This window comes from Ostrea edulis, chromosome 10 (genome assembly GCF_947568905.1).
Source record: "Ostrea edulis chromosome 10, xbOstEdul1.1, whole genome shotgun sequence".
NCBI classification, from domain to species: domain Eukaryota; kingdom Metazoa; phylum Mollusca; class Bivalvia; order Ostreida; family Ostreidae; genus Ostrea; species Ostrea edulis.
Window position 1 is genome coordinate 32011514 of NC_079173.1, and position 144179 is coordinate 32155692.

At 36.3% G+C, this 144179-nt stretch overlaps 5 protein-coding genes and 2 long non-coding RNA genes across 8 annotated transcripts in view; 4 read left to right on the forward strand and 3 right to left on the reverse strand.

Moving 5' to 3' along the window:
- Window positions 1-8023: 8023 nt before the first annotated feature.
- On the reverse strand, window positions 8024-15601 carry LOC125656723 (neuropilin and tolloid-like protein 1). Its single transcript, XM_056150978.1, has 5 exons — window positions 15334-15601; window positions 14496-14615; window positions 10411-10573; window positions 8693-8768; window positions 8024-8296 (listed from the first exon to the last, which is right to left on the reverse strand). Exons 1-5 carry the CDS (start codon window positions 15566-15568, stop codon window positions 8138-8140), a joined length of 753 nt encoding a protein of 250 aa, XP_056006953.1. The 5' UTR covers window positions 15569-15601; the 3' UTR covers window positions 8024-8137.
- Window positions 15602-20581: 4980 nt separating this feature from the next.
- Window positions 20582-28064, forward strand: LOC125665795 (uncharacterized). 2 transcript variants are annotated; one of them, XR_007366360.2, is made up of 4 exons: window positions 20582-21209; window positions 26426-26595; window positions 26887-27067; window positions 27363-28064. It is a non-coding gene; the product is annotated as an uncharacterized LOC125665795 (long non-coding RNA). The 2 variants fall into 2 exon arrangements; XR_007366359.2 differs by having other exon boundaries at window positions 20584-21209; window positions 26426-26584.
- On the forward strand, window positions 22251-24186 carry LOC125665794 (uncharacterized). Its single transcript, XR_007366358.2, has 2 exons — window positions 22251-23551; window positions 23648-24186. It is a non-coding gene; the product is annotated as an uncharacterized LOC125665794 (long non-coding RNA).
- A 2388-nt stretch (window positions 28065-30452) lies between the features above and the next one.
- On the reverse strand, window positions 30453-52490 carry LOC125665796 (uncharacterized). The gene is made up of 5 exons (XM_048898676.2): window positions 52244-52490; window positions 46434-46568; window positions 38871-39030; window positions 35845-35953; window positions 30453-31196 (listed from the first exon to the last, which is right to left on the reverse strand). Exons 1-5 carry the CDS (start codon window positions 52485-52487, stop codon window positions 30963-30965), a joined length of 882 nt encoding a protein of 293 aa, XP_048754633.2. The 5' UTR covers window positions 52488-52490; the 3' UTR covers window positions 30453-30962.
- Window positions 52491-53526: 1036 nt separating this feature from the next.
- Window positions 53527-88167, forward strand: LOC125665360 (WD repeat-containing protein 75-like). Its single transcript, XM_056150979.1, has 19 exons — window positions 53527-53664; window positions 58028-58157; window positions 58681-58746; window positions 58828-58951; window positions 59830-59924; window positions 62013-62083; window positions 63695-63799; window positions 66413-66501; window positions 68032-68187; window positions 70890-71086; window positions 72721-72908; window positions 74696-74859; window positions 75240-75429; window positions 76509-76600; window positions 77814-77900; window positions 78651-78874; window positions 84859-84981; window positions 87691-87782; window positions 87929-88167. Exons 1-19 carry the CDS (start codon window positions 53582-53584, stop codon window positions 88155-88157), a joined length of 2505 nt encoding a protein of 834 aa, XP_056006954.1. The 5' UTR covers window positions 53527-53581; the 3' UTR covers window positions 88158-88167.
- A 7947-nt stretch (window positions 88168-96114) lies between these two features.
- LOC125665799 (serine protease inhibitor dipetalogastin-like) lies at window positions 96115-114569 on the forward strand. Its single transcript, XM_048898682.2, has 8 exons — window positions 96115-96254; window positions 101615-101696; window positions 105349-105395; window positions 108203-108287; window positions 112606-112652; window positions 112989-113073; window positions 114159-114205; window positions 114457-114569. The coding sequence occupies exons 1-8, from the start codon at window positions 96197-96199 to the stop codon at window positions 114471-114473; spliced, it is 468 nt and encodes a 155-aa protein (XP_048754639.2). The 5' UTR covers window positions 96115-96196; the 3' UTR covers window positions 114474-114569.
- A 6937-nt stretch (window positions 114570-121506) lies between these two features.
- Window positions 121507-144179, reverse strand: part of LOC125665797 (integrin alpha-2-like) — a 54459-nt gene continuing 31786 nt past the window's right edge. Inside the window, exons 7-20 of the mRNA XM_056150924.1 lie at window positions 143161-143252; window positions 142971-143033; window positions 141053-141214; window positions 138891-138996; window positions 136886-137080; window positions 135792-135998; window positions 132150-132292; window positions 131694-131831; window positions 126706-127169; window positions 124562-124718; window positions 124269-124367; window positions 124045-124170; window positions 121744-121836; window positions 121507-121644 (exon numbers count right to left, since the gene is read on the reverse strand). Of these exons, the coding sequence (XP_056006899.1) occupies window positions 121507-121644; window positions 121744-121836; window positions 124045-124170; window positions 124269-124367; window positions 124562-124718; window positions 126706-127169; window positions 131694-131831; window positions 132150-132292; window positions 135792-135998; window positions 136886-137080; window positions 138891-138996; window positions 141053-141214; window positions 142971-143033; window positions 143161-143252 (2183 nt within the window). The remainder of the gene's footprint in view (window positions 121645-121743; window positions 121837-124044; window positions 124171-124268; window positions 124368-124561; window positions 124719-126705; window positions 127170-131693; window positions 131832-132149; window positions 132293-135791; window positions 135999-136885; window positions 137081-138890; window positions 138997-141052; window positions 141215-142970; window positions 143034-143160; window positions 143253-144179) is intronic.

Below are 144179 nucleotides of genomic sequence, written 5' to 3' on the forward strand. Positions count from 1 at the left end.
AAACAAAACTTTAAATTAAAGTTGAGGGGTTTTCTGGGAAACTAATTAGATTCTATGTACATAATTAGATTTATGTACATGACGTACACCTCAATGCTTTCACATATTTATGCAGTTATCTTTTTACTAATGGTTTTGTCGATATAACTTTTTTGTCGTTAATTACTTTGGTGTGGTCCCCCCCCCCCCCCCCCCCAAGTGAAATTGCTTCCTACGGGCCTGTCTCTTGTTTACAATATCTTGATAACCCTTCTTCTATATAACAAAACGTGTAATATGTTAAAAGATGCAGGGTTAGGATAGATTGATTGTATATTGTTTAACGTCCCTTTCGAGAATTTTTAACTGCCATTATTGAAAACAATTCAGACGATTTGATGAAAGCAACAATTTGTCGCAAAACCTGCAAATTTTCATTTTGTATATCTGGAGCAACATACTTACTTGTCTTACGTTGTAGACATTCCTGAAGCTGGGGATCGCGTTTAGCCTCTGGCACGAGAAGTTGATTAAAGTTCGAGTTTTTCTCGTCTTTGTCACCCCGAAGATCAATTCCTTGTCGAGCAAGAAATTTCAAAATGTTTGTGATTTTAAGCAAATTCTCTCTTTTAGACTTCTTTTCGACTTCGTGTGTCTTTGAAGGACATTCTCCAACATCTTTAACCTCCTCCTTTATCGTAAACTCCCTTTCCATTGCCTCTTTAAGGCAATCACTTTTCTCGTGTGCGGCGAATTTTGTGGTTCCTTTTTTCTTGTTTTTAAAACCACTTGATATGAAAGCTTTTTCTTTCTTGTGATAACTGAGAGTCTTCTTCTGAAATGATTTTATGCAAGGAAAACAGAATACATCTTTGATTTCTACATTATGTAACCAAGACCACCGATCAAACCAGGAGGCATTGAAAGATCTCATCTTTCTACCAAACTTTTTTGCTGGAAAGAAAATATTCCGTGGCTGATTTGGAGTACTACCGATCTCTGGTGTATGCCATTTTCCATGTACAACCTGGGCCTTTTGAACTGGTATTTCTGAGATATCATCTTCTGAAGAAGAAGAATCAATAAAGGAAACAAACTTAACATGTTTGTCTGTTTCTTTGTTTGCAGTTTCCCCCAATTTACCTGTTTCAATAGACTCCTCATTTGTGTTAGACTCCAAGAGTGGGGAAGGACTATCTTGTGACTGTTTTGGTTCAATTGAGCGATGAGGTTCAGAATCCTCAAAGGATAACCTCGAACGCTTTGAAAGAGGTTCCTCATGCTTGTGAATACAGGCAACAAAATAATTAGGTGTCCAACCATCTATTTTTGTAGCAATTGTTTGAGTCCACATGATGTAGATAGCATCCTGATATTCTTTAGCATCAGCACGGTCAAGAGGAACAATAATCTGATTATGATCTTGTCTGTTTACACCAGCGTTTTGCACCTCGGGGAAAATCGACATGATTGGTTTCTGCAAAACGTTAGAAGCTACGAACATATGTAAAAGGCTTGAATAGTAACCGTTCTTTGTTGTTTTTATTGTTTTCTTTTGTAACGAAGCAATCAAATCACCAGTAATTAAACACTCTTCTGACAGGGAACTTTCAAACTTTTGTTTGTGGACATGGTCACAAAGGTGTTTTCATTCGTGTAGCGCTTCAGGTTTGAAACAAGTTCAAACACAATTCGTACCCTCATTTCCTTAAAATTGTCCTCACATCTAAACATAAAAAAGAGAGAATTCCCATCACCATATATCTGAATCGGGATAAGCTCAGAAGGAGCATCATTTGGATAAAGCTCTGAGGAAACAGCATCTTTTCGAATATTCGAAGTTGGGATATTAGGTATGCTTGTTGGAAGAGGATATTTCTTAAAAAGTTGCCCTTTGAGTCTAACAAGAAAACTTAGAGCTCCCCATCCCTTGTTTCCTGCATTCCTTGCTTCTTCGTGCACTTTTTCGAAAAATGCCTTTCTTTCGTCCGTCTGGGCATACACTGAAATATAATCAAAGTTAAAACTGTGCGGAAGGTTGATCTTACACTGATACGATAGTGTCTACTCTTGAACCAAGAATTAAACAGGTCTTGACAGCCTGAGACTTTACTAGCTTTGAATAAGTTGTTACACGTCATGACCTACGTCACATTGGGGGTGTTACGTCACTGATAAATAGTACTTCACACATTGTCGGGTTTACCTTTACCATAAAAACTGTGATGATAATAAAGTCAACAATTCATCATATTAGCTTTAAGAAAAGATTTTAAATATATACAAACGTTGAACTCGTATTAGGGCAGTTGGGCATAGACATTTTTGTATCAAGACGAAGTTTCTATGAACAAGCTATCTAATGAATTATTAGACCTTGAAAGTTAGTCAAGGTCACACACATTAGATACCTTTTGATCAGTCGTCCCTTGCGAGATTTTTTCACTGGTATGAGTCGTCAACAAATACCGGTAAAGGACTTTAAACGACACTAGTGCCAGGCACTTGGCAAAGGAACAGTCACTACATATCATAGGTTTGACGCCAGATGCGGAGCTGGGAACGAGAACCGAACCATTACCTCATTATTACGACCTTTTGGATGATGCCCTAAGAAATGTTAAGGCATTAAGTGCATTTCATAATATTTTTTTTATTTAAGCTAAAGGACAGTCACACTGACTGACTCTGAGTCTCATTGAATTAAATGAACTTTCTGCTTAAAAATAATTATACATTACACAATATGTGAATTTTACTATGATTTTTTTGGTGGGAAAAATATTGGGGGGGGGACCCCCCCCCCCCCCGGTTCCTACGGCCATGTCAGAGATGTTTGTAAAACAATTATATGCCCCCATGGTGCAAAATTGAAAAGGGTTATACACATGCATCATTTAATTGATAGTAGCATCACCAATTCAAAATATTGAACAGACTATAAGACTCTCTTATGAGTAGCCATGAAATATAAGGTGATTCCACCCGAGGGTTGCAAAAAAAGCTGTGAAACCCGAGGCTTTGCCGAGGGTTTTACCGCTTTTTTGCAACCCCGAGGGTGGAATCACCTTAATATTTCATGGCAACTCATAAGAGAGTATTTTTCTCTCATATTTCTAGAGTTTTCCGTTTTTCTTGTGCCAAGCGACGCCATTTTGAGAATTTTCCAATTAATTAATTTTTCGCTGTACATCAAAAATAACACCAGAATTGAATTCTACGACCTTAATTTTGGCAACTACGTTGCCGACAAAAACTCGGCGACGAGTGTATAAGTGAATGATATTAGAGTTATTCCTCTTTGAATAAATCAATAATCAGGGTGATGCGTGACGTAACTCGACAGTCCATCAGCGCGAAACATTTTGACAGACCTAATCAGAATATGAATCCACAACTGCACATTTTTTTTCTTAGAGGAGCATTAATATTGATATTAATTGAGCAGTTATTTAATGACGAGTGTGTGAAGAGAAATTCCAAGTGGTTTTTGTTGGTGAATATGGGCATGGCTAGACTTTCGTTTTCCACGCGTGCAAGGACTCGAGTCTCATAGACATTGGAGGCACTTATTTCACCTGAGACACATATAGGGACAGTAGACGTTGACAGAGTGAATGTGGAGGTAGGCCTAGTACTAATAGACCGTGTGGGCTGGGTTTCTGTGAACTGGCATAATGCACCGAATGACATAGGTGTATGAGGAATTTGTGACTGTTGTTGAGTGTGCGGTAGTTGTTCAAGGAATGTGTAATTTTGTGTCCGGTCACATACACCTGGAGATTATCAGGGACATTACAATCTGTCATTTTTTGTACAAGAGCTTTGCAGACGCTAGTGTTCGTCAATCGAGGCGAGGCAAGTTACAAGCTAGTTGTGTATTGATTATGACGTAACGGGATATGTAAGATAAACGTCACGTGATATGAAAGATAGAAATATCTTACATACCTTTCTTTCATAGAATATCTGTATCTTACATACGTAGATATGAGAGAATATAAGACTCTCTTATGAGTATCCATGAAATATAAGGTGATTCCACCCGAGGGTTGCAAAAAAGCTGTGAAACCCGAGGCTTTGCCGAGGGTTTTACCGCTTTTTTGCAACCCCGAGGGTGGAATCACCTTAATATTTCATGGCAACTCATAAGAGAGTATTTTTCTCTCATATTTCTAGAGTTTTCCGTTTTCCTTGTGCCTAGAGACGCCATTTTGAGAATTTTCCAATTAATTAATATTTCGCTGTACATTAAAAATAACACCAGAATCGAATTCTACGACCTTCATTTTGGCAACTACGTTGCCGACAAAAAAATCGGTCGACGAGTGTATAAGTGAATTGTATTAGAGTTATTCCTCTTTGAATAAATCAATAATCAAGGTGATGCGTGACGTAACTCGACAGTCCATCAGCGCGAAACATTTTGACAGACCTAATCAGAATATGAATCCACAACTGCATGTTTTTTTCTTAGAGGAGCATTGATATTGATATTAATTGAGCAGTTATTTAATGACGAGTGTGTGAAGAGAGATTCCAAGTGGTTTTTGTTGGTGAATATGGGCATGGCTAGACTTTCGTTTTCCACGCGTGCAAGGACTCGAGTCTCATGGATATTGAAGGCACTTATTTCACCTGAAACACGGACAGTAGACGTTGACAGAGTGAATTTGGAGGTAGGCTTAGAACTAATAGACCGTGTGGGTTGGGTTTCTGTGAACTGGCATAATGCACCGGATGACATCTAGGTGTATGAGGAATTTGTGACTGTTGTTGAGTGTGCAGTAATTGTTCAAGGAATGTGTATTTTTGTGTCCGGTCACATACACCTCGATATTATCAGGGACATTACAATCTGTCATTTTTTGTACAAGAGCTTTGCAGACGCTAGTGTTCGTCAATCGAGGGGTATTCCCAATCGAGGCGAGGTAAGTTGCAAGCTAGTTGTGTATTGATTATGACGTCACGGGATATGTAAGATAAACGTCACGTGATATGAAAGATAGAAATATCTTGCATACCTTTCTTTCATAGAATATCTGCAAACTTCCACCAGAGTTCGTTTGCTCACAAACCAAACTCTTCCACTTAGGCATTATGGGATAGCGATTTCTTAGGCCGGGTATACTGTGACGTCACTGTAGAATGACGAAAAAACATAACGTCAAACGTAAACAACGTTCAAAACAAGAACGTAAACATCAAGTTCATTACTTTACACAATAATTTGAACAGAGTCTCCCTACTTTTTAATGATCTTTTGATCATTTTATGTTTAAAATAAAATCCATACTTTTATATTAATGCTCTTAATATCAATATCTTCAAACTTTTAACTGCGAACTACTTCTTTAGTGTAATTTGTCTACGTGATAATCGCGGACTCACAATATACAAATCTGTATATTGTGGTGCGTCACATAGGAGAGGTCTATTCGTAGGCACTGTGACGTAATGAGGCCTCGACGGGGAGTTTGAGAATATCTGTATCTTACATACGTAGATATGAGAGAAAGAAATATATTACATACCTTTCTTTCATAGAATATCTGTATCTTACATACGTAGATATGAGAGAAAATATCTTCTTATGTCAGGAGTGGATTGCCCATGAGACCTAAAGATCAATAGGGGTCATCTACTTCTTATTTAATATTATTATGTCCAGTTTAACCCTTGACCATATGACCTCAAAATCAATAGTGGTCATCTTCTCCTGCAGATGTACCAGTGTACCAAGTTTGATGTCTGTCAAGCAAAGGGTTCTCTAGACATTGAGCGGTCAGTATATTCCTATGTCCAGTTTGACCCTTGACCATGTGACCTAAAAATCAATAGGGGTCATCTACTCCTTGGGATGTACCGGTGTACCAAGTTTGATGTCTGTCAAGCAAAGGGTTCTCAAGATATTGAGCGGACAATGTCTTCCTATATCCAGTTTGATCCTTGACCATGTGACCTCAAAATCAAGAGGGGTTATCTTCTCCTAAAGATGTACCAGTGTACCAAGTTTGATGTCTGTTCTCAAGATATTGAGCGGACAGTGCCTTCCTATGTCCAAAGTAGATTGACCCTTGACCTGAAAAACAATAGGTGTCCTCTTCTACTCGTAACCAACCCACATATGAAATATCATTACGATCAAGTGAATGGTTCTCAAGATATTGAGCGGACAACAAGTGGTGCAAAGCAATACACGCCCCTCTTCTTTGAAGTGGAGGGGGAGAGGGCATAAAAATCCATGAATACCATTTTGGCATTATATAAATCAGTAAATATTATATAAACTAGAAATTAACACTGGCATGCATAAGAGGATATAGAATATAGGTCAAAATCAGACATAGGAGTTTTGAAGCTTAGATGAATAAAAATAGAAAGTAAATGGAATATTGTAAATTACACGGGGATTTGTTGTGATTGACTTGTGTTTGAAAGTGGAAGTTGTATACTGAATAATGCAAAAATGCGATGTCTACATCTAAGTGAAAAAGTTAAGAAATTCTTTGATATTCAATAGTGAACTGCATTCTCCAAATTGTAGAGATCTGCCTCTTCAAGTTTTCTTCATAATACACTTAATGAATGAATATCAGATTCGGAAACATCGAAGATCCTTACCCCGGGGCCTGAAATTTTGACGACGGGATTATAATTGTCAGCTACCACCACTATAAAAAATGGTAATGATACTCTTTCTGATTATGGAGACCTGCTCCTCCAATTACATGTATTATTAATAATACATTACACTTGGTGAATACACATCGGGTTCGGAAACATCAAAGAATCCTACCCCGCGGCCTGATATTTTTAGGGTAAATTGTCAACTCCCACAAATGTGACAAAATGGTGATGGTATTCTATCTCTCTCTCTCTCCCTGGTTATGGAGATCCATCCCTCTAATTTTTACTCATAATGCATTATCATTTAACTGAATATACATCGGGTTTGGAAACATCGAAGACCCCTACCCCGGGGCCTGAAAGTTATAAAGTAGGGTCGTAGGGTTATAGTGATCATCTACCACCACTGTGAGAAAATGGAGATTGTGCTGTCTCTGGTTGTGGAGATCCATCCCTCCAAAATTTAAGAATAATACATTTTATTATATAGCTAATAAATAGTCTATTATAAAATCTGCGTAAAATCTAGAGAATGTTAGCGTTCAATATCCTGAGAATTTATTGAACGCTAACTTTGTATTGCGTAAATTGTATGCGCCCGAAACATTCCGAGTACAAGAGCGTTCAATATTGACTTTTAAAAGCAATATGTTTTACTGTACATAAATTATGATGTCCCAATTTACAAAATCCGTTTGCTTCATGTATTAATGACGGGTTAAATATTGAACAGTTAAGAAATGCATGCTGACGATGCTGTTATTGCACATCTTCACCTAAGATGCCAATATTGATGAATCCTCATCTATTTTGGAGTAGTTTGAGTGAAAAGGGATATAATTTAACAACTAAATACTTTAGCTATATAAAAAAAATGGGTTATTGAACTTATATTGGTGAATATTGACACTTGTTGGCTGTCAAAATGCACTCGCAAGCTCGTGCATTTTGGCAGCCAACTCGTGCCAATATTCACCAATATAAGTTCAATAACCCTATAGTATGTATACTTATTAAATATGAGAGCACTCTTAAAAGCAGGTTAACCTCCAAAATCAAGAGATTACAACCTATGAAATTTCTCGCCATAAGAAATCGAAGAAATACAAAATATGAAAGCCCTACCTTAAATACGTGTGGGTTTTTTTTTTTTTTTTTATTATTTGATGATCACGGTATCAAGTCTGGGTGTCAAACTTTATTGTACAAACTTTATGATCATTGGCTATCATGATTACTAGCATGAACTGGAGTTTCATTTTGTACATTGCTGATTGTGGTTTCCGACTTGTTCTGATTTTTTTGTTGTTTTTTGAGTAGTTAATCATGGTTTCTAACACAGATGAAAAAAATGGAAACGGACCGGATCGATTGTACCCATTCTTCAAATTAAGTAAACAAGAAAACAAATCTATAAAATCCTACCTTTTGTTTAATTTGACCACGATTTCCATCATTTATTGTTAATTACTGATGTACATAATTTTGTTGGTATATTGTAAACACAATAATCTAATATCAACATGTGTTACACATCTTCCTCGGACGTTTCGTAGTGGGTAGATCTTGGTCTCTTGCGCTTCAGTTTGAAGACGACAGCAGTGATGACGGCCGTTGCCACGGATACTATCGTCATAATGATAACCATCAGTACAGCAGTATTTTCGGTGACATCGCTACCAGATGACTGAAATACACAAATAACCACTGGATAAAACAAAGTACAGAAAGTACTGATAGAATTTGACATGTTTCCCCATTTTTATCTGAAATGCTGCTACAAGATGACTTTGGTACTTGATTATCATATTCTTTAAAAAAAATCGTGTTATTCGTAAGATATATAACCCCACAGGTTAAAGTTTTACAATCGGATCTCCTGCCGAAAATTCACATAACAGAACTATTATAAATATCATTTCTTTATGGATTTAGAAGGGGGGAAAAAAACTTTACTGTACAGCAAACCTCTACAAGAACAAGCTCCCACAGAGTTGTGAAAACTGGTATCTTCATTCATTATGAGTTATCTGTGGGTTTAAAATCAATCTACCTTTACTTTGAAATTTTGATTTGTACTGACGCATGTTGCATTGTTTTCGTCCGTTCTGTCTATACAGTTGCGGTCTCCATTACACACTAGGGAGCTGGCTATACATCTGGGAAGATAAAACAATTAAATACAAGTCACAGTATGTAAACCTTTTCCAACTTCCAGCTTAGAAGGGCTTAAATAAGAAAGATCATTGACCAATAAATAATGACCCCTTGTGCGGATGATGTTGAGGTCAGTATGAATAGTTTCTACTGGTTCCTACGAGTAAGTGCTTGAGGATAGCATTGAGGCGGACGACCATATTAGTATTTCATCAATTCCCAAGTATTATACAGAAGTCCGTGTTAATGTTATTATGCATTTAAAGGGGAAGGCAACCCAAAAAATTTTTTACGTGATAAATGATAGGATTTAACTTGATTTTGTCATACTATTCTGTTGATATACGGCCTAGATAAGCGTCAGTACTAATTTGAAAACGTTAAAAATCGAAATTCCCGTCATCTATAGAGGCTGCCATGGTGTAGAACTCTTTTAAGGAACATAAGAACTCTTTTGTATTCAAGATAAAAAAAATCAATACTTTTGACGTCACACCGTCTGTTCCGGTTTTGAGATTCTAAAATCATGTGTCAGATTTTACGAATAAATAGGTTGATGCCTTTCTGTTTTTGTTTCCCCCCCCCCCCAAAAAAAAATTCCTGACCCTACCAAGTCATTTGAAAAGAAAAGACTATGTAATTGAAAAATAAAGACAATGTGGATCCCTCATTTGCGTAATTCGAGACATTTGCTAAGCTGCAATTTGCTTGATCTGCGACTCGACTGAACTTAATTTCTTCTTGCAAAAGAACGGGCTCAAATCTATACGGCTCCAAACTTAACTGTACGCGATTTGTCATGTTTAGAGTGCTACTAATGAAATAATCCGGAACCGACGGTGTGACGTCAAAGGCCGCTCTCTTAGCGGCGGGTAATTTAAGATACATGATAGATTAATAGTGGTTTAATCGTTAAGCAAGGGTTTTTTGTTGTTAAAGACTGTCATTTACGATATCAGTAAGCAATACTTTATTCATAAAAGCATCAATGTGGTTAGGGTTGCCTTTCCCTTTAATGATAAAACATCAAATGGAATTCAGCCTCGTTCAGACAGTGTATCATTGAAAAAACACACACGCACGCACAGACACACGCATGCGCGTGTGTGTGACTGTGTATGTGTGATCCAATTATTCCCACCATGTGAAGGTTTTTGAATTGATGAATTAAATTTAATTATTTTCAATGAAAATTGTTCCTCATTATTAAATCCCGTGGGAATCCGGGTTAGAAAGGTCCTCAGTACCCCTTGCTTGTCGTAAGAAGCGACCAAATGGGGCGGTCCTTCGGGTGAGACCGCAAAGACCGAAATCCCGCCTCGCAGCAGGTGTGGCACGATGAAGACTCCTTCGTGTTCAAAAGCCATAAGCGCCGAGCACAGGCCTAAATTTTGCAGTCCTTTACCGGCAGTGGTGATGTCTCCATATGAGTGAAATATTCTCGAGCGGGACTTTTAACAACATATAATCAATCAATCCTCAATCTTTAGCTTACTAAAATATGCTTCCAATGAAAACAATTAAACTTTGTTCTTTAAACAACCCACGGGAAACCTCTGTTAGCCCGTTAAAGCAAAAACAGTGGCCATCCCAAATATGAACCTGACAAATAACTCGCTACTGCTTCAGCATATAGTTATGTACCTGTTGTCGTCACAAAGGAATTCCGATTCCGAACACTTTCCGCCGGACGATTCCGTGAATGGCGTCAAAATTGCAGTGAATTCCCAGCCGCCGTATGGACGACCAATTTTTGTTGTGTATAACATGGTGAGATCGCCCTGAAAATCCACCACATAATCCGTCCCTAAAGGCAATACAGATCGAAATGAAGTCAGCATTTTTTTTTAGTGACTAATAAGTCTTTAATGATATGGGTTCTAGAAATGTATTCCAAACATCTGCGCATGCTGTGGGTGCGTGCAGGCGAAGCTTGCGATTTAAACTTTTAATTATCTTGGGTGAAATTCAGATCATAGATTTATTACAATGAATGGAAATTTGATTTAAACAAAACATCATGGACCATGTAAATAAAAGAGAGTAAAAAATAAAATGTACTGGAAATAAGGTGAAACAAAATCCCAAGAGTCCCAATGGGCCACAGGGCTCACCTGACTTACCTTGGCACAGTTGTCCTTCACCTAAAGATTTTTACCCCCTTTAATCCTATGACAAATTTTGACCCCGTATTATGACCTCAACCTATCCCCATGGTGACCATCTTATGATTTTACGTAATGTACTAAACTTGAATCCACACAGCATGGGGATGTTTCATATCAATGTGGCCCTGCTACTCTTGAAAAGTTTTTTTCTCTTCAAAACATGCATGTATTTTCATGTAAATTCTGAACTCCAGTTGAAGTCTAATCCTACTTAAATATGAATCGGCACTACATTGGAATGCTTACATATCAATAACTAATTATAGCAGGCTGTTTGGCAAAGAGTATACATGTTGTACATATAATATTCCAATGTCATTCCGGTATTTTTTGTTTTACCACCCTCTTCCGCCATGATTTAAAAACTTTAATCTGCATTACCTGAGGGCGCTTACATATAATCATTAATCATTGATTTGACTAATCAGGGTCCTGCTGCTCATGAGAAGATTTTTAAAAAATAATTTCCTCATATATTACGAGTATGTATACATGTATTACCCTGTAAAAATTCGATCCTTCCCGGACTTTGATTTGAATGAATTGAAATCTGCACTATCGGATGTTGTTGCACACTTGTTATTCTTTACAAGATTTTCCACATATATTACCAATGAAAATTACCATACCCCATTGAGACCCCGACACTTCAGGGCCCTGATTTGAATAAACAGGAATCTGCACTACCTAGGGAGGTTTGCGTGTTAATATGAATAATCATGACACTGTTGCTCTAGAGATATATTAGATTTTTAAAGATTGGGGGGGGGGGGGGGGGGGGCTGATTTGAATAAAGGTAAATCTACACTACCTGAGGATCCTTGCATATTTTAATGGTCCTACAGGTTGTTCTTGAAAAGAAGAATCTAGATCAAATTTTCTATATATCCCTATGTAAAACTTTGTAGGGACTACACTAGAATATCAAAGTTGCAATATGTGAGGGTTAATGTAAGAGTATCGCTCCATTCCTTAAAAGTAATGGACCGAGGTCCATTGCTTTTAAGGAATGGAGTGATACGAGTGCATTGACCCACTTAAAATCCACCTTTGCTGGGCCCCTTGCTACTAAACTTTGTGCATTTTAATCATGTCTTACGTTTTTCATTCTTTTGTTGCATGCATTTATATCTACTTGTATAAAGGTTGACCTACTTTCCGAACACTCCATTCCTGAAAAATAATGGAGTGTTCGAACAAAAGAATGACGTCATAGGTGGATTTTAAAGGAGGGGGAGGGGTGATTGATTGTTTTTATAAAAAAATTTACGTCCCCGAACTCCAGAATTTTTCACTCATTGAGAAAACAGGCAATTATATCGCCCGGGTTGAAATTTACTGTTAAACAGTACTCTTTAATAGTAAATTTCAACCCGAGCGACATAATTGCCTGTGAATGAGACGGCACCAGCTGTAGGTGAAGTATCGCAAACTTAGACCTATGCTTTGCGCTCAGGGCCGTAGCAGTGGTGGTTCTTTATCGTGCCAACGCCTGTCGCGACATGGGATCTCCGTTTTAAGCTCATTTACGTGATTCTCACTTCTAAATGCCGAGCGTTTGGAAAAGGGGCAATCACAATCTATGTTTAATGTTAACATCTTAGGTTTGACGCGGCCATGGCACGAGCGGTGTTCGAACTCACGACCTCCCGGTTACGAAGCTAATGCTCTACCACTGAGCTACCGCGACCGGTTTGGGGGGGGGGGGGGTGATTTGAACAACTGATATACAATGTACGTGTCAGATATAAAGTATGGGGCATGGTTTGAACAACTGTGAACCTCCACTCCTTAGGCAAGCTTTTACATATCAAGTTTTGCCTGTTCTGGTGGTTCTTAAGGAAATTTAAATCTTAAAACATGTCACCTATATTTTCACTATTCAAAAAAAAAAAAAAAAAAAAAAAAAAAAAAAATATTTTCCCTTTGAAAAGGGGAACAACTCTTCATTTCAACAATATCCAAGGATGCTTTATAAATCATGGCAATTTTGGTTAAAATGGCCTTGTGGTTTTGGAGAAAAAAATAAAAAGTGTTAATATTTACGGACGGAGTCAGTCGGACGACAGACAAAATGATCAGGAAAGCTACAAACTAGTCATAATACTATACTATCTAAGAGATGTTCTGAGTGAAAAGGAAAATATTTTGAGTAGTTTTGTGTTAAAGTGTTTTCTAGTCGGAGTAAGTGGTGTGTGATAAATTACAAAATTCTGAAAAATTAATAAAGATACAATTGTGTATTTCAGATTACATCATTTCTGCATTGAAATTTTATGACTGCATCATGTTCAGGACTATCACTTTCTACCAAGATATTTCTTTATATTTACATTTTACATTGACAACACTGCAAAATTCATGGATCATACACGTTTATTAACCTGTGGGGAAATGGGCGAGATAAAAAAAATGTTAATGCACGTTATGAAAGGGTTTGTCCAGAATTGATTTTGTTCGTTACATAAACATTATAATTTAGTATTATCATATATATATATATATATATATATATATATATATATATATATATATATAAGCGGTCTTGTATCTTCTCAGATCCGAGACTTTAAGAAAGTAGGGTCTATCAACGAACTCTTAAATGAACATAACTGCCCTAAGTGAAGAAAATTTCACTTTATTTGGATACCCTGCGGTGGAATTCTCGCCACGCCGTCACACGCTCACGAGTTCATTGCTATTTATTAGAACTGATACGATTCACCGAAATATCGATACTGTTCAATATAAACGCTCTATTCAATGTTCGATTCATTGCCACGATTTTCGGTTAGATACCTTTATTACACATGGGTGCAATAAAATATATCATGCTCAGCCTGTACTCATCATTCCTACCTGCATGAGGGACAAAATAGCGTCGAATAACGTTCAGACTGTTTGACTTGAGGCTCACGAAAATAATAATGAACTTTATCGGTTTAAACAGAGCCAACAGACATCTTACCGTCTGGCAACATTTTCTTTTTTAAATTATGATTCATTGGTTTCTTCTGTAAAGTGTGTCGTATTGAAAATATTGATTCGTGGTATAAGTATTGCAATACGTATTGTATCGTGAAGGGGGCATATATCGTTTCAGCCCTACTATTTATGTGTTGTATGTATAAATATTTCGAATGCAATGTGTATCATGTATGATCCTCTTAAATGTGCGTTAAATAACTGTATCCCATTTTCATTTTCAATGACCGTGTAGCGTGTGACAGTGTGGCGAGAATTCCATCGTCATCGAAAGCAAGTTTTTCACTTGCCTAGATGGTCGAGCGGTCTAGCGCGATGGTTACATGCTGCTAGGAGATTTGGTTCCCGCAGGTCGTGAGTTCAACCCCGAGTAGGGGCGGAAGTAGGTATCCAAATAAAGTGAAATGTTCTGTGCTTTATATATATATATATATATATATAATTTAAAGAAAAAAGAAAATAAACAATAAAAAAAATTGATATGGTGTACTGAACATACACAGCCACACATACATTTGTATATACATGTACCTACCACACACGCACATGGTCCCTATATGTTCCTTAAAACCTTACCATTTGTAGAATTGGCCCCGCAAAACGTATTTGCTTCGGAAGAAAGACTGGGTGAGACATCCAACTGGTCAGCACACGAACCATTCTGAGCAAAGGACACAATTAAAAGCGTGCGGGTACCTGGGAAAATATTTCATACGTCATAGTAATGTACTAATATATACCGTACTCATAGGATCCAAGACACACGGAAGTACGGGGAGGGGGGGGGGGGGGGTACTCCTGGATACTTCTATAGAAAATGAATTCAAGTTTTGATATGTAATTAAAATGTTTATATCTATTCAATCCTTATAAGAAAAAGAAAAAAAAAAAAAAAAAAAAAGAATAAGATGAAAATAATTGTAACTTCACAAGACAAATTACCGAACAAATATGACAAACTGAAAGTGATCAAAAGTTTCTCAGGAACTTCAATCCCTCGGCTGATATAACATTTCAAGTGATAATATTATGAAGAACTCCAGAGATTTTTAAAATGAAGTAGATCTAAATATGTTGTTTAATCATACATTTATATTTATTTATTAAATAGGACACACACTTTTTTATTACATATCTGATATAGGACAACAACTTTTTTTAATTCTAGAAGATAGAAAATAGTTTTTAAAAAAAAGGGAAATATGGAATGCAACGGTCCCAACTCCCCGATAAATATTGACCGGTCCCTTAGTGATCAATACATTTCTGTTTTAATGTTTATTTATATCACGTTTTCATTTGACGCCATATTGTTTCTCATGACCTGTACATAGATTTGGTAATGTGTTTATTGTCTTGTAGACCTTCCGTTAGAGCAAGTTTTATTTTTAGATCAATGATAAAATACACGTACCTGGCTTTGAATTCCATTTCATTTCACAATTCGATCCGTTCATGTAAAGGGAACTTTTCTGTGATACGACCTTCGCACTTGAAATCCCAGTTCCAAACACACGTACAGGAGAATTCTTACAAACTCCCAAGCTGTCAATCGTTATAAATGTCTCCCCGGCACGGGATACGCATATGAATGATTCCAGGGCATTAAATAACACTGGAACCAATATCCTTATTTGATAACCTTCCATGTCTACGTAGAACCATATCACGTCACCGCGGTTTTGCATAGGATGACGTAACTACAGGCGAAGGAAGCAGAAATGTGAGATACCAAAGGCAAGGCGGATCTAGAATTTTTATCAGGAAGTGTAATAATGCAAGAATGGGTGGGTGCATAGGAGGAGAGGGGGGGGGGTGCATACTGTTTAACGTCCCACTTGAGAATATTTTAATTCAACTCATATGGAGACGTCACCATTGCCGGTGATCAGGCCGCATGCTATGCACTGCGCTCGGCGCTTTCATGGCCTTTGAAAGAGCAGGGAGGGATCTTTATCGTGCCACAGGTCTGCTGTGACACGGGCCACGGTTTTTGTGGCCCCATCCGAAGGACCGCCCCATTTAATCGCCTCTTACGACAAGCAAGAGGTAATGAGGACCTATTCTAACCTGGACCTCCAGGGGCGAGTGGGTTGAATGATGCATGCATGGGTAAACGGGGGCGGATCTAGGAATTGGGTTAGGGGGCGCAACTTAATGAGGCAGGGGTCTGAGGGCCACCTTGCGACCCCCTGTGGGTCCAGGGCAAAGCTCCGGTGGGGGGGGGGGACGAAGCCCTCGGAAGTTCCTGTGTTTTACAGATTTTATAGGGCTTGAGATATGTCTCAGGGCTATGTAGTAATTTTTACTATTTTCTGTCATTTATAATTATGTGAAATTCATAAAATGACGCAAATTTTAAGGGTTTTGGGAAAAAACGTAAGTTCTCCCAATAAAATTAATTCAATAAATCTAAAGATTTTATCATCTATTTCTCCGAGAGTGGAAGAAATTATTGCTTCTTTTATAGTTTACATTATTCCACACAAGAGACCACGATTTACCTTAAATTTGAAAATTTTAGGGAGGGGTTAAATCCTCCACTGGATAAGGTCTAAATCGTAATATAAGATAATTATCCCAAGAATGCAAGAAGCCTGGGCGACTTTTCTCTTTACCCCCCCCCCCCCCCCTCCCTCCCAAAGTTGATGTTTAAGATTATATATTTAGTCGTCAGATACTCTACCTTGTCATATCTTGTCATACAAAAATGGTGATGTTTGCTCGTTTTATATTCATCAAATACTTGGAAAGTTTTGTTTTGTGCACGCCTCGGGTACACCATTTGTTAACTAAATTGATGAATGTGCTGACGTCATAATATTTCACAGTATTTAGAGTAAGAATGAGGACAATCAAGAGGTATAACAGTTTAAAAATAAATTTAATCCATTTAAGAACACCATGAACATACATAATACGTTTGCAAAATGCCAACAAACAAAAAACAAAAACAACAAAAAAAAAAAATCCTTTAAAATCACGTTTCTATCTTCATAATTTTCAGAATGTTTATTTTTTGAATCCAAGAAACCTGAGAATGCGATCCCTCCATGGTCTCACCACACGGGGTTCTTCCGCAGGAGAAAGTCCCGTGGTGCAGAGGAAACTATACTGTAAAGACCTGGGTTTCATGAGCTTGGTCTTCGCTTCTTTGTTCTTGGTAGAATCCTGGGTATCTGGTGCAAGTTTAAAGGTTTCTATACTCGATAGAAACAGCTTTCGGGGAATAAACTTTGGTATTTTCCCTGTTTCTAATGCAGTAAGCTCCCCAGGTTTGTCCAGTCCACTTTTGACTAGCTTGGTTTTCTGTTTTAACTCTTGTAATTTAAAATATTTCTGTAGACACTCATTTTCCATTTCCTGGCTCGCATCTGAAGTGTTCACATGCATTGTTTCTACCATAATACTGCCGGCATCCTGATCTAGTTTCTGGGCTGCTATATCATGGAAAACTATTGCACATGCCTTTTCGACAATGCTCCGGATATAATATGCTGCAACATCCTCTGTTTTTATATCAAGTTCTTCACCACTGATCTCAGGAACAGAATGTGTGATTTGTCCGTTCTCTGCATTCGGTATTGCCTGTCCGCTCTCAATGGTTGCCTTGTCTTTTGACTCTTTCTCCAGCACTGCCTCTCCAGTTTCTATGCTTGTCTCAAACACATTTTTCTTCTTTATTTTCTTCGGTTTGTGTAACTGCATGAGATATTCATCATCAGCCCATGACGGCAGGAATGAAGAAACATTTGCATTTGCAGCTTTTAAAACTTCAATTTTCGAGATGGTGTCCTTAACCTGTTCATAAGGTACAAAGTCATTTTTCAAATCCTTGTCGTCTGCCATAGAACGGAAAACGTTTCCAGAAATCATCTTTTGATTTTTTTTTTATTTGCATTAACGTAAGCGCAGTTTATGTTTAGTCACAAGGGTGAATGTGTTACGTCGTACACATTATGACGTGCTGTACATTATGACGTTATAATTCGGTGACGTTTAAGAAATAAGATATTCTCTGAAAGATTGATTGATTGATTGAATATTGTTTTACGTCCCTCTCGAAAATATTTCACTCATATGGAGACGTCACCACTACCGGTGAAGGGCTGCAAAACTTAGGCCCATGCTCGGCGCCTGTGGCCATTGAGCAGGGAGGGGTCTTTATCGTGTCACACCTGCTGTGACACAATACCTCGGTTTTTGCGGTCTCATCCGAAGGACCGCCCCATTTAGCCGCCTCTTACGAGAATCAAGGGGGTACTGAGGACCTATTCTAACCTGGATCCCCACCAAAGAGTGTTTTTATCAGAAAGAAGAGCATATATACGTTCACCCCTTCTTAAATCAAATTAATGACCATTGGGATAAAAAAAAAATCCACTAAATACTGAAGCAGCACCCATATCACATGAGCTTTCACCTCAGGTAAGCTTAAAAAAAAAAAAAAAAAAAAAAAAAAAAAAAAAAAAACGAGGGTGAAGGGTTTGTTTACAAACGCCCTGGATAGTTATTAATAATTTTTCTTAAGATATAAATATGAATATTCAATTTTTAATAGGGCTTGAAAGTTTGTTGTGAAGGGGGAAATTGGGCATATGGTGTAGGGTTCTATCCAATACCGCATGTGATTTACTGTCGGTTGTAAATAACCAAAACAAATGTTCAATAGAATTATTATTTTTTCTTTGTATGAGAATACGAAAACCATTACAAAGTCTGCAAATGATCTATTTTGTTTGTTATCTGTGTTTGTATCTATGAAAACGCGAAAGGATCTCTTTATTTTACGATGACTATTTAAGACTGTTAGTTGTCGTATAGAAGACGAGAAAATGTTCATTTCATGCGTCAAACAAATGAATAAGTAATGATATCTTTTCTTGAATTCAACAACAAAATAAATAAATAAATAAATAAAAATTTAATAATATTAATAATAAAAAAGAACTGAATTTCCGTTCTCAAAAACTAAAGTGATTTTTATTTATCGTTTCAAAATTTTATAGCTAAATCGGTATAAAAATTGAGCGAAAAGCCCGGTCAGGCTAGGTACAAATTCCATCGAAAATAAAGATACAGTGTTCAAGGGGCGGGTTCAGGAATTGAAATTAGGGGGCGCCATTTCATCAGACAGGGGGTCTTGGGCAGCCTTAATTAAGCCCCCCCCCCCCCCCCCGAGGATCCACCTCTGGAAAAGTCCCCCAAAAGCTCAGGCTGGACTGGATTTTATAAGGCTTGAAATGCTTGTCCGATCAGTCGATATGCTTCGCCTCGACTATGTATAATTTCTGACCTCTATAAGGGATATATTTTAACAAGAGACATTGATGCAAGCACCACATTTATGGGCTGGAAAAACTTTGGGAAATGTAAGAACTAAATAATTTTAGAAAAGGTGTTTAAAACCTCGAGTTATTTCCCCCTGAATACATGTTGCTGTCCACAATACATAGCGTCAATATAAGGAATTTTATTATCTTAATATATCTGATTGTGATTTAGCGCCAGTTAAGGGTTTTTCTGTAATTGGTGAAAAATAATGTAACTGTAAAATAATTTTAGTCACTGATTTCACTGTTGGGTCAGGTGTAATGTTCAAAATCTGTAAAAATTAGTCCCCTACTTATTCAGATCAGGATAAAGATATCTTTAGCATATCATCAATTAATTATTAATTTTAATCAATATTTTGGACGACCAAAACGCAATTAGATATGCATAAATTACATGTGCAACCAACGCACATTACATTGGCGGATCTAGAGGGGTTCGGAGGTTGCCTTACATATGTCCCTTTGATTTTGGTTTTAAAAAGAGAGTGCGAGAGAAAGAGAGAGAGAGAGAGGTATCAGAGTATTTATATATTTCCGGGAACATCATTTCAAAACTCCTGTCAGTTTACTAGTATGTTATCCGACATCGATTTTAACACACTGATTATTTTCAACATTCATCAAATTTAGTTCGAAGGAGGGGGTGAGGTGGGTGAACTTTTAATTAACCTCTTAGCTAAATAAGTTGTAAGTTCGTTTGGCATTTAAAATTCTTTTGAAAGATTGATTGAATATTGTTTACCCCTTCTCTACCGTACCGGTCAATTTGACCGGTGGCGCGTAAAAACGGGACAGCGCAAAAGGAGTGCCTCTAAATCTTTCAAACTACGGTCATAAGATATATGACCTATATATCATATTTTTGGAAATTTTCTCTATTTTTTAACTATGTAAAAATCAGTTAAGTAAATAAAGCTATTAAATTAATAAAAGCATTTAAAGCGAAAGATGGCTTCGTCTGAATATGACGCAACGCTTTGTCGCAAGGCCATATTCTCCCTCGGTACGATTTTTTTAATCTCCCGTATGAATGCACTATTTTTTTTTTATATTTTTGAAAAGCATATACTCCCTGCTTTCAGAACATATAAAAATTATTTCTAATACCTGGCAAAGTTATAAGAAAATAGCTATTTTTTGCACATGTACGCTTTCTTACAATTTTATTTCTCAATGTTTAAACAGATCGGCGTTTTACCAATATTCATATATCGAAATAGGGAAAAGTAAATACAGCCTGTAAAAGTACAGGAAATGTTCTTTTTGATGGGCCCTTATTCGTGTTGTAATTCTTGTTAGTGTTTATATTACGACAAAATGAAATTGGGACATGCTGCGCGGTTTTCTTTAAAATTAGCGATAAAACGTCGGTGCTGAAAGCGGTCGACGCGCATCGCGCAATAAAGTAGTGAAAACTATTTGTATTGTCCTCTGTTGGTAATATGAATACTTTTTGATACACTAAAACATATATGTATGAAATAATCAGCCAGGTATTATCTGCTTTTAAAAAAAAAAAGAAGTATAAAAACCATTATTGGTAAATATCAGTTACACCACCTACTTGTATTGTAACTTCATAAAACACCTAATGAGAATGTTACATCGGTAGAGTGAATAAAAAAAATACTTCAAATTCAGACATAAACGTTATGTAATATTTATTCGGTATAGACATAATTTTTTCTGCCAAACAAAGAAAACAAAAAGATCAGTCTGCATATTGTATATATAATACTTTTTCCCCCGTGATCCGGATCGCGGCCGCGGGGTTTTCTGAAAGTGTCCACGGGCAACACACGTGTTTCCGTTTCAACGAAAACAACAACACAACAAACGCTTGTATTGTATTTTACATCTTGAAAACGACCTGATGTCAGATGAAAAAGTCTGAAGATACCTTGGATATCCTGTTGCAGGATGACCCAAACGATCATGCATTCAGTATAAACATGTAAGTTGATGTAGCCACATAGGCCGACTAGAAGAAAAAAACGTTCGCAGTTATGTCATGTTATGAAAAATGCACGATTAATATATTAACCGCGATTTGATTCCATAATTTGTCGTTTCATGAAAGAAAATATTTATATTTTATGATATCTAAACCAAGTGTATAACACCCAATTGTTTATTAAGAGCTGAACATATCTGACATCAATTAATCTGTCCTGGCCACAGGTGCTTGTGGACAGGACTTCCGGTACCCCGCTTCTTTTATTTTTAAATGTTCAATTCCTTGGGTATTTCGGACGTATTTTTAATAAAATATGTAACTTCAGAGTTTATATATTTCAATGGAATTCACAAATCTCGCATAGAAACCGTTTTTAAAAATGTCATATCACCGATCATAATATATGAACAAGGTGTGCAACTCAGCCAGCGACATGTTGAAAAAATCTACACCTCGCTGAGAAATCCTATCGAAAAAACACCAATACTGCATATACCAACTAAAAAGAACGGTCATTCTAAATCTACTGATGATTCGTGGATGAAATGCATCGCTATTTGGTGCGCAATAACTACTTCACACCGCTCAATTTCATCGTTTTAACCTCGCCACTTCTCATTTCTGACTATAACGAACGGAAGTTGTAATGCTGGAATATTTCTGTCGCAGCCAACTATTTTTAGAACTAGAAAACCCGGGACGAGGTCTTCCGAATACCATTAGCTACACGAAAAGGAAAGAGAATACCGATCAAAATTGTGGAAAGACTTTAAAGACATGCACACTTACACATTATTGGAACCATACCACTTTTGATATATCCAATATACTATCATTGTAAACTCTTAACCCTATACGATATGATTTGGATCATAATGGTGTTGACACAATGCCCCCCCCCCCCCCCCCCCCCCGAATAACCTACATGAGTTGACTTTATTGCGTTTGCAAGACATTGCTGATAAGCAGTAGAGAGTTTCAACCAAAAAGTCGAATCATGTATGTTCTTCGGAGAATGGTGGAGGCCTGAACCCCTGTCATTAGGTCATACTGAACAGATCGATGTTTGATTATAATTATCTAAAATGATATTGGGAGTGGGGTAGGGGTAGAAGCGGTTAGTTTTTTTTATCATGATGTGAACTATACACAAAATATGTGTGCGATGCATGCACAAGTGCTGGTTGTTGATATTTGTTTAATCTTATATTTAAGTTATAACATAAAGTTTTGACATTCCTTTATCAATTAATTTGTTACCCCCCCCCCCCTACTTTTTATATTTTTAATCGAATTTGGATCTGATCATATGTAAGGGGCTTGATAAACTATTTTGTTTCTTTTTAAAAAACGAATGTTAGCCAATGCTATATAGTTGGCCTTATAACTGAAATGTGGAACATTGTCCCCAGATAGCATGACTACGTTGGCCCAACGTTGGCTAATGGTTGGACCGTTGGCCGATGGTTGGCGTTGGCTAAACAACGTTGGCCCAACATCGGACCAATGTCAACATATCACGTTCATACTCTGATGCCGGGGTTAGTCGGGAATACAACATTGGCCCAACGTTGTAATATTGTGACTAATTAATTGCCGGAGTATGTTGTCAACACAATGCTGGCCCAACATTGGGCCGATGTCAACTTATCACTTTCATACTGGTACCGAGGTTAGTTGGGAATACAACATTGGCCCAACATTGTAAGATTGTGATGAAATTCGACTAAAAAATAGATTTTGATATCTATATTTATGACACACGCACACACAAATGCGCATGACTCGCATGTTTTGAAGAAGAGGATGATGAGTTAATTAAAATAAGCTACGTATATATAGAATGTATAATTGATTTGAAATATTTATAATTTTTGTAAAATATATGCATACATAATTGATTTCTTTTTTAGAAAACATATTAAAAAATTAACATACATTCAATTATCATTTGTGCAGGGATGAAAATTAACCTTGCATATCAAAAGAATGAACTCAAAAGAGAAAGGTTTAACACATGCAAAGATTACATAAATGCTCTAAAGTGTTGGATTTAGGAAGCAGATTCTAAGATAAGAGCACATTTACTGACCAAGCAATTAGGACAGAGTTTTTCACAGCTTGAGACTGGCCAGTTTCCATGGTAATCTTGATATCTGATATGTTGGGATGGTCAATCCTGTATCTATTTTACGCGTCCAGCATTCTAGCTAATCTCGGAGTTTTACTGAGGAATAACGTGAAACAAGGCAACTGAAAAAGGAAAACTTATTCCGGGGAATCGTTTTTATTGTGAATTCAGATTAAAGTAATACGTCCTGGCATACGTATACGGAAATGTAAGTACATTATATATGTATATCTATCTCAAATCAGTTAAATATTTCAGATTTCAAAGCAGAGCCACAGGTTAATACTTTGACTTTTATTGAAAGGAGCTGCTCGAGCAAACCGATTATGTGCAGACGCAACACACAATGAGATAAACAATGTTATCAAAGAGTGGTTCCGGTACGCATGTGACCGTGAAGGAGGTCGAAAAGAAAGAGAGGAAAGAAAAAAAGAAAAAGAGAGAAACCAAAGCTCCCAGAATGCAACAGAGGACAGTGATTCATAATTGTGGAAGAATTAAAGTGTATGCACATGTATCAGACAAAGAGACAAAGTTAACTTGTTTACACTGGAATGCATTTATTGTTTTAATCATATTTTCATTTGACCAGTTGTTAACACAAATTAAATTCATTAGATGTCTTTTATTTTGTTTTGATAATGTGTAGAAGTTGAATAATCCTTATGTCTCTGGTGGAGATTTTAAAAAAAATGGATAGATTTTCTACTGAGCTCTAACAGTGGTCAACCTTATATTGTAATTGAAGGAGGATTATGAGATTAGTTAATTCATCTGCAAATTGGAATCATTTCTAAAATTTGAATACAATATTTTATTGCTTAAATGAAAAAACAAAACAAATAACCAAATGTGTATATGATGTTCGGCAAACATTGGGCCAATTTTATTTCAGTGATTGGTCAATATCATTAGAAAATGCACACAACATTAAGCCAACCTGTGTATGATGTTGGGCCAATGATGGCCCAATATCACACACACTGGGTCAATGTTGATTCAATGTTGGGCTAATATACGAAAAAGGAACACAACACAGGGCTACTTATGACGTTGGGCCAACGTTGGGCCAACGATGGCCCAATGTCACACACATTGGGCCAACGTTGATTCAATGTTGGGCCAATGTCATGAGAAAACTTGCATTACATTGGGCCAACGTTGGCCCAACTCGTTGGGCCAACATTGGGCCGATGAGCAAAATTACATTGGGCCAACGTCATTTGCCAACATTGGCCCAATGTAACTGATTACGTTGGCCCAACGTTGGGCCAATGTTAGCTTGCTATCTGGGGTCAATATATTGTGCTTTCATGGTTCTTTCTGATTTCCATGATAAATTACCTACCCAACACTATGAGGTTTTTAATTATATTTGTGGATGTGCTAGTCTTTCCACAACCGACTTGACCAGTTAAATGAAATTACATGTATGACCCTCTTTGGCTAGACTTGATTACTATGATCGGTATTCTCTTCCCTTTTCGTGTAGCTAATGGTATTCGGAAGACCTCGTCTCGGGTTTTCTCGTTCTAAAAATAGTTGGCTGCGACAGAAATATTCCAACATCACAACTTCCGTTCGTTATAGTCAGAAATGAGAAGTAGCGAGGTTAAAACGATGAAATTGAGCGATGTGAAGTAATTATTGCGCACCAAATAGCGATGCATTTAATCCACGAATCATCAGTAGATTTAGAATGTCCGTTCTTTTCAGTTGGTATATGCATTATTGGTGTTTTTTCAATAGGATTTCTCAGCGAGGTGTAGATTTTTTCAACATGTCGTTGGCTGAGTTGCACACCTTGTTCATATATTATGATCGGTGATATGACATTTTTAAAAACGGTTTCTATGCGAGATTTGTGTATTCCATTGAAATAGATAACCTCTGAAGTTACATATTTTATAAAAAATACGTCCGAAATACCCAAGGAATTGAACATTTAAAAATAAAAGAAGGGGGGTACCGGAAGTCCTGTCCACAAGCACCTGTGGTCCTGGCCCGGCATTAATCAGTCTGACCCCCCCCCCCCCACCCCTTTTGGTATCTCCTCACCTGACGCACGAATGTAAGAAGAGGGTGGATTTAGTGTACGATGAGAAAAGGGTGGGATGGTTTTAATCAGACTGGGCATTCATGACCATTGGTGCGGAGGCTAGTCTATTTTCCAAGATTTTCTACGTTTATAAAAAAATTTATCTTTCTATGAAAAGAAAACACAATCTGTTAGGAAAGCATATATTGCATTATTGTCTTATCGTAATAATATAATTTATTACCGTAATTTGAGGTTTTTCTTCATATTGTAACAGAAATAAAAACAAAATGTGTGTTTGGGACAAAAGGTATGTGCGTCTGTGTGTGTGTGTGTGTGGGGGGGGGGGGGGTAACATCAATCAAAATCTGGTTATGACAGGCTATTGAAAAAGCATTTAATTATATGATCCATACATGCTGGTGTGCTATGAGCTGATGGGCATGTGCCCACTTGCTTAGATTTTCTCTAATTTCGACTAAATCCACACCCCATCAGAGTACCATGCCAGGGGATTTAGACACTGTGTACAATGAAGAACCAATTCAATTCTACTTTAAATCTGGGGCCATTCAATTTCCCTCAGAGGCACAATATTTTCGCTGGACACTGTATATTTTAACCTGAATTTCTTCAGTATTTGCTCCCATGTATATGTTGGGCATAATGCTAACACCTCCATGATGTATAGTGGGTTTTTTTTCAATACGCACTCTGCTACACTCGCAAAGTATAATGAAATATTCCATTCATTTGATTTCTAACATATGTATGTAAAACTTATACGGTACCAATTTTGATGCACCAGATGCGCATTTCGACAAATAATGTCTCTTCAGTGATGCTCAACCGAAATCTTTGAAATCCGCAATAACTACGTATGTAATCCCTTACCAAATAGCACTTCAAATATAGGACATCTCTATCTTGAAATAAATATGATCAGTACTTTCGTGCGAAACTGTCCCTTACTATCATGAAGCTTATATTCTGCTTTAAAACACAAACCAATAATTGTTAATTGTATTTTTTCATCTTTAAAAGGGTTATTGACATCCCAATATTTAGTGGGAAGCTTCCAGGTATCTTCCACTAGTGACAGTCTACTGGCAAATCCAGACATGCATTGGAAGTATGTTGATGTGGAGGACACAGGGACACCTGATCCAAAAACTGTGGCATTTCATTCGGAGTGACAACCTGGTATGCAGTTGGTATGACTCTTTGAGGTTGAATATAGGGTTAAATCCGTATACATTTAGTTAACATTCAAATTAATCCAGATAATACATTCACAAATGGAATCATGGCATTATGGTACACTGATATGCGTGTACAATTTTACTGTTTATCGTTGCATTACTAGATATAACATGCATACAAAAAGAGACAAAACACGGAAAATCATTATTCTGTTTCTAATTATAAGGTATGCTAAGTGTTTTAAATGCTGACAAATAAGGTATGATGGCCAATACTGATTTTATTTGCATTTTTATTTTCAGATATGGGACCTGATTATTCAGAGAATTGCAGATTTTATGAAGCTGTTTTTGACAGAAGATTTGGTTTTCTCCATCTTTGTTGCCACCAACCATTATGCTGTGATGGTCATATCTAGGGGGAAGGATTGTCATATGCTTCCCAAGGAAGTTCGAAGTCTCTCACTGAAGAGGAACTGTACAGGTATTACTAGTTTTAAAGTACCGATATTGTGACAGTGATTTCCAGTTTAAAACGAATAATAAAATGCATTTTATAAGATTACCTTTACCAAAATTAATCTGGCTGTGCATCTAACACATTTATTAAATGTGTATTACAATTACCCCAGATAAAATTTTACAAGTAATTAAACGCATAATTTTCAGAGGGCCTTGATTATAGAAAACATTTACAGAGCCAATTGAGTATTCAAAAGCTCTGAGAATACATCAGTATATTGGGGCTAAGTATAAACAATCTTTCTTTTTTTCTTCAGATTTTTGGGCATTATCTTATACATGTCTGCTGAGAAGTTCCAGTCGATAGACATATATTGGACAACGCATGCCCCTATCGGAACAACCTAGTATCAAGAATTATGTCTAGAAATATGTTTTAAGAGGTTGAATATAAGAAGAACAATTTTTATTAAATATAATGCAAGTACATTTAAATTTAGTGATTGAAAGTAAGTACTTGAACATTCGTATACATAAACAATGAACTTGGGGAGGAAAAACGGGCATTATTTTCGCATAGCATTTGATATCATAATGGTGTTGTTGCTTAACAACCAAATATATTTGAATATAAAAAGAATGATTTTTTAAGATTTTAACAGGAAAGATCTTTGTTTTAATGTTGCAATATTTATACTATTTAGTGGGATACAATGGCAAAACGTCATATTATTAGAAAATGATGAATATGTATATGAAGTACGAAATTTTCATTTTATGACCTTTGACCTTAATTCTCTTCATTATATTTTTTGTTAAAAACCTTGTAAAATGATTAAAATCTAGTCAAAGATTATATTTTTAAAATAATGTGACATTTACTAATCATCATGCAATGTAATTATGCTTGAATTGTGTCGAATGGATGTAGAAAGGCAAATTATGGTCAAAATTACACCATGAGTGTTGTTACTTAGCAACCAAAAATATATGTTTGTCAATAAAATTGATTAATTTGATTGTGATGTTTTTGTAGTATTTTAAAAGACAGATCAGCTCATACATTTAGAATTTCCTATTTTTGACTCGAATCCAGTGAGAGGGGTCGTAATATATATATTCCAGAGAAAAAAGATTGCAAAAATGTGCACTTAAATGACCTTTGACCCCGTAGAACTCTTTGGGGTCATGGGATAACATGACAAACTTTATGAAAAAAATGTTCCCTGTCCAATTCGTAACAAAATTATATATCACATGCCTACCTAAAATCGTGATACATGCAGATGTAACTCGATTTAAAAATATTGTCATTTAGTCTTTAAAAACTTCTAAAATGTGCCGGTAAAGAAAGGGTTAACGTCCCACAGAAGAATATTTCACTCATATGGAGACGTCACCACTGCCGGTGAAGAGCTGCAAAATTTCGGCCTATGCTCGGCGCTTATGGCCTTTGAACAGGGAGGGATCTTTATCGTGCCACACCTGCTGTGACACGGGACCTCGGTTTTTCCGGTCTCATCCGAAGGACCGCCCCATTTAGTCGCCTCTTACGACAAGTAAGGGGGTACTGAGGATCTATTCTAACCCGGATCCTCACCAAAGAGTGTTTTTATTTGGTAGTTAGCCTATAAAACTCAATGCAGACGATAGAAAATGCAAAAAACATATCACGATTTCAACAATTTAATCCTCTTTTTCACCCCCAACATTTTCTAGATCCGCGCCTGGGCAATGTTAATTACGTGTACATGTATATTGAATCCGTATCTTATGTAATCTTCTGTTGATATCTGGGTTGGGTTTTGTTTTTTCCCGTGCGATTCAATATTTTGATTCCCCCCCCCCCCAATTATTATTATTGAAATCACTTTTGATGTAATAAACAGCTCGACTTGCATTGAGTTTGGTAGCATTAGGGGTTGGAGGTGGGGACTAACCCCACACTTTTTTTCGACATCGTTCTTTTTCCACTATTATTACTGGGAAAGTTGGCCATTTTTAATGTTGGATTTATAGGCTGTCTCCTTACCCCTTTCCCAAACGTCGCACGGATAAAAATAATTGTACATAACGCCGTCCGTTGATACAGTATTTGTTGATGTAAGTCGTTCCCGCCGTTGCTCGGGACTCCTGTGATCGGGGTATGAAGCGTATGTAACACATAACCGTAAACTCGAGATAAAAAACACTACAAAGTCCTCCATATCTGTTTCGTACTTAGATATCTTATGGAAAATTGATGGTAAACTAACAACTCAACTTTATGACACACTCAGTTAACTTCCCATATCTATGTAGCAATACATGTATTCCATTATCACCTACATAATGTGTTCGTATCTCTTAACTGATTCGATACGCAAGAGCTTGTTCTGCATATGATCAGTTTTTAAATCGAGGAAGGCTATTGACAAAAAAGTTGATGTTATAGGGGTTTCAAGTCTAATTTAAAGTCAGCATTTCGCTAATTCGATGGTCATTAAATGGCTGAAATATTGCCAAAACGGCGTAAAACTTCAATCAATCAACCAATATAACCTACCATTTGGACTAATGCTGTCTGACGTGTTTCATACCGATTGTTAGGCCGTTCTTGGCACACCGATTTTGACTACGGATTGCTTCGTTTATCTGATCAAGAGATTGAGCTCACGGCGGGTATGACCGGTCGACATGTGATGATTACTCCTCCTAGGCACCTGATCCCACCTCAGGTATGTTCAGGGGTCCGTGTTTACCCAACTATCTATTTTGTATTCCTTATGGGAGTTGTGAGCTTTATCACTGTTCGTTATCTTCATCTTTCAGGAGAAAACCGAAAACGGCTTTCTGAGCACATTTTTTCTCTCTAGTCGCCGGCCTATGTGACTGCATACACCTTACTGTTACTTACATGTTCATTTGTACCGAATGCAGGATCATTTGGGTCATCGTCAAATTATCCTACAATAGGAGATCCAGGGCATCCTCTTAATCTGGCAATTTTTTTTCATTTAAAATGTAGTCGACCGATGTACATATGCAGCATTCCCAATATGTATTTTATGAATTTACACGTAGGTCAAGTTATACGATATGTCATCTTCACAAGTCAAGGGTGATTCGTTACCTGGCATTGAAAATAAAATCTATGTATCTCGAAAGCAGGAGATATATATGCTTTTGAAATATCAAAAGAATTCTGCATTCACAGTGGAAATTAATCTATCTATCTATATATATTATATATATATATATATATATATATTGCGTCATATCTTTCACTTCAAATGCTTTCTTTTCTAATGCATCTATTTACTTAATTGAGTTTTGCCTAGTTACAACGTTACATGTACGTTGTCGTCTTAATATTGGTGAGTAACATTTCCTAAAACGATCTTTAAAGATGAAATAAAACCAAATACTAAGATATTAAAAACATTTATTATACTAAAAAAATTTCATTTCTTAAGATTTGATATATTCAATTTAGTTGTAACGTGCAATATTCGATCCACAGAGCCGTACAGTCCCAGCATGAGGAATCTGACCACGAATGGTTTCCATATCCTAATAAATTTATTTTCATGAAAAGCTGCTATAAATTATAAGAGTTGCTATCTTTCAAAAAACAAATGATGTAGAATTGTTTGTTTACATACTTATATAATCATAGAATTTGTTACATAGTAAATGATTTTCTTTTCGTTTCTACTAAACTTTGAACTAGTCTTAGTTCCCATGTGATCCATCCTACCGATCACATGATACTATATTCCCAGATTATTGGTAAACAATTATGTAAACAATCCACGCTATCTTCACATCTCAATATAGAAATACAAAATTGGTAGTAAAGATAGTACAGAAAAGTAAGACATCAATAAGTTCCAGCTTCCGCCCTTTCTATAGTGTTGGGGCTGTTTCCGCCCTTGCTATTGTGTTGGGACTGGTTTGGCCCTTCCTGTAGTGTTGGGGTCGATTTCTTCTAGTTCCCCGGCCGTGTTTGAACCTTCTTCATTGTTTTCCACGTATAGGCGCTCCAGTCTGTTCCTGCGATACACCATGCAGGCGATGCCAATGATCATGGCAATAACCATAAAGCCTATCAATGGAGCGATGATGACGAGCATCATTAATGCCAGGCTATCAAATATAGGGGAAACCGACTGAAATACAAAGGTAGTCCTGTTAATTAGGGAGACATGCTATAAACATAGAATACGTGATACTACATAGTGTACATGTACCATTTAGCTAGCCGAAGGTTCCCAATGTTTTTCACACCAATTTTAAGAGCTACCTTATGCCCTATTGGTTTGGGGAGGGGAAGGTGGGAATCATCGATAAACAAATCCACGCTATCTTCACATCTCAATATAGAAATATAAAATTTTTGGGATATTGGAAATTTTTCAACGTTTAAAAATTCTATAATAAATTATTATTGATATTTGTAACTATAGCTTAGTTTTGCAACCATTATATATATTTAATGCTTCGAATTTATCATGCATCATAAACTTAAATGACTAAAACATTATTTTCCAATATTATCCTTCTAAAGATGCAATTTTCATAAAGTTGAAATAAAGCTTTCATCATTTAATCTCTTTGGAAAATTTTGACACTACTTTGGAATTTTTTGACAATTTTTGTTGGGGACACTGTCTGAATATGCTAGTGATTCTTATGCTTGAAAAACACTATTTGAAGTCAAAATTTCAAATCAATTTTGAAATAATTTTCTTAAGCAAATTAACTTTTCAGCGTATGTTTACAGTTTACATTCAATTTTTCTTATACCTTGTAAACCAGCAGTGTTTTTAACATCTGTGTTAGATAAAGCTTCCAAGTATTCAATGACTTAAGTCTATTCTCAGTTTATGGTCATGAGGATGGAGGTTATAAAACTTTTTTGAGCACGTTTTCAAACTCAAACTGTGGGGTATTCTAAACGAATTTTGAGTTCATCATGAAGATCACATGTCGCGGTATACGAAGCTTATCAATGATGTCCACATCCTCCATATAGTCTAATAAATTGTTTTTGCACCTGAAACCACGTTCCCCCCGGATAAGCTACCTATTTCCAAGCAAAACATAGACCACCACCATGTTCAGTATAGACTTAAGACAAGTATCTGGATGTCTTATATAATAAGATTTATAACAAGATCATCTAAGATATGACAGTTTTTTTGAAACAGCTATGATGGATCTTATGACAAATTTTGGTCTTAGACAGATCCTAGTTGCAAGATTGTTTAGTAAAACTTAGCTGCAATAATGTAGCCCTCTCTGATTTTTTTTTTCCGGGAGAGGGCTACAACTCCTTAGGATCTCCGTAATGGTGCAAATGCGGGAGTGATTCACTCCCGCAACATTTGCGCTCATTCTGACTTTCTTTACATAAATAAAATGATATTCTATGTTTCTTAGTCAATATATAAATTTACAACCTGCAACTTAAAATTTGTGAGGCTCTATTCTACCGTTTTCAACAATTTCGATAAATTCCAATTTCTCGATTCATATTTGTGCGCCATGTTTGATATACTGAAGTTTCAACTTCCGGTTGTCAAGTCATTTGCATATGCCATATAAGGTAGTATTTACATCAATGGACAAGTATGGAGGCGAAACCTATTTCGTCGGTATTGAAAAGGTTTGAATTTAATATCAAATTAAAACCCGAACAGCAGAGTGTAAATTCTTTCTGCAACAATATAATGATTTTCCTTTCTTTGTCGAAGTGGCTCGAGTAACTACATTTTCGCGCTGATTGTCAATGTTTAGGTTTATCATTAGATCCACCTACGAGATCTCCCGATTACAAGCATGGCGGAGCAGACGAAGAATTTTGCATGTTGTACTTTATATTTAATGAAAAACACCTTTATTATACATGCCCGAGCACAAAGTTGGTACTCCTTTTGGTGTAAACAACATTTGGGACTAATACACAGAGTTTATTATCGGTTATTCATAAAATTATTTTGCACCATTATGGAGATCCTATGGAATAGTAGCCCTATCCCGAAAACGTCAGAATAAAAAAAAAATTGGATAGGGCTACATTATTGCAGCTAAGTAAAACTGGCCCCAGGTTTACGAAAGTATGCTAAGAATGATCCTAAGATATGTCTTAGGACAAATAGGACAGTCGTAGGACGATCTTATGACAATCGTAAATTGTAAATTAAACATGTCTTAGGATTGTAGAAACAAAGAATATCACAATTTATTTATTATTACTATTTTTTTTAACATAATTTTACAGATGAAAAAGTATCATAGCATTAATTTTCAAACAAAAAAGTGAAAATTCGTTTGAAATCACCTTTACCTTAATACATACTATAGAAATGGGGGGAAATTGATTTAATTTAATTCTGGATAACAACGAACATTAACATAAATTATTTTAAAAGATGAAATACATTTACAAAATAAATAAATTAAAATGAATTCCGGTATACCATTATTGTTCATAATAATTACACTGTACTTAGCTTTTTTTAACGTATGCACATTTATCCCTTTCTATCATTTGCTTGTTAAAATTTGAATAAAGACGCACATGATTGGAATACATGTACTCCAATCATGTGCGTCTTTATTCAATTTTTTTTATGTACATGTATATTGTTATATGAAGGAAAAGCTGAGTCATTTAAATTACATGTACATTGTTATTATAAGAATGTCAACTTATGATATGTCTTCAAAACTTAATGAAGCTGTTCAAAAAAGCAAATGGAAATTTTGAAGATCTTTATGTGCGGGATTTATTTGCAGTCGGTGTAAGAGTAAACAGAAAGTTTGTGAGCCGCTGAAAGACGCAGCTGACTGCAAGGAGCATCTCGCTTCGCGAGCCGACTAAAAAATCATCTTCTCAAGAACCACTGGGCCAGGAAAGAAGAAATTTACATGAAAGCTTCCTGACATTGTTCAAATTAAAGTTTGTTATAATCATGGCCCCCGGGGGTAGAATGGGGCCACAATAGGGGTTCAAAGTTTTACATACAAATAAATATTAGGGAAAATCTTTAAAAATCTTCTCCTCAAGAACCACTAGGCTAAAAAATTACAAATTGACATGAAAGCCTCCCAGCATAATGCAGATTCAAGTTATGGCCTCAGGGGTAGGATTGGGCCACAATAGGGGATCAAAGTTTTACATACTAATATATAGAAAAAAAATATTTAAAAATCTTATCTAGAACCATTGGTCCAAAGAAGTTTACATTTGCATGAAAGCTTCCTGACATAGTGCAGATTCATGTTTGTAACAAGATGTGTTTGTGAAACACAAATGCCCCGATAATGGCCAATTCCAAAGATGGTCAATGTCACAAGGACAGATATCTTGGTACCAGCAGAAAGATCTTGACACAAGAAAAGCTCATGTGCAACATGAAAGCTCTAATATTTACCATTAAGAAGTTATGACCAATGTCAAATTTTTTTAAATTAGGTCAAACTACAAAGTAAGGTAAAAAAAAAAAAAGTCTTGTCACAAGGAATACTCGTGTGAAATATCAAAGCAATAGCACTTAATGTTTAAAAGTTATTAGCCATGTTAAAGTTTTCAAAAAATAGGTCAAACCCCAAGGTCAAGGTCACAGGGTAAAAAATGTTGGTACCCATGGAAAGGTCTTGTCACAAGGAATACTCATGTGAAATACCAAAGCTCTAGCACTTACTGTTCAAAAGTTATTAGCAAGGTTAAAGTTTCAGACAGAATTACAGAATGACAGACAGGACAAAAACAATACGCTCCCTTTGGGGCATAAAATATAATCCCTGGCGGGTAGGATGGGGCCACAATAGGGAATCAAAGTGTTAAAAGCAATTATATAGGAAAAATCTCTAAAACTCTTTTTTTTCAAGAACCACTGGGCCAGGAAAGTAGAAAATTACATTAAGGTCCCTGACATAGTGCAGATTCAAGTTTGTTAAACTCATAACCCCGGGGATAGGATGGGGCCACAATAGGGGATCAAAGTTTTACATACAAATATATAGGGAGAACCTTTAAAAATCTTTTTCTCAAAAACCACTGGGCTAGGAAAGTAGAATTTTACATGAAAGCCTCCAACATAGTGTTGATTCAAGTTTGTAAAAATCATAGCCCCCGGGGGTAGGATGGGTCGACAATAGGGGATCAAAGTTTTACATACATATATGTGGGGGAAAATCATTAAAAATCTTCTTCTGAAGAATCACTGGGCCAAAGAAGTTTACATTTACATGAAATCTTCCTGACATAGTGCAGATTCAAGTTTGTAAAATTCATGGCCTCCGGGGTTAGGTTGGTGCCACAATAGGGATCAACGTTTTACATGCAAATATATAGAGAAAATCTTTAAATATGGGCCAAAGTGACTCAGGTAAGCAATGTGGCCCATGTGGCTCTTCTTTTAAAATATCTTCATAAAACATTTAGTGATGGATTACCTGCTATCATTTTCTGATTTGTCCAAAATATCGTATCGTATATTGAGAATAATTTTATGGACAATAATTTGCAGAACAATTCAATATTCCTATGTTTCAACAGTCTCGTTTAAAGTTAGCATTTCACAAATCTATGGTCATTATAATGATCTAGATTGCCAATACAACCTATCATTGGGTCAAAAGCTGTCTGACATTTTTCATAGCTCGATTGTTAGACCGTTCTTGGGACACTGATTTGACTACGGATTGCTCCGTTTACCGGCTCTCGTCGTTTCTTCGTGATTCTGACAAGTTATTGTAGTCGTGACTCTGGTTTGTTTGTAGTTGATATGAAGTAGTTGTGTAGCTTACCGTTTCTTTATTCTGATGGGTTATAGAAGATTGGCAGCGTACATCGCTTTCATCTGAATTGTCTGCGCAGTTTACGTCTCCATCACACACCAGAGCTTTATCTACGCATCTGAAAAGATGGGGAAGTTAGTGTCACTTTATCTTATCTATTGCCATGTTGATTGTTCTAATTTTTGTATCAATTACTTCTACAAAAATAATATGATAAACAAGAAATGGTTTAGAACCCCCCCCCCCCCCCCCCCCCCCCCCCCATCATGTGGCAATATCTCTAGCGATAGTAATAAATAAAATGGGTTATCTACTACATGTAGTCAAGGGAAACCATAAAAATAAGTTCAATCTGTCAAGTTACTATGCAGCAGACATTTCCAAATAATCATTCATTCGGGCCATGACCTTTGACCTTTATGGGACACCAGTGTACTAATCCCGTGGGGGTCCGGGTTAGAATAGGTCCTCAGTACTCCTTAAGAGGCGACTAAATGGGACGGCCCTTCGGATGAGACCGCATAAATCTAGGCCCCGTGTCACAGCAAGTTTATCACGATAAAGATCCCTCCCTGTTCAAAGGTCATAAGCGCCGATCATAAGTCTAAATTTTGCAGTCCTTCACCGGCAATGCCAATGCAATGGTGGGGTCTCCATATGAGTGATACATTCTTGAGCGGGACGTCAAACAACATACAACCAACCAGTCATCGTCACAAGCCACGACTATTGTCTGCGTTTACACTAACGTCAAACGTATGATTTAAAAAAATCCTCGACTTCATGAATATTTATTTTCTAACCAATCGGTGAGCTTCAATGATTTTTTTTTGGATGGAAAGAAAATCATTCGGAGGTCAATGCGTGCTCGTAGCGGAATAATCCGAGGATTGCCGATTGAGAACAAACGGGACACTTTTTAGCCGTTGTAACGAATGGCGGCTTCTTTGATGACTTCACCGGTGTAATAAATTTATCATATAATATGCGTAATCACGCCGCTTTTTAATTTTTTTTTAAATTTAGATAATTGTCCGATCAACTTTAGTCTTTCAGATTTCAACACATCCATTTTACTCCGAATATCCTCATCAAGTTTGAGAATACGATTAAGTCTATTAATTAACACAGAATTTACAAGTGTAACCACGGCTGTTATTGCGAATTTCATTTAATATACACTTATAAAATTATATTATAAACTTTACTTTCTTCTGTAAGCATATTCATGAAAATCGAGGGTTTCGCTGATCATGCTGGTTTGAGGTAGGGTAGGTACTACCGGACTCAGTAACCGTAGTTAGCGACGATGACAACCAGTGTACTACGTTTGATGTACATGTGAAGAAAATGGTTTTCAGATATTGAGTGGACAATATCTTGTTATGTCCAGTTTGACCCTTGACCTTGTGATCTAAAATCTAAAAAATAATTACGGGTCATTTAATTCGAGTTGTATAGCCAGTGTTACTGTGTACCAAGTTTGACATCTGTCAAACAAAGCATTCTCAAAATATTGAGCAGAAAATGTACTATCCGATGTTCAGTTTGAACAATAGGGGTCATCTACTCTTTAGGGGCAGCCACTGTACAAAGTTTGGTAACTGTCATGCCATTGAAGTGTTCTGTAGATTAAGATATGCATTACATACAGAGAAGTTTGACCATTGACTTTGTGACTTGATAATCAATAGGAGTTATTTACCAAATTACCAGTGAACCAAGTTTTATGTCTGTAAAGCAAAGAGTTCTCAAGATTGATTCATTTTATATTGTTTAACGTCCTTCTCGAGAATATTTCACTCATATGGAGACGTTGCCGATGAAGGGTTGAAAAATGTAGGCCTATGCTCGGTGCTTACGACCTTTGAGCAGGATTGAGGGATCTTTATCTTGCCACACCTGCTGTGACACGGGGCCCGGGTTTTTGCGGTCTCATCCGAAGGACCGCCCCATTCAGTCGCCTCTTACGACAAGCAAAGGGTACTGAGGACCAATTCTAACCCGGATCCCCATCGGAGAGTTCTCAAGACATTGAGCACACAACATCTTACTGTGTCCAGCTTGACCCTTGACCTAGTGAACTCAAATTCAATAGGGATCATCTATTTCTTAGTGCATCAAGATTTATGTCTGTCAAGCAAATGGTTCTCAAGCGGACAGTATTTTACGCAATCAGAAGCGTGATATAAGATATGTTGACAACAGGGATGTGGTAGATTTTTACAATAGCAGTACATATGTACCTAAAATATCTACATTTCCAATGTCTTTGCCTTTGGTATCTTTACAAATTGTAATAACTATTTCCCCATCAATGCGATGCAGTTGTAAAGAATGTGCGCATGAATCTCGATAAATATGGTACATTGTACATGTACATTTCAACGGCTGGAAATTCTGACAGAAATTATACTAGAATGCACAATTTATATGAAATAAATTTCAGTCTTGAAAATGCACGAGGGTATGAACTGCAACGCTGCACAGCATACTTTTCCGGCGTACGTAGTCTCAAATCATACACTGGTCTTTGCGCTTCATGAAAAGCATGCCGTTGAAATAGGCGTACCATGTAAAAAAAAAAAAATTGTAAATACTTGGTAACGTAGCATGTCGAGGTACTTTCGATTAGGCTTGTCCAGTAGGCGGTCGATTCCTTGTCGATGATAATAATGTGCACATATTTTTGTTTTCTGATCGTAATTTTTGAGTAGTTACACACCGAGTTGGCATTTTGGTGGCCGGTAACTTGCATTATATGTCAGTGGGGGCAACATTTTAATTTTGCTATAAAAGAACTTCTAAATAAATACAGAATAATAAGTTTTACGCTTTATTTCATGCATGGATATGCATAAAAACAAAAAATGTCATCCAAGCGGGGACAGTGTCAAAAGTAGTTCGGACAGGAAGTGCTTTATCAAACGGGCGTGTGATAAAGCTAATGCTTTATCTCACTTTCAATGTACACCACACGTATGAGATGAATAAATATATACTTTTACATTGGGAGCGATATCTAGTATGCATACCTGTTTCCGTCGCAGAGAAAGGACGATTCCGAACATCCCCCGAATGCTATCGTGAAAGGTGTTAGAACCACCGTAAAGCTCCAGTCGCTCTGATAACCGCCGGTCTGTGTTTCGAAAGTCATTGCAAGGTCACCTAGGAATGCGTCTCTCGATACCTTTCCTGAAAACCATTAGCATTTGTATTATATTCTTTATTCAAAATATACATGTATTAAAGAAGTTGGCTCCTCGGCATTTGAGCACAATTAAGCAGGATGCTGTAACTTTGTATAGATATGTACTAGTTCAATTGATTCATTGATTGTTTTTGCTGTTTTCCGCCACACACAACAAATTTTCAGTTATCTGGTGGTGCCCAGTTTTTTTATTGGTGGAAGAGAGAACCCAGATACAATATGTACATGTACCTGGGAAGAGATCACCGACCTTCCGAAAGTAAACTGGGAAACTTTCTCACTTATATATAATATACATAGATCCATTACTTCATCACATTCAGTTGAAAATTTTCAATTTAAATTCTGAAAGGGTTTGGCAAGGACTACATTAGGTCTCGTGTTAATTTCCCTAAAGGTGTTGCATGAAAGATAGATAAAGTTAAGAGGGTGTCCATTATGATATCAGGCAGAGGTCGGCACATGCTATCTCTCAGATTTTCATGAAACTTTGTGCACAGGTTCCTACTGACCCCAATATGAAATTTGCCAAATAAAAAGTTTCTATCATGTTTAGTTTGGGTTCGACATGGAAAAACAACTTTGAGATAATATTCGGTGCAAAAAGGTCACGAAATATTGGAAAAAAGTGCTATGTTTGAACAGCTCTAAAATGTCATATAACTAAAAAAATAGAGAAAAGCAATATTTTATATGTTAGATATACACTATATGCAATAACTAAGAGGGTTTTTGTGTGTATATTCATCCAATGAATGAATTTATTAATTGTTAAAATTGCACATATTTCACACCAATATATTTTACAAAATAATGATCAAAATATAAGATCTCACAAAACCCAATACAATGTCTCAAAAGAAATAGATTATGTATAACCAGAAACTTGAAGAGGTGTATTTCAAGTTACAAAAATAAATTCAGTGGGAAAAGCAAGGTTTGATGGTGAAAAGTTGAACTGAAATCTCAAAATTTTCAATAAGTGCAAAAAGGTCAACTACTTAAATGAAGATTGTTGAACTACATAAATAGAAATAAATATGAAGTAGATATAACAAATCAATGATTAAATGATTAAAATTCATGAAAAATTACTAGAACATATGAACATTCAGAAATAAATTTCATGTCTTTGTATACATTCTATATAATAAAGGCAAAAAAATGCCTATGTAATTCATTGTATAAAATTTTACAATGTTGATTTTTAGAGGTCATTTCTGACACAGGATTTGAGATAATAGTCAATTAATTAACACACATATATAAAGTTAAAATTATCAGTAAATCAAATTTTAATAAATTGCCTATCATGAAGAATCTAAATTCATTCACTCACATTACAAACTTGACATTGGCAGATCCCGAGGGGGTTGGGGTGGAGGGGTAGAAAACACCCTCTCCTTTTCTCTGGGACATCTAGATAGTTATTTAGCATTAACCAGAAATTTTTTGACTCTCTTGTAAAGCATTTCCCTTTGCATTCATGAAATAACATGCCATATTCCATTTTCTGCCTACATCAGATTGGCAGACTTGCTTTAATGCATGTTTACTCTGATGTTGAAATATATATTGACCACTTCCAGATACACAAAATGTTTGTTGAATTTTACCCAGTGACAGAAAATGTTCATAAAGTATCTTCAACTGATGCATAAAAGGTTACATGTAACTAGCAATCAATAATAAACATATTTACTTTATCAATTCATCGGATATGACTTAATGCAGATTTTAGATCATTTTTCTGGACCCCCCCCCCCCCCCCCCCCTTCAAATCACTGTCTCTGTCTCTGTTTAACAAATGACAATAAACAAATCATGTCTTAATGCCTGGTACTTAGTAGCATGGTTTGCAAAGTAAGAGCTAGTGCATATTTCTGACATTTGTTACAAACAAACTTTTCCCCTAGAAATTATGAAAATTGGCACTGAATTTATATTGATACATGTATATTAACAATTGATACATTTCACAGTATGGAATCTTATTTTGCCACCCCACCACTCTCTTCTAATTTATGTCTAATGCCATAGCAGTGTTTCTTTTGAATATTGGTTCACAAACAGGAATAAAATTTGTCACTTCAAAAATTGAAATATGCTGCAACCATAGAGTTAAAGTAGTGGTCATCATTTGATTATCTTTGTCAGATGCAAAGCGTTTCTGTGAAATAACTGTCAACATATCTAGATTGAAGTGGAGCTATGAGTTCTGTAATTCCCCTTATGACTTCACAAGTCTTTTGTCTGTAGTAATTCTGTGTTCTCTCCAAAGCCTCTTCCTATCTTGGACTCAGCTGAGATCTAAATAACAACAGTTGTGTAAATTAATGGAAATAAAATGATGAACATGTTTAAATAGCACTGTAAGTAATGCACTAAGAAAGTCAAGATCATATGTTTGATATAGTCACAAGGTCAAAGGTCATGATATAAAATAAATTCTGGTCATTAGGCATTTCATGTGAAACAAACTAACCCAATACCTTATCCCTCAAGATATAACAGATCTGGTAATAATGAATGTTTTTCAAAAGTAGGTCAACATGGTCAAAGTCAGAAGTTCAAAAGTAAAGCTCTTTTCATTAGTAATCTATAATATGTGAAATCTATATCAAAGCCCAATCCAAAGTGGCTGAGAAACTATATACCAATTTAAAGTTTTTGAAAATCATGCTATTTTAAAGACTAAGGTCAGGTACTAAATTAAAAGTCTGGTAATAAAGATTATACACATTTTGTATATCTTTATGTAAAATATCAATATAATAAAATCTGGGTTAAACTTCAAAACCAAGGTCACAATATCAAACAGCATGGTATCAAATGAAAGTTCTTGCCATAAGATATCTAAATACTAAACATAAAAGGCTAGACTACCTTATATATAGTTCAGGAGAATTGCCTACTGTAGGTTATATTTTGTTAAAAGTAGACCAAGCACAAAAGTAAAAAAATAATTGATATCAAAAGAAATGTCTTATTATAAGGAATAAAAATATGAGAGCCTTATTACTAACATGAGCAAGTTCCAGACAGATATTGCCCCCCCCCCCCCCCCCCAACTTTAGTCATGGGTGCATAGAAATGAAAAATGAATCAACACAAATTAGGAACATATGCAGTTTGAAAGGATTTAGTGTGGCCCTGCTAACCTTGAAAAGAATTTGTTTTAATTTCCTGTATATTCCCACATCATACTTTGATCGCCTCCATACCCTAATTCTTTAGCCTCTTTAGCCTTCAGCTCAGGTGAGCTAAAAAAAACAACAAAAAAACTATATATTCATTGATTCAAAAATTAAACCACATTCTGATTTCAAAACATCACCTCTGACTTATATATATATGTATATATATACGAGCTAGTATTTGAAATTATCTAAACAAGAATTGTCTGAAGAGAGTTTAAAACTTGTCAGTGGGTTAAAATCTTTGATAACAGTCATGAATTAAAAATGCATGTATGTGTTGTGTGTGGCATGGTGACATCACATAAAACTTTAATATGAAGGGTCAAGGTCATAAGGTAAAAATGTTACTATCATATGACATGAAGGAAAACACATTTCTGAAATATCCAACCCCCATCTCTAACCATTCTTTTATAATCCATTCAGCTTAAATTTAGAGAAATTAATGATATACATCAACCTGTAACACACACCCCACCCCCACACACATAATGGTTCTTATAGTTGCATAATTACATGAATAAATATATATCATTATTTTTTTTATATTTATTATTCAGTTTTTGTCACATACATACATGTACATATACTACCCTCTCACACTGATTCATTCATCCTTTAATAGATATTAAATCTAGGAATCCAAAAAACAAACACATGTGAAAAGTAGCTAGTAAAAAAAAATCAGTCAAAAATAATCTGATATAATTTTAATATATATTATTTTTTATGCATGCATGCTGATATGTACATAGCTTGCAGGACAATAAACACTTTTCACCACTTCCATCTTGTTTTTGTGTGATTCTATTGTTTCTTAATTCAATGATTTGTGGATAAACATTGTGTTGTAGTACAGATTTTAAAAATCCCTACATTAACATTAACACCCCCCCCCCTCCCCCCCCCCCCCCCCCCCCCCCCCCCCCCCCCCCCCCCCCCCGATTGATTTAATAGTTTTTTTTACTGTGGGGATTTATCATTTTAATCATTATTATTTTAAAAAGAATCATTTCATCAAATGAATTGTTTGCATTGACACATCATGAGAACTTGCATCAAAATTGTCTAGCAATCAAAGACAGTTTTCAAAGAAAAATAACAGAGAAAATTCGACATTTATACTTACCACTTCCAACGGGAACAAATATTTCCCTTGAAACATTGAAGTTTACTGCTCTGTCTGCTTTACACTTTCCCTTGTGTAGTAGATAACAACATTTGGTGGTGGTTGCCTCCAGTAAATCCCAAAAGAATCGCAATGACCTCGGCATACTAGTAAGCATCTGCACCGTGCACGATAGTTTAAACAGTTAAACTTTTACGTCGAATTCGAAGTATCCCGATCTGTACAGCAGGGGGTCAATCTCGGTTGAATATTACACGCAGTTCCAACTTTAAAATATCTTGAATATCCACTTATGTCTTTTGAACAATTATTAAGGATTGACAAGTCCCTAAAATAAGGACCACTCCTAGAAAAACTTCACGTTTCTATCACTTGTCAGCCATATCTGTTTACCCACGAAACTTTGATAAGGTCCGGGCTGAATATTTATTTTTCACCATCAAATTAAAAAAAAAATTAATTCCATGTTTACACTTGATAAAAAAAATCGAGATAAGTGAAAAATGTTCTAAATAAATACTGTTTTCTTCGAAAATGACAATTTATGCAAGTTTCGGATCATTTTACATTTTTTACGCCAAGGGAGGTAACTCAAATTACTGGCTTTTTGGCTACTTCTGTCAGTAATTGCTCAACAACAGCATTGTTTCCCAGCAATTTTATTGTTTCATCTTAATTATTAAGGAATTTCCTTCAAATATTGTTTATACTTTCTGGATAAATTTTATTGTATTGGGTATTGTTTAACTTTACAAAATGATCATTTTCTATAGATTATATAGTGTCCTCGAATTTATGAAATAGGCCAAGTTTTGGCATCTAACAATGTTTTTTGTGAAATTCACTTTACATACGATAAAATTGGCGTATGACCTTAACTTTTATTGGGTATGAATAAAATTTTGGGGAATTGCATGTGCCAGCCGTATTATAGCTACTGCCTGATATCTCCGTGGACGGCCTCTTAAGTTATTCAAATATATATGATAAAACCAATCGGAAAGTTCTATTATCTTGATTCAAACATTTTTTAAAAATAAGTTTAAAAGAGGTGCATTCACAAAAATTAGGCAAAATAATTCGAGTTTTAAAAAGCAAGCAATAAGCGACTTATATGATTTTTAGAGTTAAAATTATGGGGTATCCCCGAAATTTAGAAAAATTGCCACCGTGAAATAAAATAAATTTAGCATGAACATGTTCTTCGAATTTTCCACTAAAAAACTGTCGCTTTGAAATTTTGTTTCACAAGGGCATTTTTTGTTGTTGTAAATTTCAAAAAAACGAAACAACTTCACTGATATTATTTTCAACTTCATCTGTACGTCGATTTTCCTTAGTAATGTATGGTCTACTGCGTGGTTCAGTTTTTTCCTCCTTCATATTACGTTTTTCATTTCTAGTTAAGATTGTTTATTACAATATGCCGAATTTGAAATAAGCTTCCCACCTGGACACTGGTTACATACTTGTATATGCTGTAGTTTATGAATAGGACTCGCAACAAACACGCCAAATACAGCATGCAATACCTATATTAATCCGAGATTCCTCTGACTCTTAACCCCACTTTTATTTTGTGACTTCTGCGGGGGAGAGTCAGAGCGGACTCCATATTGAAAAGTGGGAATTCAGCGACACCAGCTGGTGTCGCTGCTTTACCTACCTCTTACAACTTTATTTCGCGGACCCATCTTCCAAGACGCGAGGATTCAGTTATCGGAAGATTATTCTACAAATAGATCATGATTAATACGATGCTATCGCCGTTTAAACGGCCCTAACACCGACAAATGGAGCATCACTTGAATTAGGTCGCCGCCTCGCCATTTGATTTCTTTGCGCATGACGTCAGCACATGTAAACACAAAATTCCATCGTTTAAACGGCGATAGCATCGTATTAATCATGATGCATTTGTAGAATAATCTTCCGATAACTGAATCCTCGCGTCTTGGAAGATGGGTCCGCGAAATAAAGTTGTAAGAGGTAGGTAAAGCAGCGACACCAGCTGGTGTCGCTGAATTCCCACTTTTCAATATGGAGTCCGCTCTGACTCTCCCCCGCACATGTCAAATATAAAAGCGGGGGTAAGAGTAAGAGGAATCTCGGATTATACCTATATAAGTTTTCTTGATTCTGACAAGAATAAATTCTTGAAACGACAATTCCAAATTATCTTAAACATCAACATCATGTAGCAATCTTGATCAAGTCTCTCTGGTGTTCGAAAATGACTAAGCTCATTGAGAACCACTATAGAGAAAGTATCAATGAGAGCTACCATAAAGAGTAGGATTATGAAAGGCCACTTTGCAAAGTAGGCTCAAAGGGGCTAAGCCCGTTTTGGGCCCGAACTCTGTGATACCATAAATATTATTTATGGTATCACAGAGTTCGGGTCCAAAACGGGCTTAGCCCCTGTGAGTAGACTCGCAGAGGGCCATGCATGTAGTGTAAGCTCAAGTAGGGCCATCATGGATTGTATGCTCACGATGGGCTACCATGTAGTGTAGGCTCACGGAAGGCCATCGTACAGAGTAGGCTCACGGAGGGCTACCGTGGAGTGTATGCTCACAGAGGGCCACCATGGAGTGTATGCTCACAGAGGGCCACCATGGAGTGTAGGCTCACGGAAGGCCATCATGCAGTGTAGGCTCACGGAGGGCCACCATGGAGTGTAGGCTCACAGAGGGCCACCATGGAGTGTAGGCTCACAGAGGGCCACCATAGAGTGTATGCTCACAGAGGGCCGCCATAGAGTGTAGGCTCACAGAAGCTACCATGGAGTGTAGGCTCATGGAGGGCCATAAAAAAGAGTAGGCTCACAGAGCGCCACCATGGAATGTGGTTTATTGAGGGCAACCATAGAACCTCAATAACAAATGAAATATGGCTAAAATATTGCTTACTCGGAGTCAAATTACAATCAATCAATAGAATAATTTTGGCTGATAGTCACGCAAAACAGAGAAATACAATCATATGATCTAAACATATCAGATTCTCTAAAAAGTTATGATAATAAATACGCCGAATAATGAGTAAAAATAATTACCATTGGTTGCATTTTTTCCACAGAACACATTTGTTGTATTGTGTGGCAAGTAAGCAACAGTTAAACTGGCTGCACACGTGGTACTCTCGGGGTATGTCTGACGGAAGGACAAGGACATAATGGTGCCAGTGGTACCTGAGGAAAGAAGGAGTCATTTTGATAATGTAAAATTCATTATATTCTAGCTAGATAGTGAAAAACGTATGGAACGTTTGCTTCGTGTTTTCATCAAGCGAATCAATATATATATATATATATATATATATATATATATATATATATATATATACATGTATATATAAAATTGCTAAAAATCTAATTTCATAGTTCTAACTAATGATAATAGATTGTTTCATCTCAAAATTCTGTAGAAATTGTATGATTGATTGTGTCTTGTTTAACGTCCCTCTCTCGAGAATTTTTCACTCATATAGAGACGTCACCAATACCGGTAAAGGGCTTCAAATTTAGGCCTATGTTCAGCGCTTACGGCCATTGAGCAGTGAGGGTTCTCTAGCGTGCCATAGCAGCCGTACCTATTGTGACATGGGACATCCGTTTTTAAGGTCATCTCCGAGGACCAGTGACATTCGCACCTGATGCCGAGCGTTTGGCGATGGAACTGTCACTACCTGTTTAAACGAGTTAGGTTTGTCGCGGCCGAATTCGAACCCCGCCTTCCGCATGCGGGGCGAATGCTCTAACCTCTACACCATCGCGGTGGTTTATATGTAGAAATTGAAACAATGCCATTACAGTGTACAAGAGACAAATCGCTGAACGATGATATTGAAAAATGAAAGCGCTTTATTGTCGGGTTAGGCACAACACGCAAGCAACACGCCGTTACGCTAGCACAGTTTTACACAACTCGCCTTTGCGCCGACAAGCAACGCGCCCTTACCGTAACACAACTTTACACAACTCGCCTTCGCGTCGACAAGCATAGCGCCGTTACGTGAACAAAACATTACACAACTCGCCTTCGCGCCGACAAGCAAAGCGCCGTTACGTGAACACAACATCAAACAACTCGCCTTCGCGCCGACAAGCAAAGCGCCCTTACTGTTAACACAACTTTACACAACTCGCCTTAGCGCCGACAATATCTCGTGCACACGACATAATATATCATTCTAAATATAACATCGTTGAAACCAAAACCGCGCAAAGACAATGAAAAGAAGAAAAAATCTATTTGATCTAGCTCATTATTAGGAAACACTCAGGAATATCACGGATATAATACTTGGTGCAGTTAATTGTTTACAGAGGGATGGATTTCTTGCAGATTTTGTTAGTCTCCATAAGCTAATCATTGACGAAAAGTTTCGGTTGGAAAAATCCCGTGGCGATCCGGGTTAGAATAGGTCCTCAGTATCCCTTGCTTGTCGTAAGAGGCGATTAAATGGGGCGGTCCTTCGGAAGAGACGGCAAAAACCCGGGTCCCGTGTCACAGCAGGTGTGGTACGATAAAGATCCCTCCCTGCTCAAAGGCCGTAAGCGCCGAGCATAAGCCTAGATTTTGCAGCCCTTCATCGGCAATTGGTGACGTCTCCATATGAGTGAAACATTCTCTAGAGGAACGTTAAACAATATTCAATCAATCAATCGATTGGAAAATATTTCCTTTAGGTTACTGCTAGAGGTGGAAAGATGGTATGATATAGACGTTCTGTTCAGGAGACAACATGTTATCAAAAATTTTAGTGACTTTTTAACTACACGTTTCAATCATTACCATTCCGAACAAATATTATATAACGTTTATATCTGAATTTGAAGTATTTTATCTATTTTTCTTAACTTACTCTAGTCTACCGATGTAACATTCTCAATAGGTGTTTTATGAAGTTACATTGTAGGTTGTGTAACTGTTACCAATAATGGTTTTATGCTTTAAAAAAAAAAAAAAAAGCAGCAGAGAATACCTGGCTGATTATTTCATGCGTATATATTTATATTACAACTCGTTTTTTCCTCTAATGAACTAACTAATTTCAGCACGCGACACAATTCGTTCATATTGACTATGAACGGATTATGAAGTAATATAAATATTTAAGAAATGAACATCACGTTTGAGCTGTTCATGGTCAGTATGAACGGATTTAATTTGGATTTGAGGCAAATTCTGTGAATCACGCTAGCGATTCACAGAAAATTTGCCTCAAATCCAAATCCGTTCATATTGACCATGAACAGCTCAAAAGTGATGTTCATTTCTTATATTTATATTCATTTACTAAAACACCGTTTGTTTACATTGTTTCTATTTTGTTGCATAAAAACGAATTCCTAGCCTGTCACAGTAGTTATTGTGACGTACGTCAACACATAGACATGACGTCACATTTCGTCTCACCCTGCCTTTTATCAACATTGCAAGGTGTATTGTATTTTGGAGGTAGGAGACCGCAAGATTGGGATGATAATCCATGTAAGTTCACAATCTTAATCCAAAGGTGTGACTAGCGAGGTCTTTGTAACAGATATTCCATTTCTTTCAAATCATTATACCCTCTCTCAGTCGCGTGCTTTAAGCTAGTTCATAATCCGTTCATGGTCAGTGTGAACGGATTGTGTCGCGCGCTGAAATTGGTTGGAAAATTACAGGAAAATGCGATTTGTAATATAAATATTTAAGAAATGAACATTACTTTTGAGCTGTTCATGGTCAGTATGAACGGATTTGGATTTGAGGCAAATTCTGTGAATCGCGCTAGTCACACTTCGGATTAAAACTGTGAACTTACGTGGATTATCATCCATTTGACGTTTTCCTGGCTTTTTTATGATTTTGATATTTACCGTATTGATATTTTCTGGCACGGTAAACATCAAAATCATAAAAAAAGCCAGGGAAACGTCAGATATTTCGGACTAAGTGCACCGGGCCGTGCAATGTTGATAAAAGGCAGGGTGAAACGACGTGTGACGTCATGTCTGTGTGTTGACGTACGTCACAATACGACTGTGACAGAGGCTAGAAGTTCGTTTTATGCAATAAAAAAGAAGCAATGTAAACAAACGGTGATTTAGTAAATTAATATAAATATAAGAAATGAACAGCACTTTTGAGCTGTTCGTGGTCAATATGAACGGATTTGGATTTGAGGTAAATTCTCTGTGAATCGTAAGCGCGATTCACAGATTTTGCCTCAAATCCAAAGCCGATCATAACTGACCATGAACAATTCAAAAGTGCTGTTTTAAATTTCTTAAGTGTACATTGTTTTAGTGTCTATATAAAAGTATTCAATTTACTAATAGAGGACAATACAAAATAGTTTCCACTACTTTATTGTGTGACGCACGTCGATCGCTTTCAGCGATGACGTTTTGTCGTTAATTTTAAAGAAAACCGCGCAGCATGTCCCAATTTTATTCTGTCGTAAAATAAAATTACCGAGAATCATAACACGAATAAGGGACCACCAAAAAGGGAAATTTCCTCTGCTTTCACAGGCTGTATTTACTTTTTCCTATTTCCATATACGAATATAAATATAACACCGATCTGTTTAAACATTGAGAAATGAAATCGTAAGAAAACGTACATGTGCAGCAAAAAAAAAAAAAACAAAAACAAAAAAACTTTGCCAGACATCAAAAATAATTTTCATATTTACTGAAAGCAGGGATTCTAATATGTGCTTTTCAAAAATAAAAAAAAAATATTGCATTCATAGGGGAAAAAACATATCGAGGGGGGGGGGGGGGGGGGGGGGGATGGCCTAGCATAGCGTCATATTTAGACAAAGCCACCTTTCACTTTTAAATGCATTTTTTTTTAATCTAATGGCTTTATTTATTTAATTGATTTTTACATTGTTAAAAAATAGAGAAAATTTCCAAAAATATGATATATAGATCATACAAATGTATATCTTATGGCTGTAGTTTCAAAGATTTAAAGACACTCCTTTTGTGTAGTCCTGTTTTTATGCGCCACCAGTCAAATTGACTGGTACGGTAGAGAAATGATTAAACTATCTATCACTATTAATTTTGCATTGCTTACCGTCTAGGTATGAAAATCCGAACATGAAAATAGCCACTAAATTTCCCTTTCAAACGATGACTTCCATGGCACAATATTTTATCTCCCGAAATTGAAGAGTTCCGATAGTTTGTTTTTTAAATTAGCGATATACAAGACGGTATGTGGAGATACATGTACAATGTATAAGTAACTATAGATAACACAGACTATAGGAACTCTTCAATTTCAGGAGATGAAATATTGTGCCATGGAAGTCATCGTTTGAAAGGGAAATTTAGTGGCTATTTTCATGTTCGGATTTTCATACCTAGACGGTAAACAATGCAAAGTTAATAGTGATCGAGAGATGTCAAATAACTTATTAGAAGCGAACAGCAGTGTCACCTACGTGCACATTAATTGCTAGCACCGACCAAAGCAGAAAGTGATTTTCCAGACATGAATACACGTATCAACACTTCGCCGCGAGTTACATGTACGTCCCTTTGCGGGGTCAGCCAACGGTCAGTCGGTGAAAAACCAAGTTTTCCAAATGCAAGACGTTATTACTTTGAATTTTAGCTAATTGTCAAGTTTTCATACAAGTTAATGAGTTGCCCCAATCTGGGGCATTGTTGTACATGTAGTTGACTGCAATTGATGGGAAAATAACAGATGTCAAAGCTACAGATAGGAAAATTACAAAGGCCAACCTAGGGAAATATGTTTTTTAAGAGAGATCATAGATGGCGGACAAGGGACGTAACTTCCGCGAAGACTGCTCCGATATTCGGTGAAGGCGTCAGTCCAGATATGCAGTCAATCCGAATCTCAGCCGAGATTACACAAGACCCTGCTCAAAAAAAAAAAAAAAAAAAAAAAAAAAAAAAAAAATGATTTATAAGAATTCCTGGGTCTTGATGAGAATTCTAGTAATAGAACCGGATACGGATACATACAGTATTTGGCCATAAGTAAGTTCCTCCCAAAAATTTCCACTATATATTTCATACAAAACCATATATTTTCAAACAATTTTTCTGTACGCAGTTCTTGATCAATTTTGATGAAATAAAAAGCACTGATCACAGAAGTAGAATTTGATTTTCGTATATATAAGTAAAAAGACGTGAGCGCTTAGATTTATTTCATGTAGGCCCTAATGGTTGATTTGACGAATCGAGTTTAAAAGTTAATATTGAAATCGTCAGTAAATTTTAAGTGCAAGGTCAAATTTAAAACACATAGAACAAGCGCCATGACCCCAGTTTTCCTTTCTGATTTCACGATATTCACCTTCAATGTAGAAATCATTAATATATAACCCCCCCCCCCCCCCCCCCCCCCCGGTAGTAATGACACAACCCCCCTCCATACCTCTGAGTCTCGAGCTATATTATATTTAGGCCTATATATAAACTTTAGAATCAAGTTTTGTTCCTGATTCAGTTACACTGTATATCATTACAAAGTAATTTCTTATATATACTATATAGATCTAAATACTGCCCATTTTTTGCGTGTCATTTGACCTAAAAATGCAATGGGAAAGTTCAAAAGGGATTGATGTGTAAATATTTAAGCGAACATTCAGAACGCACGATTGTGCTTTTATTTCTAGAAAAAAGTAATTAATTTAGATTCTACCGTAAGGAGTCCTTGGAACCCCTCCCCCTAATAGTATACGTGCCTTCGGTGGTCATATACTCCCGATAGTTCCTGGACTCACCCCTGATTAAACATACTACTGTACAAATGCACCCCTTCGCCAAAGGTGACTTTGTCAAACTGTGTATGCGATTCATTTTAATTCATCATACATTACCTGACTTTCTACGCCAAGCCACACCGCATCTTTTTCCATTTGGGAAAGTTGTCGTGTTGTGCGATATGAATTTTGCACTTGAAGGTATCGATCCGCCATGTACTTGAAGAACACCCACTGAATCAGAACAAGTAACACCGTCATTGTTGATGAAATAAAACGTCCGATTTGCACAAGATGCAATTGTGAATGTTTGGAGAGCTAGGAATCCAGCAATCAAGATTCTTATTTGATGGGCTTCCATAACGAAACGTCAACTTCACTAGGAAATGACGTCATATTATCCTTATGAAATGGCGGTAAAAGAGGGGTGCAATTTGATGTTTGATGCATGACTACCAAGACCATATAAACTTATTCAATGTAGAAGATCTAGATTATATAACGAAAGGATAATGAACAATTTTGGAGGATTTAAATCAATATAAATGTTTGATGTTAAATAATGATGAAAGTGAAGTAGATGAAATATTCGCATGACTTTATGATTAGAAACTGACCTTTTTGCACTTGAATTTTTAAGAATAAGAAAAATCTAATTTTCTAAAAATGTGCGTGGTAAATGATTAATTTTTATTTCATATTTTCATAAAGGGAAAGTGTATGTAACTTTCTACCAATTACGAGATTTGTATAAAAATATAATTTCTTTTTTAAATATTGTAATAAAACATGATCTTCCCATTGACTTCAATGTTGAATTCTAGGTGAAATAAATCGAGCAGTAAACACAATTTTGAAAATTCCTAAGGTTTAACAGGGAATTATATGTCTACAGTACAATGGCAGAAATGACAAAATCTTTTGAGATATTAAATTACTTCTATTGGGAGAACTTACCTTATTCCCCCCAAAACCCTTAAAAGCGTCATTTTATTAATTTCATCTTATTATTTTACATGTAATTGACAGAAAATAGGAAAAATTATTACATAGGAGACATATTTCAAGCCCTATATAAAATCTGTAAAACCCAGGAGCTTCCGGGGGCTTAGCGCCCTGTGCCCCCACCAGGGCTTCGCCCGACCCCCAACTTCATAAAATGACCCCCCCCCCCCCCCCAATCGCAATATTCTTGGATCCGCCCCTGGTCTTTGATTAAGCTGCATGTATACCTAGAAATTGACGTTTAAAAATACTGATAGGTCTAGATCTATCGACAATAATGTGGATTTTCGAAACCAATATTTTCAATATACATATATTATCATCAGTTTTTATTTGTGCGCATGCTAGACTGGAGAAAAATGCGGATAATGCTGAGTCGCTGTTGGGATTTTACAATTTACGGAAGCTTGTGCGCATGTCAGGTAATGGCAGCCTACACAAACTCGAAGCATGGGCGAAGATAATTTCATAGTGGCGAATGTTTCGGGTTCTAGCATTATAAAACATAAACCCACGTTTTCATTAGACTCGAGGTAAGTGTTATATAGTTACATTAAACATAACAGGGATTACACGGGGCAAGGAAATTGGAAACAATCATCTGTAAGTCATAATATTTGTTTACATCACAGGAGTCGGCAATTTTATCAATAAAATAGAAATATATGAGAAATGGGCATGACTACTATCACTGAGCTTCGCGAGCGTACTCGCGAAGCTCAGTGATAGTAGTCATGCCCATTGATAGTATTCATGCCCATTTCTCATATATTTCTATTTTATTGATAAAATTGCCGACTCCTGTGGTTTACATTTTCTGTATTCACCAGGTTGGGAACACTTCTCCTATAGCGAGAGACTAAACATGACCATAAATAGGTGTTCTTGGCCTCTTTATTGAAAATAATGGCAAATCCCGTGCAACGCTGAATAAATGCAACACTAGGCTGCAATAATGTAGCCCTCTCCGATTTTTTTTTGGAGGGGAGAGGGCTACAGCTCCTTAGGATCTCCGTAATGGTGCAAATGCGGGAGTGAATCACTCCAGCAACAGGGCTCGAAATTAACATATGCCCGTCAGTCTGTGACTGGTTAAAAGTCTAGCGGACTGACATACATTTGTTTTAGTCAGTCCGATGGGACTGGTTAATTTTCTAAAGCATCATTTTGGAAAATATGCTTATGGAATTTTATACAGACATTTGGCATGCTTTGATTTGTAGATATCAGACAAATCTGAATCATAAATATAAATCCCACTTGCAGTGAAAGCGAAATGTCGTCGGACCGACGGACATGTCCGGTAATTTGACTCTCGGTCCGGTAAACTTCATTATATTTTCGGTCCGAATGTCCGGTGACTTTCCAGCAACGGTTTCGAAAACTACGCAGCATTGTCCCCCCTTATATAACTGGTACCGATAAACGGTACCTTTTCCAATGCCAAAAACCGTTGATTTTTCCCAATTCACTTGCCGAAAAATAGACCGCTGAAATCGTAATTTTCTTAGTCTGAAACATTGTACGAGTTAACTAAAATGTTCCCTTCCGGTATTAAATCGAAAGTACAGATCATGGCAGTGTGTTTTGTACGATGATTCCTTATGTTTCACAACAACAAATATTACCGTAAAGAAGTTTGTAAAGAGATGAATACTTCTTGTTTTGTTGTATTTTTTCTTTTCTTTTAGCTGAAATCATTTGCCTATACATTGGTAGAAAATTTCCAATTTGTTCGATTTTGACGCTATTTTCCCCAATTGAATGGGTACCGGTACCAGTGGGTAGAGAAAAAAAATAGCTGCTACGTTTCGACTTCCAGTTCCATTTATAAAAAAAACCCATACAAAAACGGCAACATGTTCCAATTAAAATGGAACAGTAATGCAGTCCATGGTAAACCTTTAAAACGAAAATCCAATGACCAGGAGGCTCAGTCTTTCATGTTTTAATATAAAAATAATACTACTTTTTTCGGTCTGGTAAAATGTGATTCGGTCCGGTAATGTTCCTGTGTTTACCAGACCGAATGTCCTGTAAAACATTTCAACATTTCGCGATCACTGCACTTGTCTAAGGCATATTGAGTTAAATTTCATTTTAATAACATTAACGAAACATGTTTGATTATTCTGGAAAACTGTTGGACTGGTAAATTTTTCTGCGGACTGGTTGAAATTATACCCCATCAGTCCGGCTGGGCTAGTGACATAAAAAGTTAGCTTCAAGCCCTGCGCAATATTTTCGATCAGTCTAAACATTTGCTGACTTTCTTTACGTAGATAGAATGATATTCTATGTTTCTTAGTCAATATATAATTTACAAACTGCAACTTACGATTTGTGAGGCCCTATTCTACCTTTTTCAACTATTTCGATAAATTCCAATTTCTCGATTCATATTTGTGCGCCATGTTTGATGTACTGAAGTTTCAATTTCCGATTGTCAACTTATTTGCATATGCCATATAAGGTAGTATTTACATCAATGGACGAGTACGGAGGAAAAAGCTATTTCGTCGGTACTGAAAAAGTTTGAATTTAAAGTATTCAATGTATAATGACCATATCTCATATCTAATAAATGGATGGTGGAATATTTGTAATCATGGTATCGTTTTCAGAAGGGTTCATCAAATAAAAAAAATAATCCACCATAGGCATTTTGATGAAATTTTGTTTACTGCTTGATTTATTTCAACTAGAATTTAACATTGAAGTATATGGGAAAAGCATGTTTTATTACAATATTTTAAAAACAAATTATATTTTCATACTAATCTCTTGGTAGAAAGTTACATACACTTTCTTTTTATGAAAATATGAAATAAAATTAATCATTTACTACACACAGTTTTAGAAAATTAGATTTTTCGTATTTTTACAAAGGGCAGACAACTCTTCCAAAAAGTCTTAAGTGCAAAAAGGTCAGTTTCTAATCATTTACCAGTCGTGTGAATTTCATCTGCTTCACTTTCATCATTATTTAACAATAAACTTTTATGTTGATCTAAATCCTTCAAAATTGTTCATTATCCTTTCATTAAACAGGGAATACCTTAATATCAAGTTCAAAACCGAACAGCAGAGTATAAATTCTTTCTTCAACCATATGGTTTTCCTTTGTTTGTCGAAATGGCTTGAGTAACTACATTTTTGCGCTGATTGTCAATGTTTAGGTTTTTCAGTAGATCCACCTACGAGATCTCGCGATAACAAGCATGGCGGAGCAGACGAAAAATTTTGCATTCTGTACATGATATTTAATGAAAAACACCTTTATTAGACATGCCCGAGCACAAAGTTCGTACTCCTTTTGGTGTAAACAACAACTGGGACTAAAACAAGGAGCTTATTATCGGTTATTCATAAAATTATTTTGCACCATTACCAAGATCCTATGGAATTGTAGCCCTATCCCAAAAACGTCAGGAAAAAAAAAAATTGGATAGGGCTACATTATTGCAGCTAGTGTGACACACACTCAACATGATGAAAATTGTTTCTATGAAATACTTCTCATTACCAGCTCATTAGAGTTATCGCGCCTTGATGACTCTTGTGCGTCATTGGTAAGAAAATGCACAAGTCTCGCGAGCAAGTGCGAGATTACTGGGACATAAACGAAACGTTCATAGCAACTACCTCCCCCCCCCCCTTTTTTTTAAGTTAAAGTACATTGTGTATCTTTAAATAAAATAACCATTGGTCAAACTGCATTTTTTAAATATTCTAACACTAGTTTATCAAGGATGTTACGTGTTTTTTAAACTCTACTACACCTAATTTAAAAATTCCAAACAACGATGTTCTCTGTCCTAAGTCAATCAATATTTTGTCATTTTCAAAATAGCTTAGATGCAGTTTGGAAACGCATTTGTTGTGTTAATTAGTGTTATAAACGTCTTAAAAAATGCAATTTGGCAAATATATAACTTATTCTAAAATATTGGAAAATGAGAGAGAGAGAGAGGAGGGGGGGGGGGGGGGGTGGTACATGAACGATTACAAAGTCCATGCCCATATGAACCTGTCCAAATTGTATGATAAAATGGAATGTCTTCATAGTCTGACAGAATAATTCTAATAACATATGAATCCCATTAATTACAAGAAAAGTTATTGTGTCGGATGTGCATTTTGGTTTTTCCCTTCACAGTTCTTCTTGCGATTGATGCTTTATATCGGTTAGATTTGGCAGATCCTTCACATAGTTTAATAAGTTTGTCTGTTTTCTTGTAAGAATAATCAATTCCTAAATTTGCCTTTAGAATTTTAATCAGTGTCGTGGTTTGCAGTCGGTTATAATATGTATTCGATACCATAATTTATATTACGTATGCCTAAGTAATGTTTACGTATGTTGTCCCGGTAGCACGACTTTACGCGCCTTTAATTTGAAGAGTTCCACTAATGGAAATGATAAGTATTGACAACATAGTCAAGAAATTGCATATCAAAGTTGCTGCGTAAGAGGGAAGTAATCTGAAATCCAATACACATCGTGAGTGTTTTTGTTTTGATTAATATATTTGCAGAAGTATCAGACATTTTAGCACTTCTTCTTTCCACGTGAAACATGAAGAGATGAGCACTTTTTCTTCTTTTCACATGAAACACGAAGAGATGTACTCCATAGATGTTTTTCTCGGTTGTACGGGATATATTTACTCTCGCTAGAGAGGGATAATCACGTTTTAGCGAGGATCTTGCTATAGGGGAAGTGTTCCCAACCTGTTCATACTGGATACTTAAATGATATGTCTTACGGCATCATCGATTTTGTGTGTTGATTTCAGATGTCTGTCGGTGATATCTCGTGTGTTAATTTCAGATGTCTGTGATATCTTGTGAGTTAATTTCAGATGTCTCCAATATCTTGTGTCTTAATTTCAGATGTCTGTTTGTGATATCTGGGAAAAACATCAAAGTGTTCAATGTCAACAGTGGAGAATGCATGCATTATCTAACCGGCCATCATGATGAAGTGACCGGTGTCATTGTCAGTCCAAAGAATAAACTGCAGGTCTGTATTCAACACAGTCAACATGTTTATCTGTTATTTACAGGTCGTTATTCAGAACACTTGCAATTAACAGAAAATGACCAATCCCTAAACACTCTTTAATAACTATAAGATATAAATAAACTTCAAACTGATTTTAATTGAAAACGCAATTGATTAGGATTCTATGTAAAATAAACACTTCCAAAAGCGCTAATTATGCAAAGTGAATTTGTACACCTGCTTTCAATGTAGTATGACGTGGGTGTGTTGGTGAACTGTAAAGTAAAATTTGTACACCCTTTCTCTTTTCAGTCAGTGGTTAAGGGACACTGAACTGTGGGGATGTGTTTTTCGTTTCAGTCCTTCAGTCAGTGACATCCGTACATCACAGTCACAACATTGCATTATGAACAATACACAGATAAATTGTTGTCTTAGCACATCCTTCAATTTAGTTAAATAAAACTACACATTATTGTGCTGATCTGGAATTTTGACTGTTCATGACAGAGTTAATGGTTTTGTAAAATTTCATTTACAGCTTTTTTCCAGTTCCATAGACGAGACAATTTTACTTTGGGACTATGTTGATGGAGTCCAGTTAAAAGTATGTAAATTTTTACAAAGGTGTTTACAATTACATCTGCTAACCTGATTAAAATCCTACTGATGTAATCTGTTCTTCCAGAGATACTCCCTCCATGCTCCACTGCACGGCCTTGTTGGGTTTGCAAAAGATGAGACAAACTTATTTGTTATGGTTCATCGCAATCCTAAAGGAATAGACATACGAGACAAGAATATTAAACATTGTAAGTAACACATTGGATAATCATACATCATCAGTACCATGTGGTTCCTCACATTATCACCCGTGAGATCAACTTTACCTGTGTGAGACAGTCATGTGAGATTAATAGAATCCTTCATTAGTACAAGTGTTGGATAGGCAAATTCCACCGAGGGGACAAGATTCGCAGTCTAGAATGAGGCTTTGCCGAATTCTAGACAGCGAATCTTCTTCCAGAGGTGGGATTTCCCTATTCCACATGAGTAAATAATGAAGGATTATTTTTCTCACATTTTACATTCCATTAAAAATAATTCATTATTTACTCATGTGGGATAGGGAAATTCCACCTCTGGAACAAGATTCACTGTCTAGGACTCGGCAAAGCCTCATTCTAGACTGCGAATCTTGTCCCCTCGGTGGAATTCCCCTATCCCACACTCATACTAGTCTCATGCTTTACATGCGAGTCTCACGGTTTTCGAGTCCATCTCATGCTCTCCACACAATTAACAAATTCTCATGCTTTCTCAAACTTCAGAATAAAAAATGCCCCTGTGTGTCTTTAAGATTGTCATGTTTCTATGAAGCCATAAACGCATACCCGTCATCCACAGGTAATCTGCATATATATGCCTAGATATTATTGTCATCAATCATTGTAATTACCAGAGTATATTCAACAATTCGTGGCATATTTGATGAGTGGTTGTCTCAATTCAAAGCAGCAACACACATTGCTGTTTTTCGGCTTGCATATCAAGGAAACGTGCATTTCATCATTATGATGATACGTAGGAGAATGTTGTGAAGGGAAATAACTCTTTTTTATGGAAAAACTTTGTCCTCATATTAAAATTGGAAAAGAAACTTTCACTCCTATTTTGAAATTATTTTCAGATTATGATGTTTGTGAGTTTGACCCCAAATCAGGGTCTTTGGACATGAGGCTTAAAACGATTGTAAACCGAAAGCTTGTTGGTGTTGGTGCCAAGGTAAGTGTGATTTGAACATTTTCCAAATGGCAAATATAAGTACATGCTAGATCAGTGAGGCCAAATTTAAAAAAAAGAAAGATTTTAGGAACTCTTCTATCTAAATTTTTGTTTTTTTATTTTTCTTCTGATTTTAGAGAGGACTGGGTCTGTGAATCAATTTCTGATATGAATAAGAAAAAATTTAAAACATTGAAAAACAAGTTATGTCTCAGTGCGTACAAAATACATTATCCAGAGTACTAGTAGAATTACAGAAGTTTCTCAAAGAATTTCAGTGAATAAACAAACTTTTATAACTTTTATTTTCTGCTATAGATCTTCATTGTTTTTTGAACTTGTAAACCTGAACATAAATCATGCTGGCCTCATTATTTGGTCCCAAGGTAAAGTGAATACCTAAATGTGGTCTAACATCTGTCAGTTCTAGTTGTAACTATGGATACAATCTAAATGTGGCGTATCATCTGCCAGTTCTAGTTGTAACTATGGATACAATCTAAATGTGGCCAATCATCTGTCAGTTCTAGTTGTAATTATCGAGACAATGTAAGTTTGGATTAGTCTTATTCGACACAATGTAATTTTGGATTACAGTCTTATTGATACAATGTAAGTTTGGATTACGGTCTTATTGATACATATATATTATTAGTACAGTAACTTGATCCGAAGAGTTGGATCACGTCGAGTTGACAGGCGCGGTTCATCAGATCACATGAGACGCGAAGTGTCGAGTTTGATCTGATGATTCGCTTCTGTCAACTCGACGTGATCCAACTCTTCGGATCAAGTTACTGTAGTAATGATAAATTTATTATATACCCCCTTCTGCATTTTAAATCCACATTTATACGATAATAAATGTAATCCACAGACATACCATAAAATTATGTTTTGTGCACGCAGTTTTGTTTTGTGACACGGTCAATATTTTCCATAAATAACGTTGCATTGTTGCATTGTGATGGCATCAGTTTCAGAGGATACTGATACGGAATCAGAAAACCAGTGTGGTGATCCGGAAAACCGGATCACACGCTGTGAAATCCACAGTATCAAAGAGCGATACGTTGATGGATATATAATAAAATGTAAGTTTGGATTACAGTCTTATCGATACAATGTAAGTTTGGATTACAGTCTTATCGATACAATGTAAGTTTGGATTACAGTCTTATCGATACAATGTAATTTTGGATTACAGTCTTATCGATACAATGTAATTTTGGATTAATACAGTCTTATCGATACAATGTAATTTCGGATTAATACAGTCTTATCGATACAATGTAATTTTGGATTACAGTCTTATTTGATACAATGTAATTTTGGATAACTGTCTTACATTAGATTGAGTTTGCTATCAGATCATCCATTTGATAGATCTTTATGTGCAATACACATTACATGTATATTATTACTACAGTAACTTCTGAAGAGTCCGATCACGTTGAGTTGACAGGCGTGGATCATCAGATCATATTCAACGCTTCGTGCCTCGTTTGATCTGATGATTCGTGCCTGTCAACGAGACGTGATCCAACTCTATAGATCAAGTTACTGTAGTAATGATAAATTTATTATATACACCCTTATGTATTTTTAAATCCATATTTGTAAGATAATGAATGTAATCTGAATTATCCAAAACACAGACATACCTTGAAATACACAGTTTTGTTTGTGATGCAATCAATATTTTTCACAAAAAACGTTTGCATTTATGTATTGTGACATCATCAGTTTCATAGCAATCTGATTAAAATCAGATCCTCGATCCGCTCCTCTTTCTTCATCTTGTCGCTATAAGAAAAAAAAAAAGATGAAGAAAGAGGAGCGGATCGAGGATCTGGTTCTAATCAGATTGAGTTTCATAGAATACTGGTACGGAATCAGAAAACCACAGTGTGATGATCCGGAAAATCGGATCCTCTCTGTGAAATCAACAGTATCATAAACAATAATATTGATGGGTATAAAATGAATCTTTATCCTTAGATGAAATAAGTTCATGTGTTTATAACAGTACATGGTTTTAAAAGTCTGACTGCATGCAGTATTACTGAATTACTGAAACTATTTTAGGGAAGGTACTTGGTGGCAGCAAAGAAGAAAAAAGTCTTCATTTATGACTGCAGGAAGTGTGAAATTTTTAGGTAAGTTCTAGTAGGACAGTTTTGTTTCTAACACTATTACACAAAAGTGGGGGAAAAAAATAAATCGGCACAAAATAAATTGATGTTGGGTATTGTCATGATGCCTAACTCTTGCCGGTCTGATGTTGGGGGTACTGTCACGATGCCTAACTCTCGCCGGTCTGATGTTGGGTACTGTCACGATGCCTGACTCTCGCCGGTCTGATGTTAATGTGTCCGATATCGATTTAAATGAAGTATATAATGATAGACTGCGATAACACTAGATTATGCCGGTAATTATGCAATCACAGTAAAACATGTGCATCATCTGCAAAATATATATAAGTACATCTTCCACTGTCATTCATGTTTATTTATTACTTGAAATGACTTATTTAAAACGTTTTGTAATCTATGCATAAGTAAACGATGGTGTGATATCAAAATTTACCAAGCAAAATTACACAATATTTTTAGCAAATATTTCAATGTATCTGTACCTTTTGAGATCTGTAGCCGAAAAGAATGCGTATAGCTGAAGGAAACCTGACCATTTAAACAGGATACTATTAAAGCCATCCAAGCCCGACTGAAATAAGTACTGCTTGTACCCAAAAGCAAATTGTTTTTCTTGTGAAATAAAGACTTCTATTTTGTATATTATAGTAAAAAATGCTAATATTTCTTTTGTTAACACCATACATATATAACTAAGAATATCCCACCCCAGGTCCACACAGGAATAGATGATAAAAATTGATGTCTGCATTTCAATTGTCAATCTTTGCAATTGTTGGTCAAAACTTTAAAAAATTCTTAAAAGAATTTATGTCCAGATATTTTTTGATATAATTTAAATTTCATTTCATCATAATGAGAGCAAAATTGACTTCAAAATGATTTTTTAAACAAAATATTTATATCAAAATGTTTTCAATGAAATATTATGTAGTGCAAAGTAAGTTGACTCAATTATGATACTGTGCTGTATGTGGGAAGAAATTTAACAAATGCTTGAAATTGTAAGAATATACATGTATATTTCAATGGGGATCAAAGTTAGAATAGGTCCTCAGTGCCCCCTTGCTTTTCTTACAAGGCAACTAAATGGGACAATTATTTCCTTGGGATGAGATTGCAAAAACGGAGGTCCCGTGTCACAGCAGGTGTTGCACGATAATGATCCCTCCCTGCTCAAAGGCCGTAAGCGTCGAGCATAGGCCTAAATTTTGCAGCCCTTCACCAGCAATGGTGACGTCTCTATATGAGTGATAGATTCTTAAGAAGGACATTTTAAAAACAATATACATTCAATCAATGTATAAGAATTTTGAAATGTTATGATTATATCTGGTACATGTATATACATGTATGTATTGTGTGTGTGCATGCATGTATGTATCACAAGAACTGAATTTCCATGACTCATTAATACTCTATAAAAAACTAGTACATTTAGAACCTACAAGATTATTTTATAAATGAATTGTTTTATTCTTCAGACACAGTTTGAGTGATGATTTTGATAAAGCTATAACATGTGTGACTTGTCATCCGACTGAAGATTGCTTTGTGACTGGGTGTCAAAATGGCAAGATTATTTTATAAATGAATTGTTTTATTCTTCAGGCACAGTTTGAGTGATGATTTTGATAAAGCTATAACATGTGTGACTTGTCATCCGACTGAAGATTGCTTTGTGACTGGGTGTCAAAATGGCAAGATTATTCACTGGTAAGTTTGTGGAAATCTGTGAAAATAGAAAATGTCTAAAAAAGTGAAAACGAAGAAATATAAAAATCTCCGTTATTATTGGTTGCTGGAGCAGCAGATGCGTTTGTGGTTGTGTTAGAAAGTGTGCAAGGGGAAATGAGAAACCTTGAGCTTTTCTGATCACCCGTCGTCCGTCTGTATGTCTGTAAATTTTTTGTCACATTTTCGACTTCTTCTCCAGAACCAATTGGCCAATTTTAACCAAACTTTGCACAGAGCATCCCTAGGTGAAGGAGATTCAAGTTTGTTCAAATGAAAGGTTATGCCTCATTTAAAGAGGAGATAATTGTGAAAATGCAAAAATGGGATGGGACCATTTAAAAATCTTCTTCTCAAGAACCACTGGACCAGGCAAGTTAAAATTTACTGGAAAGCTTCCTAACGTAGTGCGAATTCAAGTTTCTTAAAATCATGTCACATCAAGGGTAAGATGGGGCCACAATAGGGGATCAAAAGTTTTAAATGCAAATAAATAGGGACAGTCTTTTAAGATCTTCTCAAGAACTACTGGGCCAGAAAAGTTGAAATTTTCTTGAAAGCATAGTCCAGATTCAAGTTTGTTAAAATCATGCCCCCCCCCCCCCCCCCCCCCCCCAAGGATAGGGGTGGGGCCACAATAGAGGATCAAAGTTTCATGTGTTGATATATATGTGAAATGTTTTTTTTAAAGATCTCTTGAACTATCTAATTTAATTTAGGGCTTTTATATTTTAAGTTGGATGAGATCTGTGTATATTTTCTCTGAATTCCTCTGATGTACAAGTAGCACTTGTAAATTTAAGATCTTTTGAGGCATGTCACATGCTGGTATTTCAAGTTCTGCTGCAATTCTAACCAGACACATCCAATATTGAAACCTAAAATATGGATATTTCATACATTTATATATTTATTTTTTGAAAACTCTCAAGTGCTCTTGGCAAGCTTACAAAAATGATAGTACATGTTTTTATGCCCTTTTTAAAGTGGGTTTATAATAACATTCCAATCAAATTGTATTAAATTTGTTTCCATCTTTAGTTCACCTGAGTGACTATGGTAACCTATGATTGTCATTGGTGTTCGTCCGCTGTCATGCGTCGTCCGTCAACAACTTTTTCTTAAAAACTATGAGGCCAATTATTACCATTTTTGCTGTAAAGCTTCTTTAGGATAAGAGGAATGTAAATTGTGAAATTTTATATCTTTGCTCACCTAGGGTCTCATGGGTGGGACCAAAACTGTAAAAAAAAAAAAAAAAAAAATGTCAGATTTTCATAAATCTTTTTTACTCTCACACTTGTGGGAGAAAAACCAAATGCATGATTTTAAGACCTTTACCAAAATTGTGAGATTCATTGCCTCTTGGTCAGGGTTTTTTGTTGTAAGGTGGAGCGGATATGGCCATATGATATATTAAATCTTAGAAAATCTTTTTTATTCTCAGATGTGAGAAAAACTAAATGCATGGAAATATGTTGTCCATGAAGATCTCTACCTACAATGGCTAAATCGTGTGTTAACTTGGCCATATTATAGTATGTTTTCTCTTCTAGAAAGTCTTCTCTCATTTACTGTGCATTGTAAGTTTGCAGCAATAAACTGTAAGTGCATTGTAGGTTTGCAGCAATAAACTGTAAGTGCATTGTTGCTGTCTACTTAAATTGAATATTTCATTACCCCCGGTGCAGGGGCACTGGTTCCTGGGGGAAGGGGGAGGCAAAATGGTCAAAGAGTATATAATTTTCTTTTGTTCTTCTTATGTTCAATGAAAGATGAATACACATTTGGAGGAGATGATACAGGATATAGCTGTCTACAAAAATTAGAGAGGGGGGTGTCAATTGAATAAGGTCTGATTCTTGTAATTTAGTCATGGTCTCCCAGTTAACATTGGGGGAGGAATTGTCTATCTCTTTTCTGTTTATATTTCTATTTTGAAATTTTACATTTTTTTTTTTTCCGTCTCTTTTGAATTCTTGATTTTAGTGATGGTCTGACAACAGATCATTTCAAACCACAGATCATGTCACTGAAAGTGTGCTGCTGAACTTTCTCAAAATTTAGAAGCACAAACCCGACGGACCTGTGGTTTTGATATTTTAAAAAGCCAGGCCGATATTACTGGTCTTAGTCTTCAGACCACCGGTTAATTTCGAAAATTGTTATAATTGAAATGGCTACAGTTGAAATATCTACAGTTGAATGGTTGTTGTTGAATGGCTACAGTTGAATGGTTGTTGTTGAATGGCTACAGTTGAATGGTTGCTGTTGAAATGGTTACAGTTGAATGGTTGCTGTTGAAATGGCTACAATTGAATGGTTGTTGTTGAATGGTTGCTGTTGAATGGCTACAGTTGAATGGTTGTTGTTGAATGGTTGCTGTTGAAATGGCTACAATTGAATGGTTGTTGTTGAATGGTTACAATTGAATGGTTGTTGTTGAATGGTTGTTGTTGAATGGTTGTTGTTGAATGGTTGTTGTTGAATGGCTACAGTTGAATGGTTGCTGTTGAAATAAATGGTTACTGTTCACTCAGTCTAAAATCACATGACACTCGGTTAATGGAGCTCTCTCTACATCTTTTGAAAAAGGTGGAATTTCTTGACGAAGAATGAAGTTGTGAAATCGGTCTACAGCTGGCATGCTCTGTCCGTGTTAGATCTACAATTCACTGACGAAGGTAAGACACAAAATTATAATGTCCAAATAAAAAAAAGAAGATATATCGCTTGTTTAAGGAGGTACTCTACATTGTCTAATGGCTGACTGACTTCCTTTTAAAACATGGATGAAAATTATTTGCCTGTTCATTTCAATCAGGTGTTTTCCGCATCATGTTTTTTTCTTTAAATCCTAAAACAGCATATTAAATTTACACACAAATCAAATCTTCACTATTTCAAAGTCATAGCAAAAATATAATTCATGATTACTTAAAACTTATGAAGGAATTGGGAAAAAATCCAGCATTTGCATGTACATAACTGTTGATTTTTAATGCAATGAATTCATTCGATGAAACGATTTACATGATTTCTGAGTTACCGTTGCAAATCTCTATATGGATGATATTCCTGCTTCTCAAAATCCATCTCTGACGATTTTTGGGTTTTGTTCAATGTAGTCTTAGAGCTTTGTCAGCCATTTCGCTCCAAGTGGCTTCATCCGGGTGAGAGATAGATTGACCTTCACCTCGTCAATTTCGGAAGACTTGCTCAGCTGATCACACACCTGTGCTGCATACCATTTTTCAAAAACAAGTTTGCACTTCTATTTACACTCGAGTAACTATGTACAATTTGGCAGTAGAGTAACGTAAATCACTGTTCGTGATCTTCACCTTTCATAGTAACGCAAATGAATTGATTTGCAGAATATTTTGCAGTGAACTCTGACAATATATCAGCTGGACAAAGCTCCAGAGATTGTTGCTGTAATGCAAAATATTTATCAATAATTGTTTTCAGAGTTTAAAACAGTCATAAACGATGTGCCGTTTCATGTATGAGTAGCTCAGGTATAATTACACATTGATTGAAGCAAGGAACATGGCCCATTTTTATTAAATAAGGAGGTTTACATACCTGTTATCTGGTGCTTGGGAGGGGGGGACAAAGCACACTGAACACAGAATTTTCACCTTACTATAACCTGTATACTATATAACTCTATCTCAAAAACAAAACTTTGTATCAAATTATCAAATTTACGCGGATTTACTTTCCACGATTCGGAAATCGTTATGAACAAAGTGGAAATTGGATACACGCTGAAAAAACCTGATGTACGGTATTATTGCCTATCTGAGTTGCTCAATTGGTTAGCTTGTCGACTGCTGAATTGTAGATCATGTAGATCGTGGGTTTGAGTTCAGCAAAGGTTTTAGATTTTTTTCAGACCACTATCAACTAAAACTGCAATTTTTTGACAAGTAAATAATCAAAGTGAATTTGAAAGTTTTTAATTTCAAAATATTGTTGCACATATCCTCCTCTTTTCATCCATATCAAATTTCGTCCTTAAAACAAGGAAATAGACAAATATGAAAGTAAATCAGAATTTTATAGTAAGAAATAAGTATCAATTAATTTGATTTTTATTATTGAAAAGATGAGAAAAGTAAGGAGAATGTTAAGTAATTTATGTTTTTTGTTTGTATATTTAAAGTTCAGTTTAAACTATTCACCTCTGAAGTGATTATGATTTTCAGGTTCACAGTTATTAAGTGGAGGTCATGAGTGTGTGTTAGTGAAATGGCAATATAACTCCAAAGAGAGAGAATTTCTTCCCCGTTTGAGGGCCCCAATAGGCCATGTGGTCTGTTCCCCTGACAACCAAGTGTTTGCCACCTGTCACCAAGACAACTGTAAGTATGTTATGCATCTTCAAAAATTACTCACAGATACAGAAAGATTTCAGATGCAGTGTGATCCTCTTAATCCAAAATAACAAGAGGTCATCCACACAATTCATGTACAAAGTATATTTATGAAGTTGATCCCAAGTGATTACATGTACAAATATATGAATATATGGTGCCACAATTATACATATATATATACTATCCCAACATATCCGGAAAGAACTACGCAAGTTAACTCTGGATTCCCACCTACATTTTCAACTTGTATATTTTCAAAAGTTTTCAATTGTATGGTAGCATGTGAACATATGATAGGGTTGTATGGTATTATGTGAACATATGATAGGGTTGTATGGTATTACATTGTATGTGAACATATGTTTGGGTTGTATGGTAGCATGTGAACATACATTAGTGTTGTATGGTAGCATGTAAACATATGTTTGTGTTGTAAGGTTTTTTCTGTTCGAGATCCTCTCCTTTCTTTTGCTAATGCATATGCAGTGATTGTAAAATTCAAATTATCTTGGTTTTAAATTCTGAATCATTTTGTTATTTTTGACGATTTATTTAAGTTAGTAAATTAACGGTCATAGATAAAAAATAGGTTCAAATTTGAAAAGTATGTTCTAAAAGACAGCTCTCTCCCAAATAATCGAGTCCACAATTATTATATAGTAGTATAGATATATGAATGTCCTCTGTTCCTTTATGGTCGTGTAAAGGATGAAATTTTTTGAGGGACTTTGTTGTTATGGGAGTAATATAGGACAATGGGGGGGGGGGGGGGGGGGGGGGGTGTAGTTAGTAACCCCGGGCTACATGTAAAGCTGATACACTGTATACGGGTCCAAATATGTGCAGGTGTAAGGGGAATACTCTAGGATAATACCTTATTATTCTCTAGCCCCAAACATGTCACTGAAAAATAAAGTTTAAAGTTTTTGTCAGGGCCATAACTTAATATAATGGATTAGAAGCTCCTACACATGAGTTGTGTATAGCCAGAGGGTGTGTCATGACCCTGACCCAATGTTATTTATTAAGGTCAATGAAAGTTTGATATTTTTGTCTGATGTGACATTCAAATATGCTTTAATTTAAATATACTCCAATTTGAATGAACCTTGGGGGTTTGTATTTTCTAATACCTTTGTATAGGTGTGAACCTGATTTCTAATACCTTTGTATAGGTGTGTACCAGTGCTCCCACTGGACCAGAATTCCCTTTCGCCACTTTTTCGGGGAGTGGCGCGGCACAAATAATCACATGCTTTATAATTATTTCCATCATATTATTTTATTCATTACACTTATTTTAGCATTTTGAATCAGTTACATTACTTAATCATATCCAGCTACCATACCTAAACACTTCTTTCTGAAATAATAAGAAGTTGATTTGTTTGATAAATTCTATTATGGAAATCAAAAATCAGATAATAAATCATATAAATATAAACTTCATGATGCTACACCCCTCAGTGAAAACATTGTGTACATTGGCTGAAATGCAGATGTCACAAAACATCAAGCCCAATTTAGAGTCGTATCTCAACCATTCCCTATTAAATTTCCGTTTTTGTATGGAAGATTTTGCAATTTGGACAGAATCAGATGGGGTTGACTGTAAAGCCAAACATAGATATTTTTTTAATTTTAGACTGACTAGGGTCAGAAGCTACAAGTTTACTGTCAAAATAGAATGGGGTGCGTAGTCTTATGAGATTAGAATTTTTATACTGTTGTGCACCGAACTTCAAAGAAAATTATTTATTAAAATTGCTATGTCCATATCAATGGTGACCGACCGCATTGTTTATGAAATATTCGAACTAAAATCAAACACATCAAAATCAAAATCTTGTAATCAACGAGTTTGGCCGCAAAAACAAACAATTGATGTATTCATATATACATTTTACACAATAATACGGCCAATTTAATTACCGGTCGGTTCTCTGGTTAATGTGGAGATGATAACACGATAATGTATGACTTTAAATGTTAAACAATTGACCACAGCAGGGTAAACAGCTGTCGATGTACTTTATTACATAATCACCGACTTTTTTGCAGCCATAAATTACCTGAGGCTGTGACCAGCTCTGTGTGCACTGGAGCGACGCGAGATTTCCAGTCGCACGCGTTGACTGAATAAACAGATTTTGACTGCATAAACAAACAGGCGATGTGTCACTGACAAAGGATTAAAAATACAATTTATTGCAAAAAGGGATTTGCGCCACTTTCAATTTTTTTTCGCCATTTTTGAAAAAAAATTCGCCATTGGCGAAAATGGCGAAGCCCAGCTCGAGCACTGGTGTGTACCTGATTTCTGATACCTTTGTATAGGTGTGAACCTGATTTCTAATACCTTTGTATAGGTGTGAACCTGATTCTAATACCTTTGTATAGGTGTGAACCTGATTTCTAATACCTTTGTATAGGTGTGAACCTGATTTCTAATACCTTTGTATAGGTGTGAACCTGATTCTAATACCTTTGTATAGGTGTGAACCTGATTTCTGATACCTTTGTATAGGTGTGAACCTGATTTCTAATACCTTTGTATAGGTGTGAACCTGATTTCTAATACCTTTGTATAGGTGTGAACCTGATTTCTAATACCTTTGTATAGGTGTGAACCTGATTTCTGATACCTTTGTATAGGTGTGAACCTGATTTCTAATACCTTTGTATAGGTGTGAACCTGATTTCTAATACCTTTGAGCTGCTCCATGTGATTGATGGTTTGTCGCTGTGTCACCTACATACTCAGTTGTGGGTCAGACTGTCTGTTCGTCTCTTATATGACCCAAGGACAAAGGCACTAGTTACCAATGGACGGGTTGGACACTTGCAGTTCTATTCCATTGAGGCGGATAAACAGCTGTATGATGTAAGTTTCAATTCCTCAAATATTGGGGACATGCATTTTTGTTTCTAACTTTAGGCATACATGTTGATATACAAGATGATATTGATTAAACATTGCAAAACTGAGAGGTCAAGGTCATAGTTATTACCAGTTTAAGGTCAGTGGTCAAATTTGTTCCCTTAGGACTTGGCCACAATGATTATTGCTTGTCACAATCTAAATTATGTATGAATGCCATTGATTCATAGAATTTTTAGGTCAACTCAGGTGACCTATTGCAATTGGTTAGCATCCGTTGTGCGTTAATAATTGAACATTTTTAACTACTTGATAACTGCCATTCGAATTCTTTTCAAATTCGTATGAAGCATGTTTGGAACAAGGGGGACATAAATTGAAAAGCTTTTGTATCTGGATATTGTTTTATTTGTGTACTTCTGTATCTGGATATTGTTTTATTTGTGTACTTCTGTATCTGGATATTGTTTTATTTGTTTACTTCTGTATCTGGATATTGTTTTATTTGTGTACTTCTGTAGTTGGATATTGTTTTATTTGTTTACTTCTGTATCTGGATATTGTTTTATTTGTGTACTTCTGTATCTGGATATTGTTTTATTTGTGTACTTCTGTAGCTGGATATTGTTTTATTTGTTTACTTCTGTAGCTGGATATTGTTTTGTTTACTTCTGTAGCTGGATATTGTTTTATTTGTGTACTTCTGTATCTGGACATTGTTTTATTTGTGTACTTCTGTATCTGGACATTGTTTTATTTGTGTAATTCTGTAGTTGGATATTGTTTTATTTGTGTACTTTTGTATCTGGATATTGACTTATTTGTTTACTTCTGTATCTGGATATTGTTTTATTTATGTACTTTTGTATCTGGATATTGACTTATTTGTTTACTTCTGTATCTGGATATTGTTTTATTTATGTACTTTTGTATCTGGATATTGTTTTATTTGTGTACTTTTGTATCTGGATATTGACTTATTTGTTTACTTCTGTATCTGGATATTGTTTTATTTATGTACTTTTGTATCTGGATATTGACTTATTTGTTTACTTCTGTATCTGGATATTGTTTTATTTATGTACTTTTGTATCTGGATATTGTTTTATTTGTGTACTTTTGTATCTGGATATTGTTTTATTTGTGTACTTCTGTAGCTGGATATTGATTTATTTGTGTACTTCTGTATCTGGATATTGTTTTATTTGTGTACTTCTGTATCTGGACATTGTTTTATTTGTGTACTTCTGTAGCTGGATATTGTTTTATTTGTGTACTTTTGTATCTGGATATTGTTTTATTTGTGTAATTCTGTAGTTGGATATTGTTTTATTTGTGTACTTTTGTATCTGGATATTGATTTATTTGTGTACTTTTGTATCTGGATATTGTTTTATTTGTGTACTTTTGTATCTGGATATTGATTTATTTGTGTACTTTTGTATCTGGATATTGTTTTATTTGTTTACTTCTGTAGCTGGATATTGATTTATTTGTGTACTTCTGTAGCTGGATATTGTTTTATTTGTTTACTTCTGTATCTGGACATTGTTTTATTTGTGTACTTTTGTATTTGGATATTGTTTTATTTGTGTACTTCTGTATCTGGATATTGACTTATTTGTGTTCTTCTGTAGCTGGATATTGTCCAGGAGAATTACACATCACCAGAAGACCTCTCCAAACCATTATACCCAACAGAGGTAACCAATGCTGCTTTCAGTAGTCAGGGGGAGTGGTTAGCCACGGTGGACGTTTGGGACGATGGGGTTATGTCCCCTGATATACAGCTCAAGTTTTGGATGTATCAGGAGGAATCACAAGAGTAAGTGCATACTGCCAGCGTTTACAATATCTTCTGTATACTGCCAGCGTTCACAAGAGTAAGTGCATACTGCCAGCGTTCACAATGTCTTCTGTATACTGCCAGCATTCACAATGTCTACTGCATACTGCCAGCATTTACAATATCTTCTGTATAATGCGGGCGTTCACAATATCTTGTGCATACTGCCAGTGTTTACAATATCTTCTGTATACTGCCAGTGTTCACAATGTCTTCTGTATACTGCCAGCATTCACAATGTCTTCTGTATACTGCCAGCGTTCACAATATCTACTGTATACTGCCAGCGTTCACAAGAGTAAGTGCATACTGCCAGCATTCACAATATCTACTGTATACTGCGGGCGTTCACAATATCTTGTGTATACTGCCAGTGTTTACAATATCTTCTGTATACTGCCAGTGTTCACAATGTCTTCTGTATACTGCCAGCATTCACAATGTCTTCTGTATACTGCCAGCGTTCACAATATCTACTGTATACTGCCAGCGTTTACAATATCTTGTGTAGACTGCCGGTGTTTACAATATCTTCTGTATACTGCTGGCGTTTACAATATCTTGTGTATACTGCCAGCATTCACAATATCTTGTGTATACTGCCAGCGTTTACAATGTCTTCTGTATACTGCCAACATTCACAATATCTTGTGGATACTGCTGGCGTTCATGATATCTTGTGTATACTGCCAGTGTTCACAATATCTTCTGTATACTGCCAGCGTTTACAATATCTTCTGTATACTGCCAGCGTTCACAATATCTTCTGTATACTGCCAGTGTTTACAATATCTTCTGTATACTGCCAGCATTTACAATATCTTCTGTATACTGCCAGTGTTTACAATATTTTGTGTATACTGCGGGCGTTCACAATATCTTGTGTATACTGCCAGCGTTCACAATATCTTGTGTAGACTGCCAGCATTCACAATATCTTGTGTAGACTGCTGACATTCATAATATCTTGTGTAGACTGCCGGCGTTCACAATATCTTGTGTAGACTGCCGGCATTCACAATATCTTGTGTAGACTGCCGGCATTCACAATATCTTGTGTAGACTGCTGACATTCACAATATCTTGTGTAGACTGCTGACATTCACAATATCTTGTGTAGACTGCTAACATTCACAATATCTTGTGTAGACTGCCGGCGTTCACAATATCTTGTGTAGACTGCTGGCGTTCACAATATCTTGTGTAGACTGCTGACATTCACAATATCTTGTGTAGACTGCTAACATTCACAATATCTTGTGTAGACTGCCGGCGTTCACATTATCTTGTGTAGACTGCCGGCGTTCACAATATCTTGTGTAAACTGCCTGCATTCACAATATCTTGTGTAGACTGCCGGCGTTCACAATATCTTGTGTAGACTGCCGACGTTCACAATATGTTGTGTAGACTGCTGGCGTTCACAATATCTTGTGTAGACTGCCGGCGTTCACAATATCTTGTGTAGACTGCCGACGTTCACAATATCTGTATTTTATAGGTATATTGGTATCTATTTTATAGGTATATCCAGTCTGTATTTTAAAAGTATCTTGTATGTATTGTATAGGTGTACTCTGTCTGTATTTTAATATCTTGTATGTATTGTATAGGTGTACTCTGTCTGTATTTTAATATCTTGTATGTATTGTATAGGTGTACTCTGTCTGTATTTTAATATCTTGTATGTATTGTATAGGTGTATTCTGTCTGTATTTTAATATCTTGTATGTATTGTATAGGTGTATTCTGTCTGTATTTTATAGGTATATCCTGAACACAATTGTTCATTATCCCCATGACAAGAAAGTGGTTGACTTAAAGTTCCGTCCCCATGGTGATGACCTTGATGTGGTCCCCACTGTAGTGACATCTGGTGGTGATGGCAAGTTCAAAACATGGACTTGTGTGGATGATTCTGATATTTACAGTGAGTGTTGGATAGGGTAGATTAGCATTGAAAAACTTTTATTTTGAAGACATCACTTTTCAGTGAGCTATTGATTTGAACCTATTTTATTGTATATATGTGTTCAATATACAAAAGGAAACAAGTTCTCACAACTTCCGAGGTCCTTTCTTGATGTTGCTATCTAGTGCAATAGTGGGCTATAATAGTGGGCTATTGTGACACTTGTACAAGAGTGGGCTATTGTGACACTCTTACATGGAAAACTCTTGCTCCATTTTGATTCTGCCTGTTAGAGGTCAAATTCAAACTTCAGGAGAAAGAATTATAATATGAAACATACATGTACATAACACAGATTCTCTGATAATGCTTACTGAAGTACGATCATCTTATAAAAGGGAAGAATACGAAGTGGATATGTCACAACGTGGGTTACTACAAAGATCGGCCGGCGGGCCCGGTGTCATTCTCAGAGGACGGATCCCTTCTGGCCGTGGGATTTTCCTCGACAGTGACGATTTGGGACACGGAAAATAATGTACTCCGGCATTGCTTCAACACTCACTCAGACGACAACCGAGATATCAAGTAAGTGTTTATTGCAGTTTCTCTGAGTTTTCTAGTCCACGATATGCAGAACTGTAAAACATAATTATTCAGGACGACGTATTTCGTGATAAGCATAATTTTTTACTATGTCTATACTTATAACCTTAGTGTATGTAAAATTTGGGGCAGTCAGAGCTGATGCACCATTTCACATAATCTTGATTTATCATCTAACCACTAGGCTACTGTAACTGGTACCATTATAAAACTTTAAATCTTTTAAAAGTGGATAAAAGGAGTAAGCATTATGACCTGTTGGCTTGTGGACAAGTGTTTCAATTTTGTGGTAACTGTAGAAGAAGTAAAGGATTCATAGCCATCCCCTCCCCCAGTTTATAGGGGAGGGGCCATCAGACATTTACCATCTTCATCTCTTCCCCCACAGTGTATAGGGGGATAGGCCATCAGCAGACATTTACCACCTTTATCCCCCAGTTAATAGGGGGAGGGGCCAAAAGTAGAAATTTACCATCTTCACCCCCCTGACAGATTATGGGGGAGGAGCCATCACCAGACATTTACCGTCTTCATCTCCTCCCCAACAGTTTATAGGGGAGGGGCCATCAGCAGACGTTTACCACCTTTATCTCCCAGTTAATAGGGGGAGGGGCCAAAAGCAGACATTTACCATCTTCGTGCTGATATTGCCAACAAATATGCAAATTCTAATTCTGTAAATCAAAATTGAGATAACTTTATTTATGCATAGTTTTGCAGTAATGGTCTTTCATGAAAATATAGTTTCCAAGAAAAAACTCTTAAATTTACAATACTTAATCAATGAATAACAATTTGTGAAAGGTTTGTCTTGTGAAAAATTACATCATGGTAGCCTCACAAAAATAAGGCCTGGTGAAATAAAAGAGATTTATGGTATTATGTTAGCATATTAAGCTATAATTAGGTATCACTGAATCAAGAAAATATAGTATAGAATAAAACTTCATATATTTCATGCATTTTAATACCACGTGTTTAGGAGTAACTTTATTTTTAATTAGATGTACAGCGTGTACATATTTAAGTGTATGCTGAGTTAAATTGGGATTTTTTTCCAGATTCTGTGAATTCGGCCATCAGTCCTGTTGTCATCTCTTGGTCAGTGTGTCCGATGATTTATTGTGTGTTTGGAACCTCCTTACCTGTGCAGGTAGATCTTGTGACTTGTTAACAGTGGTTCTGTTGTTAGAATATTATTGTTTAAAAATACAGTAGTCTAGATAAAAAAAAAACCTAGCATTTGTTGGAAAAAGATTGCAATATGGTTTTAAATCTAGCATACACATGTAGATAACAGCTGGGGTATTCATTGAGAGCTCTTTTAGCTGACTTGCTGCAATCTGCTTTTGTTTGTTCATCATTTGTTAATATTTGAACATATTCAGCCTTCTTAATTTCTATAGGGCTAATTTTGTATAGTTCCTACACTGTAAGGAGGAAGGCCAAACAAAAATTGTGAATTTTTCATCTCTAGTCCGCTTAGGATGGAGGCATCCTTCAGAGCTGAAACTTGAAAGTGATACGCAGTCTTTAAAAAATATTCTCTACTCTGGCACATCTAGGTTGGTTCATAAGTAAAAATGCATCATTCAGTTAAATTCTTCTAGACTCCTGAACATAAAGTAAACAAACAAACTGTGTACTGATAATGAGAGAAATAGTCTCTAGTGGACTTGTTAGTACTGATAATGAGAGATAGTCTCTAGTGGACTTGTTAGTACTGATAATGAGAGAAATTATTCTCTAGTGGACTTGTTAGTACTAATAATGAGAGAAATAGTCACTAGTAGACTTGTTAGTACTGATGATGAGAGAAATAGCCTGGTTTGAATCCTGTGGGAATCCGGGTTAGAATAGTTCCTCAGTACCCCTTGCTTGTCGTAAGAGGTGACTAAATGGGACAGTCCTTCGGATGAGACCGCAAAAACCGAGGTCCCGTGTCACAGCAGGTGTGGTATGATAAAGATCCCTCCCTGCTCAATGGCCATGAGTGCTGAGCAGAGGTTTAAATTTTGCAGGCCTTCACCTGCAATGGTGACATATCCATGCGAGTGAAAGATTCTTGAGAGGGATGTTAAACAATATACAACTTGAGAGGGATGTTTAACAATATACAACTTGAGAGGGATATTAAACAATATACAACCAACCAAGACAGTAAATGACGAGTTTCAGTTCAGTTACTGTTGGATGTGGCCTGCCTCAAGCAAAAAACAAAGCGCAGACTCCTTGGCATGTTTTTAACGTTGGAACATAAAATTAATATAACTTTATGTACTTTGGAAATGTGTGATATGTCCTTTAAAAATAAACAGTGAATGTAATAATTGCTGAATAATTATATTTCTACCTGTGTGTTACAGTTGTATGGAGTGTGCAAGTTGATGTTAGTGTTTTGGCCACAGATCCTTTGTCACCCTATATGGCAGTCATTGACAGTGAACAGAAATGTGAGTATGCAGCAAATGTGTGAACACTGAGAGAAACTTTGTGAATTCTAATACATGTATATACAGTTGAACTTCCATATTAAAGGAATATGTCGAAATAAGCTGAAAGTCCCAACTATATTTTCTGTATTTTAACCTCAGTATCTCAAAATTTAAGATATATGAGTTTTTTGTGAGCTCCATCCAGTTTCAGATAATGTGGTTTGTCTAAGTATGACTGTACAGTTCAAGTTGTGACCATTGTACCACTGTGCTCAAATCAAGACTATTAATAGAACATCGATTAATTGAATGAATAAAAATCTAGGCTTTCTCAAATCTTTATGTTTCACATATCTGATTCCATAAAATGGCTGAAATAATGCGAAAAGAGCGTAAAAATCAACCAATTTTCATGTCTTTTTATATTGACAAAACATTATAGCAACTTTATGTTTTAGGACAATTAAACAGACAGAACATTGCAACTTTGTGTATTATATTGACAGATCATAGCAACTTTGTGTATTATATTGACAGATCATAGCAACTTTCTGTTTTATATTGACAGAACATAGCAACTTTCTGTTTTAATTAGGACAATTAAACTGTCACAGAGAGCAGACAGAAAAATAGGAAGGAAATAAACATCAAGACTTAACAAGTCTAACAAAAATCATGAATCAAGTTATTTTGAAAAAAGATATTTTACAATGGTCTCATTAGCTGTGTTGTTTTGTGGTATGTATTTTGTTCCGAATTCCATTTCAGTGTATGTCTTTAAGCCCTCCAGTTCAGACATTGTCTATTCCAAACCTTTAATATCCAAGTCGCCTGTCACGTGTGCAATATTCATACCTCAAACAAAAGGTTCCACAAAAGGGAAACAACTAGAATGGCAGACCTCATCACAGCTCTATTTCTTTAATGAAGAGCAAGAACTTCAAACTGTGGTTAATGAAGAGGAGGAAGAGAAACGGAGCAGCCTAGACCCGGTAAGTGTGTTTACAGTGCTAGCTGTATACATAATAGCGCTGTAGACATAAAAAACAAGAAGGAAATTTAAATCATGCATTGTCCTTTTTATGAACGATATTTGTCTTTTTTGGTCACCTGAGTCACTCAGATGATCTATTGCTATTGGTCTGTGTCGACCTCTTGATAATCCAATTCTTTCAAATTTGATATGAAGAATCTTTTAAGTCAAGGGTTCGACATAAATTTCAGGACTCACCCCTTGGGTCTTTGAGACACGTTAAAAGTTTCCAAAAATTGACCAATTGTAAAAAATCTTCTCTACAACCAATACAGGGGTGTGATTTTTCCTCTTTTCAGAGGAAATCCTCTGATTTGCTCAATTTTCAAAAAAATGAAACACTCTGGATCTAAAGTGGCAGAAAATGATATTTTTCCAGGTAGGGTGAGGTGTTTTCCTCCCTTTTGGACCAGTTTTCCTCTGATTTGTGAGGAATTCAGTCACATCCCTGCCAATATCATGTATTATTTTAAGAAAATCTAAATGAATATAGTGATGTAGAGCAGACTAGCCTCAGCCATTAAACTGTAAAATCCAACACCAGTTATTTCCATACTTATACTATTTAAAAAAAACAATCGTGTCTATCCCCACAAATATTTTGGATGTAGTCATTCCAGTTTGTTTAAAAAATAATTGTTTAAATAGGTTTGAAAATTGAATTACATTTAGTGAGAACTATAGGCTTTCATAATATACCCGGATTACTTTTCAATACTCAAGAGCTACTTTTAGGTCTAGAAAAATTATGCATTTTCATTTTATATTTATTATTTGTGTTTATGATGCATGAAGGCAGAGTACATACCTAGAATCAGATATTATACGAAATACAAAAATCAACAGGGTTCGATTCGACTGGCTACATCAACAAACGAAATCATTTGAAGTTGGGAGTTTTCGGGTTGGGGCTTTAATGGACATTTTAAGCTGTATATATGACACAAGTATAGTGTTTCCAATGTTAGGATTTTTTTGATATCGAATTTTTGAGATGTAGAGGCAAGAATACAACAATAGATGGCCTCAACCGTGCACATTTTTTCTGCGCCGTAAATTGAAGGTTTTTAGAAGGGATGGATCTGTAGCTTTCTGGCCTGTCCAAATATTTTTCCAGAGAGCTACAGATCTGCAGCTAGTAGTATTGGCACTACCAAATTTATTCATTGCTAAAAATACAAATTTCTATTTTCTTACCAAATTATGAGATACAGATGGAAGTGCGATGTAAGGAAAACATCCTAGATATTCCAAACCAAATGTATATAAGAACACTTCCCAAAATAAATCAGCCTCAGAATATGGTTCATTGTTTCAATTGTTTAATGTCCCACTGGAGAATTTTTCACTTAAATGGAGGTGTCAACATTGCTGGTGAAGGGCTGGAAAACTTAAGCCTATGCTCGGTGCTACGGCGTTTGAGCATTTATCGTGCCACACCTTCTGTGACAGTGGGCCTCTGTTTTTGCAATCTCATCGGAAGGACTGCCCCATTAAGTCACCTTTTACAACAAGTGAGGGGTACTGAGGACCTAATCTAACCCAGATCCCCATGGAATACTCAGAAAATGACCCAATTTTAATTATTTACTTGATTTTGTTACAGTATGGCTGTTGTAATAATAGGTAATGAGGGCATGAAGCACACCAGATTTTCAAAAGTCTTTTAATAGAATCAGTAGATTATATTCAGAACTGTCAAAGTTATTTTCTGGACATGTCAGGAAAGCTTCGTAATTCTTTTTGTACTTTACAGTTGTGTAAATTATGTAATTGATTATGCTAATGATAATCATATAAAATTTGAATTGGTTATAGAAATATCCGATTTTCTTTTTGGGATACACTACAGATTTGATTCTGATATTTACATGTTTTATGGTTGTTTATATTTGCTAATTTTTTCGATGAATAAAGCTAGCCTGCTTAAAGTTGTAGGTACCCTTAACCCATTCAGAGTTGTTTTGGGTACACTTAACCCATTCAGAGTTGTTTTGGGTACACTTAACCCATTCAGAGTTGTTTTGGGTACACTTAACCCATTCAGAGTTATTTTGGGTACACTTAACCCATTCAGAGTTGTTTTGGGTACACTTAACCCATTTAGAGTTGTTTTGGGTACACTTAACCCATTCAGAGTTGTTTTGGGTACATTGAACCCATTCAGAGTTGTTTTGGGTACACTTAACCCATTTAGAGTTGTTTTGGGTACACTTTATTCATTTAGAGTTGGTTTGGGTACACTTAACCCATTTAGAGTTGTTTTGGGTACACTTAACCCATTCAGAGTTGTTTTGGGTATATTTAACCCATTCAGAGTTGTTTTGGGTACACTTTATTCATTTAGAGTTGTTTTGGGTACACTTAACCCATTCAGAGTTGTTTTGGGTACACTTAACCCATTCAGAGTTGTTTTGGGTACATTTAACCCATTCAGAGTTGTTTTGGGTACACTTAACCCATTCAGAGTTGTTTTGGGTACACTTAACCCATTTAGAGTTGTTTTGGGTACACTTTATTCATTTAGAGTTGTTTTGGGTACACTTAACCCATTCAGAGTTGTTTTGGGTATATTTAACCCATTTAGAGTTGTTTTGGGTACACTTAACCCATTCAGAGTTGTTTTGGGTACACTTAACCCATTCAGAGTTGTTTTGGGTACACTTTATTCATTTAAAGTTGTTTTAGGTTCACTTAACCCATTCAGAGTTGTTTTGGGTACACTTAACCCATTTAGAGTTGTTTTGGGTACACTTTATTCATTTAGAGTTGTTTTAGGTTCACTTAACCCATTCAGAGTTGTTTTGGGTATATTTAACCCATTCAGAGTTGTTTTGGGTACACTTTATTCATTTAGAGTTGTTTTGGGTACACTTAACCCATTCAGAGTTGTTTTGGGTATACTTAACCCATTCAGAGTTGTTTTGGGTACACTTTATTCATTTAGAGTTGTTTTGGGTTCACTTAACCCATTCAGATTTGTTTTGGGTACACTTAACCCATTTAGAGTTGTTTTGGGTACACTTAACCCATTTGAGTTGTATTGGGTTAAGTGAATCCCTTTTAGGTTTTTTTTAGGTCACCTGAATTCATTCAGGTGACCTATTGCTATCTGTTTTTGTCCGTCGTCGTGCGACGTGCGTCGTGCGTTAACATTTGAACATTTTCAGCTTCTTCTCTGAAACCCCTGAACCAATTTCAACCAATTTTGGCATATAGCATCTGTGGGTGGAGGGGAACAAAAATTGTGAAATTCGTGGTCCCTGCCCCCCTGGGACCTGAGGGGTGGGGCAAAAACCATCAAAATGAGTGTAATTTTAAAAAATCTTCTTCTTTACTCCTGGACATCAAGAAGCCAAACTGTGGGCATAATTATAATGAGCGTTGAGCCCTCCACCAAAATTGTGAAATTCATGGCCCCTGGGGCAGGGGTTCTTGTGTTAGGGTGGGGCTCTATTGGTCATATAGTGAAAGTGTAGAAATTCTTTGAAAATCTTCTCTGTCTCTGGGTATTAAGTAGACAAACTAATAGCATGGTAATGATGAGCAAGGATGCCTCTTTATACCCCCTGCAACAAATTGTGGGGGGGTATACTGGAATCGGGTTGTCCGTGTGTCTGTCCGTCTGTCTGTAGACGCAATGGTTTCCAGGCTCTAAAGCATTATCCTTTCCACCTACCGTCACCATATCATATATATGGACTACCTATGGGATGAAGATGTTCCCTATCGATTTTGGGGTCCAAAGGTCAAGCACACTGGACATCGAAGTAGCAATATGGTTTCCGGGCTCTAAAGTGTTATCCTTTCCACCTACAGTCACCATATCATATATATGGACTACCCATGGGATGAAGATGATCCCTATCGATTTTGGGGTCAAAAGGTCAAAGGTCACGTGCACTGGACATTGAAGTAGCAATATGGTTTCCGGGCTCTAAAGCGTTATCCTTTCCACCTACAGTCACCATATCATACATATGGACTACCCATGGGATGAAGATGTTCCCTATCGATTTTGGGGTCAAAAGGTCAAAGGTCATGCGCACTGGACATCGAAGTAGCAACATTCAGAAAAGAGGTAGTTTATACCTATTACCAACATGCTTTGGGAGATTGGGGTAAGCGGGGGGTATTCTTAGTGAGCATTGCTCACAGTACCTCTTGTTAAAAATTGTGAAATTCATGGCCCCTGGATCAGGGGTTCTGGTGCTAGGGTGGGGCTCTATAAGTCATATAGTGAAAATGCATTATTTCTTTGAAAATTTTCTTCTCTGTCCTTGGGTATTAAGTAGACAAACCAATAGCATGGTTATGATGAGCAAGGATGCCTCTTTCAAAATTGTGAAATTCATGGCCCCTGGGTCAGGGGTTCTGGTATTAGGGTGGGGCCCTATTGATCATATAGTGAAAAAAAAAAATGCATTTTATTTCTTTGAAAATCTTCTCCTCTGCTGCTGGGTATTAAGTAGACAAACTAATAGTATGATAATGATGATCAAGGATGCTTCTTTCAAAACTGAAATTTATGGCCCCTGGGTCAGGGGTTCTGGTGCAAAGGTGGGGCTGACCACATAGCTATTCAATGTTTCTTCCATCCAAAAGTAAAATTCTTATATTTAAACACAAACCTAATTCAAACATTGGAAGGTTCTTACATGATACTCAGGTGACCTATAAGGCCCCTGGGCCTCTTGTTTAATGATGCTAACCCCTTTAAGAGTTGTGGGTTAAACCTTTTTAGAGTTCTTATGGTTTAAGTTAACCTGTTTAAAGTTGTTGTGAGTTAAGCTAACCTTCTTAGAGTTGTTGTGGCTCAAGTTAACTTGTTCAGTTTTGTTGTGGGTGAAGTTTACCTCTTTTAAAGATGTTGGTTAAGCTAACCCACATAGAGTTCTTGTAGGTTAAGTTAACCTGCTGAGAGTTGTTGTGGGTTAAGTTAACCTGCTGAGAGTTGTTTTAGTTTAAGTTAACCTGCTGAGAGTTGTTATGGATAAAGTCATCCTGCTAAGAGTTATTGTGGGTTAAGTTAACCTGCTGAGAGTTGTTTTGGGTTAAGTTAACCTGCTGAGAGTTGTTGTGGGTTAAGTTAACCTGCTGAGAGTTGTTGTGGATTAAGTTAACCTGCTGAGAGTTGTTGTGGGTTAAGTTAACCTGCTGAGAGTTGTTGTGGGTTAAGTTAACCTGCTGAGAGTTGTTGTGGGTTAAGTTAAGTTGCTGAGAGTTGTTGTGGGTTAAGTTAACCTGCTGAGAGTTGTTGTGGGTTAAGTTAAGTTGCTGAGAGTTGTTGTGGGTTAAGTTAACCTGCTGAGAGTTGTTGTGGGTTAAGTTAACCTGCTGAGAGTTGTTATGGATTAAGTTAACCTGCTGAGAGTTGTTGTGGGTTAGTTAACCTGCTGAGAGTTGTTGTGGGTTAAGTTAACCAGCTGAGAGTTGTTGTGGGTTAAGTTAAGTTGCTGAGAGTTGTTGTGGGCTAAGTTAACCTGCTGACAGTTGTGGGCTAAGTTAACCTGTTTACTGGGCACTTAGAAAAATAATGACGAAGCAGGCAGTATGAACTGTTAGGAGGCTCTGATTAATTCCAGTCCTGTTTGGAAGACTCTGTTGTACTTGTGTTAGGTATTAAAGATCATGTCATGATTCATGCATGTTTTCCCCATTTATTGGTCGCAATTGCAGGATAGACACATTACAGTAGGTAACAATGTCAAATTAATCAAAAATGACACAACAATGTTTGCAGGGTGTATTTAACTAGGACAGCAGCAGAATGATTGTTCACTCAATTGTTACAGGGATAAAACAAGTAGAAACCTTATGTATGTTAGGGGCGTGTGAATCCACAAAGTATGCTGATTATGCAGCTTGTATGTGTATTTTTGATTGGCCTTCCTGCATGTAAAATTTAGGTTGTTGATTGTACATCTATTTATCACATTCCAGAGAGCCATTCAGGAGAACTTGCCCTCCACGCCATTCAGTGTGTTCCTTGGGGGTGAGAGGAAGTCTGTACAGGATACAGGCAGTCAGGTGGCGAGACTCGCACCCTCTATCATCACCAAGCAGGTCAGTAAATATCTACAGACATATGTAATAGTCAACACACCCTCTATCATCACCAAACAGGTCAGTAAATATCTACAGACACATGTAATAGTCAACACACCCTCTATCATCACCTAGCAGGTCAGTAAATATCTACAGGCATGTGTAATAGTCAACACAGCCTCTATCATCACCAAGCAGGTCAGTCTACAGACATATGTAATAGTCAACACACCCTCTATCATCACCAAGCAGGTCAGTCTACAGACATATGTAATAGTCAACACACCCTCTATCATCACCTAGCAGGTCAGTAAATATCTACAGGCATGTGTAATAGTCAACACAGCCTCTATCATCACCAAGCAGGTCAGTAAATATCTACAGATATATGTAATAGTCAACACAGCCTCTATCATCACCAAGCAGGTCAGTAAATACCTACAGATATATGTAATAGTCAACACAGCCTCTATCATCACCAAGCAGGTCAGTCTACAGACATATGTAATAGTCAACACACCCTCTATCATCACCAAGCAGGTCAGTAAATATCTACAGACACATGTAATAGTCAACACACCCTCTATCATCACCAAGCAGGTCAGTAAATATCTACAGACACATGTAATAGTCAACACACCCTCTATCATCACCAAGCAGGTCAGTAAATATCTACAGACACATGTAATAGTCAACACACCCTCTATCATCACCAAGCAGGTCAGTAAATATCTACAGACATATGTAATAGTCAACACACCCTCTATCATCACCAAGCAGGTCAGTCTACAGACATATGTAATAGTCAACACACCCTCTATCATCACCAAGCAGGTCAGTAAATATCTACAGACATATGTAATAGTCAACACACCCTCTATCATCACCAAGCAGGTCAGTCTACAGACACATGTAATAGTCAACACACCCTCTATCATCACCAAGCAGGTCAGTAAATATCTACAGACACATGTAATAGTCAACACACCCTCTATCATCACCAAACAGGTCAGTAAATATCTACAGACACATGTAATAGTCAACACACCCTCTATCATCACCTAGCAGGTCAGTAAATATCGACAGACATATGTAATAGTCAACACACCCTCTATCATCACCTAGCAGGTCAGTAAATATCGACAGACATATGTAATAGTCAACACACCCTCTATCATCACCTAGCAGGTCAGTAAATATCGACAGACATATGTAATAGTCAACACACCCTCTATCATCACCAAGCAGGTCAGTAAATATCGACAGACATGTGTAATAGTCAACACACCCTCTATCATCATCAAGCAGGTCAGTAAATATCGACAGACATATGTAATAGTCAACACACCCTCTATCTTCACCTAGTAGGTCAGTAAATATCTACAGACATATGTAATAGTCAACACACCCTCTATCTTCACCTAGTAGGTCAGTAAATATCTACAGACACATGTAATAGTCAACACACCTTCTATCATCACCTAGCAGGTCAGTCTACAGACACATGTAATAGTCAACACACCTTCTATCATCACCTAGCAGGTCAGTCTACAGACACATGTAATAGTCAACACACCTTCTATCATCACCAAGCAGGTCAGTAAATATCTACAGACATATGTAATAGTCAACACACCCTCTATCATCACCAAGCAGGTCAGTCTACAGACACATGTAATAGTCAACACACCTTCTATCATCACCTAGCAGGTCAGTAAATATCTACAGACATATGTAATAGTCAACACACCCTCTATCACCACCAAGCAGGTCAGTAAATATCTACAGACATATGTAATAGTCAACACAGCCTCTATCTTCACCTAGCAGGTCAGTAAATATCTACAGACACATGTAATAGTCAACACAGCCTCTATCTTCACCTAGCAGGTCAGTCTACAGACATATATAATAGTCAACACACCCTCTATCTTCACCTAGCAGGTCAGTAAATATCTACAGACACATGTAATAGTCAACACAGCCTCTATCTTCACCTAGCAGGTCAGTCTACAGACATATGTAATAGTCAACACACCCTCTATCTTCACCTAGTAGGTCAGTAAATATCTACAGACACATGTAATAGTCAACACAGCCTCTATCTTCACCTAGCAGGTCAGTCTACAGACATATGTAATAGTCAACACACCCTCTATCTTCACCTGGTAGGTCAGTAAATATCTACAGACACATGTAATAGTCAACACAGCCTCTATCTTCACCTAGCAGGTCAGTCTACAGACATATGTAATAGTCAACACACCCTCTATCTTCACCTAGTAGGTCAGTAAATATCTACAGACACATGTAATAGTCAACACAGCCTCTATCTTCACCTAGCAGGTCAGTCTACAGACATATGTAATAGTCAACACACCCTCTATCTTCACCTGGTAGGTCAGTAAATATCTACAGACACATGTAATAGTCAACACAGCCTCTATCTTCACCTAGCAGGTCAGTCTACAGACACATGTAATAGTCAACACACCCTCTATCTTCACCTAGTAGGTCAGTAAATATCTACAGACATGTCTACTGTAATTGTGAGACAGTGTTTGCCATTTTCTTTTAATTCTGTACATATTGATCTGTACAAGATGTAAAACTACTTGTACCTATGAAATTGACACAGTAAATGTCAAAAGACACTATTGATACTTTGATGAAAATGTATTTTTGTTGGATTGTTCATTCTAACTGAATTTCTTTTTAAAACAAAAGATTTTGGAGTCAGCACCACATGCCCAGCCACCAGTTACCTCCCTTTGTTTGCCGTTCTTACAGTCTTTGATTCTTGGAAAACAAACCGAAAGGTACCAGCTACCTTGTTTGATAGAAAAGTTTTTTGAAAAGATATATTATTAATTTTCTGTCTTCTGATGCTCCATATACATACTTAATTGGAAAATAGGAAGTATTTGAATTTCCTATCTAAGTTGTTTACCCCTTTTTTTTTCAGAGAAGAAAATGAGGAGGAGGATGAGGATGAAATCGAGGTGAAATCTCAAAATTCTGATTCGGATATGGAAGTAGAACAATCTCTTAAATCATTGAAAATTGATTCCCAGAATGCAATGCAGAAAGACAGTTTTGATTGGTTGAGTAATTTACATGTTACTGAGACTAATGATGTGTTGAACAGCTTGGCTTTAAGCACAAAGGACTGGATCTCAGAAATAAAAACGTGATTGTTTTATAGTTTTTGTCCTCTATTGCTTGGAATAAAGTATCAAAAGTAGGCATTAGTGTTAAGAGAATAATATGGAGTGGTACAAAATCAGGTGTAGTGAGAAGTATGCATATGTGCAAGTGTCTGTACAGAGCTGAAATAAATGCTGGTGAAGTCATCTAAGTGAATGGATCAAGGGATTTTGATTTGAATATCTCGATGATTCATTTAGGGAGTGAAATTCTATATCTATGGTATATAGATGTCTATGCTTATAAATTAACAGATTTTGCCAATAATCTTCAAAACACTTGCTCCAGAGTTACTGCTTGCACCTTTAATATTGTTCCATGAGTGAGGTGAAGCTATATTAGAATCTTAATTGATTTAGTAAATGTCGTAAAATTAAATAAAAACCTACTTTCGTTTTCGATAAACTACATTGAAATTATTATAGTAAAAATGAGAGTACGAGGGTTATTTATTAAACAATATTTACATTTGCCAATGCACTTCCTTATATGACAGTACTAATAAAATCTATGTTCAATTTCGTGTAACATGAATTTGGTCACGTGATCAGTTTGTTGCGTATGAATACAATCACCGCAGCTTCAAAAGTCAGTTCCTGTACTTTCACCTGGCTTCTTGCTTATGCAATGCAGTGGGGGATTTAGACCCCTCCCCTTTCGCCACAAATGTAAATAATAGAAATAGTGTGAGTAAAATTCCAGATTGGCACCCAAAATGGCTGAGTATTTTGGCTAATATTTGACTCTCACACACCCCCTTTCGTAAACCCTGGATCCGCCACTGCAATGACATCATAACAGAAACAAATGCAGCAGGATATGTATACAGAGTAAGTATCATAACAGGTGATGAGACTTGGATTTATTATTTTGAGCCTCAAAGAAAGGTGGATAATAGAATGTGGCTTCAAAGAGGCAGAGGAAGGCCAATAATTGCAAGATGTCGGAGTTCCAAAAAGGTTTTTTTCTTTGATTCTAGAGGTGGAATTGTTCAAATTCCTACACCTAAAGGAAGGACTGTTAATGGCTTATTTGATAAGAACAGGGTATTGAATAGAGTGAAACGAGTTTTCTGTAAATGACGCCCAAAGACATGTCCTCTTGGAATTTATCTGTTGCATGACAACGCTGCCGCGCACAAACACAGAGATGTAAAGGAGTTTCTGAGGAGAGAAAGAGCTGTAGAATTACAACACCCGCCATATTCGCCGGACCTGAGTCCACGCGACTTTTTCCTCTTTCCTAAGCTAAAGAAAATGCTATCTGGAAGACGCTGTAACTCCAGATCGGCCCTTGCTGTTCATCGGTGTCTTTTGGGTATCCCAGAGAATGAGTATCCTGACGCTTTCCGGTCTAGGATAAAAAGACTTGAGACGTGTGTAAAAGTAAATGGGGAATGTTTTCAAATTGAAGGATTAATGAAATAAATCATTTGATTAACAAGCTGTGTTTTATTTTATTTAACCTGCTGCATTATATTTTGAATGGCCCTCGTACCGTAGCGGACACGCTTTGGCGGATCTAAGCCAGTTTTATATTTTTATTTTTGTTGTGTAGAAAATTATTTAAATACCCCTTCAAGGAGGTCCACACTCGCCTTTCAAGTATGAGATTATTCCCTGATCATTATAACAAATAATTATAGATCATTATTTTAACAGAAACCCTTCCATCTTTCTACTAACCAATATTTTTAGCTCACCTGAACCAAAGGCTCAAGTGAGCTTTTCTGATGAAAATTTGTCCGTCATCGGCGTCGACATTGGAAACTTTTCACATTTTCGTCTTCTTCTCTAGAACCACTTGATCAATTTCAACCAAACTTGGTAAAAAGCATCCTTGGGTGAAGGGCTTTCACGTTTGTTTCAAATGAAGGGCCATGCCCCCTTCAAAGTGGAGATAATCACAAAAATAGGGTGGGGTCATTTAAAAATCTTCTTCCCAAGAACCACTGGGCCAGAGGAGCTGAAATTTACATGAAAGCTTCCTGACATAATGCAGATTCAAGTTTGTTCAAATCATGGCCCCCAGGGGTAGGTTGGGGCCACAATAAGGGCTCAAAGTTTTACATGGGGATAAATAGGGAAAATCTTTAAAATATTCTTCTCAAGAACCTCTGGGCCATAAGAGCTGAGATTTACACGAAAGCTTCCTGACATAGTGCAGATTCAAGTTTGTAAAAAGCATAGCCCCCGGGGGTAGGATGGGGCCACAATAGGGGATCAAAGTTTACATGGGAATGAATAGGGAAAATCTTTAAAAATCGTCTTCTCAAGAACCACTGGACCAGAAAAGCTGAGATTTACATGACAGCTTCCTGGCATAGTGCAGATTCAAGTTTATTAATATCATACCCCCCTTCTGGGGGGGGGGGGGGGTATGATGGGGCCCCAAAAGGGGATCAAAGTTTTACATGCAAATATATAGGAACAATCTTAAAACATCTTCTCAAGAACCACTGGACTAGGAAAGTACAAATTTATCGGAAAGCTTCCTTACATAGTGCAGATTCAAGTTCGTTAAAATCATGGCCCCTGGTGGTAAGTAGGGGCCACAATAGGGGATCAAAATTTTACATACTAATACTATATAGAAAAATATTTAGAAGAAATCTTCTCAAGAACCATTGGGCCAAGAAGTTTACATGAAAGCTTCCTGACATAGTGCAGATTCAAGTTTGTAAAAATATGGACCCTGGGGGGTAGGATGGGGCTACAATATCGAATTAAAGTTTTGTATGCAATTGTATAGGAAAAATCTTCTCAAGAACCACTGGGTCAGGAAAGTAGAAAAGCTTCCTGACATAGAAATAGTGCAGATTCAAGTTTGTTCAAATCATGGCCCTTGGGGATAGGATGGGGCCAGGAAAGGGGATCAAAGTTTTACATACAAATATATAGGGACAATCTTTAAAATTTTTCTCATGAACCATTGGGCTAGGAAAGTAGAAGTTTACATGAAAGCTTCCGACATAGTGCTGATTCAAGTTTGTAAAAACCATGGCCCCCGGGGGTAGGATGGTGCGACAATAGGGGATCAAAGGCTTACATACAAATATATGGGGAGAAATCATTAAAAATCTTTTGAAGAATCACGAGGCTAAAACAGCTTACATTTACATGAAAGCTCCCTGACATAATGTAGATTCAAGTTTGTAGGAATCATGGCCCCCGGGATTAAGTTGGTGCCACAATAGGGATCAAAGTTTTATAAACAAACATATAGAGAAAATCTCGGGTGAGCGATGTGGCCCATGGGCCTCTTGTTTTAAAGTTTACTGATGCAGTATAAAAACTAAATGCATATTTAGGAAAAGCAGTGAAGATCATGCACAAAAAATGGTGAATTTCGCAACCTCGGAGAATTAACATTTCTGGTGGGTGGGTTCAGGGATATATGTATTTATTAAAGGTTCTAATAACACGTGTTCGTGTTTATTTATACCTGTAATCTATTGGGTAGTCTAATTGTCACCATGTCAGGTGACATCTAAATATTCATTTCACGGATTTTAACTGACTACCGTCAGTGAGAAGAGTTTTGAAGGCTCTTTTTAGTGCAGATAACTTATGCCCCACCCACCCACCCTTGCCTTACTCGAGTACTTTGATTTATCATTAAAAATTGTTTTATTTTGTAGAAAGGAAGAGAATACTGTGTGTGGAATTGTTTGTGTATATCAGTGTTTTTTTAATTAAGTAAACTACACGTTCAGAGCGCTTCATATCCTAAATAAGTAAACTGCACGTTCAGAGCGCTTCATATCCTAAACTATGTGTTTGTGTTTATTTTATAAATTATTTATGTTCGTTTGAGTAGAACGAATAAGAACATAAATTTTAATGTTAATAGATATGTTATGTAAAGCCTTTCAATTAAGAACACATCTTGTTTTATGCTGTTGTTGAATATTAGATGTTCAGAGAAGGAATTTGTTTTCTAGATTTTCAGCCCTAGGGACTAGTAATAACATTTAACTAGTATACTCAGATGACTGATAAGGCCTGTTGGCCTCTTGTTAACTTCTTGATAACTACATGTACCATTCAAATTCTTTTCAGATTTGGTGTAAGCATCTTATGAATAACGGGGACATAAATTATAAATTTCTGGACTCCTGCATCCCTGGGGCCTTAGGGGCAGAGCAAAAATTGACCAATTTTCAAAAAAAATTCTCTACACATGCACTAGTGTAAGAAAAACTAAATCCATAGTGATGTAGAGCAGGAATTCCTCACAATGTGTAGAAGAGAATACACACATATATTATTCTAAAGGCTAAAAAGTACTATGTTAGGTATAGCTATAGGGACACCTACATGTATAAAAGTATATCTAATACTCTCTTTCGAAATATGAGAGTGACCTATTGGTCTGCGTCCGTCGTTGTCCGTTAACAACTTCTTCCCAGAAACTACTGGGCCCATCTTGTCCAAATCTGGTATGTAGCATCTGTAGGTGAAGGAGACCGGAAATTGTAAATTTCATGACCCTCCCCCCTCCCCACTCGAAGGGGCATTAATTTTGGGGTAAAAACTGTAAAACTGATGTATTTCTTTTAAAATCTTCTCTACTCCTGGGCATCTAGCAGACAAAGTATGTATATAGTCATAATGAGGAAGGAAGCGTTTACCATAATTGTAAATTTCATGAGCCCCGGAGTAGGGGTTCTGACCCCAGGGCGGGACCCAGCTTACTATAATTGTTTAAAATGTGCAAAACACTTTAATAACATCTTTTTTAGTGCTATTGATACTAAATTAAAACTAAATGATATTTAGAAAGAGCATGCCAGGTAGACTTTACCAAAATTGTAAATTTGATGAACCCAGGGGTAGGGGTTTTGGTATCAGAGTGAGGCCAAAATGTTAAGTTATTAAATGTGTGCACACTAGAATTTCTTAACTTCTTCTTGATAACTACCATTCCAATTCTTTTCAAATTTGGTATGAAGCACCTTTGGAACAAGGGGGCCCAAAATTGACCAATTTTCAAAAATCTTCTTCTCTAGAACCGCACATGTTTAAGAAAAACTAAATGCATAGTGATGTAGAACAGGAAGGCCTCTACCAAATTGTAAATTTCATGATCCCCGGGGTAGGGGTTTAACCCCAGGGCGGGGCCAAACTTATATACATGTATAGTGTTTATGTGTAAAACACTTAAATGACGTCTTCTTTAGTGCTATTGATATTAAATTGAAATTAAATGGATATTTAGAAAGAACAGGTATTCCTTTACCAGAATTGTAAATTCGATGATCCCCGGGGTAGGGTTTCTGACCCCAGGGTGGGGCCAAACTTAGTATACAGTATTTACATGTACATGTATGTGTAAGTTTGCTGATACTATATGAAATCTAAATGCATACTTAGGAATAACAGAAAAGGATGTACAAAAAATGGAGAATTTCACAACCCAGGGTTTTGACTCTAAGATGGGTCCAAATTAGTCGTATCTTTTAATGTTTAAATGTTAATACACCTATTATTTAAAGACTTTCATCAGTGTATGCACTTTTGAGGGCATTGACGTTTTAAGAACGCGTCTTGTTTTATATTGTTGCTGAACATTAGAATTTAGCTTAGATATTGAGAACAGGAATTTTTTTCTCTCTAGATTTCATAGCCCTTGGGAGTAGGGATATTTTTTCACTAGTACTTAGGTGACCATTAATGCCTATGGACCTCTTGTTGAGAGAAAATATTAGTGAGAACATGTTCCACACCACTTGTCCTCACTAATCTAATATTTTGTATCTACATGCTGTAGGTCACATTTATGAGGACGTAATTGTGAAGTCTTAATTTGGGGGGTGGGGGGTGGGGGTGGGGGTGGGGTCTCCGTGCAATTCTGTCCTCGCAAAAATGTAAGTAATGTTGGCACGGGGCTCTATAAAGTTCAATCTGCAGTTTGGTCATATTTCGTCATTCAATAGCTTAATTTTTTTTAATTGTTTGTCGGGTTAGCGGGTTAGAGGCCTATCATTATGACTATAACAATGACCTGTGTATTCTATGCAAAATTGAAGGGGTTTTCGCCTCAATATAACAATTTAATTGGGCGTCCGCTAATCCGGGTATTTGAAATTAACAGTGGGGCTGACAATGACAGTATCTTTATTACCTTAAACTGATTTACAGTGTTTCACTTCTTGCGAAAAGTGTGAAATATATAGGGTCGGCGCAAGATACCCGTGATCTTAGACTAGATTTGACATCGAGCCGACCCAATATATCTCACGTTTTTCGTAAGAAGTCAAAAACTTTTAATTCCAAATACCGGAAATAGCTAACCGTAATTTAGTTCTATTGTGGTAAAGACCCTAGGAATTTGCATGGAATATACTTGTTGCAGTGTATACATAGATCATTCATTTGTATTATCCAGATACTCCTGATGAACATTTTATTTCTTATGAAAATCTCTATCAAAGTACATTGAACGGTCAAATGTAATTAACTCGTGTTTTTTAAAAATCATTTGATGATTTGTATTGTTGCTTCTGTGATAAATTAATTCCAATTTGTTAATCATCGACATTGCTCTAATGTCTATATTGAAACTAGTTAATTGACAAGATGCCTATTAACACAATAATATGAGGGAAGTAATTATGTACCTTAAACACCGGAGAGAGAGAGAGAGAGAGAGAGAGAGAGAGAGAGAGAGAGAGAGAGCACATCGGTAATTATTGAATATCTTTATTACATGTTGTATGCTTTTCATTTACTGAATATACATGTACTAATTCACATTCTAAATATTGCCTGCAGTGTTATTTGACGATTTTATCCGTAGATTTAAAAAATATTAACAAGTAACGTTTTCAATTTTCATAATTTTCCCCCCTAAAAATTGGAACGTTTATATCCGAGCCTTTATTGGCATGTTTTATTGGATATTCATATCATATTCACAGCAAAATTTGGACTCTAAAATTTTTTATTTGCAAACAAAACATAATTCCGGGAAAAAAAATCACAAAAAATTCATATAAAATAATTGAGAGCTTGTATCACTCTTTCGATGTGTTTCTTTCCTAGACAAAATGACAAACAAAATACATCTCTGCGAAGAAAACAAAACCATTACACCTGTCACCTTATTAGGTTGATAATGTATTTTTCACTGACATAACCGATAATATGATATAATCCGATATATAACGTATTGCAAGCTTCACTGAAATATGTTGTATGATAAACCGTGTATGTCAAACATGTAAAAACAACACACACAGGTTCCTTTACAAATTAAATGAGAGAACGGAGTTGGCGATGACCTCTATTAGTATGACGAATTATATGGCTTTTACTAGCTGGCCTAGTTTTATTTAATTTATATCTAATATTCCTAGAATGCCGTTATGTTGAAAGATCTATTTGAATAGATTTACAATGCACACACCGTAGTCGAGTCAGAGATTAACAAATATCAGTTTCATAATTTGATATTCCTGTGCGTGCTCTCGCCATTATCTGATATCCGTTCGCTCGTACTTGCATGCTTGTTCGTGTGTTCGTTTAAGTTCAGCAAGATTTGAGTTCCGCGTCAATAAAAAAACAACCAACTTTTAAAACCTGAGTGCAAGGTTTTGCTATATTTTAGTAGTCATCAATAAATACCCCGTTTTCAACTGTGCTTTTCCCCTTCTTCTTTACTTTTCCATACCTGTCTAAAACGTCAATTTCTATCTAGCTCTTCCAGCCATATTTCAAATTAAGTATCAATATGTTGAATTTCAATTTGTATTTTGCCCATCATCGCTACTAAATCACAAAAACATCCATACACCTGTATAAATGATGTATTATGCATATTAACTTTACAATATGTGGCTTAATTAAAGTGATTGACTGTAAATTAATTTTACCAAACAAAAGTGATTATACTGCGATATTGTATCATTTACATCTGCCACGTGTTTATAACGATTGTCATATGTCACCAACATTAAGGGTGGAGTCAATGAATTCTAGTATGATTTAAATCGAATGTGAAACGGACACGCGGTTGGTACGACATGGCTCGCTTTTACGTCTGGTTATTTTTGGTGAGCGTGACTGTTGCTAGATGTCAAGGTGAGTCAATTTCAGAAGCTCGTTAACGCCTCAGTTAAATTAGCGAATATACTGTTGCTAAATGAAAGATGAAGATAACGAATAGTGATCAATCTCATAATTCCTATACGGAATAGAAAATAGAGAGTTGGGCATATACGGACCCCTGAATACACCAGAGGTGCCTAGGAGGAGTAAGCATTCCCTGTCGAACGGTTGCACCCGCCGTGAGCCTTACATCTTGATCAGGTAAACGAAGAAATCCGTAGTCAAAATCAGTTTGCCAAGAATGGCCTAACAATCGGTATAAAACACGTCCGACAGCATTTGAACAATGATAGGTTGTATAGGCAAACTAGATCATTAAAACAACCATAGAATTTGCGCGATGCTGACTTTAAACGAGACTGTTGACACTCCTGTCAGGGCCGTAAGTAGGGTTCTAAATCAGGGGAGGCAGGGGATTGGGGGCCGCCGATTGACTTTACGACTGAAAATGACACTTTTTAAATCCCAATTTATCATGTTTGTGTTTCATTTGTACTATGTAAAGAATCGTAATATGGTGTCAAAGACAAAGGTGCTTGTCTTCATTTTAAACATATATCCTATAATATAACATTTATATAATTTTATTTTCTTTTTTGCCAAAAAATCAGACGAGGCAGTTGCCTCGTCTGCCTCATCGGCAGTTACGGCCCTGCCTGTGACATCAACTTGTTTGTCAGTAGCCTGCCGCCATTTAAAAACCGATCATAGATAACAGAACTTAGCTTAGATATGCAGAACTGGAACTTTTTTTCTAGATTTTATAGCCTTGGTACTAGTGATATTTCTAAGTAATGACCAGATGACCGATAAGGCCTATGGGCGTTTTGTTTATCCTTATAACAGTGTGTGTCGGAATCCGCCTTCAACAGTTTGTTGCCGTGTTCCCCCCCCCCCCCCCCCCCCCAGACTATTTTCAGAATATCCAAAACTGGCCATGGCCATCCAGACCTATCAAGTATTTAATGAAGATATCATTAATTATTTAAAGAGATCTTTAATTCAATTGTTGCGCGCAGCAAATGAATTGATGATATCTTCAAATAATTGAATATATCTTCAATTATTTGAGTTTATGTCAATTTGGCGCTCCATACTTTTTAACAGTTGCTTCTTCAACAAAATGGAAAACGGAAATATTCATATGTAGTGATCAGTCATCCAAAGATTACTTTGTTCAACACCACTCTGATTCTATGCACAAGTACTCTGAAGTTGAAATCATTTAATAACTTTTAAATTGATGACTTAACAACGATGCTGATTGGATGAAAAATTCGTTTGATTTTGTGTCAAAAAGGGGGGAAAAATCGTCCGGAGTTCATCTGCACTAAGCACGCAGGACTACTTTTCTCTAGAATGCGTCTTCGCCGTTAACGGCCGTTCTAATTTTAGCGCTATTTATAGAACGGGAATTTCCACACATGCATTGTAAACGAAGTGTATTTGTTTAATGCTACCAAAAATAAACACAACCAAAGATGTGAATAAAATACAAATTCATTTAAAAGAAACAACACACATAGGTCTAGTGATGACGTGACAGAAAAGTTAAACTTGATGACGTAGGACACTGACTGGTAGAAGTAGACAGATTGTAAACACGAGTTCCCGGTATGTATCGTCTGCTTTCCGAGTTCTATAACATGACGGAGCAAGCAGAGACTTTTGATCTGCGAGATATTGATGAAATTGAACTGCGTCAACGAGGGCAATTTAGATGAAGAGGTGTTGAGCTTTTTATTTGATATTGAAATGGAGCCGAGTCGCATTCCACCGTTCCTACGACACAGCCGATGTTCAACGTCTCGAATGCAATGCAGAATGCATCCAGTCACCACTTGTTCTCTTCGTTACATGTATATCTATTTCAGCTTTTAACCATTGCACCTTTAATTTGGCGTATAATCCATTTAATTCTGCACAGTAACTCTACCTCACCCGAACGCACAGCCAGTTTTGTTGTTGTTTCCATTGTTACGTATAGGTATTCCTACGCGCCAATTCAAGCTTTTTTATGAGAGAAACTATTTGGTTTTCTATTTTAAAATTATAATTAAATGATAAGAAATAAAACTTATGATTCTTTATTTGATGCATGTATCAAACGAAAAATTAGACGGAAAACTTCATCAATGCGCGTAGCATCAAATAAAGAATTACAAGTTTCATTTCTTAAATGAAAAAAATATGCTGGAGTTCCTCATTGACAATATCTTCGTAGATTTTGGTGATCAGGTTTTGGAATTCCCATGGGCACGAGTGCTCCTTTGTTAGCTGACCTGTTTTTATATTCCTATGAAGCAGAAAATTTCTACATGATTAGAAGAAATTTCTTGCTGTAGCCTTCAATTCGACATTTAGATATATTAACGACATATTATCTATTAACAATAATAATTTTCATTCATATGTTGATTCAATATATCCCAATGAACTCTAGATAAAAGACACCACAGAGTCATGCACTTCTGCTTCATACTTAGATATCTAATTGAAAGTAGATATTAACAGCAAACTAACAACTCAACTTTGTGACAAAAGGAATGATTTCAGCTTCTCCATCGTCAACTTCCCAAATTTATGTAGAAATATTCCATTATCACCTGCATATGGTGTTCATATCTTTCAACTGAATCGATACGCAAGAGCATGTTCTGCATATGATCAGTTTTTAAATCAAGGCAGGCCACTAGCAAACCAGTTGATGGTACAGAGGTTTCAATAATCTCGTTTAAAGTCAGCATTTTGCAAATTGCATGGTCGTTATAACGACCTAGTTTCCCAATGTAACCTTTCATTCGGTCAAATGCTGTCTGACGTGTTTCATACTGATTGTTAGGCCGTTCTTGGCACACTGATTTTGATTACGGATAATTACGTTTGCCTGATCAAGATATAGGGCTCACGGCGGGTGTGACCGATCAACAGAGGATGCTTACTCCTCCCGGACACCTGATTCCACCTCTGGTATATCCAGGGGTCCTTGTTTGTCCAACTCTCTATTTTGTATTGCTTATAGGTGTGATAAGATTGACCAATGTTCGTGAATTTCACCTTTCATGCATACTTGCCACTCAAATAAAATATCTTAATATTAATAGAGATAGTGGAAATGTAATGATAAATATCTTATATTGATAAAGAAAGTGGATATTTAATGATAAATATCTTATATTGATAAAGAAAGTGGAGATTTAATGATAAATATCTTATATTGATAAAGAAAGTGGAAATTTAATGATAAATATCTTATATTGATGAAGAAAGTGGAGATTTAATGATAAATATCTTATATTGATAAAGATTGTGGAGATGGAGATGTAATGATAAATGTCTTTTTGATAATTGGAAATTAATTCAATAAGATTGCCTATTTGTTTTTTTTATCCTTTTAAAGAGGTTCGTACCTGAGATTTGGAGTAATATCAACTTTTTGGTATTTTTGATTTCAACATTGAAGGAGAATTAGGAAATTAAAAGGACACATTAGGAGTAATATCAATTTCATATATTTTTCCAGGTCTTGTCTTGAAATTTGAAATAGAATTGAAAAAGTCGAGGATTGGAGATCAATTTCTTAAATTATTGGCGAAAATTCTAAACATCTATGCACAATTTCGAGTAAATCAATTAAATTTTTTTAAGAATCGGTGTTTGTTTGGGAAAATATAGCAACCAAATTAATAAATGTGAACTAGTTCGAAGTCTTCACTACTCGTATCATAGGTTATGAAACTGAAATATATGTATTGAAGTATAAAAATAGATGATATATTGGATGAAACAGAAACTGCAAAATCATGCAGATTTAGAACGTTTTGATTAATCAATCCTTCCGCCACAAAATATAGTCCTTGCCAAACCCTTTCAAAATTTGAATTGACACAAAATGTTTCAACTGGATTTGCACCAATGGGATCAGTATTGAACCCGTAAATACTTTAGTTAGTTGTAGCATCCCGCACAGTTGTGCTCAAAGGCTCAGGAGCTAACATCTTTAAAAAAGATACATGTATTTCGAAGGTTTAAAATTTAATTGTTGTTTTTAATATCTATTTTCTATCATACTTTTGTAACCAAGCATGACAATAACGACGAAATTACAAACTTCAATCTATGTGATATTGATTTGTAAAAATAAATTTGCAGGACAGTATTTCAACATTGTATGATAAAGCCCATTAACTCATTGAACTCATATGGACGCGTAATATGCGAGTGACCTTAGAAACTATCTGAGATCATGAAGCAATTCTGCGCATGCACACAAAAAAAAAAAAATAAAAAAATTGAAGTCTAGATCAACTGTAAAACCAATATAAGCTAAACGTCAAAAGCATAATTAATCAATGTTGTCAGGTAAAGTTTATTTGCAAAAGAGGTAGTTGTTAAATCTTTATTTGCACTAGTGTTTCCTTTTCATTGAAAATCTAGAAATTGTTGCGAAAAGCACCATGCCCTACAAACTACGTTGTGCATGTTAGAAAAAAGAATATTTACCCCCGGATTCTATCTTTGATACCATTATCTTTACAAAATCTGGTACATTATTCCATATCAATAATAGTATAGAATCCTTCATTAATACGAGCGTAAGATTAATTGGGAAATTGCACCGAGGGGACAAGATTCGCAGTCTAGGACGAGCATTTGCCGAGTCTTAGACAGCGAGTCTTGTTCCAGTGGTGGAATTTCAAGAGTTTCAAGAAAGTTCTGAATTATCAACATTCTCATTTGAACTTCAATGCAAAAACTACATGTAATTAGACAACCAGAAAGAGCAAAACATGAAAATGGTTTAAACTATTAGTGTAAACTAAAAACAAACCCAGGGTTGTCCACCAAAAAGATATATCAAATTGAAATTTGAATTGTTTAAAGAATGTAAACAGGCATCAGCGTCACAGAACGTGCTCGGTGCATTTCCCGCAAATTCTCGTTAACTTGGTTCCTACTTAAGCGTACAAGACAGGGAACCAGCCTAGACTCCCTTGTAACCATAATAGATTTGATATATATGTACCAGCGCTCGCTCAGACGGTAGCACCGTTAGCATATTACATGTACCCATCATTTTTAAGCTGATGAAGAGCATATCACGTGACTCATAGTAGTGAGCTCGTCGCGTCGCAAGCTTCTAGCTATAACCGCTCGATAACCTATTCCCGATGAATATCGCATAGCTTGCCGCCGATGAATGACATCAGATAATTTTGGGCTATTTGTTTGTCTTGTATTAATGTTATTTTGGACTACTAAATCATGATAATGCAGAAATTGTGACTTTTCAAAGTGTGACATGAAATAACTATAGAAATTTGTTTTAATAGGGTGTATTTGCCCACGAATATTTAACCCTGTCTGTGGAACTGACGGCAAGAATTACGGAAACGAACGATGCATGGAGTGCATGTAGGTTTGCTTTTACTCCTGTTAAAAATATCAAATGTTGGATTCTTTTGGATGTGATAAAGAGAATCTCCATTGGGTTGTTGTTTGATATGATTTAGCGTGTTGTCTATCCTCTCTCCAAGGCTCGTGGATAGAGAACGCACAATTAACTCATATCAAACCACAAACCAGGGAAACCTATTATGTATTGAAAAATTTTCATTTGAATCGTATGATTTTTGATTTGCATTGTATCCCAAGGATTGTTGACTTTGATTTATTATTAAGGAGGTACTCTACATCGTCATAATAGCTAATCTCCTTTTAAAACCTTGATAAAAATATAAATATCAGCAATATTTGTCTATTCATTTCAAAATTCATTGCGTAGCAGAGTAGCTCAGTAGGTTAAAACGTCTAGCGCTGAGCTGTAGATCGCGGGTTCGAGTTCAGCAGGGGTTTTAATTTTTTTTTTTCAATTGTTATCTACTAAAATTCCATTTTTGACCATATCAAGTAAATTTGAAAGTTTTCAATTTCAAAATATTGTAACGTGTTTTCTAAGGGTTCATTTCAAAGGATAAACTCTAAATATATATACATGTATGGAATTTTCCTCAGGCTCTACTTGGGCCAAAAATTAAATACATAGAATCACTCTCATTTACAATGATTATTCTGATTTACTGGGATACTTGTCTCGGGTTCTGTTTTTCTTAAAAATACACTGGGACACAAGCCGAGGTTCTATTCACACGGTTCTGTAGAGATGGCTGGGCACTTTGCAACTGGTCCCGAATCTAAGTTCCTATTCTTGTGAGTACTCGGTGCCTCACCCTTATTCAGGATTACTACACCTTGTATCTCACCAGAATTCCTTAGTTTGTCTTTCACCAGTGGCTTATATTTCTACCCTAACCCTTCAAATTCTTTTCACTATTAATTCTTTAATAGTTTACCATGTAATTCTGGCTTACTTCCACGAACAGCGGGCTGTTGCTGCTTCTGCAGCTTCTTATATAGCACAGGGTTATACCCATTCAAATAGGGGTCATCAGGATCTCGGACTATTCCATTAGTCTGAGTGACTTCAGTGTTTGGAAGGTATAGGTCCATTGTATAGTTCATTACTCATTACAATATGTTTGCACACATCCTTCACTTTTCATCCATGTGATATTTCTCTAGTGTAACATTCCTCCTTAAGGTTTTATTTGGTCAAGTTTTAGTCTATATATTGTGTTGTAGACAAGTGAAATTTTCCGGATCCTCAACCACAAGATAAACTGGTCCCCTATTTCCTTACAAAAATAAATAATATATACAATCCTAGTCTGGATCATCCCGACGTTTGTGTATACGCCTACACAATCCATATGAAAAAGTTTTGTCTGCATAATATAGATTGCGTAATAGAAAATATCATGTTTAAAACAAAATGAAATGTAACAGCCACTAGAAATTGTTTAATTGTGCTAAAAAAATAATCTTTTAATTTGAAAAAATCTACTTCAAACAAAACTTTTTCTAGCATAATATGTTGTACGATGTGACCGTTAAGACGAGCGAAGCCCAGTAACATCTTGCAACACGACTTTTATCCGCCTCTTCATTTAACGCGGGAAATATAACGCGTTTGATGTAAACAGTTACAAATTGTGACGTCATATTACCTGCAATGTTATTTCTTCTCTCAAACCAAGCAAAAACAACACGTTTGAAGCTATGGGAAAGCTTGTCTGGAATCTAAAAATGTTAATTGTACTTTCTAAACAATATAATCATTTTAATTACGGGATTGTCAATGAAGTATACCACAGTGACGGTGACATTTTTCTAGAAGCATTATGGGTGATACTCATCTTTTTTCAACTGATAAAGAGCAAATCACGTGACTCATATGTGTAATCATTGGAGCGAGCTCGTCGCGTCGCTTCGCGACGCGAGCTTCGCTCGCTATTAAACATATGGCTATGTAAACAAAAACATGATACCAACCTTGTTTACATAACAAAGAATTGTGAGCTCTGTATCTCTCTTGTAACTCGGCAACTGACATTCAAAATTTGACTGATCATTAGAAATACACCAATGAAGCATTTTAAGCATTAAAAATGAAAAAATAAAAATTGAAAAGTTTCAATCCAAATCGTACAAAGGAACAAGTTTACAATACAAATGAAAAATCATACCATGCAGATGAGAAATTACACAATACGAATGAATTTTTTACATTACAAATGAAAGTTTATGCAATAAAAATGGAAAAAGATCAATATTGCAATTTTGTGGGCGATATTTTGTCATGAAATCGACAACGCACTTGCAGAGTATCTCACAAAAATCCATGGCCTGCCGGAGTTGCCAAACTAAATAGTGACTGTTCCTAGGCCTCAGCCACGCACTCGACCTTAGAAGTGCAAGTCCAGAGTCTTTTAAATTAGAGGGTCTCCGTGATTCGTCAGGCGTAAATCTAGATTTGTGGCGCCTCGCCCTCCGTGATAATGTAACAGAGACTTTAAACAACAACCAGTGTTTAAAAATAATTCTAGAGTAGCCGCAATAATGTAACCCTCCCTGATTTTTTTTTATGGGGGGGGGGGGGGGGGGGAGCTACAACATTTACTCTTTAGGATCTCCGTAATGGTGCAAATGCAGTGGTGAATCACTTTCGCAACATTTTCGATCATTCTGAACATTGGCTGACTTTCTTTACGTAAATAAAATGATATTCTGTGTTTCTTAGTCAATATTTTTTATACAAATTTACAATTTGCAACTTGCGATTCTTGAGGCTCTATTCTACAATTTTCAACAATTTCGATATATTCCAATTTCTCGATCGATATTTGTGCGCCATGTTTGATGTCCTTTTCAACTTCTGATTGTCAAGTTATTTCCATATGCCATTATAAGCCGAACCAATCCGACAAACAAAGGAAAATCATATGGTGGAAGAAGAAAAATTGCACCTTGCTGTTCGTTTTAAGGAATAAGGTAGTGTTCACACCAATGGACGAGTGCGGAGGAGAAACCATATTTCGTCGATATTGAAAAGATTTGAATTTAATATCAAGTTAAAAAGAAAAACGAACAGCAGGGTTCACATTTTTTCTTCCACCATATGATTTTCCTTTGAAATTCGGATTGGTTCGGCTCGGGTAGTCTACATTTTCGCGCTGATTCTCAATGTTTAGGCATTTCAGTAATCTAGCAATAACAAGCATGGCGGAGAAGACGAAGAATTTTGCATGTTATACATATTTAATGAAAACATCTTTATTAGACATGCCCAAGCACAAAGTTGATACTCTGTTTGGTGTAAACAACATTGGAAATAAATACACGCGGGGTTATTTCAAGATATTTATATATAAAAAAAAAGATTTCGCACCATTACGAAGATCTTATGGAATTCTAGCCCTCTCCAGAAAACGTCAGAATAAAAAAAATCGGAGAGGGCTACATTATTGCAGTTAATTTTAAAGGAGAGCAATATAAGACTAAATTACCTATAGTCGTACATACATGTAGGTGCTGGTATTCGTTGAATATCATACTCTGATATCGATTCCAAACACAAGAGGCTCTATGTATATCAACAATAAACAAGAACTGTTTGATTGGTAATTCCTGTATAATATTCATATGTCTTCTATTTTTCCTTCATAAGTCCAGGTGTTCGTGTAGCATGTAAAGGAAGGTGTCCTTGTCTTAAAAGTAAGTAATTGACTAGTTCTTCAAATATTTAGCGCATGCGTCAAGGAGCAATGAATTGCGATATCTCAGGAACATTACTCTTTCGATGGAATTTGAAATGTTTTTTGATCTTAATGTGTAACAAAGCATGACGAGCTTTGTGTGTAACAAAGCGTGACGAGTTTTGTGTGACGAGCTTTGTAATACAAGGGAAACGCTATGAGGGAACTAAAGTTTTCAAACGTTGAAATGAAAGACGTCTCGTGATCCAGTCCGTCAAATATACGTTGACGTTGTTTTGTTTTGAAAAAGATTTTTCTATTCCATAGAAGATTATTGGTTATCTAAAATTGCTTTTTATTAGCTCTATAAGATTTAGAATATATCAGCTACAAACTTAAATACGGATAAATAAGTAGAGCACTAGATGAGGTGATGTACTCTACATCGTCATAATGGCTGACTTCCTTTTAAAACATGAGTGAAAATATAAATATCAGCAATATTGGTCGATTCATTTTAAAAATCTTCGCCTGGCTGAGTAGCTGAGTGGGTTAGCACGTGGACTGTTAAACTGCAGATTGTGGGTTCAAGTCAAGCAGGGGTTTTTAAAAAAAATTTCAGATTGCTTTCTACTAAAACTGTATTTTGTGACTAAATGAAGTAAATTTGAAAGTTTTCAATTTCAAAATATTGTTGTACAGATCGTCCACTTTTCATCCATATCAAATTCTGGTGTAGCATACATCCTTAAAAGCATTGGGCATATCATATACTATCAACAGTGGTCTTACTGGACTCTATCATTTATAAGAAACACAGTGTTTTAATCGGATAAGCACTAGGTGCATGAAGTGATGCTTCGATGATAATTTTAGTTTTTTTTTTTAAGAAGTCATGCGTCCAGAGGAGGCAAATGACGATGACTATTTGAAATTTCCTAAGCGGGATGCAAAAATTGAGAGAAAAGAATAAAAGGAAATGAGAAAATCGCGCATGTAAGAAAGATTCTTTTAAATATATGAAACTAAGTTCATCTTGATTTTGATTGGACAATTACATGTACCAGTGTGATACCTTAATATCCGCGGCATGACAAAGGGGAATCACACTTTCTTCAATTTTCTATTAATAGAAATTCAACTTGTTAAATTTGAAAAAGATATTTAAGGAAAACAGACATTATTTTAATTTCAGTAACTTTCCTTGTAATGTATTTTTGACATGGTAAAATTGTATGACAAAATTTGTAAATATCGATCAAATATGGAAGACTCGTGCAACGTATACCTAGCGCAATTTTTTTTAAAAAGGTAATGATTGGTTACAAAACATGGTTTAGCCTGGTTCTTAATTTCATGGTTAAAACTAAACACAATTATCTTTTATTTTCTAGATTTCTTTCTATTCCCTTTAGGGTCGGATATCTTAAAGTAGTTTTTTTGTTTTCCAAGACGTTGTTCATAAACGTCGACGTCATGATGTTATTTGCGGGGTTTTTGGTAGAAACAACGATATATTTAACGATATAATTAATTAACGTTTACAAGAAAACGACAAGAGACACATGGAAAAATTAATGTGCTCTGACAATGGCATATTGTGGACATCTTATGTATTTAATTTCATCAAATTTGTAGACGGGGCTAATCTTTCTCTGGTGTAGCATTCCTCCTTAACTGCATCCCTCTCTCGTTGTTAGGACGCATGCTTTGATTTACCGAGTATCATATCAAAATATGTACATACATAGTCCATTGCTCTTTTGGTGCTTTATATGAAAATATTTCAAATGCAATGCGTATCCTGTATGATCCTCTGAGGTATGTTAAATAACTGTACCCCATTTCCATTCTTAAAGACCGTGTAGCGTGTGACAGCGTGGCAAGAATTCCATCGTCATCGAAAGCAAGGTTTTCGACTTGTCTATATGGTCGGGCTGTCTAGCGCGCTGGTCACATTCTGCAAGGAGATTTGGTCCCGCATGTTGTGAGGTCAGCTCCGGGTAGTGGCGGAAGTGGTTATCCAAATAAAATAAAGCGATCATGGCCTATTTTGTCCACCAAAGTTTAGAAAAATCTTTATCCTCAGTATGAAAGGACGCAATCATACAGATTTAGGCTCAAGATATTCTGAACACCAGTACAGGTCATGTCTTTAATATTTGCTAATCCCCCCTTGTCTAGACAATTTGAGAAACGTGAATCTCCTTTGCAAAAGGATGTCCTGTACATAGTGTGGTTGAAATGCAATGGGTCTGAAGGAAATAAAAAATACAGTTACATATATATGATCAATTATAGACAAATGAACGTCACAATGCCTACTTTCATCCAAGTCGAACAAACTGGAAAATGAAGTAATTTCTCTCTCAATCTTTTTATACCGTCATTATACCAACATCAGCAGGGATACTTACTCCTTTGGGTTACCTGATCACATGTTTTGTGTGTACGGGTGTCCGTGCTTGCGAAGGATACAGAATTGGAAGAGAAGATCTTAATTTATAGGGGGATTGATCACTGGTAATTTTCACTTGTTTATCCTTCGATTATTCAGGCTTGGTTAGGCATGAATATGTAATCGAGTAGTGCTTAACGGAAAGTTAATCTCCTTTGAGATCAAATAACTTGAATCTAAATTGTTTTTTGTATAATAATTATCTATCCTGCGTTACTTATACTATTTAACTTTACTAAAATAAAATTTACCTGTGCCATGCAAAATTTGGGATCAAATACTAAAATGTTCGACTACGAATTGTGTTAATTTTCACATCGCAATTGCTAATTTAAGTAGGCATTGAAAAAAATCCTGCTTCCTTACAGAACCTTGCATATGCTTGACCATTTATGACCCAGTGTGTGGCACAGACGGAAAGACCCATTCAAACGAATCATGCATGCGCTGCACGTAAGTAATACAAGCATAATTTAACAAGTAAGGATGAACGAAGCTATAACCCGCAGCACAAATCTTAAAGTGTCCCGGAAGTCAAATATACATTTTGGTTTATCTTATGTATTTTTAAAAATAAATACCGATAGTAAAATTATTTCAGTTATTTTTCAATCAATAAACGATATAATGGGCAAAAACAACCTTCTTCGTAAATTCACACCTTTACGATACCGAAAACGAGACTCAAAATGTAATACCGGATCTGACGTCACAACCCATCATTGGCAGTTTCTTCACAACAAGACGAGAGTATAAAAGAAGAAAATAATCGAAGAGAAATGGCAAGTAAGAGTAAGGGACGCATGTGTGTAGTTGTAGGAAGCAGCAACAGGCCCTCGGACACCGTTTCCGTTCATGTTTTCCCGAAAGACGAGCGACAGAGAGCAGCATAGACTCGATTTGTGAGACTGACCCGTGCAGACTGGACAGGATCGTCCCAGTATACTGTTGTTTGTAGTGCGCATTTCACGGACGGATGTTTCCAGGCTCAGTTTTCACTGATGAGAGAATTTGTAATTCCTGCGAAAAAACGCCTCTGCTCTGGTGCAATTCGAACACTTTATCCTAAGAGGAAAGTGGACGACCTCAACCTTGCCCTCCTCTCTTCGACCGAGCTTAAACCCAAGCGCCAGGCTGCCGTCAAGCTGGAGAAAAATAGGGTAGGGTCGTGTGTAACTTTATGAAGATTCCATCGGTAAGAAAGTTGATAATTTTTATTGTAGTCTGTGACGTTTATTAACTTTTTTCATTTTATAAGTTACAATACACGTACCATATGACGAGTTTCTAACATGCCCCCATCTGATCAGGACCCTGGATTAGATTGCCGTTTAAACATATTCTGTCATATAGATCCACTGACCTATCTTAGTAATGTTATCAAGAACTTTGCATAATTTAAATGTACATAGACTTCTATTACTCTTTTAGTGGGCAATATTATTTTTCCAACACGATTAAATGTTAACATTGCAAAGATACCAATTCTGATCAATCAAGTGAAGGCTGAGGGGTGTAGAGTGAGTGGCCTGTAACCCCTGTTATAACTCCTACATGTACATCCTTTGGATTTATACGTTAATGAAAATTAAATTAAATTATTTCCAAAAATGATATGTGATGGAAACCCCTCTTCACTTATTTAATTTACACAAATCATGGGCAGATCCAGGAATTTTGGAAGGGTTATACCATTATAACATTTTTGTTGTGAAAGGGGGGTTCCACCATCTATATGTGTGGGTGTTTTTTAGCAACATTTTCTGATGAAAGGGGAGGGTTCCGACCTTCGGGATACCCTCCCCCACCTCTGAATGATCAGGATCCCCCCACTGCAAATTATTTCAATATTTACATGGGGACATTTTATTTCAAAATAATAAAAGAATTACAGTAAATACATTATAAAGCACTATCGTAACAATTATTTTATCCTTTTTTATTGGGAAAGGTTGATGATTGCTGCTCTACATTTTAATGAGAATTCCTCAAGGCTGCATGACATAACGAAGGAGGGGGACCAACAATTCAAAATTAGCTTCCCGAAGTTCAAGTGTTCGTAGGAAGCCTGTTGATCCAACAATTAGTAAGAATGTACTTATAAAGATAATCCACTATCATAATTCATATCAAAATTAATTGGCATGGCATTTTTACTATTTTTGCATATGTCACTTTTCTTTCAATCAGGTTTAAAACAGCAATAACAAAGTTAATGAGAATTTTTATTACAAATGTATTTATCAAAATACAATACACATAGTAAAGAGCAATTTATTTATAAGGATGTAAAGCATACATAAAATTTTAAATAGTGTCCATTTATTCCAGCCCATCAGTCCTGATGAAGGAGACTTATTTGGTTTTTCAAGGGTCATCAGAACCATTACCATGCTCATTGCCAGCTCAACCACCTCCACTATGCAGTGAATTTTCCCATCCTGATAAAGAAGAAGCAGAGATACATTTTACATCGAGGTTCAGTTGGAAGGAGACATCCGTGTGAATGTGAACAAAACGTGACACTAGCTATTTGGACATTCTAGCAAAGCAGATAAAAATATGTTGGTCATACAGATATGCTCTATTTTAATCTTGTTTAAAAATGTTAAATCATTGTGAAACACTTTTATCGTTGGTTTTGTTTAAATTTGAACCAAAGTCACATAGAGTAGTAGGTTGTGAAAACAAATTTTGTTATTTTTTACAAAAAAAAAAAAAAAGAAAAAAGACTGGGAACAACTACATGTATGATATAGGGTCTGATCGTTGGGTAACAATCTGTTTGGTCTTGCATGCAACTGTATTTTTGCAAATAATTTATAGAATGAAATATTAGCATAGTATATGTAATATTAGCTTTATAGTATATATAATAGTTGTAAGAGTTAAAAAATGGGAACATGAAAGCAGGGTCCTCGTCCCGTTCCTGGGTGTGGACACATTTTATTTGAAATATTGTTTGTAAAGCTGATGCTTTCGAGAAAATTGATGTATTATTTTTGGGCCATTTCTGTTAGAATGTTGTGCTTGAATTTGTTTGTATGCATCATGTATGAATCGTACATTTGTTTTTAAAAAAGTTGCTTCAACTAACTCATACCATCACTCAGGTGCATTGGATCCTTGATACTTCTCAGAGGCAAAGGAATTCCGTCACAGCATATGAGGGTAGAGGGACTCGTACCGTGTGCCCTAGGTATCCTTAGCACCATCAAAGAAATTGCTTGTGTGTTATGTATCTGTTACGCCTGTAATTCCGGGAAATGTTTGGAATTATTCACTAATGATAAACTAGCAATCGGACCCAATGGTCATGTGAATTTTGTATTGATTAAATCAATAAAAAAAATTGACTTGCTCTTCAATTGTTGCCCTCATTTCTCCATACTGGGTATTGGTATTATGCCGTCTCGAGCTCATGCACATCTAAACACACTGATGAAAACCCAGGGTGTTCAGTAAAGGAGGCCAGTTCCTTGTTGAATGACTCCATTGACACCTAAAATGATTTGTAAACCATGTGAATTTGTGAAAGAATAGAGAACTCAATAATGGGGAAAAGATAAGACAATTCTCCTCTAGATGATAATTTTTTAAAATTCTTAGAAAAATTGTAAGTTCAGATATAACAGTATAAAGGGGGTGTCACATGAGAGGATAGAAAAATCATTGTTATTTTTCAGATCTTTCCCAATGAAGTAATGAGCGAAAATACACCACAGGAACAAATAATTTTGTCTGTAATAATAGTAGGCCTATTGATAATTGAGGGTACATGTATATACCACACCACTCCCTAATTACTAAGGGGTGGTATGGTACACACCAGTGCGACCACTAACATTGTTATTACAGACAAAATGACAGATTCCTGTGAATACGACGCGACGCGGACAGGCGTAATATGGTGATTAGACATCTGTAATTTTATCATTAAAGTAATTAAGAATGATGTACAGTTAAAAATGATTGATCAATTTCGTATTTCCCAAAATTTATTTTATAAACAAACAGTCTAACGGCGCCTTACCTTTCCGTGCTTCCGAGGCGAAGTTCAAGTTGTTCACGTTCAGCATTCTCCCCATTTAACTCGTCGAAATAATCGGAATCCATTACAGCTGACTCTTATTGGTAAGGGACGATGTCCTGTACGTCCTCGTTACGATAATCTTAAAAGGAAGACGCTGCAAATGATATGTGGAGGTCGATTTCGTCCACAGAAACGGAGGTATCGCTCGCATTTGCCATATTGGCCTGTTTGAGACTGATGGGTTGTGACGTCACACGTCATTATGGCTAACTATAGTAAAACCGGAAATTCAGCTGATTGGTTTCGGGCAGGTGCAAAAATAGCTAACTTTGACGGGGAATATCTTAATATTGAATGCACGCACCATCATAATTTTTTATTCTTATATTTTCAAATGTATTTCTGAACCAATTTACCATTTTTGCACCCATGACTTCCGGGGCACTTTAACAAAAACAATTTAACAAACCATATGCTTTAAGGAAACTCCTCAGCTTTTGATGGAGATAACGCAGGATACTATGACCTTGTAGGTGCTGGTTTAATAGATATGTCATTGGCGTAAGCATATCACACATTTTTTTTTTACTTTAACCTAACCAGTTGTAAAACATACATCTTTTTATCGATTTAGATTTTGAAATATTAAGGAAAGAATACATTTTGTGGCGGAATGATTGTTTGATAAAAAAAAGTTATATATATTCTAGTGTATTCTTTATTTTTTCCCTCCATAAGTCCGGGTGTTCGTAAAGAGTGTAAAGGAAAATGTCCATGTCCTGAAGGTAAGTACGCGCGACTACTTCTCTAAACACGTGACACATACAAAACTCTCAAATCAAAATGAATCGCTGAATTGGTCAAAGATTGATTTCAACCTTTTATACTGTAATTTAACCATTGAATCTTTCTTTATACTTACTTAATCATGTTTTTATAAATGTGGGGATGGTGGTCGGTAAAGAGATATTTTCCCACCATGTATTAGAAATGAAATACTAGTGTTTTATATATATATATAAAAAAAAAAAGAAAAAAAAAAAAAGAATAAGGAATAGGTATTGAATGTTACATTTTCATCAGGATTGCTAATCAAGCATGCATTAATGATTTTCTTGCAGCATCCTGTGGATGCCCGGCTTTGTGGGACCCAGTGTGCGGAACAGATGGGAAAATGCATTCTAACGAAGCATGCATGCGTTGCACGTGAGTAATCGAAACATAATCTACCGAGACCATGTGCTCTTTACTAGTATTATACTTTCATGTAAAATACTCGAACCTGATTGGTCGAGAAGCATTTGAAAAAACATATTGTTACCCTCTGAGAACAAAAAACACGCGCCCCAGGGTGATAGTATCTAGCAACGGGTAACAGTACTTGACAACGGGTGATATTATAAAAAATTATCACATGCGTCAAATTTATGCGCGTACGGTTCGCCGTAGATTGCTAGACGACGTCGTTTGAGCGTTTGTAATAAACGCGAGTACCCGCATCGAAATACGAAATATCGCATGACAATGTTTGATCAAATGTCAACAGACGTAAGTTTTTCTGCTTTCCAGTTTACATAACATTCAGTATAATAAAACAAATATTGCATGTAGTTGAGGGTAACATTGAAATTTTCACCCCTCGAGAAACCATTGTCAACCTCGGCTGCGCCTCGGTTGACAATGGTTTTCTCGGGGTGAAAATTTTCAATGTTACCCTCAACTACATGCAATATTTATATAATGTAACTTGTGGTGTAAGTTAACTTGAAAATACTAGAATATTACATCTAGATGCTTTACCAAAGTCAACCTTAGTTTTTCTAGAGTAGAAACCTTATGCTATGTAAAACTTCAGTGAACGCGTCTAGATAATTTAATTCAATACAATAGGAACTTTAAAATCAATTTAAACTTTAGTAAATAATATTGTAAACTTTAGTAAATAATATTGTAAACTTTAGTAAATATTATTGTAAATTTTAGTAAATGCTATTTTAAACTTTAGTAAATACTATTGTAAACTTTAGTAAACTCTCAGATTATTTGATTCTGTATAGTAAAAACTTTACAATTTCATTATTGATACACTAACATCGACAGTTGCTATTTCACTCGGTTTCATTATAACATCATTCATTCTTATGAACAGATTCGGAAGTTACAATTAACATGAGTAACTGTATTACAATATGTAGTATCATAAAGTATACAACTCATGTATTTCACTTCTGATCTTTCAAATGTAGATGGTGTACATCCAGAATCCTTTGTGATTAAATTCTGTATTTCAGTCCAGGTCTTGAGGTCGCATGTAAAGGAAGGTGTCCCTGTGCCGAAGGTATGTAATTATTTCTTCGGAAACTTGGGAGTTTTTTCTCGTCATTTTCCTCTCATAAGAGAATAAATATCACTTAACAATAAGCATAGATTTGTTATAAGCATGTATGTTCTTTATAAGCGTGTTTTACTGCAATCATGATTCGAGAGAGAAATTATGATAAATAATTATGATTTATGAAGGTTCTCAATCATGAGGTTATTCATTAGGCTATCGTTTTCAATTATAATGTATCATACTTTTATTTTTAGGATCAGCATATCAGTGAGATGGAAGAATTGTTGCCCTTGAAAGGATATGGATAACTAATGCGATAAATATATGGATGTAAAGGAGAAAAAAAATAAAGAATACAAATATGAAAGATTGAAGTACTTATTGATCAGACCATTGATACAATTCAATGGAATGAAAATAAAAATTGAAACGTACAGCTGAATGTCAATATTGTATTAACACAAAATAGTACAGTACACCCTTTCTCCCCATCGTCTGTATAAGCCGCCAACCAAAAGAGTTTATACCTTAGTGTGGATAATTGAACACTTTTTCATCCCCTCAACCAGTTGTCGGATAATAAATGTAATGTAATTGACTAATTCCAAGCCTTCTGATTGGCTAAAATACAACAAGTTAGGGGGAAAATAGGTCGTTAAATTCACCTTCACGTGCCTTTCAGATGAATATAATAACATTTAATTTTTCCAATATTGAACAAGAATGAATTTGAAAGTCCCAATGTTATACTAGTTATAATTTTTAGTTGCCTGATGAAAAGTTATGTCACTTTCTACTAAGTCTCTCATTCTTTCTGGAAACAAAGATAACCGATCACGCTTTATATCGTATGCCGTAGTAGCCGGAAGTCGGTTTCGGTGTTTTGAATTATACAATCGTCATATACAAAAATATTTGCTATGACACCAATATTTTATTGGACGAGAAAGCTCAGACGCCCTTTATGCAAAGGCGAGGATAACAAACAGTAATCAATCTCATAACTCCTATCAAGGTGAAGATAACGAACAGTGATCAATCTCATAACTCCTATAAAGGTAAAGATAACGAACAGTGATCAATCTCATAACTCCTATAAAGGTGAGGATAACGAACAGTGATCAATCTCATAATTCCTATACGCAATACAGCCAAGATTTAGCAGTAAGGTTTAACCTTAAATCAATCCAAACTGAATGAAAAACAATTTTCTGGATTTGGAGAAACACCTGCAAGAACTGGGTACCTGTAAAGAGCGAAACGAAATCGGTGGGTTTCGTTTCGGTAGATTTCGTTTCGCACTTTACAGGTACCCGCAAGAACTGGCCAGTTAAATATTCAAATATTAGTCATTGCTGACTAAGTATACCACTACATAGAAACGACAGCTTTCACAATGCAATGCTTATAGGAACCGACACAATCATTAGAGGAAACTAGTCTTTCTCAAATTATCACCAGTGACTTTACCCATGTGAAATTTTTCTGTCTCACACTGCAGCAACGTCATTTGATTGTGACGTTATAGAAATGAGGATTTCGATCATTTTGAATTTTCTCAAAGCTCTTGAATGTATGCACTAAACTGTGGGTAATATAATCCTTCTTTATTTACTCGTATGGGATAGGGAAAGTCCACCTCTGGAACAAGATTCGCTGTCTACGATCACCCAAAGCCCCATCCGAGACTACAAATCTTGTCCCCTCGGTGGAATTTCCCTATCCCACACTCATACAAATGAAGGATTCTGTTAATCTTTGATTAAGTACAAAACCTCCGCGGCGGTCTAGAGGTTAGAGCGTTCATCCAGCATGCGGAAGGGCGGGGTTCGAATCCCTGCCGCGACAGACCTAAGTCGTTACATTGTATAACAGGTAGTGACAGTTCCATCGCCAAACGCTCGGCATCAGATGTGAATGTCACCGGTCCTCGGAGATGACCTTAAAACCGGATGCCCCGTGTCACAGTAGGTCTGGCACGCTAAAGAACCCTCACTGCTTAATGGCCGTAAGCGCCGAGCAAAGGCCTAAATTTGAAGCCCTTCATCGATCTTGGTGACGTCTCCATATGAGTGAAAAATTCTCAAGAGAGACGTTAAACAAGATACAATCAATCAATTCATTAAGTACAAATCAAGATAGGGCATTTCCCGTTATGATTGATGGATGTTTTACGCGGTTAACTAATTGAAATATATTTGGTTGTGAGTGTTTTAGTGTTCCATTAGGATACATAATGAAATATCGTCGCAAGTGACGCTGATACTTACGCTCCCCTTCCCTTTCACCTGTGGCTGTCTGTGTGACAAATTCTTCGTTTCTCATAAATATGCATGACGAGAATGACTTAATCCAATACCAATAGTATTCATTCTTAGCCTTAAATGAAAGATTTGTAATCCAAAATATCAAAAACATAGAAATACAGTGAAATTATATTTTGCGTACGCAGTTTTGTTTGTGACGCGGTCGATATTTTCCACAAGAAAACGTTGCGTTTGTAACGGGAACCAGTCTGTTTCCGGCCGCCAAGTGTACTCAATCTGCCCAAAGCATAAACACTATCAAAGTACCCTTAAACTCTGTACTGAAGGGCGTAATACTAAGGAACAGACTAAGTCCACTGACAATGTCAATTTACAATGACTGGTCCTGTTTTTGTTCAACCCAGGTTCAGATATAAGATTCCTAAATTATGATCAACACCTTGGAATAAGAAGAGAGTTTGAAAGTTTTAACAGATCATTTATTATAGTATAATATTGAATAATTTGATTGACAACAAATAACATATGAGTTTTCAAAATAATCTCCAAAAATGTAAACAAAATAGAAAGGTAAATGAGTTAGAAAACGAAGATGAATTGACCACTGAATAATTAATAACCAAAATGAATTTAAATAACAAAAATAAATAAGGGGAAAATGAAAATATTATGGCCTAAAAAATATCAAAGGATAAGGGAATAGGCTTCCATACAACACCTAACAAACCCTAAAGCACATGGTGGCTCGCTATACCAGCAAAACTGAATTTAAATTCCTAAATATCAAAAAGGCACTAAGCTCAGTAATTTCTCTACATAAAAAAAATAACTACAATGCTATATAAAGTAAAGTTGTAAAGGGATATCTAATTCAACCTTGAACCAGTCTGACTCTATCCAGGGACTAAATTACATCTTAAAGAATTTAGACTATTTCCTAAACAGGTAAAAAATAAGACTGCACGAGCAGTCCGGGATTTAACCCAAGAGAAGAAGAGAAGAATAGAGAGAGCACGAACCTGTGGGTTCTTTAGCCCCTAGCAAAGTGACTTGAAACTGCCGCTGTCACTGTTTATATACTAACTCTAACCAATGAAAATTACTCTAACTAAGAGACTTTGAAAACTGCAGGGTGAAAATCTAAAACGATTTCTGGTGAGTTTAAGGCACTAGCTTTAAACCAATGAAAAGTTAGGAAACAAATTAACTTTGGAATGATTGACAAGATGGAGGCAAATTCAACAGTATAAACAGTACATGTGAGAAAAATAGTAAAGTGAACAATTTACATCAGATTCAGACTTTACACAGAAATGATGATCTACAGGATGTATAGTAGCATAAACATAGGTAATGAATTAACAATTTAAATGTTAATTAAGCCAAAACTGTCACACGTTGATGCATTATGACGTCATTAGTTTCAGATGATATTGATATGGAAAACCATTGTGCTAGTGTGGTGATCCGGAAGATCCGATCCACTCTGTGAAAGCAACAGTATAAAAACGAAACATTGATAGGTATATACATTAATAAAGTTGAAATATCAGTTTATAAACCAAATAATCTTATGTTGCATCAACTCTATATGGATCAGTTCATAACCACAAATCATATAATGCTGCACCGCTTCTAGATGCCTTGGACATCTTGGACATCCTCGATTGTCTTTTCATGATCGCAGTTCGACGTTTATACTCATCAACTTGCTCTCTTTTTTGGCGTTCGAAAAACCCAACCTGTCCAATCAAAAAATGTTAATAGTATCCAACTTTTTTTTCTACAATAACGTCATATCTCCATTAATATACTGAAGGAAAATATAAATTTGAATAATCTATAAACTTTTTCGTTATTTCAATTTCTTTTAAAACAATTTTTCCAATATATCATTTTTCTAACTGACATGATTTTATTCTTAGATTTAGATAATGTGAACAAAAAATGTTTTTAATTTTCATAAATATTATTTATTTAAGAAATTATTTGTATGTAAAACTTTGATTCCGTATTGTAGCCCCATCCTAACTCCGGGAGCCATGATTTGAACAAACTTTGATCTGCACTATGTCAGAAAGCTTTCATGTAAACTTGTACTTTCCTGGCCCACTATCTACATGTATATATTCCCATGTAAAACTTTGATCCCCTTTGTGGCTCCAACCTACCTACCCCCCCCCCCCCGGGGGGGGGGGGTGTCATAATTTTATCAAACTTGAATCTGCACTACGTCAGAAAGCTTTCATATAAATTTCAGCTCTTCTGGCTCTTTGGTTCTTAAGCAGATTTTTAAATGTCCCATCCTATTTTGCATTTTTTGTGATTATCTCCTCTCTGAAAGGCCCTTCGTTTGAACAAGTTTGAAAACCTTTTACCCAAGGAAGTTTTTTGCAAAATTTGATTGAAATTGGCCAAGTGGTTCTGGAGAAGTTGAAAATGTCAAAAGTTTACAGATTGACAGACAGACGGGCAAACGACGGACAACAGGTAATCAGAAATGCTCACTTGAGCTTTCAGCTCAGGTCAGCTAAAATCATTGAATCTTTGAGAGTTTGTATCACTCTTTCGATTGATTGATTGATTGAATATTGTTTAACTTCCCTCTCGAGAATATTTCCCTCACATGTAGACGTCACCACTGTCGGTGAAGGGCTGCAAAATTAGGCCTATGCTCGGCGCTTATGGCCATTGAGCAGGGAGGGATCTTTATCGTACCACACATGCTGTGACATGGGACCTCGGTTTTTGCGGTCTCATCCGAAGGACCGCCCCCATTCAGTCGCCTCTTACAACAAGCAAGGGGGTACTGAGGACCTATTCTAACCTGGATCCCTACTCTTTCGAAGATGAAAGCATACTTCATGAAAGGTGTTTTAACGAACCATTATAGAAACGTTTGGTGTAATGAGGTACCTTAAATGTTTTTAAGATGGGAAGTCTAAATACGATCCTTCATATTTATGTAAATTTATATTCACATATCCCATGTGTTTGCCTTAGATCATCGTCAGAAACCCACGGTTGGTTACGCTTCGTTCGTAGGAATGAATGGACCTACGGGTGATGGAGAGAGGAACGAAGCGTAATCAACTGTGGGTTTCCGACGATGGCCTTAGATATCTTTACCAATTGTAACAATGACATTTCCATATGAATGTGCTGCAGTTAACGAAGTATGGCGGTGTGATGAGTTACAGTTCATATCCTCCTGTATTTTCAAAACTGAAATCCGTTCCTTCTATATTTTTTCAAGGAATTTGCCGATAAACAATATTTAGTGGCATCTTTTAAGGACATTCAGATCATAGAACAATATATTTGAAGAATTTTGATAAGGAATATATCTAAAACATTTATGAAACACTAGATGTATATCCCAAACTTTGATCTTCATGATTGATTTGACCTTTAACATGCGACATTCATTTTACTACCGTAAAACACGCTTACAACGAACACGCTTTTAACAAATTCACGTCTTTTGTGAAGTAAAACTGATATTTAAAACTAACATATTTATGGGTAGACTAGAAAATCATTCCGTCCAGGTGGAATGAATAATTTGAATGATTTCACGCGCATGAATCCAGGATAAATCCTTAGTTAAAATCAGTTTCCATAGCCTAATCACCAAAATTCACCCGATAAGATATCTTATTTTGTTTGATTAATATAAATACAATTCGTTTCCTCGGTTTCAAGGCTCTGACCTTGAGTTCCTTTATTTAACCTTGAGTTCCTTGTTTAGCCATAGCGAGGATTCCCAGGATTGCGATTGTTGTTTGACCTTCAATACTTCCTAATTATGTTAGAACATCATAAGAAATCATTACAATTATGAAATTTTATAGCTCTCTCTCTCTCTCTTCTCTCTCTCTCTCTCTCTCTCTCTCTCTCTCTCTCTCTCTCTCTCTCTCTCTCTCTCAATTTTAAAATAAAAAAGGGGGGATGATAATAAGGAAAAAATGTATTGACCTTGAAGACTAGTATTTTATTAATATATCATCTTAAGACCTCTAAACTATGGTAAAACATTATTCTAAATCAACATAAATTCGGATTCGCATAGCTCTTTATGTTGGGATATCAGAATTTCTAGAATGCGGCTTCAATTTGTCTGACCTTGAAAAATATATTACCTTGAAAAATAAAAATATTATTGAATCTTTTTCCTTAGACTTCTCTCCCATTCACCTATTCGATTGTTGATTTTAATGCTAGATCAGTGTCCTTTGATTGACTTTGTTTGTTGTTTAACCGTGTTCTTCTGGCAATCATTATTTTTCGCTGTTCACCATATCCGAATCATCAATGGTACGGACTACCTAATATTGTTTTGAACTTAATCACTCCATATCATTATCTTCCCACCATTTTATTCCATAATCACATTGTTTTGTAAGATTTCCCTCTAAATTTTTCTGATTTCTGTAATTTTTCAAGAATAATTTTATTTTCATCCCGACCCGACCATGGTACAAACTCTCTAAACCATAGTCAGTAAACACGCTTTACAACGTAACCACCACCATTTTTATCACTCAGTACAATAGTGTATCACTCTTCTCACCAATGTAGTTTATCGATACTTGTTTTTGTGTGTTATTTGTTTATGTAATTTATGTCTCTTGATAAAGACGCGGGTTGCGTCGAAAATTTGAGTTTTAAATAACCAACAGTGTCGTGGCCTTTTCAGTGCTTTTATAAATTTCTTTACTGGCCTTGTATCTTCTCAGATCCGACACTTTAAGAAAGCAGGGTGTTGTTGGGTTTTTGTGCTTTTATATATATATATATATATATATATATATATATATATATATATTCCCATTGAGAAAGAAATTAAAAAAATTCTACTGAATATAACGAAGTTTCATTATAACGAAATGTTTTTCGCTGGCTCTGGGAGTTCGCTATATTCATGTTTTACTGTACATACGAAATACTGGTGTTGAATAGTCAGAAAAATAAGAATAGGGTCAATATGAGAGAAAGACATGCAAATAATTCCCCGAACACAATTATTGAGAACTTTTAAAAACTTGCTTTCTTCAGGGCCAGTCCCAGGAGTATCAAGGATACAAGTCCCCCTATGCTGCCCCCAATCACCACGCCGAGATCAATTTTGCTGGACTCGAAAGCAGTGTGTTTTGATATAATCTTCAAAATTGTCTGAAAAAAGTAGCCTTCAAATTCGTTATGAACATGAATATTGCTTCTAGGAAATGTACATTATAATTACAGATACAAGACACATGCTTAAGCCGTTACCTCTCCGTTTATCGTTTGTAACCGTCCCTCAAATGTCGAGTTGTTGGACAATAGAAGTCTGCCGGAAGTGATGTAATTTACAACACGCACTCGCTAGATACAAGATATGAAGCAATACTGTGTACTAGTGAGAACAAGATTTTAAATAATTATACAGCTAGTTTATCTATATCATATATCCTCTAGAATAATTATACAGGTAGGTTATCAATATCATATATCCTCTGGATTGCGATAACTTCTCTTACAGTTTACCTCTTTTACAATATAGAAAATGTAATCGAACTTGAATAAAACTGCAGATCTAATTAATCCAGCAGTAGTAATGACACAAATAACAGGGGGATATAACAAGAGGCCGATGGGCCACACCGCTCACCCGAGTCACATTGGCCCTGCCGTTGTTCTTTTAAAATATATTTAATCAATCTTTATTCCCATGATAATTTTTACATGTATGAAGGTGACTATTTCTAAACAGGTAGAAATGTATGAAGGTGATTATTTCTAAACAGGTAGATGTGTGAAGGTGAATATTTCTGAACAGGTAGAAATGTGTGATGGTGAATATTTCTGAACAGGGAGAAATGTCTGATGGTGACTATTTCTAAAACAGGTAGAAATGTGTGATGGTGACTATTTCTAAACAGGTAGAAATGTATGAAGGTGACTCTTCTAAACAGGTGGAAATGTATGAAGGTGACTATTTCTAAACAGGTAGAAATGTGTGAAGGTGAATACCTGTTTAGAAATATTCACCTTCACACATTTCTACCTGTTTAGAAAACGTCACCATCACACATTTTTCCCTGTTTAGAAATATTCACCATTACAATTTTCCAAAGCTAGGATCACAACATAACTGAAAATTAATTCACATAACTCAGAGATGCCTAAACACTAATATGATTAACATTACCCTGCTGTTCAGGATAAGACCAAGATCACAAGTTTATAGATCATGGTATGATATCTTACTATAAGAAATATTCAAAATATGAAAGCTCGATCTTAAATAGTTCAGGAGATATTGAATAGGTCAACATTTTTATTAAAATTAGATCAAACTTCCAGGTCAAACATCAAACCACAACAAGGTCTTGTCATAAAGAATATATACACAAAATATGGAAGCTTTACCTGAAAATAGTTCAGGAGATATTGATTAGGTAAGATTTTTAAGAAAATGGGCAAAGGTCAAAAGATCAAATACAATTGCATCACAACGTTTTGTCAAAATTTAAGAATCTATATACAACATCTGAAAACCCTACCTTGAATGGTTATAAAGATATTGAAGAGGTTACCTTTTTCAAAGCAGGTCATATTCCAAGGTCAAAGGTCATAGTATGAAATGAAAGGTCTTGCCATAAGAAACCTATATAAAAATATGAAAAATCTACCTTAAATAGTTCAAGAGATCTTGAATAGGTCAGATATTTACAAAGCAGTTCCAATTTCAAGGTCAAACTTCATGAAAAATAAAATCTTCCGATAAAGAATCTATATACAAAATATGAAATCCCTTGCGTAAATAGTTCAAGATATATTTTCAAAGATTTTTCCTATATGTCATCATATGACACTTTGATCCCATATTGTGGCCTCACCCTACTCCTGGGTACTATGTATTGCACGAACTTGGATTTACTCTATGTCAGGAAGCCTTCGTGTAAAGTTCCATTTTTCTGGCCCTGTTTTATTTAAAAGATGATTTTTAGATTTTTCCTACATAATTGTGGCCTCACTCTACCTTTGAGGTCCATGAGTTTTACAGGTGTGAATTTGCACTATATACAAGGAAGCTATCATGTAAATTTGAACTTTCCTGGCCCAGTGGTTCTCGAGAGGAAGATTTTCTCTACATATTTGTATGTAAAACTTTGATACCCTATTGTAGCCCCACCCTATGCTTGGGAGCCATGATTTCTAGCTAACTTGAATCTGCGCTATGTGAAAAAGCTGCCATGTTAATTTGAAATTTCCTGGCCTGGTGGTTCTTGAGAAAAATATTCTAAATGACCTGATTTTGCATTTTCGTGATTACCTTCTCTTTGAAAGGGGCGGGACCCTTTCTTTGAACAAACTCGAATACCCTTCATCCATGGATGATTTGTACCAAGTTTGATTGAATTTGGCCTAGCTGTTCTGAAGACGATGAAAATGTGAAAAATTTATGGACAGAAGGACGGATGGACAAGACGACAGGCAAAAGGTGATCAGAATAGCTCGCTTGAGCTTTCAGCTGAGGTGAGCTAAAAACCGTATACAGTTACTATGGTCTCAGTAACTAAAGATTACATCTAGGAAATCCAATATATTCGTTGTGATATTTATATGAAGGACCACGACATCCGAACCTTCCTTCATTAGCTTTCGTAATGTACATTCTAGTACACGACAATCAACCGCTGGTTCGGAACAATTCTGGAATGGAAGAAAATAGCATATGGAATGTGATATCACTATTGTATGTTGATCTTGATGACCGGATATGGTTTATCAGCAGTGTTAGAGTTCCTCACAATATCTAAGATGTCATCATCATCAACTGATGGGGTTAATAGATCGGGTCTCGTTGAAGGCGCTTTTAACTTGCATATATCTTTGTTGTAGTTAATATCCTATAACACAGAGAAACAGAATATCACAACAATGAATAAAATCAACGCAGAGATTGAAATGTATACATTTCATTGACAATTTGATTTTTACTATAGTACTTAGTTATTGACCGAGGTGATACTTATCAATGTCAATATGCCAATTTATCGATAATATCAACCAAGGACAACGAAAATATGACACTTAGACGCACATTCAATAGCTGGACACCATCATAGGCCCATGGTACACTTATCTGTAGAAGTAATCCATCCACGGCACTGGGCCCGCTGTTGTACACATTGAACGTCTCTTTGTGAAGTAATGCTTTGGAGGTACTGTTGAGTTCTTTTTGGTCTTCTCTAGGTTCGCTGTAGTGATGACAAATTGAAAATGAAATTATTGTTCAATTATTGCCTTGAATATAAACAGTCATCTTTACATGAAAACCTAAGATCATCTGGCAAGAAAAAGGAAGCTTCAGTAGCATGATCACGTGACAGTAAAATGTATAGATTTACAACCATTTTAGGGAGAAGTTTACTATCATTATCAAGAGGATTTCCAGTTGTAAGGATACATTTATAATCATTATGAAGGCAAAATTACAATTATTATCAAAGGACATTCATATGATTGGGATAATCTTATGGGCTCCCTAACATTCCATTCAACCCCACTTGTTAAGTACTTTATAGCATGCTTCTATATTACAGGGATATAGAATGAAACTGATTTTAATTGGCTATTTATACCCCCATTGTACTAGCCTGGTATTTTTCCATATACCCTGTAATGGTACTAAGCATACATTCATTCCGAAAAAAGCTGTTGTTGTGTTACGTGTTTTATTTTAGAATATATATTAGCAAGAAACGGCTGTATTTCGACATATATTTATTTACATGATTTGTTCATTTTTGGGTTTCTCGATTATTCAATCATTTCCGAATACAATGTGATGATTTTTGTTGTCCTATCACAGGCGGCGATTACATGAATAGCGTTAAAACAAGGGTACCCTACGCCATTTCCTGATTCAAATCAGTAGCGTGTGTGCACACCCCTGATTTCATTCGCTGCTCTTACTCTCCTTAACATTGACCCCATGAAGGTGTTTTTCTTCTTTGAGGGATATTAATCCACTCCTGAATAAGGGCCTGCGTGAGTTTAATGACGCTATATGGGACATTGACGCGCTTCCTAACTTTCCTGTTCGCCTCGTCCCACAAATGCTCGATTGAGGACAAATACGGACTGTGTGGTGGCCAATCAAGAAATGGGATGTAATTTCAAGCCAGAAAGTGACGATAAACGCTAGCAACATGGGGTCTCGTGTTGTCCTGCTGTCACGTAAGGTTATGTTGATGGATAAGAGGAAGGACGTGTGTTCTCAAGACCTGATTCCGATATGCTACTGCTGTAAGATTGCCATGGATAACCGTGAGAGGTGTTTTTCTCGCCTTGAGATATCCCTGCCCATACCACAACATGCATTCCCCCGAATCTGTCCCCTTCCGTTACGCAAGCGACATAATATCGCTCACCACGGCGTCGATAGAAACATTGTCGTCCATTTCACCTGTTAAGAGTGAAGTGAGATTCGTCAGTGAACAACACGTGTCTCCAATGGACCAAACGAAACCAATTAAGCGCATGTGCAAGCAGCCACTGCACTCGACATTGGCGTCGCCTCTGTGTAAGTAGCGGATCAACATTGGGGCGCCATGGCCTTAAATGAAACTCCCACAACCGATTCCTAACCGTTCTTGGAGACATTGGCCGACCATGATTGCCGACAACTTGGCGTGTCGTCTCCGTTGCCGTCTGAAATAGGTTACGGAGGTACCTCTATCTTGACGTCGCGACGCAACGCGCGGGAGTGCGTTCCTGGAACGGTCACCCAATTTTCCTGTGGCTCTACAATCGCTTCGAAAAGAAATGTTGTGCAGCTGACCTGAGCTGTTGCAATGTTCGATTTGCAATGATTTACCAGCATATATGGTGGAAGAGTACCCCGGATGCACGCTTTCTTGAGAAAAAATGCACTGAAAGCATGCAGCGTTGAGTGGGGGTGATGGTCGCCTGAATTTTAACGAAAAACAATTTCTTACTGCACGGACGTAGCTCAGTGTCAAATATAATCAAATTTCGTCCATGTGTCTAAAAGTTATATCACAAAAACTGAATTTGCGTTTCTTTTTTCCGCTAATATATATAATATCTATCAGTGGTTTTCAACGCAATGATAAAACCATTTGTTTTCGGAATAAAACTGACTATACCCGTAAGACCTTCATGAATACATAAATGGATGGCTTTTTTAAATTCATCTTACTGAATCAAATAAATACATACCCACCCACCGTCACCACAGACCTCCTTTCTATACGAACTTGTGAAATATCGGATCTGTTCGTAATACTCTGACCCCTTGGAACATAACGAACTCCAATACGAATGTCCACAAAACCTCTTGCACCATCATATTGTGAATTTATTCTGAAATCGATACTGATATTGACAAGCTGGTGTTGGAAGAAGGGTCTTTCGGTTACATCACACAAAACAGTAGTTAGATTGCTGTCATTGCACGAAACTTGTTTTGTATCTTGAAAAATAACAAATCCTGAGAATTCTATTTCTGGATCTTTCGATATTTCAATGACGGTGTTGACTGCCGGGTCCCCGTGGTTTCTAACAATGATACCCATTCGAAAAGTTTCATACTCCCCACTGTCATCGTTAACAGGAGATGAAATACTCCCTGCAAAGTGTGGTTGACAATGCTCCATTCTTCCACAAGTTGTCTTGAAGGTCACCTAAATGATAAACCATGAAAGCGATTAACGAGTTTTAGCGAGCGAAGCGACGCGACGAGTTCGCTCCAATGATTACACATATAAGTCACGTGATATGCTCTTCATCAGCTGAAAAAAGATGAGTATTATCAATAATGCTTCTGGAAAAATGTAGCCGTCACTGCGGTATACTTCATTGACAATTCCGTAATTAAAACTAGTGGGTATTGTTTTTTTTACAAAAAATCCAGATGTCTCCCTTTCAAAGTTTGATTGTCTAATAACCGGGGCAACAATAATGAGTGCAAGCGTCTTAATGTCTGCTTTCTAAGGAATGGGTCAAGGTAAAAAAAAAAATGGTAAAGTACATCTGTCTTAAATCTGCCTTCCACGTTGTAAGTTTGAAAACCTAATGTCAAAGGGTTCTCAGGTTATGGTCTGGACTATACTTTGATGCAAAAGAGTGACCTTGACAATGTAAGTAGGTCAAGGTAAAAAATGTTGGTGATGTGCACCCCCCTCAATATTGCCTTTCCATATTGCAAGTTTGCAGCCTTGATGTCAAACAAATCTTAGTTATGAAATCATTAAGTTTTTTTTAAAACATGACATTGAATGAAGAAATGGGTCAAGGTCAAAAATGTTGGTACAGTACATCTTGTCTTAATGTCTGCTTTCTAAGTTGTAAGTTTGAAATGCTAATGTCAAAGGGTTCTCAGGTTATAGTCTTGACTATACTTTGATGTAAAAGAGTGACCTTGAATGAAGAAATGAGTCAAGGTCAAAGATTTTGGTACAGCATATTTTGTCTTAATATCTGCTTTCTAAGTTGTAAGTTTGAAATCCTAATGTCAAATAGTTCTCAGGTTATAGTCTTGATGTAAAAGAGTGACCTTGACACTGTAAGTGGATGAAGGTCAAACATGTTTGTGGTGTGCACCCCTCTTCCATATAACCTCTCCATATTCCAATTCTAAAGTTTTAATGTCAAACGTTTGTCAAGTCAGCTTTTGGCCTGGACTATATTTTGACATAAAAAAATGACCTTGACTTTATAAATGGGTCAAGGTTTAAAATTTTCGTGGAATTCCCCCTTTCCTCATTCCCCCTTCTCATATTCTAAGTTTGAAGTCTTAATGTCAAAGCGTTCTAAAGTTATGGTCAATTCATGTTTTTCTTAATTTGACCTTGAATGAGGAAAGGGGTCAAGGTCAAAAAATTTTGTGCACTCTTCCATATCATCTCTCCATATTTCAAGTTTGAAGTTTTAATGTCAAACGGTTGTCAAGTCAGCGTTTGGTCTGGACTATATTTTGACATAAACAATTGACCTTGACTTGATAAATGAGTCAAGGTAAAAAATTTTGGTGGAATTCCCCCTTTCCTCATTCCCCCTTCTCATATTCTAAGTTTGAAGTCTTAATGTCAAAGTCTTAATGTCTTAATGTTAAAGTTATGGTCTCTTTATGTTTTTTTTTAAATTTGACTTTGAATGAAGAAAGGGGTCAAGGTCAAAATTTTTGATGCAGTGCACCTTGTATCTATGTCTTCTTTCCACGTTCCAAGTTTGAAATCGTAATTCAAAGGGTTCTCAGCTATTGGTCTGGACTATATGTTGACGTAAAAGATTGACCTTGACTTTATAAGTGGGTCAAGGTCAAAAGTTTTGGGGGCGGACACCCCTCCTCCATACCATCTCCTTATGTTCCAAGTTTGAAGTCTTAAAGTCAAAGGGTTCTCTAGTTAGGGCCCGGACAAAATTTGGTTGAAGATGAAGAAAAATGACAAAAACAATATGTCTCCCCTTTGAAGGGGAGACATAATAATTAGATTGTTTAGAAAGTACCATAAACGTTTTAAATTCCAGACAAGCTTTCTCATAGCTTCAAACGTTTTGTTTTTGATTGGTTTGAGAGAAAAAGAAAAAACATTGCAGCTAATATGACGTCACAATGTAACTGTTTACATTCATCTAGTTATATTAAGAGGCGGATAAAATGTCTATAAGTCGTTTTGCAATATGTCAATGGGCTTCGTTCAACGGTCATACCGTACAACATATTACGGATAAGTTAAACTCACGAATGATATAAATATAATTATTAGTATATCGAGTCGATATTCTAGTTCATGTAAGTATATTGTTTTGATGCAAGGTGAAGATAATGAACAGTGATCAATCTCATAACTCCTACAAGCAATACAAAATAGATAGTTAGGCAAACACGGACCCCTGGACAACACCAGAGGTGGGATATACTTCTTTCTTTCGGAAATCATTATATTTAACTTCATGGTGCGCGTTCAATCTTATGTTAGAGCTAGCGGAATCTTGACTATCGTGTTTGATTACCTTAACTGATAACTGACCATGCTTACTCATTTCCTATAAGAAGACTATGAAATAGTTGTCTACTAGCCCAGCAAAACGTTCTGTTGGTGTGATCATTACAGAATATAATAGAATCTTATTCAATCTGATCTGTTAAAAGTAGGTAAAGACTGAAACACCAATAAAAGTAAAGATCACCATGAAATCGTCTGACATCTTTAACTCAAGGCTCTAAACACAAAAGGCTTTAACACAATAAGACCCCCCCCCAATCGATCCCGATAAGTAACACAGTTCTACATTTAGTACTACACCAGTTACATTTAGTACTACATGTTACATTTAGTACTACACCTGTTATGTCTAGTGCTACACCTGGTACATTTAGTACAACACCTGGTACTATCAAATTCCTATATAAAACATTTAAACGGCCCCATGGGTCATGGTTTGAAATCCTTGATTAGTGTTTATAAGGAAAGCAGTCACATAAGGTTAATTTGACTTTACCGGTACATTGTATTTGAGCAGATCTATAAATGATTCATCGTTTTGCCATTATTTTTTTTAACCATCGATCTCCCTTCAGACGAAGGACCCTTCATTTACCCTTTGCCCAGTGACGTTCTGTCACCAGTTCTGTGGTCAGCTTGGTTGAATTAAGTGAAGTGTTTCTGAGACGGAAGTCAAAAATTAAATGAACAAGTGAATATAACGAACAGTGATCAATCCCGTAAATCCTTTAAAAGATACAAATTTGAGAGAAGGGTAAACACAGAACCCGTGACACAGCAGAGGTGAGAGCATGTGCCCAAGAGGAGTAAGCATACCCTGATGACCGGGTTCACACCCACCTTGAACCCTATACCTTGTTCAGGTAAACAGAGTAATCCGTAGCCAAAATCAGTATGTAAATAACAGCCTAACACATTAGGCAGCACATAATTACGAATTTATATCCATAAGCTGTTCAATTTGTAGTAAGGGTAGTATCCTCGCTCTCTCTCTCTCTCTCTCTCTCTCTCTCTCTCTCTCTCTCTCTCTCTCTGTCTCTCTCTCTCTCTCACAGGTATGCAAAAACTGATTGAGCCCTCGTTGATTAGGAGCCGAATTCTTCGGGGGGTAATTCCAGTACCTAATCTTTAGAGTGCAGACTTGTGTCCAAAAGTGATGTTTTTCATATTCCAACGTTCCGCTTCAAAGTTTTCAGATATATGATAAGAAAACCTCAATCGGGCATTGTTTTCCAATTTTCAAACATTTTTCACTGTAAAAAACAATTTTGCACTAAATACAATTTAGAAGTCAAACCATTTAGTAATTTTTCCGGAACATTACGCGCGTTTTCTTAAAATAAGAAGAGATGGACGCCGACAGAGCGTATATGCTGACAGAAACTGGCTACAGTTTTATCATTACTGGTCAGTGTGGTGGCCTGTGGTGATGGTTTGAGACTGGCTACAGTTTTATCATTACTGGACAGTGCGGTGGCCTGTGGTGATAGTTTGAGACTGGCCACAGTTTTATCATTACTGGTCAGTGTGGTGACCTGTGGTGATAGTTTGTATTTGAAAGTTAGATCATGATAACTGTCATAGAATTTGTGAAATGCTGCCTTTAAACAAGACTGTTGAAACTCCTTTAACATCAATTCACTTATCAGTAACTTGCATCGAATCAAAATTGATCATACGCGAATCAAGATATCATGTATCAAATCAGACACCAAATACAGGTGTTGATGAAATATTGCTACATAAATATGGGACATTAAAGATGAAAAAGCTGAATTAAGACATCTCATTTGTAATCATTGATTGATTTTACATTGTTTATCATCCCGTTTGAGAATTTTTCACTCATATGGAGACGTCACCCTTTTCGATGAAGGCTGAAAAATGTAGGCCTATGCTTGGAGCAAGGAGGGATCTTTATTGTGCCACACCTACTGTGACATGGGACGTCGGTTTTTGCGGGATCGTCCGAAGGACTGCCCCATTAAGTTGTCTCTTCCGAAAAGCAAGGGGCACTGCGGACCTATTCAAACCCGGATCCCCACGGGATTGTAATAAAGTTCTGTTGTTAGTTTGCCTTTGAGTATGTGAAACGTTCATAGACCGACAACACACCATGTGGTTAAACTTCAATAAGAAACACTCATTTTTAAATCTTAAAAGCTCTCAGCTCAGGTAAACTAAAAACTGAATACGTACGTTGTTTTGATGGGAGGTCACAGATTCCTTTCTCAAAATAGGCAAGACCTCCAAATCCGACGATTTTCCACTGAGAGACAAATTGACCATAAATACTATAGGTTCGTTGATAGAGTTGAAAAAGGGTATGCCAGCCTCCTGTAAAATACATTTCAAATTGTCACTGAACAGAATATAAAACCTTTACAAGAAATTGTTGGATTTAAATCTAAATACAATAAAACACGGTTCCAGCGAACACGTTTAAAATCAATTCAGACGTATATTGAAGTGATTCAATTCACTGTAGTATTACATGCTATACACCTTATTGTGAACTTACTGAATATAACGAAACACATTTATAACGAATCAAAATTGTTCATCTCCAACACCACGCTATTTCACCACACAATGATAAGTCTCTATCTCTCTCACAAACAATGATACGTCTATATCTCTTTCATTTGTGTGTACCTCAACGTGTATTTCCAAATCCGTACATGAAGAACTGCTTTTGTTTACACGAAAATCTGTAACGTCAAGTCTGTTCTTATCCCCATCAATTAGTATACGTGGTTTCGTCATCATTGTGTCGCCCACGAGAGAAAAATTGATATCTGTTTAAAAATGATGTGAATGTCTGGTGTACAAGGGCACGAGATTTGGAAGAAAAACGAAAAAGGATTTGAACAACTTTGGCTTTATATATCTTTATTTTGATCTGTATATTAAGGTTTAGATACAGATAGCAACCACTCAGGAAATTCTTACCAATACGGAAAATTTCTATATATTCCTAAGTACAAGTATAAATCATATTATGGGGTCACCCAATACGTTTGGTTTACAACTTGAAAAGCTTTTATTAATCAAATATGTCATCACATGTAAACGTGTCGCTTCTTTTATTTTCGCCATTTTTGCAAATTTATAATTGTGTAGATTGACATCTACTTACCAATTTCAGTAAAAATAAAGATAAAGCAAATTCAGACAGTAAGGAAGTGTGTTTTTTTTTCTAATGGGTGATCTCTAGATTGAAGCTAGCAGCCACTAACCAGCAATCAACAAACCCGTAGATACTAGCCGCCACTAACCAGTAGTCAACAAGCCCGTAGATACTAGCCGCCACTAACCCTCAGTCAACAAACCCGTAGATACTAGCCGCCACTAACCCTCAGTCAACAAACCCGTAGATACTAGCCGCCACTAACCCTCAGTCAACAAACCCGTAGATACTAGCCGCCACTAACCCGCAGTCAACAAGCCCATAGATACTAGACGCCACTAACCCTCAGTCAACAAGCCTGTGGATACCAGCCGCCACTAACCCTCAGTCAACAAACCCGTAGATACTAGCCGCCACTAACCCTCAGTCAACAAGCCCGTAGATACTAGCCGCCACTAACCCTCAGTCAACAAGCCCGTAGATACTAGCCGCCACTAACCAGCAATCAACAAGCCTGTAGATACTAGACGCCACTAACCAGTAGTCAACAAGTCTGTAGATACTAGCCGCCACTAACCCTCAGTCAACAAACCCGTAGATACTAGACACCACTAACCCTCATTCAACAAACCCGTAGATTCTAGCCGCCACTAACCAGTAGTCAACAAGTCTGTAGATACTAGCCGCCACTAACCCTCAGTCAACAAACCCATAGATACCAGCCACCACTAATCCTCAGTCAACAAGCCTGTAGATACTAGCCGCCACTAACCCTCATTCAACAAGCCTGTAGATACCAGCCGCCACTAACCCTCAGTCAACAAACCCGTAGATACTAGCCGCCAGTAACCCTCAGTCAACAAACCCGTAGATACTAGACGCCACTAACCAGCAATCAACAAGCCTGTAGATACTAGCCGCCACTAACCAGTAGTCAACAAGTCTGTAGATACTAACCGCCACTAACCAGTAGTCAACAAGTCTGTAGATACTAGCCGCCACTAACCATTAGTCAACAAGTCTGTAGATACTAGCCGCCACTAACCCTCAGTCAACAAACCCGTAGATACTAGCCGCCACTAACCCTCAGTCAACAAACCCGTAGATACTAGCCGCCACTAACCAGTAGTCAACAAGCCTGTAGATACTAGCCGCCACTAATCAGTAGTCAACAAGCCTGTAGATACTAGACGCCACTAACCCTCAGTCAACAAACCCGTAGATACCAGCCGCCACTAACCCTCAGTCAACAAGCCTGTAGATACTAGCCGCCACTAACCCTCAGTCAACAAACCCGTAGATACTAGCCGCCACTAACCCTCAGTCAACAAGTCTGTAGATACTAGCCGCCACTTACACTCAGTCAACAAGCCCGTAGATACTAGCCGCCACTAACCCTCAGTCAACAAACCCGTAGATACTAGCCGCCAGTAAGGAAACCATCAGTATACTGACAATATCCAGAAGGAATACTCAGTATTCAACATTAGCAAATAATCGATCAACATCAATAATGAAATTGATCGGTTAATTAACAATTTGTTAATTTTTTCTAATTATTGAAGAACAGACGAAGAAAGTATATAGGGAAGGTAGTGGTGGCAGGTCGCCATGGGCATCATTTCTTGCCTTTAGCTTTGGGTTGTAGGGGCACTATACTTTTTAAGCCTCTATAATTATTAGATATGGAATGATCGTACATTGTATGACATAAAACTGATCAAGGGGTAGATAAACATGCAGACAAACCCACTAAGAGCACCGATACTCGTTTAGTGGACATAACAAAGATTAAGTTGCTACCAACCTTCATTTTGACCCTATGAGATGTACAATTAGGAACATTCAGATGTCGTCAATTACTGTAAATTCCTAATTATACGCGAGGATTTTATTATCGCGTCGTCATTCGCGAAAGATAATTCCTTGCTTTTAATTTTCTGTAAGAAGTCTTGATTAACAGACGACACGCGAATCCATGTTCACGCGATTTAACGTTTACGTGTCATTTCGCCATATTAAGTACCCACATAAAATAAGGAATCTACAGTGCTTCATAGGCTCCCTGAAACCTTTTGAGGGTTCTATATGATAGCCTGTATTGTTTTCTATCTTTTTATCATTTTTCTGTTATTAGATCACTTGGTTAGTAATGGAAAAGCGGCCTCATCCTCACTCAATGTTAGGGCGGTAAATAATAGTCGAAGGGGTCCCCTAACTTGCGTGGATACTCGTAATTGTTTAGTGGACTCTTCAAAGATTACATTATGACCATATTCAGTGTAAAATTAGGAACAATCAGGGGAGCAAATTTTCCTTACTGTCCCTTTTCTTGTCCTATAGGATCGTCTACATTTTATTTTGAAATATTTGTGTTAATTAGTTTAATTTCATTCGATCTCCCAAAATGATAAAAATCTGAAAAGTAGTTCCATCCTCGAGAGGCCCCAGGTGTTATACTTAAGAGTCCTAAAGTGATAACAGGAAATGGTAGCCAAAGGGGTTCTCTACCTTGCCTCGATATTTGTTTTGTGGACTCTTCAAAGATTACGTTGTTATTAACCTCCAACATGACCCTATGAAATGTATAATTACATGTAAAAAAAATTCAAGTGAATGACATTGCCCACATTTGTCAATTGGATCCTTTTTCGAGTTTTGTGGGTAGTCTGTATTGTTATTAATTTCTTGATCGGTATAGTTTTATTCGAGCACGCCACATTTGATAATTTCAGAGATCTGAAAGTGGACCCAACCTTGGGAGGCCCCAGGTGATACCCCTATAGCTCCAAACTGAAGGCGGGAAATGCTAGTCAGTCCTAGGGTCTCCTGCCTCCCCTCATACTCGTTTCGAAGACCCTTCAAAGATTAAGAAGCTAAAGTCCTCTATGTTTACAATTTCAGATGCAAAATTGTGGTTTGGAAATTAAACTATTCACGCGAGCTAGAATATTTAGTTAGTCATTAATAATCACAATTAACAATGTGTTAATTAATCAATTAATCTTGATCGATTATTTTCTCATTTTAAATATTCTGAGTACTTTTAGTACTTTGATTTTTTTCTACGGGCTAATTCTATGGGTTCAATTTGGTGATATTTGTTGCATACAGTACATGTATTAACATTTTCCAAAGAAGACACGTTTTTGAAATGAAAAACATACATGTACTTGACAAAACACCTCTTCCTGTTAGGTTAAAGCAAACTTGTATTTCCAGACACGGAAGATCATTCACTGCGGAACAGCCGAGTCCGGATGAATTTAATGGTATCGGGTTTTGTGTAAAGTGAATTGTTGGCTCAATAGATACAAGTGGTCGAGATCTTAAAACTACAGCCATTCCAGAACTGTAAGATCCAACAGCAAAATCTGTAAAATATATACGAAAATCATTAGAACATGGACAACATAATTTGAATGCAGAGCATCAAATCGGCCCCTAAAATTGTAATGCTTCTAAATTGTTTCCATGGAAACACGCCGATTGTGTTATGTCATCTTTTATTTAGAAATGTAGATAGAACAAACAATTTTAGATACTCTATTAAAACATAAATACTATCACTTGTGTGATTTTCAAAAATTATATTTGAGTGTAAGGAATATCATGTAAATACACTAATGCAATATGTAAGTTTAATGTGCATTATAGAATTATGAATTAAACACATTATTTGATGAAACAATGTATAATTGGCCGACCTTCCCTCAGAATGGAGTTCTATGTTGGATTCACTGATTGTAAAGAAACAAATTTTATAAGAAATATAAGGAATTATTAGAATGAATTAAAACCCTAACAACGATTTAATATTAATCTCAAAAATTCAGTTTTGACAGAACATTACAAAATATAATCCCCAAGAAAATTTCTGTCTTGCTTGTTTCATACCGATTGTTAAACAGTTCTTGGCAAACTAATTTTGATTAGGGATAATTCCGTTTACCTGATAAAAATATAGGACTCACGGCGGGTGTGACTGTTCAACAGGGGATGCTTACTCCTCCTAGGCACCTGAACCCACCTCTGGTATATCCAGGGGTCGGTGTTTGCCCAACTCTCTATTTTGTATTGCTTAAAGGAGTTATGAGATTGATCACCTTTCGTTACCTTCACCTTTCATTTGACAGTTATGACACAGGATTGTTTGTATAGCTTCAGACTCTCATCATATAAAATTAAATTATCAATAGTTCGTCAGTATAGATTTGATATCTAGTATTTAGAATATTGCTAATCTTCCTAAAGATCCCACCCCTGTATTCGTTGTCATCGATGTCTTCTTGCGACCGTGAGATGTAGAAACCAAAGCCCCGCAAGTCTACATGGATTGATCCTGCTAGGATTTTCTGCGAATATTGCCAGTTTTTCACACACGAAGTTGAACATCCGTTGAAGATGTAAACAGCACCCCTCATTTCATTCTCAAACGGAGCTCCAACAGCAAGGTCTAGTAATCGGAAAATAAAACCAGGTATACAAGCAAATTAGAGAAACAATATGAGGAAACGTTTTCTATATATATGTATATTCCTTTTTCAATGGTCTGATGTACAACTTCATACTTAGTTTGCATAGCTCATCATAACAACTTTTTTGCATGCATGAACTAAATTGCAGTCACTGTAACAGAGCGCTTTAGGAAGCTGTATTTTAAACAAACACATCGATTAGATAAAGGTTTCTATAGGAATAAGACTCGCCTGTCTTATTTGCATAGAACATAGATACCACGAAGAGGGTGGTAAAAGAGTAATGCAGAATTACGAAGGCGGTAAAATTAAGACGGTGGTAGAAGGAAGAGGATGGTAGAACTAAGAAGGTGATAGAATGAAAAGGATGGTAAAATTACGAGGGTGATAGAATGAAGAGAGTTGTGAAATTACGAGGGTGGTAGAATGATAAAATCTTGAGGGTGGTAGAACGAAGGGATGGTAAAATTACGAGGTTGGTAGAATGAAGGGATGGTAAAATTACGAGGGTGGTAGAACGAAGGGATGGTAAAATTACGAGGGTGGTAGAATAAAGGTGGAGCTGAATTAAGAGAAGGTAGAATGAAGAGATGTTATAATGAGGAAGCTACACACACTTTTACACGTAACAATGAGATTATCAAGTATCGAAAAAGTATTTTTTATTGAATGGCCCGCAAGTCTACATGTGAGAAGCATTTTGGAACATTACAAAAAAGGAGCACACAACTCTGCATTACACAACAGGATAAACATAAAAGGAGCACATAACTCTGTATTACACAACAGGATAAACATAAAAGGAGCACATAACTCTGTATTACACAACAGGACAAACATAAAAGGAGCACATAACTCTGTCTTACACAACAGGATAAACATAAAAGGAGCACATAACTCTGTATTACACAACAGGACAAACATAAAAGGAGCGCATAACTCTGCATTACACAACAGGATAAACATAAAAGGAGCACATAACTCTGCATTACACAACAGGACAAACATAAAAAGCAATAGCTAATGTACAAGCAGCATATAATAGTATGACTTCCATGATACAACTTCTTCAATAAATCAACCCCATTGCTAAAGCCCTTAGCACGCATGGTTTTCAAACGCTGTGAAATTTCCTTAAATTGATAAGATACAATATCACATTGATACTTATTTGATTTATTGAATAATGCTATACATTGATAATCATTACATTTATAGTAAAAGCCTTGACCTTCATTATTAGTACATTTATAACAAACGCCTTGACCTTCATAATTACATGTACTAGATTTATAGCAAACACCTTAACACTGATAATCACTACATTTATATAAACCCAATTGAAATTGAAAATCGCTGCATTTCTAAGAAACTACTTCACATTAATGAGAACTACATTTATAGAAAACTATCTGACATTGATAATCACTAAATATCTAGGAAACTACTTTACTTGTAATCATCACTATGTGCATAGAAAACTGCTTGAAATTAATGATCTCTATATTTATAGAAAAATATTTGACATTGTCTAGAAAAGTGCATGAAATTAATAATTACTATAAGTTTAGAAACTGCTTGACATTGTCTAGGAAACTGCTTGATATTAATGATCCATATATTTACAGAAAACTGCTTGGAATTAATAATCACTATATTTATAGAAAACTGCATGACATCGATAAGAACTATATCTATAGAAACTCATTTGGCATTCATAAGAACTATCATATTTAAAGGATTCTACTTGAGCTTGTTGAAATATTCTTGCGTGTAGATCCGACATACCTCTGTAATTGTCGTCATTAATGTCTCCGAGCGCAGCTAGAGCTGTTCCAAATCTGCTCAAGAATACATTATCCCCAGTGATAGGAATCCCATCGTCCCTGATTATCTTCGAGTCAAAAATAAATTATTCTTGATATTAGCATATTTTCCTAAATTGCGACAAAATTAATGTTAAGCATTGAGTTCCGGCGACTACCATGATAGGTGTATATATCATGTAGCTCTATGGTGCCGACGTTTGACCTCCAACTGAATGATATTGGTATGATATTGAGAGGCACTCATCAGATTGGACTAGTATGAGATCCCTATACCAATTCATTCCCTTGCGGTTCTTGAGAAGAGTTTTAAAAAAATATCTTATATATTCGAGTGAAAACTTTGATACAGGTATTTGGTAGTACATGAAAAGATCTGCATTAAATTCATGTATGAAAGGTGAAGATAACAAACAGTGATCAATGTCATAAGGAATATAAATTAAAGAGTTGGGCAAACACGGACCCCTGGATATACCAGAGATGCGATCAGGTGCCTAGGAGGAGTAAGCATCCCCTGTCGACCGGTCACACCCGCCGTGACATTGATCAGGTATACGGAGTAATCCGTCGTCAAAATCTAAGCTCCACAAATGGCCCAACAGTCGATATGAAACACGCGAGACAGCATTTGACCCAATGATAGGTTGTATTAGCAAACTAGATCGTTATAACGACCAAAGAATTTGCGAAATGCTGACTTTAAACGAAACTGTAGAAATCCCTGTAACATCAACTTGTTTGCCAGTAGCCTGTCTCGTTATAAAAACTGATAATACGCAGAACAAGCTCTTGCGCATCGTATCTTTTCACAAAATACATGACAATTCTCATACTGCCAATATTTGTTTAAACGAAGGAAATATTGTTAACATTTGGGCTTTCTATATTGGGTTCTCCCGAATTTACTGTATTTACTTAGAAATAATTTAATTCTTATTGTATCCTTGTTTCTGATTGGTCAAATTCCAATTGAGGAACGCAAGTTATTTTTGTATAACCTGGTTTGGTATGGGGACACACACCTTTGACAACCAGATGCCGGAACTATTTTTTTTTTCTCTCTCTAGATTTACATCGCAGCACTGTTTTCAGCCTTCTATGGAATAGAAAGTCAACGCGTACAATAAGATACTTCGGTTTGATACACATGTTGTTCTCTCGTTGTCAATATTAGCATCTACTTCATACTTGTACGCAAATCACTGTTGTAAAATATCTTTCTCTGTATGTATGGTCGAATAATAGATTAAAAAACAAAGAGATTATATTCAAATGAATGATTTGCCAAGTAAGCATTACCCTGTTCATTTTGAAAACATTTCTCACTCGGGAAAGGGGGGGGGGGGTTCATTGCTTGATATGTCTGTCTTTCAACAAAGCTAACAAAAATTCATACGTCAAATTTTATCACATGACGTCAGACACATTGACATGTGGATCGCGATTTGTCACTTGCTTACATATTTTCTTGTGTCGGATTTACTATTAGCGACAACGTTGCATACAAGGGTAAGTTTTCATGTAGTAGATGTTTTCACAGAGTTAAAAGCCGCAAATTATTGCATTTTCAGATATTTGAAAATTTATTTTGGGTAGGGCAAAACAATGCAATTTCCCGTATTTTCTCAATCTGTCCGAGATGAGCGACTTCAAAGTCGATCTCTATCTCTAAAGGGCAGCGAAATACGCATTGCATGCATAGTCTACACATATTTTCTATCATAACAAACTTCATCTTGGATACAATATTTCGATAAATAGGCTAAGCTCCGTAGAACTAAGATTAAAGATGGCGACCTTCACAGGCTTCGTCGTTGTTGCCAAGTGAATCATTGCGCGGCTCAGTTGACTTGTATTTTTCCGAGTTTATATACATTTTGATAAACGAAGGTTAGCATGTTTGTCTCTTGCATTGAATTATAAGGAATGACTTTAATTCTGGAGCAAATTATACGAGTATAACCTGGTTTGGGTCAGTTTACGCTTTTTTATAATCCGCTTCGCTTCGCGGATTATAAAGCGTAAACTGACCCAAACCAGGTTATACTCGTATAACTTGCCACAGAATTAAAGTCATTCCTTAATTATTTTACAGTTCCTAAAAGCATAACGCAGACATACCTCGTTGCTTCCAAGGAACACGTATACTCTCCCCACGTCGACCTCAATCGAGGATTGATCAGTCAAGTTTACATACTCCAAAGGAGCCCCGACAATAATATCATCCATACCATCAGCATTAACATCGGTAACACATAGAGACTGGGCAAATCCTCCGCCTGCCTGAAGTATATATAGAAATACCTCTCACATCAGCATTAACATCAGTAACACATAGAAGCTGGAACATGCCCCCTGTGTATATCACCATTAACAATAGTAACACATAGAAACTGGGCAGAACATCCCCCGGTCTGTATCAGCATTAACACCAGTAACACAAAGAAACTGGGCAAAATTTTCCCTGTTTATATCACCATTAACATTAATGACAAATAGAAACTGGGCAGAACACCCCCTGTTTATATCACCATTAACATTAATAACAAATAGAAACTGGGCAAAACATCCCCTGTCTATATCACCATTAACATTAGTAACACAGAGAAACTGTACTAAACATCTCCCTGTCTATATCACCATTAACATTAGTAACAAATAGAAACTGGGTAAAACAGCCCCTGTCTATATCACCATTAACATTAATAACAAATAGAAACTCGGCAGAACATCCCCTGTCTGTATCACAATTAACACCAGTAACACATAGAAACTGGACAGAACATCCTCTGCATATATCACCATTAGCATCAGTAACACAAAGAAACTGGGCAGACCATCCCCTGTCTGTATCACCATTAAAACCAATAACACAGAGAAACTGAGGTAAACATTTCCCTGTCTATATCACCATTAACATTAGTAACACAAACAAACTGGGCAGAACATCTCCTCTCTATATCACCATTATCATTAGTAACACAGAGAAACTGTACTAAACATCTCTGTCTATATCACCATTAACATTAGTAACACATAGAAACAGGGCAAAACATCCCCTGTCTATATCATCATTAACATCAGTAACACATAGAAACTGGGCAAAACATCCCCCTGTGTATATCATCATTAAAATCAGTAACAGAGAAACTGGGCAAAACATCCCCCTGCCTATATCACCATTAACATCAGTAACATTAGTAACACATAGAAACTGGCCAAAACATCCCCTGTCTATATCACCATTAACACCAGTAACACATAGAAACTGGGGGAAATCTTCCCTGTCTATATCACCATTAACATCAGTCACAAATAGAAACTGGACAAAGATCTCCCTGTCTATATCACCACTAACAACAGTAACACAGAGAAACTGGACAAAGATTTCCCTGTCTATATTACCATTAACATCAGTCACACATAGAAACTGGACAAAGATCTCCCTGTCTATATCACCATTAACAACAGTAACAAATAGAAACTCGGCAAAGATCTCCCTGTCTATACCACCACTAACAACAGTAACAGATAGAAACTCGGCAAAATCAATAATATACGGCCTCTTATACTAGTGTCAGTAGTACTAATGATGAACATAAAGCATTGTATACTAGTGTCAGTAGTACTAATGATGAACATAAAGCATTGTATACTAGTGTCCGTAGTACTAATGATGAACATAAAGCAATGTATACTAGTGTCCGTAGTACTAATGATGAACATAAAGCATTGTATACTAGTGTCAGTAGTACTAATGATGAACATAAAGCATTGTATACTAGTGTCAGTAGTACTAATGATGAACATAAAACATTGCATACTAGTGTCAGTAGTACTAATGATGAACATAAAGCATTGTATATTAGTGTCAGTAGTACTAATGATGAACATAAAGCATTGTATACTAGTGTCAGTAGTACTAATGATGAACATAAGGCATTGTATACTAGTGTCAGTAGTACTAATGTTGAATAGCAGGTATGGTCTCATATACTAGTGTCATCAGTACTAATGATAATATCAGGTCTTATCTTACCTGTAAACCAGGTATTTGCTTTTTGGATTGCAGCTGTGATTTTGTATTAAGAACAACCTCCACCTGTAAATGATACGATGATGCATTTATCGTCGTTTGATTGTGGAAGAATTACAATATCCTGTGCAAATATGAATTCATGAAACAAATCATTGCATGCATATGTACGTGCTAAATGATACGCAATTACCAGTCCTATGACGCCATTTTTGTTAGCGAAGCCAGGTTTTCCGACAACGTACATTTTCGTTCCCTCAGCATCTATTGTGTCTAATGAGTAACCTTTAAAAGAATATACTAGTACAGTATATGCTGGTATTTCTCAATATTACAGGACGGGGTATTTGGGATAAACTTTTAATTCGTCAAATGGAAATAAATTTAGATCACGTGATAACATGATAACATGGGAGAGAAATTTATTTCATCCTTTTCGAATAAAATATAATGTTCTACCAGAAATTCCAAAAGATTTGAGAACCAAGATGTAAGGGAATTTACGCTACAATGAAAACAGAGTATATGATACACATATAGATATATAAGGGTGTGTGGAGAGGTGATTCTATGTATTATTCTTCATGTCTTCCTATTTCTGACATTTTTTGTCTCTCATCTCCTCTCTTCCCCATTTTCTCTCCTTTTACTCCATCTCCGCCCCCTTGTCACTCTTCCCTCTGTCCATCTCACCCGTCCTCCATCTTTCGCTCTCTCCATCCCCGCCCCTTCTCCATCCTTCTTTCTCTCCATCTCCACCCCTTGTCAACCCTTTAATATCTCCATACCCGCCCCTCGTCAACCCTTTCATATCTCCATATCCACCCCTTCTCCACCCTTCTATCTTTTCATCTCGATCCCTCGTCAACCCTTTCATATCTCAATATCCACCCCTCCTCCACCCTTCCCTTTTTCCATCTCCGCCCCTGCTCCAACCTTTCCTCTGTCTATTCCCGTCCCTCCTCCACAATTCCCTCTCTCCATTTCCACCTTTCTCCACCCTTCAATATCTCCATCTCAGACCCTTTTCTACCCTTCCCACTCTTTATCTCCGCCTCTCGTCAACAATTCTATATCTCCATATCCGCCCCTACACCATCCTTCTATCTGTCCATATCCACCCCATCTCCACCCTTCCATCTTTCCATATCCATCCACCCACCACCTTTCCTTCTTTCCATCTCCGCCCCTTCTCCATCCTTTCCTCTGCCC

What these genes read in the sequence shown, in the direction of transcription:
- LOC125656723 (XM_056150978.1), bottom strand. Translation starts at nt 15,568, where the DNA reads ATGGAAGGTTATCAAATAAGGATATTGGTTCCAGTGTTATTTAATGCC. An exon ending in TTCCTTTGTGACGACAACAG is followed by an intron (nt 8,769 to 10,410) that starts GTACATAACTAT and finishes TTATCTTCCCAG; the next exon opens with ATGTATAGCCAGCTCCCTAG. An exon ending in ACGAAAACAATGCAACATGC is followed by an intron (nt 8,297 to 8,692) that starts GTCAGTACAAAT and finishes TGTGTATTTCAG; the next exon opens with TCATCTGGTAGCGATGTCAC.
- LOC125665360 (XM_056150979.1), top strand. Translation starts at nt 53,582, where the DNA reads ATGGGCGAAGATAATTTCATAGTGGCGAATGTTTCGGGTTCTAGCATT. An exon ending in GTCCAAAGAATAAACTGCAG is followed by an intron (nt 58,158 to 58,680) that starts GTCTGTATTCAA and finishes TTTCATTTACAG; the next exon opens with CTTTTTTCCAGTTCCATAGA. An exon ending in CTTGGAAAACAAACCGAAAG is followed by an intron (nt 87,783 to 87,928) that starts GTACCAGCTACC and finishes TTTTTTTTTCAG; the next exon opens with AGAAGAAAATGAGGAGGAGG.
- LOC125665799 (XM_048898682.2), top strand. Translation starts at nt 96,197, where the DNA reads ATGGCTCGCTTTTACGTCTGGTTATTTTTGGTGAGCGTGACTGTTGCT. An exon ending in GAACGATGCATGGAGTGCAT is followed by an intron (nt 101,697 to 105,348) that starts GTAGGTTTGCTT and finishes TTCCTTCATAAG; the next exon opens with TCCAGGTGTTCGTGTAGCAT. An exon ending in GAAGCATGCATGCGTTGCAC is followed by an intron (nt 113,074 to 114,158) that starts GTGAGTAATCGA and finishes TCTGTATTTCAG; the next exon opens with TCCAGGTCTTGAGGTCGCAT.
- LOC125665796 (XM_048898676.2), bottom strand. Translation starts at nt 52,487, where the DNA reads ATGGAAGCCCATCAAATAAGAATCTTGATTGCTGGATTCCTAGCTCTC. An exon ending in GGCTTGGCGTAGAAAGTCAG is followed by an intron (nt 46,569 to 52,243) that starts GTAATGTATGAT and finishes TTCTTTCCTCAG; the next exon opens with GTACCACTGGCACCATTATG. An exon ending in TGGAAAAAATGCAACCAATG is followed by an intron (nt 39,031 to 46,433) that starts GTAATTATTTTT and finishes AATGGTTTTCAG; the next exon opens with GAAAGGTATCGAGAGACGCA.